General features: G+C 41.6%; 3 protein-coding genes, 1 long non-coding RNA gene and 5 pseudogenes across 4 annotated transcripts; 8 read left to right on the top strand and 1 right to left on the bottom strand.

The window, feature by feature from the left end:
* Positions 1–6,735: 6,735 nt before the first annotated feature.
* On the top strand, positions 6,736–13,001 carry LOC133108585 (extracellular calcium-sensing receptor-like). The gene is made up of 6 exons (XM_061218183.1): positions 6,736–6,845; positions 8,059–8,353; positions 8,979–9,764; positions 10,612–10,830; positions 10,930–11,053; positions 12,088–13,001. Exons 2-6 carry the CDS (start codon positions 8,093–8,095, stop codon positions 12,999–13,001), a joined length of 2,304 nt encoding a protein of 767 aa, XP_061074167.1. The 5' UTR covers positions 6,736–6,845; positions 8,059–8,092.
* A 12,851-nt stretch (positions 13,002–25,852) lies between these two features.
* LOC133108549 (vomeronasal type-2 receptor 1-like) lies at positions 25,853–32,197 on the top strand (annotated as a pseudogene).
* Positions 32,198–34,546: 2,349 nt separating this feature from the next.
* LOC133108593 (extracellular calcium-sensing receptor-like) lies at positions 34,547–41,067 on the top strand (annotated as a pseudogene).
* Positions 41,068–46,985: 5,918 nt separating this feature from the next.
* On the top strand, positions 46,986–54,580 carry LOC133108573 (extracellular calcium-sensing receptor-like). The gene is made up of 7 exons (XM_061218159.1): positions 46,986–47,171; positions 48,194–48,297; positions 48,970–49,264; positions 49,750–50,535; positions 52,084–52,302; positions 52,382–52,505; positions 53,679–54,580. Exons 1-7 carry the CDS (start codon positions 47,061–47,063, stop codon positions 54,578–54,580), a joined length of 2,541 nt encoding a protein of 846 aa, XP_061074143.1. The 5' UTR covers positions 46,986–47,060.
* Positions 54,581–61,330: 6,750 nt separating this feature from the next.
* Positions 61,331–67,343, top strand: LOC133108531 (extracellular calcium-sensing receptor-like; annotated as a pseudogene).
* Positions 67,344–70,183: 2,840 nt separating this feature from the next.
* LOC133108632 (extracellular calcium-sensing receptor-like) lies at positions 70,184–79,911 on the top strand (annotated as a pseudogene).
* Positions 79,912–86,270: 6,359 nt separating this feature from the next.
* LOC133108490 (extracellular calcium-sensing receptor-like) lies at positions 86,271–99,803 on the top strand. The gene is made up of 6 exons (XM_061218055.1): positions 86,271–86,380; positions 88,704–88,998; positions 89,473–90,258; positions 96,327–96,545; positions 96,643–96,766; positions 98,890–99,803. Exons 2-6 carry the CDS (start codon positions 88,738–88,740, stop codon positions 99,801–99,803), a joined length of 2,304 nt encoding a protein of 767 aa, XP_061074039.1. The 5' UTR covers positions 86,271–86,380; positions 88,704–88,737.
* A 10,866-nt stretch (positions 99,804–110,669) lies between these two features.
* On the bottom strand, positions 110,670–111,668 carry LOC133107665 (uncharacterized). Its single transcript, XR_009704613.1, has 3 exons — positions 111,581–111,668; positions 111,171–111,245; positions 110,670–110,823 (listed from the first exon to the last, which is right to left on the bottom strand). It is a non-coding gene; the product is annotated as an uncharacterized LOC133107665 (long non-coding RNA).
* Positions 111,669–118,402: 6,734 nt separating this feature from the next.
* On the top strand, positions 118,403–143,519 carry LOC133108498 (extracellular calcium-sensing receptor-like; annotated as a pseudogene).
* Positions 143,520–144,179: the final 660 nt, after the last annotated feature.

Here is a 144,179-nt window from a genome sequence, read left to right as displayed (position 1 = left end):
GTCCCGGACCGGTGCGTTCGTCAACGCATAGGCACGCCCTACACCCGGTGTAGTCTGCCCAAGTCTCGTTCTCGTTGCTGTGGGGTTGCCACTCAGTCTTTCTCCTTCCTCAATATTCGGATCTCGTATCGCTTTCTCCCCCCGAAGGCGGTCTTCGTTTTAGGGATCCGGATCTCGGGTCGCTCCCTCTTCCCGGAGGCGGTCTTCGTTTTTAGTCCCAGACTAGGAAGACTAAGCCCCTTCTGAAACAGACAGCAGTTAGAGATCCTGCCAATCCCTTTCCAGTCCCGGACTGGTGAGACTCAGCCCCTTCTGAGACAGAAACGAGTTAGAGATCCTGCCGACTACGCCAAGTTACTGTCGGGGAAAATTCCCCTTGATTTAGGAGAGACTTCTTGCAAGCAACCTTTCCCGTTTAAAAGAACCCAGTTCTTTCACAGCAAGGAGAGTTTCAATAATACAAGCTTTATTAACCCTATAACAAAGCACGGAGAATGCCTCACACCAATGTGAGAAAACACTCTAGATTTTAGCAGACAGGGTGTCTATTCTTATACCATTACACATCCTAAGTTATCACATGAATACATTACGGTGAAAGCCAATCATCTTCAGACAGTGTCTCAGTATTTTTCCCACGCGTTGTACTCCTAGGCCCACATCTGCTCCTTAAGTCATATAACATTTGTGTTGCAATTAGCCCACTGCTACAGTATCTTCAAGGTTATATTTATCATCCGTGGTTCCTCCTTAGTCTGGGTAAGGAGGAACCAACCTCGGGTGCGATTCCTCCTCATTATTTTTTATCATAACAAGCACATGAGCACACCCAACAATGGAAGCGTGTTCTGCTCTATCCCCTGCACATATGCCCATATGACGTAAGCTGTGGCAGAGCACTCACCCCTCCCTTACATTTTTGCTGGTTATCTGTCACAAGCACAATATTCTTTTAAGCAGTTTTCTAACTATATGCATTGTACATATCTGGATACATATATCCTAGGTTACATTGTACTACATTATGTTTTTCTCCCACACCATTGACACATGACAATAATGCATTGAAATAAAAGAATATACAGTAGTTTTCCCATATATTTGAACATAACGTATATATTATGATGTGTTGTTTATTATATGCAACCTTTTCTTGTTTATCAAGGGTGCAAATAATTCTGGACCTGACTGTACATTTATTAATTTCAATACAATTTACATATACTCTAAATATACTCAAAATTATATCAGCAACTTACTTTGCAGCCTCTGCGTCAGCTTTGGGAACACTTCTGCTCTGTCTAGGTCCATGTGTTGCCCAAGCATGGCTTCCCAACCCCAGGGCCAAGTCAGTAACTGAGGGCAGTGACGATGCTCACTGTGGTCTTTTTTTTTTGGTCTTTGCTCAAAGCTCCTCATGGAGATCCTCTTTCCGAACCTGTAGAGAAAAACAATACGCTATTAAATCCATATTATCTTGCGTATCTTGCGAAAGCTAAATAAAATCCAAGCAACCTGGACAAGGAATGGAAAAGTGTTCATAAGATTAAATGGACCACCAGAGCAAGCTAAGGTGGTTGTGGTTAGACATCTGAGGGACTTGGATCAATACAAGTAACAATGACAAGTGACTAACAATGAAGTTCTCTGTGGACATTTTTCTTTTTTCTTTTTTGAATCTTTTTTACCCTTATGGATTGGTAGATGAAGCATATATTTGCTTTTCTACTGAGGAAGATGATGATGAGGTTCTGAGAATGAATCTACTTTGGAATTTAAAAAGATTGACGGGACATAATTTATTATTTCTGATAAATGATTGATTCATTTAAGAGTCAAGTCTTTTCAAGATCTGAATTCACAGAACATAGAAGTTATGATTTTGAAGGTGATGTGGATCCGGAGAATCACGTTTTTAATCATATCAATGATTCTTGTAGATACTATACTGAGGAACAACTTAATGATAGTATTGAATTAGATAAGACATTTTCGTTAATACATTTCAATTGTAGAAGCTTACCTAAACATTTGACTAAAATCAATGAATATTTGGACACAATTAAAAGTAAATTTAAGTTGATAGCTTTATCTGAGACATGGATTAATAAAGAAAAAGATATTGATTTGCATATTAAGGGCTATGATTTATATGTTACCAGTAGAGCGAACAGGAGTGGAGGAGGTGTGGCTATCTATGTGGATAGCGACTTAAAATGCAGACCAGTGGAATGCATGACAGCTGTAATTGATGATTTAATGGAGTGTATTGCTGTGGAAATTGAATTTGAAAAAGTGAGAAATATTATTGTTGCATGTGTTTACAGGAAACCAGGATCAAATATAGAATCTTTTAAGGACAGTTTAGAAGAATTAATGAGTGGTTTAAATGATAACAAAACACTTATAATCTGTGGCGATTTCAATATCAACCTCTTAAAGATATCTACACATAAACAAACTTCAGATTTTGTGGATGCATTATATAGTAGAGGGCTGTACCCACTGATTACAAAGCCCAGTAGAGTAACCACATCTAGTGCAACATTAATTGATAATATTTTTACAAATGTCTTGGAGAATATTAACTGTGGGTTAGTAATAAATGATATAAGTGACCATTTACCGGTATTTGCAACATTCAATTATCAATTACTGAAAAAGAGAGCAGAAAATTGCCACAGATATATAAGAGTAAGGACTGATGAGGCAATTAATGCCTTCAGAAATGACCTCTTAAAACAAGAGTGGAGAGGGGTTTATACAGATGAGGTGAATTCTGCATATGATTCATTTTTACATTGTTATTTAGCTCTATATGATAAACACTGTCCAACAGTTTTATGTACGCACAAACATAGTTATAATAAAAGGCCCTGGATAACAAAGGGTTTACAAAATGCATGTAAAAAGAAAAACAAACTTTACAGAGACTTCATCAAATCTAGAACAGAGACTGCTGGAAAAAAATACAAGTTGTACAAAAATAAGTTAATCAGTATATTGAGACAAGAGAAAAAGAAATATTATAATAAAATGTTACATCTAAATAAAAACAATATTAAGGGTACATGGAATATCTTAAATACTATAATAGGGAACAAATATGGATCAACGGATCTACCCAACCATTTTGTAAAGGACAATAAGGTGATTAAAAACATGAATGAAGTGGTAAATGAATTTAATTCTTTTTTTGTAAATGTTGGGCCTAGTTTAGCAAATGACATTATAAAAAAACATGGACAAACAGAAAGTGGCTGGAAAGGGGAAAATAAGGTGATACAGTCAATGTTTCTAGGAGAGGTGAGAGAAAATGAAATCATTTCTGTGGTAGCTAAAACAAAAAACAAGACATCAACTGACAGTGATGGAATTGACATGAAAATAGTAAAAATGACTATTGATTGCATAGTCAAACCACTATGTTATGTTTGCAATCTTTCATTTAGAGCAGGTGCTTTTCCAGAGAGGATGAAAACAGCTAAGGTCACTCCATTATTTAAAGCAGGAGATAAACACAGTTTTAATAGTTATAGACCAGTATCATTGCTTTCCCAATTTTCAAAAGTGCTAGAAAAACTGTTTGTTCAAAAATTAGATAGTTTTATTGAAAACAACAATTTATTGATTGAGAGTCAGAGTTTTAGGACAAACCGGTCTACAGGTCTTGCAATAACGGAAATAATAGAAGAAATTACAACAGCAATTGATAGAAAGAAATTTACAATAGGGGTATTCATTGATTTAAAAAAAGCATTCGATACTATAGACCATTCGATTTTAATTTCTAAGTTAAATACATATGGGGTGAGAGGAGTTGTTCTAAAATGGTTAACTAGTTATTTAAACAATAGACAACAATATGTGCAATATGCTGGTAATACATCAGAATGTATGAAAATTGAATGTGGGGTCCCACAAGGTTCAGTTTTGGGGCCTAAACTTTTTGTTTTATATATAAATGACATCTGTGAAGTTTCAAAATTATTGAGGTTTGTGTTGTTCGCAGATGATACAAATTTCTTTTGTTCAGGAGATAATTTAAAAACTTTATCTGAAAATATTGGAAATGAAATGGTTAAACTTAAATCTTGGTTTGATGAAAATAAGTTATCGTTAAATTTGAAAAAAACTAAGTTTATGGTGTTTGCTAATAAAGAAAAGGATGACATCTCATTATCTATTGATGGAATTAACATTGAGAAAGTATCTGAGTTTAGGTTTTTGGGTGTAATAATGGATGAAAATTTGACATGGAAATCTCATATATCACATGTAAAAAAAAAGGTGTCCAAGAATATTTTTATTTTGAACAAAACAAAATATGTTTTAGATTGTAACACAATGAGAATGTTGTACTGTTCACTTATACTGCCTTATTTGTGTTATTGTGCAGAAGTGTGGGGTAACACATATATAAGCAATACAATGCCATTGCTTTTACTACAGAAAAGAGCAGTTAGAATTATTCACAATGTCAAATTTAGAGAACATACTAATGGATTATTTGTTAAGGCACGGTTATTGAAACTCAAAGAGATAATTGAACAGCAGACATTATTAATTGTGTTCAAAGCTAAAAAGAGCGTATTGCCAAAGAATGTGCAAAAACTGTTTGTGTTTTCCTCAGAAGATGAAAATCATAGAAGGAGATTTGATTTTAAGCATCAAGTTGCTAGGACCACTTTAAAACAAATGTGTGTTTCTGTTAGCGGCGTCAAACTTTGGAATTCTCAACAGAAGGATTTAAAAGGTTGTACAGATATCTTTCAGTTTAAAAAAATGTATAAAGAAAGACAAATTAGACAATATGCATATGAAAATTAACTTTAAAATTAATGTTTTGAACTTGAATATGATTTCTATTTTACAGGTTATTTTGTTTTATGTTGTTGGAATTAAGGGTGTAGGTGATGGTGTGGGTGAAGGTGTAGGTTAATGGAAAAGGCAGACCATCTAAGAATGTTGTGTTCAAGTAAGGGGCAGACAAAAAATAAGAATTATATTCTTCTTTCTGCTCCTTTCCAATCATGAAAAGCATTAATTTGACAGATGTGTTGTGGACTTGTGTGTTAACTTTATATTGCAATATGCATTTTCATGAAAGGAACAAATAAAAATGAAATGAAATGAAATATTCTTTTTGGAGTCACAGTACAGCAAATGGAAGGCGACTAGTCATAAAGTGCAGATAGAGCAATTACAAACCCGCATCAAGCTTCTTACCATATTGTTGGATGTTTTCTGCTGTGATCCTTCTTCTTAGTTTGTCTTGAACGATTGTGTTTCCTTCTTCCCCATTTCCCCCTTTTCCACTTCTGTGAGCCTCATTTGCTTCCAATTCAGTCACCATAATTAGAATAATGTGGCACATTCTGCTTTATTTCTTTCTTTTTTGACCAAATGTTTTTATTCAAAGTTTAATATGGAAAATTTTAAACATATCATTTTCTTTTTTTTGCCTGTGTTCCCAATGAGACCAGGACAAAGAAAACAGTGGCTTCCGTCTTTTGTGCAAGCTTCTTTTTAGCTGCAGTGAGGCCAGTCAACCATAAGCATTTTTGAGGTAGAGATTAATCAAGTTTTGAATTGTTATTCAAAATGAGTACTCTGGGACAGCATGACATATTTCTGTTAACAATATTGTATAAAGTTGCGGCCACTTGGTTCCAAAACTGATTTGCATCGAGCAATCCCAAAACATATGCATGAAGGTGGCAAGGCACCCTCGAGGACCCACAACTCCCAGATCAGAGAATTATCGAGCTTCAAGATCTGACGTTTTCTTGGTGTTTTGTACACTCAGGGATCACTTTATTATGTACACCTGTACAACAGCTAGTTAATTCAAATATTTAATCAGTCAATCATCTGGCAGAAACTAAATGCATAAAAGCTTGCAGATGTGGTCAAGAGGTTCAGTTGTTGTTGTTGGGGAGGAAATGTGATGGAAGTGATTTTGACCATGGAATGGTTATTGGTCGTTTGAGTATCTCAGAAACTGGTGATCTCCAGGGATTTTCACGCACAACAGTCTCAAGTTTGCAGAGAATGGTGCAAAAAACGAACAGCAAGCAAAAATCCCTTGTCACTGAGAGAAGTCGAAGGAGAATGGCCAGACTGGTCAAAGCTAACAGGAAGGTGACAGTCACACAAATAACCACACATTAAAACAGTGGTATGCAGAAGAGCATCCCTGAACACACAATGCTCACTGAGTGTATAATCAACAGATAATTGTAAAAAAATCTTGTGGACTGTAAATATGAATTTTGTAACATTTGACAAAATATCTGGGGCCTAATTATGTAAAATGGCCATTCTGAAGCAGGAGTCGACTGACAGAGATTATTACTGCATCTTAATGTTTGTGCTTTTACACTCCACAGTTCACTTTTACTGTTCTGTGTGGTTTCCTGTGCATGTGTGGTGAGAAGAAGATTTAAGACAAAAGAATGGAACCATGGAACCATGACAGGTCATTTTGTAAATAATATATAGCCACTCATATATGCATTTCACTAAGAAGGTAATGCCTCTTCCTCTATATAAGCCCAGGGGGCTGTGCTGCAGCAGGGTATTTAAACATGAGAGAGTGCCATATCCTGTCCTGAAAGCATGGAGATGATGTGGATCATGCTGGTTCTAGTTCTGGCTGAAGCTCTCACTCTGGTAAATGGAAATTCAGGGTCTGGATGCTCACTGCTGGGCACCCCATGGCCTGCTTCTTTATCCCAGCCTGGGGACTTTGTGATCGGAGGAGTTTTTACCATCCACAGCTATGTGACCACCACTGAGCACAACTACACCAGTCGACCCAAAGCGCCACGCTGCACAGGGAGGTCAGTGAAGGGAGGACAGCCATATGTTCAGAATCTGGAGATGCAAAATATTAATATGGACAAAATATGTTGTGAAATATAATTGTGATACACCGTGTGACAACCCTGGGAGGGAGATGCGGCAGTACCAGGATTGCACTTTAGTGTGCCACAAGGAGAGAGCACACCCACACTAACACAAAAACAAATAATTTAAAAGCCTTCACCCTTCCTGGCAAAAACAACAAAATAAACTAAATCAGGATTGCTGCCCGTTTCAGCACTGTCTTCCAGGGTGCAGACAAAACAAAAACCGAAACACAAACCGCACTCTCTCGGCATGTGCTCCTGGTCTCGGCATCATACTGTGGGGAGCAGCACACCTTTAAGCACTTGGGCTGATTAGTTAAGACAACCCTGCATGCGTAGGAGGAAAACAAAAATTAAAACTTGCATGCCTGTTTATTGGTTCATAACGTTATACGTAGATGACTGAGTAAATCCATAGTGTGTACTGTCCATTACTAGGTAAAACAGTTCACAATCAAGCAGAATGAACTGAAATGATTTTACCATGGCGTGAATAGCAACTGGGGTGCCGTGTGTCTGATGTAAATGCCTACCCCCACTTACTATTTGCGTGTTTGTTTCAAAAACGGATTGTTCAAGACAGTAAATTAATCTTGAAAGGGACATCTCTGTGTAAACCCAATGGTAAGACTCTATATTTATTGCATATTTAGACCCAGATATTGATGGTAGATAGGAGCTTGGTAAAATTAAACAAGAATCCAAACATGGTAATGGCAGCACTTGCTTTTACTTTTCGTACTTCACTTAGTAATGAAACTGGAACAAGTAGTTTGTTGCATCCTCTCATGCTGCAGGAACACTGAATATCAGCATTCCTATCAGCATTCAGCACTCTCATGGTGTCATGGCCACTTGGGGGCTTGCGCGAAGGGGTTAAGAGAAAAACCGCAACTTTAGATGTTCTGTAATTCTAAACAGTCCCTGTCCATCTATATATTTTATTTATTACAATTCCAATATTACCTCATACCATAATCTGTTGGTATTCATGGTGTACCCAGGTAAAGTCCCACTCATATTTCAATCTAAATATGACATATGTGCACTTAAAACATTTTCATATTGTCATTTCACACCTTGTTGAATGTTCTGTGATGTTTATGTCAATGTTTGTGACTCTTCATATTGTTCTTCACAACAGTCTGGCTTTCCGGGAACTGCGCTTTGCAAGAACCATGGTTTTTGCCATCAAGGAGATCAATAACAGTTCAGAGCTCCTGCCAGGTATAACTCTGGGCTACCAGATCCATGACTCCTGCTACTCCATGCGAGTGGCTTTGAAGGTGGCATTCCAGCTTGCCAATGGCATTGAGCCGTTCTTCTTTCAAAACCAGTCCTGCTCAAAGTCTGCCACTGTCCACGCTGTTGTGGGCGAGTCTAGCTCCACTCCTTCTATCGCCATGTCCAGACTTCTCGGACCCCTCGGCATCCCCCTGGTGAGCTCCTCCTGCCCAGTCCTCCACTGTTGTGATAAATTATTATGATATAATCCTTGCATTCAAAAATGTATTTGAAATAAATGTAGAGATGAGCCATGAACATTACATTATATTACATTACAAGGCATTTAGCAGACGCTCTTATCCAGAGCAATGTACAATGAAGTGCAGATCGAACACAGGAACAAGTGTGAAGACGACCCAAGAGGCCAGTACGGTTCCGAGTCTTAGCGTAACCATACAGATATAATCGGAACCCTATAACCTGGAATATACTGTATTAAATATTGTATTAATATTGTGTCTTTATGTATCCAAGAGACACATGAAAAATGTTTTTCTATAGTAGGCCTGCTGTTTTTATAGCAAATTGGTCTTACTCGTTAATGTCTCTGTGAAGACATCTTTAACATAATTTGCCAATGTAGCCACAATATTTCTTGCAGTCAAGATTCCTCCAAAAGAGATAGAATTTTCCAAATGGCTACAGCAGTAGTGTATTAATTCCAAATAGACAGATAAGTAGGTAGGTAGGTAGACAGTGATATTGATTCAGTTATATTCTTGGTTAGAATAAAATTTCACTGTTTAAAATGTGCACCTTTCATTCATGGAGCCATAGGTGAGCCATTTTGCCACCTGTGCTTGTCTGAGTGACAAGCTGCAGTTCCCCACCTTCTCCAGGACCATTCCCAGTGACTACTTCCAGGCAGCTGCCCTGGCTAGGCTAGTCAAGCATTTCGGCTGGACTTGGATTGGGGCATTGCGAAGTGACTCAGACTACGGGAACAATGGGATGGCCGCCTTCCTGCAGGCAGCGCAGGCAGAGGGCATCTGTGTGGAGTACTCAGAGGCCATTTACAGGACCAACCCCCGTGCAAAAGTGCAACGTGTGGCAGAGGTCATCCGCAGGTCCACGGCCCGTGTCATTGTGGCATTCATTGCCTCGGGTGACTTGCTGGTCTTGCTGTCAGAGCTGGAAGGCAAGGCACTGCCCCCACTACAGTGGATTGGGAGTGAGGCCTGGGTCACTAACCACAAGTTGTTGCAATTCCGTTTGTTCGCCGGTGCCATCGGTTTTGGAATTCCCCGTTCGGTTATTCCAGGGCTGCAAAACTTCCTGCTGGACCTGGGGCCAGCACAGGTTTCCGACTCACCCATCCTTACTGAGTTCTGGGAGAGTGCTTTTGGCTGCAGCCTGGGGGGTATTCAGACTGCGCCAGGCCTGAAACCATGTGATGGAAAACAGAATCTGGGAGATGTGCATAATCCCTATACGGACACATCCCAGCTGCGCATCTCCAACATGGTATACAAGGCTGTGTATGCAATAGCCCACGCCATGCACAGCATCATCTGCACAGATGAATCGCACTGCAACACACATATCCGGGTTCAGCCAGGGCAGGTAAACAATCCATTTCCTGATCTTTCAACTGCAATAGCTAAGGGTATTATTAGGGCTGCCACTGACTAAGGATTTTTTTAGTCAAGCCTTATTTGCTAGTTTGGAGCAATGATTTGACTAGTCATTCAAATGCACTTATGCACTCACTGAGCACTTCATTAAAAATGTTACATTATTTAAAAAGTAAAATTGTAACATTTTTACTTTATCACACCTACTTATTCATGTGATTATCTAATTAGCCAATTGTGTCGCAGCAGTGCAATGCATAAAATCATGTAGATACAGGTCAGGAGCTTCAGTTAATGTTCACTTCAACCATCAGAATGGGGTAAAAATGTGTTTGAAGTAACTTTGACCTTGGAATGATTGGTGGTGCCAGGCAGGGTGGTTTGATTATCTCAGAATCTCCTGGGATTTTCATGCACACTAGTCACTAGAGTTTGCAAAAAATCCAGTGAGCAGCAGAAAGAAATGCCTTGTTAATGAGAGACTTCAGGAGAATGGCCAGACAGGTCAAAGCTGACAGGAAGGTGACAGTAATGCAAATAACCACACATTATAACAGTGGTATGCAGAAGAGAATATCTGAAGTGGACAGGCTACAGCAGTAGAAGTAAAAAAAGTCTAATAATACATAATGAAATGCTCACACAATCTATATAGGTCTATACATAATTAGTAATATTGATGGAGAGCAGGCTGATGTTTTTGTTAGGGTTGATTCATTTAATTTAATTTTGAGGCTTTAAGCAAATGCAAACATTTCACTTTCAGTTTTTTTATGATTAAAGTTGATTAGTTTACTAACTGGTGTACTATGAGCCCTCTGACTGCCTCCCATCAGGTCATGGAGAACCTGAGAAAAATAAACTTCTCCAGGAATGGGTACAAAGTCTCCTTCGATGCCAATGGGGATCCGGTGGCCACTTATGAGTTAGTGAACTGGAAGGTGAAGGATGGGCACATGGAGTTTGTGACTGTGGGCCACTATGATGAATCTGCTCCAGGTGGACAGGTGCTCATCATGAAAAAGAACATTAGCTGGGCAGGTGGCCAGCCACAGGTAATTTCACAATGATATTTCAACAGATATGGTGGCCTGTGAAAGTTGGCTCCATGTCTATTGCTGTAATTTTAAATATCAAACAAATTTTGTTTAAAGGTGCCTATGTCAGTGTGCAGTGAGAGCTGTCCCCCAGGCACTCGGAAGGCCATGCAGAGAGGAAGGCCTGTCTGCTGCTACGACTGTGTGCCCTGTTCTGAGGGAGAAATCAGCAACGCTTCAGGTACAGAAAAGCAGGAATAATTATAACCCTTTAATGTAGCACATTAATATATTGCATTTAGTATGAATACATTCTGAACATATACACTCAGTGAACAATTTATTAGGTAGACATGTACACCAGCATGTTAATGCAAATAATTAATCAACCAACCATGTGGCTGCAACTGAATGCATAAAAACATGCGGATATAGTCAAGAGGTTCAGCTGTTTTTCAGACCAAATGTCAGAATGGGGAAGAATTGTGATCAAAGTGACTTTGACCATGGAATGATTGTTGTTGCTAGGCAGGGTGGTTTGAGTATCTCAGGATTTTCACACACAGCAGTCTCTAGAGTTTGCAGAAAATGGTGTGAAAAACAAGAACATCCTGTGAGCAGCAGTTCTGCGGGCAAAAAACGTGTTGTTAATAAGCTGACAAAGCTGACAGGAAGGTGACAGAAATGCAATAACCACAAATTACAACAGTGGTATGCAGAAGAGCATCTCTAAACACACCTATAAATGGCTAGACTACTGCAGCAGAAGACTAATATGTCCGGAGGTAAGAGCTGTCGTCTAGCAGTCGGATGGTTGCCGATTCGATCCCGTCCTGGGTGTGGCAAATTCTCAATGAGCAAGAAAGCTGTCTTCCAATTGCTCCTGATGAGCTGGTTGGTGCCTTGCATGGCAGCCATTGGTGTGTGAGTGTGTGTGTGTGTGTGTGTGTGAATGGGTGAATGAGAAGCATCAATTGTACAGATAAATGCATGATATAAATGCAGACCCCCAGACACATGTCTAAAACACTCAATGAGTATATTTATATTTATCACAAAACAACAAAGCATTAGCCACAGTCAAGTTAGCATTGTGTTTCTCCATTTTAAGTCTATGGAGCAAAATTTAGAATTTTGAAGTCTATTTCAAATGTAATAAAATGTACAGTCATGAAATTTGAAAAAGTATGCATGCTTCTGAATTACGGACATAATGTTTTTAAGGGTGTCCATAACACATTGAGAAAACAATGAGCTTTTCTCTCTTTTGTTCAGATTCTCTGGACTGCATCACCTGTCCAGCTGATTACTGGTCAAATGCTGAGAAGGATAAATGCATAACCAAGCCTGTTGAGTTCTTGTCCTTCCATGAGGTTCTGGGAATCATCTTGGCAGCATGTTCGGTGACTGGGGCCTGCATGGCCATTACAGTGGCTGCTGTGTTTTACAGACACAGGGACACTCCTATTGTGAAAGCCAACAACTCAGAGCTGAGTTTCCTGCTGGTCTTTTCATTGAAACTGTGTTTCCTTTGCTCTCTTACCTTCATCGGCCGGCCCTCTGAGTGGTCCTGTATGCTGCGCCACACTGCGTTTGGGATCACCTTTGTCCTCTGCATCTCTTGTGTTCTGGGGAAAACAATAGTGGTGTTAATGGCCTTCAGGGCTACACTTCCAGGCAGTAATGTCATGAAGTGGTTTGGGCCTCTCCAACAGAGACTAAGTATTGTTGCTTTCACTCTTATACAGGTACTTATTTGTGTGCTTTGGTTAACAGTATCCCCTCCATTCCCCAACAAGAACATGAAGCACTACAAAGACAAGATCATTCTGGAATGTGATGTAGGATCAGCAGTGTGGTTCTGGGCTGTCCTGGGTTATATTGGGCTCCTCTCTATATTGTGCTTTGTTTTAGCTTTTCTGGCTCGTAAGTTGCCTGACAACTTCAATGAAGCCAAATTAATAACATTCAGCATGCTCATATTCTGTGCAGTCTGGATCACCTTTATACCAGCTTATGTCAGCTCACCTGGAAAGTTCACTGTAGCTGTGGAGATCTTTGCTATTTTAGCTTCCAGCTTTGGTCTGATCGCTTGCATTTTTGTCCCTAAATGTTTCATAATATTGTTTCGGCCTGAGCAAAATACCAAAAAGCACATGATGGGGAAAATGCCATCAAAATCTCACTGAAACACAGAAAGAAATATCAGGAATGAAGGTTGTATTTAGAATGTTTCCTATATGTTCTGCAGTATAGTTCTTGAAGTAAAAAAGTGCATATCTTTAAATATCTCTTTTTATCTCTGTTAACTTATCTGGAGCCACAGACTTTTGGGAATTTAATACCACCAATAAAAAATTGATGAATCATGGTGTTTGTGTTTTCTGCCATTTTTGTCCGACGTGCATCTTGTTCAGTCCTCATACAAAAAGCACCAAAGTAACAAGATTGGGACAAGAAGTTCCCTGGAGAGAACAGCCTGCCTGGAGAGAAAAGCCTGCCTGGAGAGAAAAGCCTGCCTGCAGAGCGCTCTTGCTGAGGGATTGGCAGAGGGGAGCTGCCTTCCTATCTTATAATTACTACATCACTACTGGGTATGTTTGTTTTTCATTGCAGTGTGCAACTCATTCTTTTGGGAGACTTGTTTTTGTCTTTCGTTTCTGGGAGGTAATGCCTTGTGTGAATAAGACTTCAGAAAGGACTCCCACAAATATCGAACAAATGGTTCCCTGGGAACCAAATAAATCCAGCATGATTAGACATACTTAACTACCTGCCAGTCTCTGTCTAACAGAGGAGGGTTATTTTGATTTCTGAACATAAAACTAACACTTGCCATATATTGATTTGGGAATTATGTGAAACAGTGTGCAAAATAAAGCAATTTTCAGTCACCTCCACTGCCAGGATGAATCAGCATGAATCACTCTTCGGTATAACAGCCCGATTAAAGTAATGGTCTTCAATCTAAGTGATAACAAGTAGAAGGATTTGTACTCCAAATGGTTGTTTGGCCCAATCGTTTTGTTGTTGTTTGGTTGTGGTATGTATTCACCAGCTGTACCAGAATGGAAAGGCCGAACATAATGTTCATAATAAACTTTCCTGCTCAAGACCGAAATTGATATTTGCATTTAATTCTGACCACAGTTGCTCCTAGTTCCCTCTTTTTCAGGCTCGACAACCAAAGTTATTTCAGTCAGACAACTCAATTAATTTGGCAATATTTATTGAGGTATTCAGAAAGCGCCAAAAAACATTTTCAATGTTGACAAATGCCAACTAGAAATGTCAGAACCAGTGGAGGCTGGTGACATCCAGAATTGAGGAGGCCATTTTTTTCCGCTTGCTCACTTCACTCGCGATGGAATGTTCCCTGTTCTCTTATCTGTCTTTGTGCTGGCCAAAGGCATACTATTTGGAGTGTAAGCTACAGTCAGAAAGTTCTGGCTGATGAAATTCATTGTGCAGAGCTTAGCCTTGTGCCTTCCTGAAGAAATGACATTGCTGTAAGTCTATGAGCCTGCCTGATAATTAAGCTGAGAAATGACATTTGGATGTAATATAAATGCCAAGTGAACATGTGTAAAAGGCAGGAATTTTAATTATGTAGTTAAAAACAATTTTGTTTAGCTTACATTTTTCATTCTTCTACAGCTTCAACATGTAATCACCAATTTAATCAAGTTTATCATATAAAAAAGATAAGATAACACTTTCTTTATCATATGTAGTTTTATTCAATATATTTAATATAAAATATGTAAAAATATGGTTCCAGTTGGCTTTATCTAATGTTAACGTTATCCACTAGAGGGCAGCACTCTATTCGTATTTAGAGTGAATTTCCTCACAGAGCAACAATTCGGTAATTTGATATGGAAGATTATTAAATTGACTTGTAATAAAACGAAATGGACTACATTAAAAATAAAACTGTTCAATAAATCCCAAATGGTGTCTAACATGACCTATTGAATGTCATTCTCACTCCCTAGTATCTGGAATCTGCATATCTCCAGCCCAAGATCTCAAATTGCGCTAGAATCTCGCCGACTTCCGAGGTAGTTTTAAGCAAAAGTGTTTGGCCAAATGAGCTATAAACTCCAGGGATGATAGCCAGGGGTGTTCTCTAAATTTCCTGAAAAGCACAAGTTGATAGGACACTCGTAGCCACTATGGCGAGTGTTTGTTTGACTGAAGTGACTAGCGAATTCTCAAAATGGCTTCTGTGTTGAATAGGAAAGGAAAGGATAGTTGATTCCAAATGAACCAGTAGCATGTGATTGGACGAACAAAATGTCAATCTTTCAGCCCTGGACACAATGCATGGTGAGGCCAGGCCTCCATTGCCCACCCATTTTCAGTGATCTGGCCAATCACATATTGGCATGAAAAAAAATGCATTACATTGACTTCTATGAGAATCTCATTTCCTAGGGGAGGCCTGGCCTGGCCTGGCCTCCCTTAATACAAACTGATAGGGAAATCTGGCCTGTTGCTTTACAATTGCAATATTGGGTTTTAGCCATGGGAAAATTTAGATTTATGAACAAAACTAAAATAATATGAATATAAAAAATAAAAAATATGTTTTTTGTTAAAATAAATAAATAAAATAAATATATTTATTGTTTTTTTTTAATCTCTCTCTACTCTCAAATTATTGGGGAGGCCAGGCCTCCTCCACCTCTATGGAGGAGCCTCCACTGGTCAGAACCTAGATGACTAGATACTGAAAACTTTCTTATAACTGCACTCGAAAGCGGTTGAATACAGCTGACCCAGAAACCGCTGAAGAAGTCACTTATTGTCACCTAAAATGGGGGGCTATGTATAATGGCTGTAAATAAACTCAAAATAAAGGCAAAAATCTGGATTTTAATCTCACATTCATTGTTCCGTATAAAAAACAGGAAAATTAGCCAAACAGAAATTATACCACTGTCCAAATACTTACAGGCTGCACTGATAATATATCATCCAGGGATTTAAATAGACTACATAGGACCAGATGTCCTGAAGTGTCCCCACATCTTTCCAAATACATTTGCATATATTTTTGTTCAGACACATGAATGATCAGAAAAGCTTATTATTCTATTAAAACAGATTTCTTTTTATACAAAATGTTTGGTATCAAGGATTATTAGAATATGCCTTTTATTGTCTGAATCTGTGGCGAGGTCAGGCTTGTAAACTGTGAGCATGGCGTCGGGAAGCCTGCTGTTTTATTGCCCTAATTTGCAAAAAAGAGGCTGATAAGAATCTAAACCGGGTATTTTTAACAATCTGGTACCACCGTTTCGTGGTTTTCTTGCAGAGCAGTATTTTGTGTGATATAAATTTGAACAACAATAGTTTGAGACATCGACGACTCATCCACAAGGGCACAAAGTGGATCGGGTTAAGAGCCTTGCTCAAGGAGCCAACAGCTGTGTCGATCTTATCGTAGCTACAGTGGGACTTGAGCCACTCCCTTCCGGGTCCCAGTCATGTAGCCACTAGGCTACAGGCTGGCCCAATATGCAGCAGACAGTATGTTTAGTAGACAGTATACAGCATGTTGAGAACACAGTAGTTAGGCTATATCAGACACAGCCATACTGCCAGTTCAGAGAGTGAAAGGAAGTTGGAGTATTTTCATTTTTATGCTATTCTTATAATAAGAATACTCAAAGAACCAAAGAGCGGTGAGGATCCACAACATCAGGCAGGAGATGAAAACACTGAAGTCCCAGTACAAGGGGGCAGGAGAAGTAGAAGGGGAATGCATTGGCTTGGCCCAGCTGATGTGCATCCTTCAAAATAAGATCAGGGTCCTCCGCTGGGCAGAGTGGCATCGGAGGCGGCATCGTGAACGAGCCCGTAAACGTGCTACCTTTATCGCCAACCCCTTCAATTTCACCAAGGAGTTGCTAGGGCAGAACCACAGTGGGAAACTGGCCTACTCATTACATTACATTACATTACATTATTGGCATTTGGCAGATGCTCTCATCCAGAGTGATGTACAGTTGATTAGACTAAGCAGGAAACAATCCTCCCCTAGAGCAATGCAGGGTTAAGGGCCTTGCTCAAGAGCCCAACGGTTGTGTGGATCTTATTGTGGCTACACCGGGATTAGAACCACCATCCTGCAAGTCTTCTGGAGAAGGGGGAAGATCCCAGAACAATGGAGAGTGGCTGAAGGGGTGTGGAAGGAGGAGGAAAACTCCACGAAGGAGGAAAACTCCACCCGGATAGACCAATTCCACATCATCTCCTTGCAAAAGCCTTCTTCAGTACTGTTTCCAATCAGTTGAGCACCTACCTGGCAAAGAACACCAACATCGATACATCAGTCCAGAAGGGTGGCATTCCAGGGATGCCAGGCTGTCTGGAGCACACTGGTGTGGTAACACAACTCATCAGGGAGGCCAGAGAGAACAAGGGCAACCTCTCAGTGTTGTGGCTTGACCTGGCAAATGCATGTGGCTCCATTCCACACAAGCTGGTGCAGCTCACACTGACAAAACATCATGTCCCCAGCAGGATCAGAGACCTCATTGCTGATTACTACAGCAATTTCAGGATGAGGAGCTCTTCAGGAGCAGTTACATCAAGCTGGCACAGGGTGGAGATCGGTATCATCACGGGGTGTACTATCTCTGTGACACTGTTCTCCCTAGCCATGAACATGCTCACTAAGTCTGCTGAGCCCAGGGCAGAGGGCCCAGAATGAAATCCGCCCAACAGCAACCACCCATTAGGAGATTCATGGATGACCTCACAGTCACCACAAAAGCAGTCCCAGGCTGTCGGTGGATTCTACAGGGGCTCGAAAAGCTGGTGGAGTGGGTGGAGTTTTAAACCAGCCAAATCAAGATCTCTGGTGCTAATAAAAGGTAAGGTGGAGGACAAGTTCCGGTTTAGCATTACAGGCACAGCCATCCCAACCATCACAGAGAAGCCTGTCAAGAGCTCCTGATAGCTCTCTGAGGGACACAACATCCATCCAGTCAACCTGCACTAAGTTGGATGGTTGGCTGAAAGCCGTGGACAAGTCAGGCCTTCCTGGAAAGTTTAAAGCCTGGGTCTATCAGCATGGCATTCTACCCAGAATCCTGTGGCCCCTCCTCATCTATGCAGTCCCAATTTCAACCTTCAGACCTTAGGGAGGAGGGTCAGCAACCACCTCAGGAGATGGCTGGGGCTGCCAAAGAGCCTGAGCAGCATTGCACTCTATGGGCACAGCAATAAACTGTGGCTGCCCTTCAGGAGGAGTTCAAGGTGACAAGAGCCAGAGAGGTGGTGCAGTACAGGGACTCAAGTGATCCAAAGGTGGCTAAAGCTGGGATCCAGATGGGGCCGGCAGGAAGTGGTGAGTCCACCAGGCAGACTGTGCTGCTAGAGCTGACAGCCCTATGGGAAGATCGATTGGAAGAAGACTTTGAAAGGAAACTATCCAAGTACGCGGGACTGGTCAGCAACTGCCAGCAGGCTGGATGGAGAGCGAGGTGTCTCCCAGTGGAGGTTGGATGCTGAGGATTCGCAGCCAGTTCCTTAGCCAGAGCCTTCAGCAGTTTGGGGATTGAGGGAGAGAGGAAGAGGAGAGCCATCCGCAGTACGACTGATGCGGCAGAGAGGGCTGTGGCTTAAAAGAGGAGATCCATGGAGTCAGAGTAGCTAGCCATCTGGACACAAGCTGGGGCCCAGCTGGGTCACCTGGAGGAGGGTGTATGATGTTGCAAGACCCGAAACACCTGATGTTTTTATGAACATCACTGAAGATGTGTCTAGAGGCATCAGTAGATGTATGTACACATAATAAGCATCCAGTTCAGTTTCACTATCATGTATGGTTTACTGTTGTGACTGCGGTGAGAAGAGGATGCTTCACAGAGACAGAATTGGTCATTTTGTAAATACTTAGCCACACCTCTGCATGTTTTTCCCAAATAAGGTAATGCCTATTCCTCTCCATGAGCTCAGGGGGCTGCGATCCAGCAAGATATTTAAACAAGAGAGAGTGCCACATCCTGTCCTGAAAGCATGGAGATGATATGGATCATGCTGGATCATGCTGGTGTGATCATGCTGGCATGCAGGTTATTCTTGTACAACATACGGATAATCCAATCCTTTCTCACCACCTACTCCACTCAGCTCCTTGTCCAAGCAATGGTCCTGTCCCGCCTGGACTATTGCAATTCTCTGCTGTCTGGCCTTCCAGCATCTGCCATCAGACCCCTACAACTGATCCAGAATGCTGCAGCCCGTCTGGTATTCAATTACATTATTGGCATTTGGCAGACGCTCTTATCCAGAGCGACGTACAGTTGATTAGACTAAGCAGGAGACAATCCTCCCCTGGAGCAATGCAGGGTTAAGGGCCCAACAGCTGTGCGGATGTTATTGTGGCTACACTGGGATTAGAACCACCGACCTTGTGTCTCCCAGTCATTTACCTTAACCACTACGCTACAGGCTGCCCCCAGCCTGTTCCCAGACATTCACGTCACCCCCCTGCTCAGCAACCTCCACTGGCTGCTGTAATGGCTTGCATCAAATTTAAAACTTTGGTGCTCGCGTACCAGGCAGTTAAGGGATCAGCCCCTGTATATATTCAATAACTTATCAAGACCTATACACCAGCAAGACCCCTCCGTTCTGCCATTTCCTGCTGTCTGGCACCTCCCCCTCGCCACACCTGCACTTCTTGGTCACGAGTGCTGTCTGTCCTGGCCCCACGGCGGTGGAATGACCTCCCAGTGGATGTCAGAACGGCAGAGTCTCTGACCTCTTTCAAGCACAGACTGAAGACTCATCTCTTCAGGATACACCTTTCCCTCCCTAACTCACCACCATGATTAGCCTTATATGCCAAAGACTATAATGGCACTTATATAGTTATATAGATATTGTTGTGTTTGTATTAGATATTGTATTGTCGTACTCGGGGTATTCTAGTTGCCAACTGTGGTATACTAGTTTGGAAGTTGATGTATTCTTCAAGGGTTCTGATTGTATCTGTATGGTCACACTAGGACTCGGAACCATACTGTCCTCTCAGGTCCGCTTCGCACTTGTACTTGTATTTGATCTGTACTTCGTTGTACATCGCTCTAGATAAGAGCGTCTGCTAAATGACTTGTAATGTAATGTAATGGTTCTGGGATCAACTGCAGAATGTAGGGTACAAAAAAACATTTCATGCAATTACGATTTTCAAATGTTTACTTTTCATCTGAAAAGACAAGCCTGTTAAAATGATTTTGTTTAATAAATGTTATCAATGTTCTTTTATTATGTTGTACATTATTTTCAAGATTTTACTTCAACAGTTAAATGCTGAAGTATTTTGGCTTAGTTTTGGCTTAGTACACCAGTACATTGAATTTTAAATAAGATAATTAATATGAGGTTAAAGTGCAGGCTGACAGGCCTGGTGAAGCTTTCCCAGGCCTGTATTTCAGCCACCTTCTGTTCGTTTCTGGGGCTTCCTATGGCTGATTCCTATGGCTTCTGACTTGGCTTTAGCAAGTGAAACACATGTTCAGTTTTATTCAACAGCATTCCACTTTTGATCCTGACATTAGTGGCAAAGTCTAATTTGTCTTTTGTTAGTCTTTCCACTCGTCGTCCCCTGTGATGTCCAAGTTTGTTTACAAGCCCGAGTCACTCCCCTGTCTGTGTGCTCCACTATTCTAGTGTTTACGGTAGTTCCGGGGTTCAACCTTCCTTCCAATCTTGCATTCCTTACTTCCTGCTTTCTCTCCATTTCATGTTTGTAGATAGCACTAATATACTAATCCCAACTTACATAGAATTTGTACAGTACTAATTGTACTAACACACTAATATGTTCGTCAAACTAGCAAACTAACGTTCACTAGTTTTAGGTATTTGTAATTTCAATTATGTAACTAACTTACTAACGCATCTCCAGTTTCAATTCTGTTCTGTAACTCCGCCTCCCTATTCTATCACTGATTACCTGCTTAGTTTCAGCAAAGTATTTGCAACTGTCTCTCCGTATCGCTATATCTCCTGATTCTGTGCAATTGTCTACTCCCTAGTCCGGAACCGTTTGGATTACATGCGGGTCTTTGTGCATCCAGTCCGCGTGTTTGTTTCCCCCTCGTTATTGTGCTATTACCCTTTCATGTGTCTCATCTGATGTTTATTTGTTAGACTGCCCTCACTCCCATGCCCTGCCTAGTTTGTCTCATTCCCCTGTGTATTTATACCTGTCATTTTCAGATGCACCGTGCTAGTTTGTCTTGTCCTGAGTCCTGAGCCTTTTTTTTCATCCCCCAGTTCTAGCCTCCTTGTTCCCGAGCCCTTGTTCCCAAGCCCTTGTCCTTGTGGCATTCCATAGATTTTTGTTTCTGGATTCCTGGTTATGACCACTGCCTGCTTCCCTGGACTGGACTTTTTGTGGTATCTGTACCTCTGCCTTATTTGGACTGACCTCCCGGTTTTTTAACTCTGCCTGTTTTGATTATCCTCATTCCATTAAACCTGCCAGTTTTCCATACCCCTGTCTGCTTTTGGTTCCTCTGTCCCCCCTGCCATGACAATCATCTACATACCCTCAAAGGTGACAGTCTGCACTTTAACATCATATTGCTTCATTTAAAATCCTTTATGCTTGAGTACACAGCCAAAAGAAGAGATATTGCACCACTGTCAAAATACTTAGCGACTGCACTGTATATCTAGACACATGAGCTGAATGGCTACAGCTATATGTGCACAGTGCAAGTGTATTCATATTCAACAGACTGATAAGTAGGTAGGTACTTAGGTTGATGTTCATATTGTTTCACTAATATTCATGGTTGGAATGAAGTTACATTCGCTGTTTAAAATGTGCATATTTCGTTTCATGGAGCTACAGGTAAGCCACTTTGCCACCTGTGCAAGCTGCAGTACCCCACCTTCTCCAGGACCATCCCCAGCGACTACTTCCCGGCAGCTGCCTTGGCTAGTCAAGCATTTCGGCTGGACATGGATTGGAGCAGTGCGGAGTGACTCAGACTACGGGAACAATGGGATGGCCGCCTTCCTGCAGGCAACGCAGGCAGAGGGCATCTGTGTGGAGTACTACAGGACCAACCCCTGTGTAAAAGTGCAACGTGTGGCAGAGGTCATCTGCAGGTCCACAGCCCGCGTCATCATGGCATTCGATTCCTTGGGAGACATGCTGGTCTTGCTGTCAGAGCTGGAAGGCCTGGCTCACTGACCAGGAGGTGTTGCGTTTCCATCTGTGTGCCGGTGCCATCGGCTTTGGTATCCCCCGCTCAGTCATTCCGGGGCTGTGAGACTTCCTGCTGGACCTGGAGCCGGCACAGGTTTCCCACTCAGCCCTCCTCACAGAGTTTTGGGAGAGCACTTTTGGCTGCAGCCTGAAGGGAAGTCAGACCACAGAAGGCCAGAAAACGTGTGATGGAACAGAGAATCTGCGAGACCTGCAGAATCCCTACACAGACACATCCCAGCTACGCATCTCCAACATGGTATACAAGGCTGTGTATGCAATAGCCCATGCCATGCACAGCATCATCTGCACAGAATAATCAAACAATCCACCCCACTGCAACGCTAGTATCCGAATTGAGCCACGGCAGGTAAACATTCCATTCCACAATGCCAACTATAATGGATAAGGGGATCTACACATGTGTTATTATTATTATTATTATTATTATTATTATTATTATTATTATTATCCAGTTTTATTTACAGAGCATCACTACCTAAAAGGCCACAACACAATATTAAAAGTATTTAGTCACTTAAATCCCTTTAAATCTACAGAATAGTTTATCTCCATGGTTGAATCTGAACCACCTGATTATTTTCATGCTGGCCGTAAGAACCTGGGAAAGGAACATACTACTGCTGAGGTCATCCAGGTTAACATGGAGGTTGAGTGGAAGTTGAGATGGCTACTAGCAGGTGAACTATCTGCCATCTTGCTCCCCCATCAGGTCACAGAGCAACTGAGAAAAGTAAACTTCACCAGGAATGGGAACAAAGTTTTTGCATTTTCCAATGTTTCATAATATTGTTATTGTTTGCCTGAGCAAAACACCAAAAAGCACATGACGGGGAAAATGCCATCAAAATCTTAATTGACAATGTGTTGTGGCGCCCCGGGGGGAGAGAAAGGCAGAGAGAGCAAGAGTAGTTCATCAAAAATTCTATTTTTATTATTTCTGGCGTGCCTTCAGGGCACTTTCACCAAGTCCCAACAAAAAAACTTGTCTTCAGTAAAACGAAAAAAAAGTAACCGGCCAAAAAAATAGGTACACCGTCTGTCGGTGACTGTGGGTGGTCCGTTCCGCTCACGCCTTTTCTCGAGCCTCCGAAGCCCCGCGGCTTTGTTCATTGTTCGGGTTTGTGGCCGTTTCTTTTTAGCACTGGGCTGCGTCTCCGTCTCCCTCCTTACTCAGCCCCGCTCTGTGGTTGCGCCCCGTCTTTTGTAAGGTTCCTCTCTCTCTCTTGGAGTTGGTATGGCTGCGCCTGTCCTATAAGAAAGGTTAATCATTTCTTCCTCACATTCCTCACGCGTGTTTCCCCGTGTCGCTGGCCGAGGTGCTGATTCTCCTCGCCGGCTCTCTCCCCGGTGCGGCTCTGTTAAATACGACCTGGGGAAATACACGTGGTTAATGATATTTCCTAGCTCTTGGCGCCGGCGCACGGGCCGTTCCACTCCAGTGGTGTACCGATTCCTGATCGGGCCACCACAGTGTGTTAACATGAAGACAATCATGTGGTTAAAAATAACCTTTTATATTGAATCCTTATTACTATTAGACCACTTTCTGAAATAAGTGCTTACTAGGAGTCTTTCTCTGTCTCTCTCCCAGCAGACAGACAACAGATGACACCCCTCCCACCCCCCCTTGCACATGCCATCACATCCCCAAATCAGGGCAAGCATCCATGGGTAGCCTGGTTAAAGTATTTAAGATGGCCACAGGAACAAGTTATGTATATGTGAGAGTTTTGATTTTTTCCATTTTATTTTGGTAGTGTTTTCCAGCTTATTTACTTTGTTCCTGTAGCACTGTAAGAGAAAGGATGTAAAACTCTAGTCTGCCTTATCTGTGCAACTTAAAGGTAGTGAACCTACAATCAATAAAGAATGTATTATTTTTTATTAATTATTCTAATTGTCGGCTACTTAATTAATGCACTTAATCTTTAGATCTGATATAGAGTTTTTAAAATCACCGTCAGTGTAGCTTTTTCCAACATATTGGGCAAAAGTGGATTTTATTTGACTTCAACCTCCAGCCTGTGTTTCCCAGAAGGTAATGGCCACTCAAACTCCACCCTTGAACACAGAGGGCGGCTACCCATCCTCGCGATCACATGACATGCCAACGAAAATATGGTAACGTAAGCATACAGATATCAGGGAACCTACCTTGGCTAGCCTGAGGGAAATGAAAGACAGCTCTGACTTCACCACGTTAGAGGACAAGCTTTTCGATTTTGACGAAGAAGAAATATATATATTTAACCAAGATTTACAGAGGAAGAATGGCGTGAGCGAGAGAGACAGACAGTAGAGGAACACGGACAACTGAACACGGAGTTTTCATCACTGCCAATAATAACTCAGATTGAACCCTTGCTACATCCTGTAGTACTTACCAACTTCTTCTGCAGAAATAGGAGGATTAATCCACAGCCAAGATTTTGATACAACTTGTGAGCTAGATATTTACTTTCTCGTTGCTAAGTTGCCCTCCTGGACTCTCTCGCTCATGCAATTCTTTTTCTGTAAATTCCGGTTCAAAACTGTAACGTCAAGAATCACCAACAGCCATCGGATGCTGATGTAACAAATCCATTGTAATTTATTGGGGTGAGCGAGTAGTGCATTACTCGTATTCCGTTCCGTATCCGTTAAACCAATTAAATTATCTGTATCCGTTACTCGTACTCAGACTTGACGTAACTTGGAAGTGGATGTGACGTAACCCGGAAGTATGCGTGACATAATCCGGAAGTGGTGTTGTTTCAACAGTCCCCCTTACTACATTGCGATTTACAGTACATTGAAACCAAGACTTTCACCTGAAGCAGAACTACGACAGTAAAGGCAGCAAAATCACGAAAGCCAGTTTTCTCAAAACTGTGTCTTGCAAAAATGCAACATACAAAGTCATATCTCTAGAATGTACTGTCATTTTTTTTTAAAGATATTTTTTAGGCCTTTTTCAGCTTTATTGGACAGTATATAGTATAGAGAGACAGGAAGAATGGGAGTCAGAGAGAGGGGAAGACATGCAACAAATGTCGGATGGTCGGATTCGAACCGCCGACGTCGCGGCTCGCAATGAGCATGCGGTCAGTGCTCTACAGGATGCGCCACCGAGACACCCCATGTATTGTCATTTTAAGACTGAATGTAGTTGAGCCATTTTCCAAAATGTGGGATGTTTTTAGCTCTGCATCACTGATGTTTCTGAGGAAATCAGAAAGTTCAGAATGAAAAAACTGCAGTGAAAACAGGTGCTGATTGCCTTAGCTCAAAATGACAGAAACTGTCAATATGGACCAATTGAAATACTCTGTGCCAGGAAGAAATAAAAAACACTTTAATTAATTAAATTAATTTTCTGTATTCATGCTTTACCTTCACATGTTATATTTTCACTTCATCTTTTGTGAACTGTACTTATGTCATATGGCCATTCAGAAGTAGGAGAGTTGATGCAGACAGGGATTATTGCTGCATCGGAGTGTCAGGGAGCTTTTTGATTCATGTGTCAGTGTGTTTACATCACCCTTCTCAGTTCAGTTTAACTATTGTGTGTGGTCTGCTGTATTGGTGTGGTGAGAAGAAAATTATTGTGAGGACTGGAAACAAAAAAACAGTTGGTCATTTTGTAAATCATGCATAGCCACTCCTCTGTGTGGATTGATGCGTTTCACCAAGGACGGAATGGCTCAGGGGGCTGTGCTCCAGGAGGGTATTTAAACATGAGAGAGTGCCACATCCTGTCTTGAAAGCATGGAGGTGATGTGGATCATGCTGGTTCTGGCACTGGTGGCTGGAGCTCTCACTCTGGTAAAGCGAGGATCAGGGTCGGGGTGCACACTGCAGGGGACCCCCAGGCCTGCTTCTTTATCTCAGTCTGGGGACTTTGTGATCGGAGGTGTTTTTAACATGCACCACTATGTGACCACCACTGAAAACAACTACACCAGCCAACCCAAAGCACCAAGCTGTACAGGGAGGTCAGTGAAGGGAAGAACAGCATTGTGCAATGCGGAGGCTACTGTGCAGACTGTTCTGGAGAGGCATAACTATAAATATATTGTGAAATATATTACTTGAATATATTATGATAAAATGCAGAAAGTAGGGTAAATATAATTGAATTGAAAATTGAAATTGCTAAAAATGCATGATATTGTATTCTACATTGTGACTACTTTTCATCTTGAAATACAAGCGTTTTAAGTTTTTTTTAATGCATGTTTATGTTTTATTGTGTTACAAATTATTTGAAAGATACACTGTACATTTCATTTGGGTTGTTTAATTCTTAGCAAAAGATCTCACCTTCAACTTAAGGAATTGTATGTCCTGTTACAGCAGTCAAATTATCACATTTCGGTTAAAAAATAGGAATTTGCAACTTTAGAAATATATGTTCTGTAATTCAAATGAATATAAAATAGACAGATGGATTATTTATTATAACACCAATACCAAGATTACTTCATACCATAATTTGTTGATCTTTATGGTGTGAACAGGTAATGCTCCACTCTTATTTCAAAGCATATTTTAAATTATTGTCATTTCACACCTTGTTCCATTCTGTGATGTGATGTTTGTGACTCCTCATATTGTTGTTCACAACAGTTTGGATTTCGAGGAAGTACGCTTTGCTAGAACCATGGTTTTTGCCATTAAGGAGATCAACAACAGTTCAGAGCTCTTGCCAGGTGTAACTCTGGGCTACCAGATCCATGATTCCTGCTCTTTTGTGCCAGTGGCGGTGAAGGTAATATTCCAGCTGGCCAATGGCGTTGAGCCAGTCTTCTTTCAAAACCAGTCCTGCTCAAAGTCTGCCACTGTCCACGCTGTTGTGGGCGAGTCTAGCTCCACTCCATCTATCGCCATGTCCCGAATTCTTGGACCTTTTGGCATCCCCCAGGTGAGCTCCTCCTGCCCAGTCCTCCACTGCATGTTCCAATAACATTCCTGAAATGATTATGATATGATAGTCCTTGCATTCAAAAATGTATTTGAAATATAGAAATGAGGCATGAATATACGTACAGGATATTGTGTTCATATTGTGTTTTTATGTATCCATGGAAAATTTGTTTTGGATAATGAGCGTGCTGTTTTCATGGCAAATTGGTCTTCTTGATTAGGTGAATAGGCATCTTTACCATTTTTTCCTAATTTAGCCACGATATTTATTGCAGTCAAGATTTAGTCAAAGTGAACTTGATCAATGACTACAGGAATTTGCACAGCAGGGGTGTTTTAGTGCCGAATAGACAGGTTGGTACATAGGTAGGTAGGTGGGCCAATATATTGATTAATTCTTGGTTAGAATAATAATAAAGTTACTTTCACTGTTTAAAATGTGGATCTTTCCATTCAATGAACTACAGGTAAGCCATTTTGCCACCTGTGCTTGTCTGAGTGACAAGCTGCAGTTCCCCACCTTCTCCAGGACCATCCCCAGTGACTACTTCCAGGCAGCTGCCCTGGCTAGGCTAGTCAAGCATTTTGGCTGGACATGGATTGGAGCAGTGCGGAGTGACTCGGACTACGGGAACAATGGGATGGCCACCTTTCTGCAGGCAGCGCAGGCAGAGGGCATCTGTGTGGAGTACTCCGAGGCATTTGACAGGACCAACCCCCGCGCAAAAGTGCAACGTGTGGCAGAGGTCATCCGCAGGTCCACAGCCCGTGTCATTGTGGCATTCATTGCCATGGGTGAATTGTTGGTCTTGCTGTCAGAGCTGGAAGGCAAGGCACTGCCCCCACTACAGTGGATTGGGAGTGAGGCCTGGGTCACTAACCGGGAGATGTTGCGGTTCCATCTGTGTGCTGGAGCCATCGGCTTTGCAATTCCCCGCTCGGTCATTCCGGGGCTGCCAAACTTCCTGCTGGACCTGGGGCCAGCACAAGTTTCTGACTCACCCCTCCTTACTGAGTTCTGGGAGAGTGCTTTCGGCTGCAGCCTGGGGGGTATTCAGACTGCACCAGGCCTGAAACCATGCGATGGAAAACAGAATCTGAGAGACCTGCAGAATCCCTACACAGACACATCCCAACTGCGCATCTCCAACATGGTATACAAGGCTGTGTATGCAATAGCCCACGCCATGCACAGCATCATCTGCTCGGATGAACTCCACTGCAACTCAAGTATCAGAGTTCAGCCACAGAAGGTACAGTAAAGAGTCCATTACACAATCTTTCAACTGCAATGGATTATTATTATTATTATTATTTTTATTATTATTATTTTACATCAAAAACATTGGTTCTGTATTTCAAATTAGTAACATCATAGGCACAATGAAAGAGCAAATCTCCCAACAAATTTTTCTATTATATTGTATTATTTTTTTGGCAGGGCCGGGAATCGAACCCCGGTCCCCGGTGTGCAACTTGCGGTTGCAGTTCGCTGCATCTTAACCCCATATTTTTCATATTCTTGATCATGATGAACAACATTTTCACATCCTTTCTTTCATTTTGACCAAAAGAAAGCCATCCAAAAATTAAGTTTATGTGTTTCATAAGTCTGGTTCCAGACATTTCAGTTTTTCAGCTGATATTAAATCCCTATTCGGCGTTATTAGGCATTATAAAAGTGGGTGATAATGAGTGATCCTCTCTTTTTTCACACAGTAACTGTTGATTATTCATAAAATAATATCGTGCAATAACGCGACCCGGCGGCATGGATCGTGCAGTGGGTAGCACTGCCACCTCACAGCAAGCCGGGGCCTCTCTGTGCATGTTGGCATGTTCTCCCCGTGTCTGCGTGGATTTCCTCCGGGTACTCCGGTTTCCTCCCACAGTCCAAAGACATGCAGGTTAGGCTGATTGGAGAGTCTAAATTGACAGGACCAACCCCCGCGCAAAAGTGCAACGTGTGGCAGAGGTCATCCGCAGGCTAGGTATGAGTGTGTGAGTGAATGGTGTGTGTGCGATGGACTGGCGACCTGTCCAGGGTTTATTCCTGCCTTTCGCCCAATGTATGCTGGGATAGGCTCCAGCCCCCTGCCACCCTGTTCAGGATAAGCGGGTCAGGATAATGAATGAATGAATGAATAATGCGACCCCATATTTTATGCAATTGATTGATTGAATTGCTTTGTAGCAGGGTTTTACTGTACTTTGAATTTGTTGGTCATCTACAACTCAGATTATTGAACTAAGCCAGTCGAACCACTGCTACAATCACTTTTATGTTTTGGTGTCAAACATTTCGATTTTCAGCCATTTTGAATTTTCTTCAAGATCGTTAAATGCCTTCTCCTCGTAGACAGTTGATGTAAGACATCACAGCATTGTATTTATCAAGATTACTAGTGGCAATCATAAAAAATCATATTAAAGGGTTTTAATTTCTGCCTGTATGCGGGGATCAGATGTATAACTGGTTGGTTAGATTGTCCCAGTGAAAGGTGGGACATTGTGTGGTACACGCCGCTGACTGTGGTTTAGCAGTGGTCCAATGTGTTCTCCTCTCTGGTCGGGCATTGGATGAACTGTGCATTTGGGGAATTTGTACAATAAATTTCCTTTGTTAAAGTCACCCAGAAAAATGACCAGTGAGTCTGGGTTTTGAATGGATGGTTAACATGGAAGTTGAGCTGGCTACTAGCAAGTGAACTATGCGCCCTCTTACATCAGGTCATGGAGCACCTGAGAAAAGTAAACTTCTCCAGGAATGGGTACAAAGTCTCCTTCGATGCCAATGGGGATCCGGTGGCCATTTATGAGTTGGTGAACTGGCAGGTGAAGGATGGGCACATGGAGTTTGTGACTGTGGGACACTATGATGCATCCGCCCCCAATGGACAGGTGTTCACCATGAAGAAAAACATTACCTGGGCAAGTGGCCAACCACAGGTAATTTTACATTGGAATATAATTTCATGAGACAGATATCGTTTGCGAGAGTTGTCTATTGCTGTGATATTTGTTTGAAGGTGCCTGTGTCAGTGTGCAGTGAGAGCTGTCCCCCAGGCACTCGGAAGGCTGTGCAGAGAGGAAGGCCAGTCTGCTGCTATGACTGTGTACCCTGTTCTGAGGGAGAAATCAGCAATGTTACAGGTACAATAAGGCAGGAATAATTAGAACTCTGTAATGTAGCACATTAAATATTTCAGCGTTATGGGATGAGAACCTGTGGTATATCATAGATATTGGCACAGCTAGCGGAGTGGTAAATTAATGTATTTTTAATGGAACTATGTACTACTTTTTTAGTAAATGCATTCTTCCGCTGAAGAGTAATTTATTGGTTGCTAAGCAGTGGATTTAGCTAGCAATAATGTATCCCCACTGTACTAGCTGAGCAACGTTAGCTAGCAGTAATGGATTCCCGCTGCACTAGCTAAGCAATAAATAATGTATCCCCATTTCAGTAGCTAAGCAACGGTATTGCTAATGTTAGCAAGCAATAATGTATCCCCACTTCAGTAGCTAAGCAATGGTATTGCTAACATTAGCTACTCGCAATAATGTATTCCCACTGCACTAAGGTTAGGTAGCGATACACCTGACGACATTGACACACAAGTCATTTGTCTTTGTTGTAGATGTTTATTTGGACACTGCCAGATAATGTGCAGTTATTGAAATAACTCATAGCGTCATTATTAGTCATCATTTGCTTGGCCGGGGTTTGGTGGTTGTGCTGGGATTTGAATCCAATTTATATTAAATATTTCCAAATCCCAGAGAATGTCAATGGACACTTTAAAATCACTCATTTTGTTTTACTTTGGTAGGCCACTAGCGGCGATGATGATGATAACGTTAAGTTGCATTCATTCCGGTTACAAAGTAGATCAGATTAACAGTAATCTACAAATGTGGAGTAATATTAAAAGATGTGAACATTCCATTTAGCTGTGCGTATATCGTGGGTATTGGCACGGCTGGAGCGCAAATTGACCAATAGAGACAATGGACTGGACCCGTTGTAAAATTGCATTGAGCTTAGGTCAATTGTGAATATATACAATATATTATTTAGAAATGTTCTTTGCAGGCTCTCTCTTGGAGGACACACCTGTAACTTAATTTAAATGTGGCTTAACCATGTTCATGATTAATATTGGTGCTGGGATTGGAAGCTGAAAACTATGTTTTCCATCCATGTTTCATCCCAAAGTCCTCTGGTCCTGTTTTTCATGCCCTGAACTTATAGCACATTCCTGAACAATTAGCTTTTCTCTCTTTTGTGCAGATTCCCTGGACTGCATCACCTGTTCAGCTGATTACTGGTCAAATGCTGAGAAGGATGAATGTGTTCCCAAGCCTGTTGAGTTCTTGTCCTTCCATGAGGTTCTTGGGATCATCCTGACAGCATGTTCGGTGACTGGGGCCTGCATGTCCATCATTGTGGCTGCTGTGTTTTATAGACACAGGGACACTCCTATTGTGAAAGCCAACAACTCAGAGCTGAGCTTCCTGCTGGTCTTTTCATTGAAACTGTGTTTCCTTTGCTCTCTTACCTTCATCGGCCGGCCCTCTGAGTGGTCCTGTATGCTGCGCCACACTGCGTTTGGGATCACCTTTGTCCTCTGCATCTCTTGTGTTCTGGGAAAAACAATAGTGGTGTTAATGGCCTTCAGGGCTACACTTCCAGGCAGTAATGTCATGAAGTGGTTTGGGCCTCTCCATCAGAAACTGAGCATTCTTGCTTTCACTCTCATTCAGGTACTTATTTGTGTGCTTTGGTTAACAATATCCCCTCCATTCCCCAACAAGAACATGAAGCACTACAAAGAAAAGATCATTCTGGAATGTGATGTAGGATCAGCAGTTGGGTTCTGGGCTGTATTGGGCTATATCGGACTCCTTTCTATATTGTGCTTTGTTTTAGCTTTTCTGGCGCGTAAGCTACCTGACAACTTCAATGAAGCCAAATTAATCACATTCAGCATGCTCATATTCTGTGCAGTCTGGGTCACCTTTATACCAGCTTATGTCAGCTCACCTGGAAAGTTCACAGTAGCTGTGGAGATCTTTGCCATTTTAGCTTCCAGCTTTGGTCTGATCGTTTGCATTTTTGTCCCTAAATGTTTCATAATATTGTTTTGGCCTGAGAAAAATACCAAAAAACATATGATGGGGAAAATGCCATGAAAATCTCTCTGAAACTCAAAAGAAATGTCAGTAATGTTGTCATGATGTATTAAAAATTTAAATTTTATAAATATTTCTTCAGCTGTACAATGTCTTGAAAAATTGAAAAGCTAAATATCTCTGAGGACCTTATTTTTACTTTTTTTTATTTTACTAATATTAACCTAGCTGGCCAGAAACCCTCAGGGATTTCATACCACCAATAAAAGATTCTTGAATCGGGGTGTTTTCTGGAATTTGTGTACAGTGTGCAATTGCTCAGTCCTCATTCAAAAAGAATGAAAGTAACACAACTGGAACTGGACAGGTTTCCTAGAGAGCAAAGGCTGATGGGTAGGCAGAGTCATTCTTACTCCTGGGAGCTACAGAGGGGAGCTGTAGGTATGGCAGAAGTTCACTTCAGCTTATTTTTGGAGGGCAGACTTGTTTTTGGGAGGTAAAGCCTGTGTGAATAAATCTTAATAAAGGAACTCTGACAAATTCAGATGGTTAATGGAACCAAATAAACCAGCATGTCTGCTGCATTGATACAACCAAAGAAATGCAGCAGACATACTGCACTTATTTATCTACCTGCTAGTCTCCATCTAATTGTGCAGTGTACAGTGCTTATATGCATGCTGTAATCTGGAAATGGTGTTGTATAAACAGTCCCCCATACCATTTTGCGATTTGCAGTACATTGAAACTAAGACTTTCACCAGAAGCAGAACTACTACAGTGAAGGCAGCCAAATCATAGCAAAATCTTGAAAAGCAAAAATGCAACATTCAAAGTCATATCTCCAGAAATATTTACTCAGTCTAATTTTGTACATTAACATGCAATGATGAATTGAGTCACATTTTGAAACATGTATTATCATTCTAAGACTGAATGTATTTGAGACATTTTCCAAAGTGTGGGATGTTTTGAGATCAACTTGTAAAAAACCTGGAGGAAACAGAGCTCTGCATCACTGATGTTTCTGATCAGAAAGTTCAGAATGCAAATGCTGCAGTGAAAAAAGGTGCTGATTGCCTTAGCTTAAAATGACAATATGGACCAATTGAAATACTCTATGCCAGCCAGGAAGAAATAGATAAAGCTAGGCTGGATTCCATAAAATCAACCAGTGAGAAGTGGATGGCCATTTTTTTAAAACCAATAATTCCCTGATTGTGTGATTTTCTCTCAATGTGACTGTATTTTTTTCATTTGGATGATAGTGATGATTACAGGGTAACCTTGCCTAGAATATGGCACAATGCAAAATGGTGTACATTTGAGCCCTTTGAACTTCTGATGCGGGAACAGCCTTGTTACATGTTACCACCCCAGGTGTGCATGTATATCCAGAGAATGCACAGGTTGGACTGGTAGGAGTACTACTGTTCATGGAGACCTCAGAGGCATTTAAGCACTTCAATATAATCAACAGTTAACTGTGAAAATAAAAAGCTTAAAGTAAATTAATTTTCAGTATTCATGCTGTACTTTCAAATGTAATATTTTCACTTCATCTTTTGTGAACTGTACCATAAATATTATTGATATACAGTTGCAATGAAAATTATTCAACCCCCATTGCACATTAGGTTTATAGGCAAAATATACAAGTTCTCAGCTGTTTGCAATAATCAAATTACACAAGAACTGTTTAAGTAGTTCAATGAAACATAATATTACAGCATATTACAAGGGTTTTTATCCACATTCAACACAAAATGCTACTTTTAATCACTACTGCTGTCACAAAATTATTCTACCCCCTGTCTCAAGCACACCTGGTGCAACTAATTAGTTCAGGTGTGCTTGAGATAAAACATAAATACCTGGACTGGCTAGGGGTTTGTTGAGAGTGACGTTTGATTGCATGTTAGAAATATGGCTAAGTCAAAAGAATTGTCCAAAAAGTTCAGAGAAGAGATCATTGCCTTGCACAAACAAGGAAAAGGATACAAAAAGATAGCAAAAGCACTGAATGTTCCTAGAGATACAGTTGGAAGCATAGCTTGCAAGTTTGAAGTTAAAGGAACAGTGGCTACACTACCTGGACGTGGCAGAAAGAGGAAGCTATCAGCGGCTGCCACCAGATTCCTGAGGAGGCAAGTGGTCAAAAACCCTAGAGTGACTGCAAAACACCTGCAGCAAGACTTGGTGGCAGCAGGCTCTTCAGTTTGCACAGTAAGGCACATACTGAACACTGAAGGGCTCCATGCCCGGACTCCAAGACATACACCACTACTGACCCAAAAGCACAAGAAAAGTGGGCTCCAATATGCTGAAAACCATCTAAATAAGCCACAGAAGTTTTGGAATTTTGTTCTGTGGAGCGATGAAACAAAACTGGAACTTTTTGGGCCTATGGATCAGCGGTATGTCTGGAGGAAGAAGAATGAAGCATATGGTGAAAAGAACACCCTGCCTACAGTGAAGCATGGCGGTGGCTCAGTGATGCTCTGGGGCTGCTTTGCTGCCTCTGGCACTGGAAACCTGCAGCGTGTGGAGGGCACGATGGATTCAGTCAAATATCAGGAAATCTTAGGGAAAGACCTCATGCCGTCTGTGATGAAGCTGAAGCTTGGGTGTTGTTGGACCTTCCAGCAGGACAATGATCCCAAGCATACCTCAAAGTCCACCAAGGCTGGGTTTCAGAAGAAGAAATGGAAGATTCTAGAGTTGACGTCACAGTCGCCTGACTTGAACCCCATAGAAAATCTCTGGTGGGATTTGAAGAAGGTGGTTGCCAAACGCACACCCAAGAATATTACTGAACTGGAGGCCATTGCCCAAGAGGAATGGGCTGAGATTCCTCAGGAACACTGTCAGAAGCTGGTGTCTGGGAGGCTGTGCTCCAGGAGGGTATTTAAACATGAGAGAGTGCCACATCCTGTCTTGGAAGCATGGAGGTGATGTGGATCATGCTGGTTCTGGCACTGGTGGCTGAAGCTCTCACTCTGGTAAAGGGAGGTTCAGGGTCGGGGTGCACACTGCAGGGGAGCCCCAGACCTGCATCTTTATCTCAGTCTGGGGACTTCGTGATCGGAGGTGTTTTTTCCATCCACAACTATGTGAACACACCTGAAAACAACGACACCAGCCGACCCAAAGCACCACGCTGTACAGGGAGGTCAGTGAAGGGAGGAAGAGCATTGTGCAATGCGGAGGCAACTGTGCGGACTGTTCATACTCTGCAGAGGCATAACTATAAATATAAACAATTTTTTTTTTAAATATATAACTTAAATAAATTACGATAAAATGCAGAAAGTAGGGTAAATATGAATTGAATTGAAAATTGAAATAGCTAAAAATTCCTGATATTGTAATCTACACTGTGATCTTACTCTTCATCTTAAAACACAAGCGTTTTAAGTTTTTTTTGCATGTTGTTTTATTGTGTTAATAATTATTTAAAAGGTAAACTGTACATTTCATTTGGGCTGTTTCATTTTTATCAAAAGATATATTTTCCATCAGTGTCGCCTTCAATTTAAGGCTTTGTATGTCCTGTTATAGCAGTCAAATTATCACATTTTGCTTAAAAAATTGAAATTTGCAACTTTAGAAATATATGTTCTGTAATTATAGAAGTCAAATGAATATAAAATGTACAGATGGATTATTTATTATAACCCCAATACCAAGATTACTTTATGCCATAATCTGTTGATCTTCATGGTGTGAACAAGTAATGCTCCACTCTTGCTCCACGTAATGTAATGCTCCACTCTTATTTCAAAGCATATTTTAAATGATTGCCATTTCACACCTTGTTGCTTTCTGTTATGTTTATGTCAATGTTTGTGACTCTTCATATCGTTGTTCACAACAGTTTGGATTACCGGGAAGTACGCTTCGCTAGAACCATGGTTTTTGCCATTAAGGAGATCAACAACAGTTCAGAGCTCCTGCCAGGTGTAACTCTGGGCTACCAGATACATGACTCCTGTGCCTCCATGCCAGTGGCGGTGAAGGTGATATTCCAGCTGGCCAATGGCATTGAACCAGTCTTCTTTCCAAACCAGTCCTGCTCAAAGTCTGCCACTGTCCACGCTGTTGTGGGCGAGTCTAGCTCCACTCCATCTATCGCCATGTCCCAAATTCTTGGACCCTTTGGCATCCCCCTGGTGAGCTCCTCCTGCCCAGTCCTCCACTGCATGTTCCAATAACGTTCCTGAAATGATTATGAAATGATTAGTCCTTGCATTCAAAAATGTATTTGAAATATAGAAATGAGGCATGAATATACATACAGGATATTTTGTTTTTATGTATCCAACTGACACATGGAAAATATTTTTTGGATAATGAGCATACTGTGTTCATGGCAATTTGGTCTTCTTGATTAGGTGAATTGGCATCTTCACCATTTTTTCCCAATTTAGCCACAATATTTATTGCAGTCAAGATTTAGTCCTACTGGAGAACTTGCTCAATTACGACAGGAATTTGTCCACAGCAAGGGTGAATTAGTGCCAAATAGATAGGTCGGTACATAGGTAGGTAGGTAGACCAATAAATTGATTAATTCTGATTCTTGATTCTTGGTTAGAATACGAATAAAGTTACTTTCACTGTTTAAAATGTGCATCTTTCCATTCAATGAAATACAGGTGAGCCATTTTGCCACCTGTGCTTGTCTGAGTGACAAGCTGCAGTTCCCCACCTTCTCCAGGACCATTCCCAGTGACTACTTCCAGGCAGCAGCCTTAGCTAGACTAGTCAAGCATTTTGGCTGGACATGGATTGGAGCAGTGCGGAGTGACTCAGACTACGGGAACAATGGGATGGCCGCCTTTCTGCAGGCAGCGCAGGCAGAGGGCATCTGCGTGGAGTACTCCGAGGCATTCCACAAGACCACCCCCCACGCAAAAGTGCAACGTGTGGCAGAGGTCATCCGCAAGTCCACAGCCCGTGTCATTGTGGCATTCATTGCCATGGGTGAATTGTTGGTCTTGCTGTCGGAGCTGGAAGGCAAGGCACTGCCCCCACTACAGTGGATTGGGAGTGAGTCCTGGGTCACTAACCGGGAGATGTTGCGGTTCCATCTGTGTGCCGGAGCCATCGGCTTTGCAATTCCCCGCTCGGTCATTCCGGGGCTGCCAAACTTCCTGCTGGACCTGGGGCCGGCACAGGTTTCCCACTCACCCCTCCTTACTGAGTTCTGGGAGAGTGCTTTTGGCTGCAGCCTGGGGGGTATTCAGACTGCACCAGACCTGAAACCATGTAATGGAAAACAGAATCTGAGAGACCTGCAGAATCCCTACACAGACACATCCCAGCTGCGTGTCTCCAACATGGTATACAAGGCGGTGTATGCAATAGCCCACGCCATGCATCGCATCATCTGCACGGATGAACTCCACTGTAACACAAGTATCAGAGTTCAGCCACAGCAGGTGCAGTAAAGAGTCCATTAAACAATCTTTCAACTGCAATGGATTATTAATTATTATTATTATTATTATTATTATATATATATATATTTATTTATTTATTTATTCATGTATTTATTTATTCATTTATTCATTTATTCATTTATTCATTTATTCATTCATTCATTTATTCATTCATTCATTTATTCATTTATTCATTCATTTATTTAATATTATTATTATTATTATTATTATTATTATTATTATTATTACACATTTCATTTTTTCAGCTGATACGGAATCCATATTAGGCATTATTAGACATTATAAAAGTGGGTGATTATAAAAGTTCACACAGTAACTGTGGATTATTCATAAAATAATACCGTGCAATAACACAACCCCATATTTTATGCAATTGATTGGACCCTCCTTATTGCTTTATAGCGGGGTTTTAGTGGACTTTGAATTTGTTGGTCAGCTACAACTCAGATTATTGAACTAACCCTAATTATTGAATTAATTAGACTAACCATAGGTGGAACTTTTAATGTTTTGGTGTCAAACATTTTGGCCTTACTCAATTATCAGCCATTTAGAATTTTCTTCAAGATATTTAAACGCCTTCTCCTCGTAGACAGTTTATGTAAGACATCACAGCCTTCCAATCATAAAAATGTCCCACAGCTTCGCTGCACCACTTCTTTGATCTCCTCACTCCAGGATTAGAGAGTTTTAATTTCCTGTATGCAGGGATCAGATGTATAACTGGTTGGTCAGGTTGTCCCAGTGGAGTGTGGGAGATTGTGTGGTAGACGCCACTGACCATGGTTTAGCAGTGGTCCAAGGTGTTCTCCTCTCTGGTCGGGCATTCAATGAACTGTGCATTTGGGGAATTTTTGCAATACATTTCCTTTGTTAAAGTCACCCAGAATAATGACCAGTGAGTCTGGGTTTTAAATGGATGGTTAACATGGAAGTTGAGCTGGCTACTAGCAAGTGAACTATGAGCCCTCTTACATCTTATCAGGTCATGGAGCACCTGAGAAAAGTAACCTTCTCCAGGAATGGGTACAAAGTCTCCTTCGATGCCAATGGGGATCCAGTGGCCATTTATGAGTTGGTGAACTGGCAGGTGAAGGATGGGCACATGGAGTTTGTGACTGTGGGACACTATGATGCATCCGCCCCCGATGGACAGGTGTTCACCATGAAGAAAAACATTACCTGGGCAAGTGGCCAACCACAGGTAATTTCACATTCAAATATAATTTCATTAGACAGATGTGGTTTGCGAGAGTTATCGATTGCTGTGATATTTGTTGAAGGTGCCTGTGTCAGTGTGCAGTGAGAGCTGTCCGCCAGGTACTCGGAAGGCTGTGCAGAGTGGAAGGCCTGTCTGCTGCTATGACTGTGTGCCCTGTTCTGAGGGAGAAATCAGCAATGCTACAGGTACAGAAAGGCAGGAATAATTAGAATGTAATGTAGCACATTCAATATTTAAGCATTATGGAATGAGAACCTGTGGTATATCATGGATATTGGCACAGCTTGTGGGGTGGTAAAAGAAAGACAAGACCAACTTTAAATTAATTTATTTTTAATGGAACTATGGGCTACTTTTTTGGTAAATGCACTCCTCTGCTGAACAGTAATTTATTGGTTGCTAAGCAGCGGAGTTGCTAATGTTAGCAAGCAATAATGTATCCCCACTGCACTAGCTGAGAAACGTTAGCTGGCAGTAATATATTCCAACTGCACTAGCTAAGCAACAGTTTTGCTAATATTCGCAATAAATAATGTCTCCCCACTTCAGTAGCTAAGCAACAGTATTGCTAACGTTAGCTACTTGCAATAATATATTCCCACTGCACTAACATTAGCTAGCGATACACCTGGCAAAACTGACACACAAGTAATTTGTCTTGGTTGTAGACGTTTATCTGGACACTGCGAGATAATGTGCAGTTATTGAAATAACTCATAGCCTTATTATGAGTCATAATTTGCTTGGCCGGGGTTTGGTGGTTATGCTGGTATTTCGATCCAAGGATGTTCCCTTTGTTATATTTTTTTCATTCCTACTCCTTTCCAAATCCCAGAGAAGGTCAATGAACACTTTAAAATCACTCATTTTGTTTTACTTTGGTAGGCCACTAGCGGCGATGATGATGATAACGTTAAGTTTTGTTCATTCCAGTTACAAAGTAGACAACATTAATCTACAAACACAGAGTAATATTAAAAGATTCGAATATTCCATTTAGCCGTGCGTAATTGTGGGTATTGGCACGGCTGGAAAGCAAATTGACCAATAGAGACAATGGCCTGGACCTGATCTGTTGTAAAATTGCCTTTTGCAAAGGTCAATTCTGAATATATACACCATATTTTTATAAATTTCTTTGCAGGCTCTTTCTTGGAGGACACACCTGTAACTTAATTTAAATTTGGCTAGACCATGTTCATGACTAATATCGGTGCTGGGATTGGAAGCTGAAAACGATGTTTTCCATCCATGTTTCATCCAAAGTCCTCTGGTCCTGTTTTTCATGCCCTAACCTCATAGCACATTCCTGAACAATTAGCTCTCCTCCCTTTTGTGCAGATTCCCTGGACTGCATCACCTGTTCAGCTGATTACTGGTCGAATGCTAAGAAGGATGAATGTGTTCCCAAGCCTGTTGAGTTCTTATCCTTCCATGAGATTCTTGGGATCATCCTGACAGCATGTTCGGTGACTGGGGCCTGCATGTCCATCATGGTGGCTGCTGTGTTTTATAGACACAGGGACACTCCTATTGTGAAAGCCAACAACTCAGAGCTGAGTTTCCTGCTGGTCTTTTCATTGAAACTGTGTTTCCTTTGCTCTCTTACCTTCATCGGCCGGCCCTCTGAGTGGTCCTGTATGCTGCGCCACACTGCGTTTGGGATCACTTTTGTGCTCTGCATCTCCTGTGTTCTGGGAAAAACAATAGTGGTGTTAATGGCCTTCAGGGCTACACTTCCAGGCAGTAATGTCATGAAGTGGTTTGGGCCTCTCCATCAGAAACTGAGCATTCTTGCTTTCACTCTCATTCAGGTACTTATTTGTGTGCTTTGGTTAACAATATCCCCTCCATTCCCCAACAAGAACATGAAGCACTACAAAGAAAAGATCATTCTGGAATGTGATGTAGGATCAGCAGTTGGGTTCTGGGCTGTATTGGGCTATATCGGACTCCTTTCTATATTGTGCTTTGTTTTAGCTTTTCTGGCCCGTAAGCTGCCTGACAACTTCAATGAAGCCAAATTAATCACATTCAGCATGCTCATATTCTGTGCAGTCTGGGTCACCTTTATACCAGCTTATGTCAGCTCACCTGGAAAGTTCACAGTAGCTGTGGAGATCTTTGCCATTTTAGCTTCCAGCTTTGGTCTGATCGTTTGCATTTTTGTCCCTAAATGTTTCATAATATTGTTTTGGCCTGAGAAAAATACCAAAAAGCATATGATGGGGAAAATGCCATGAAAATCTCTCTGAAACTCAAAAGAAATGTCAGTAATGTTGTCATGATGATTGTATTCAAAATTTTAATTTTCAAAATATTTCTTCAGCTGTACAATGTCTTGAAAAATTGAAAAGCTAAATATCTCTGAGGACCTTATTTTTAAACTAATATTAACCTAGCTGGCCAGAAACCCTCAGGGATTTCATACCGCCAATAAAATTCTTAATAAGATTCTTGAATCGGGGTGATTTCTGGAATTTGTGTCCAGCGGGCAATTGCTCAGTCCTCATTCAAAAAGAATGAAAGTAACACGACTGGAACTGGACAGGTTTCCTAGAGAGCAAAGGCTGATGGGTAGGCAGAGTCATTCTTACTCCTGGGAGCTGCAGAGGGGGGCTGTAGGTATGGCAGAAGTTCACTTCAGCTGCTATCTGAACAAAACATAATTACTGCTGAACATGTTTGTTTTTCAGGGCAGGAAGTTAAAGCCTGTTTGTTTACAGACCATAATTTTTGGAGGGCAGACTTTTTTGTTTTTGGGAGGTAAAGCCTGTGTGAATAAATCTTAATAAAGGAACTCAGATGGTTAATGAAACCAAATAAACCAGTATATCTGCTGCATTGATGCAACCAAATAAATGCAGCAGACATACTGCACTTATTTATCTACCTGCTAGTCTCCATCTAATTGTGCAGTGTACAGTGCTTATTTTTATTTCTAAACATTAAATTAACACCTGCCACATATTGTTATGAGAATTATCTGAAACTGAGCAAAATCAAGCAATTTTCTTCTGAGGTTAATTGAGGTTCATGAGAGTAATTAATCATTGTAGTTAAAATGTATTAAACAGCTATATCTCAACAGAAAGGTAATGAAATTGGCTATGACGTCATTTGATATTTGGATTCCATTGGTTTGCTGAACCATGATTTGAGTCTCTTACAGCGCTGTGGAGGAATTTTGGCCCACTCATCTTTGCAGAATTGTTGTAATTCAGCCACATTGGAGGGTTTGAGCATGAACCGCCTTTTTAAGGTCATGCCACAGCATCTCAATAGGATTTTGACTAGGCCACTCCAAAGTCTTCATTTTGTTTTTCTTCAGCCATTCAGAGGTGGACTTCCTGGTGTGTTTTGGATCATTGTCCTGCTGCAGAACCCAAGTCCGTTTCAGCTTGAGGTCACAAACAGATGGCCGGACATTCTCCTTCAGGATTTTTTGGTAGACAGCAGAATTCATGGTTCCATTTATCACAGCAAGTCTTCCAGGTCCTGAAGCAGCAAAACAGCCCCAGACCATCACACTACCACCACCATATGTTACTGTCGGTGTGATGTTCTTTTTCTGAAATGCGGTGTTACTTTTACGCCAGATGTAATGGGACACACACTTTCCAAAAAGTTCAACTTTTGTCTCATCAGACCACAGAATATTTTCCCAAAAGTCTTGGGGAACATCAAGATGTTTTCTGTTAATGTTCTAATGTCCTTAATGTTCTTTTTGCTCAGCAGTGGTTTTCGTCTTGGAACTCTGCCATGCAGGCCATTTTTGCCCAGTCTCTTTCTTATGGTGGAGTCATGAACACTGACCTTAACTGAGGCAAGTGAGGCCTGCAGTTCTTTGGATGTTGTTGTGGGGTCTTTTGGATGAGTCATCGCTGCGCTCTTGGGGTAATTTTGGTCGGCCGGCCACTCCTGGGAAGGTTCACCACTGTTCCATGTTTTCGCCATTTGTGGATAATGGCTCTCACTGTGGTTCGCTGGAGTCCCAAAGCTTTATAACCTTTTCCAGACTGATAGATCTCAATTACTTTCTTTCTCATTTGTTCCTGAATTTCTTTAGATCTCGGCATGATGTCTAGCTTTTGCGGATCATTTGGTCTACTTCACTTTGTCAGGCAGGTCCTATTTAAGTGAATTCTTGATTGAGAACAGGTGTGGCAGTAATCAGGCCTGGGTGTGGCTAGAGAAATTGAACTCAGGTTTGATAAACCACATGTTTTAACAGGGGGGGCAATCACTTTTTCACACAGGGCCATGTAGGTTTGGATTTTTTTCTCCCTTAATAATAAAAACCTTCATTTAATAACTGCATTTTGTGTTTACTTGTGTTGTCTTTGACTAATATTTAAATTTGTTTGATGATCTGAAACATTTAAGTGTGACAAACATGTAAAAAAATAAGAAATCAGGAAGGGGGCAAACACTTTTTCACACCACTGTATATTCCTGTATATAGGACAAAGAGTACAGTAGCTTCCATCTTTTGCACAAGCTTCTTTTTAGCTGCAGTGACGCCAGCCAACCATAAGAATTTTTGAGGCAGAGATTAATCAAGTTTTTAATTGTTATTCAAAATTTGCACTCTGGGACAGAATGACATAGCTCTGTTAACAAGTTGCAGCCACTTGGTTCCCAAACTGATTTGCAGTCGGAAATCCCAAAACATATGCATGAAGGTGGCGAGGGACCCTGGAGGACACAACTCCCAGATCAGAGAATTAACGAGCTTCAAGATCTGTCGTTTTCTTGGTGTTTTGTACACTCAATGATCACTTTATTATTTAGACCTGTACAACAGCTTGTTAATTCAAATATTGAATCAGGCAATCATCTGGCAGAAACTAAATGCATAAAAGCTTGCAGATGTGGTCAAGAGGTTCAGCTGTTGTTCAGCCCCTACAACATTTTATTTTTTATAGAATGCTACTGTACTAACATCAAAGTCAGAGATACCCCTCCAATCTATGGGGCCTCTCTCCTGCAGTGTTGTCACTGAACAGGCACCAGAATACATCTGAATACATACATATGCCATCTGGTTTTATTCTATAGAATATGTAGGTGGAAACTGTGACTGCCCAGATAGAACAATTATTTGTTGACAAATATCACCTCTATTGTTGGAAGAAGTAAAACGTACATTTTTTTAGAGGTATTCAATAGCTAAGTGGGAATACCTCCTAACACATTCATGTTTGGTCTCATTCAAAAGAGCCAAAAACCATGAATCCTTTCATTCAACATAATGGTGCTTAGCCCTGCTTTCAACAATATAAGGTCAAATTAATTAATTTGAATTTGTACATTGTCCTCATAGATGGGCTAGTTTTTGCCCCCCCTTCCACACGCCATCACATCAAAAACTCAGGGCAAGCATCCACGGGTAGCCTGGCTAAGGTATTTAAGATGTCCACAGGAATAAGTTGACATGTTTATTGGATTTTTGGAGAAGAAGGATTTTCCTTTTTATTTTGGTGGTGGTTCCTTGGTTGTGTTTTCCAGCTTATTTACTTTGTTCCTGTGGCACTGAAAATGAAAGGATGTAATACTCTGGTCTGGCTTATGGGTGTAAGTTAAAAGTAGAGAGCATACAATCAATAAAGAATGTATGATTTTTATTATTATTATTTAAAATTCAAATTTTTGCACTTAATCTTTAAATCTGATATAGAGTTTTTAAAATCACCATTAGTGTAGCTGTTTCCGAAAAATTGGGCAAAACTGGACGTGTTTGGCTTCAATCTCCAGCCTGTGTTTCCCAGAAGGTAACGAGCACTCAAATTCCACCCTTGAACAGAGACTCGTTTATGGGCAGCCACCCATCCTGGCGATCACATGACACTCCAACGAAAATACGGTAATGTTAGCACACAGATATCACGGAACCTACCTTGGCTAGCCTGAGCGATATGACTGACAGCTCTAACTTTGCAAAGTTAGAGGATGAGCTTTTCGATTTTGATGAAGAAATACATATATTTAACCGGGATTTACGAATTGTGTGAGCGAGAGAGACAGACTGTGGAGGAACACAGACAACTGAACACGGAGTTTGCATCACTGCCAATAATAACTCTGATCGAGTTAAGTGTTAAGTACTACATCCTGCAGTACTTACCAACTTCTTCTGCGGAAATAGGAGGATTAATTGAAAGAAGTATCCACAGCCAAGATTTGATACAACTTGTGAGCTAGATATTTACTTTCTCTTTGCTAAGTTGTCATCCTGAACTCTCTCGCTCATGCAATTCCTCCTCTGTAAATTCCGGTTCAAAACTGTCACGTCAGGCATCGCCAACAGCCATCGGATGCTGAGGTAACAAATCCATTGTAATTAATTGGGGTGAGCGAGGAGCAGTTTACTCGTATTCGGTTCCTTATCCGTTAAACCAATTAAATTACTTGTATCTGTATCCGTTACTTGTACTCAGAAGTAACGGCGTAACTCGGAAGCGGACGTGACGTAACCCGGAAGTATGCATGCTGTAATCCGTAAGTGGTGTTGTTTAAACAGTCCCCCATACTATATTGCGATTTGCAGTACATTGAAACCAAGACTTTCACCAGAAGCAGAACTACTACAGTAAAGGCAGCAAAATCTTGAAAAGCAAAAAAATGCAACATTCAAAGTCATATCTCCAGAAATATTTACTCAGTCTATTTACTCATATTTACTAATTTTGTACATTAACATGCAATGATAAATTGAGAGTCACATTTTGAAACATGTTTTATCATTCTAAGACTGAATGTATTTGAGACATTTTCCAAAATGTGGGATGTTTTAGATCAACTTGTAAAAAACCTGGAGGAAACAGAGCTCTGCATCACTGATGTTTCTGATCAGAAGGTTCAGAATGCAAATGCAGCAGTGAAAACAGGTGCTGGTTGCCTTACCTCAAAATGACAGAAACTGTCAATATGGACTAACTGAAATATTCTATGCCAGCCAGGAAGAAATAGATAAAGCTAGGCTGGATTCCATAAAATCAACCAGTGAGAAGTGGATGGCCATTTTTTAAAAACCAATAATTCCCTGATTGTGTGATTTTCTCTCAATGTGACCGTATTTTTTTCATTTGGATGATAGTGATGATTACAGGGTAACCTTGCCTAGAATATGGCACAATGCAAAATGGTGTACATTTGAGCCCTTTGAACTTCTGATGCGGGAACGGCCTTGTTACATGTTACCACCCCAGGTGTGCATGTATATCCAGAGAATGCACAGGTTGGACTGGTAGGAGTACTACTGTTCATGGAGACCTCAGAGGCATTTAAGCACTTCAATATAATCAACAGTTAACTGTGAAAATAAAAAGCTTGAAGTAAATTAATTTTCAGTATTCATGCTGTACTTTCAAATGTAATATTTTCACTTCATCTTTTGTGAACTGTACCGTAAATATTATTGATATACAGTTGCAATCAAAATTATTCAACCACCATTGCACATTAGGTTTATTGGCAAAATATACAAGTTCTCAGCTGTTTGCAATAAACAAATTACACAAGAACTATTTAAGTAGTTCAATGAAACATAATATTACAACATATTACAAGGGTTTTTATCCACATTCAACACAAAATGCTACTTTTAATCACTACTGCTGTCTCAAAATTATTCTACCCCCTGTCTCAAGCACACCTGGTGCAACTAATTAGTTCAGGTGTGCTTGAGATAAAACATAAATACCTGGACTGGCTAGGGGTTTGTTGAGAGTGACGTTTGATTGCATGTTAGAAATATGGCTAAGTCAAAAGAATTGTCCAAAAAGTTCAGAGAAGAGATCATTGCCTTGAACAAACAAGGAAAAGGATACAAAAAGATAGCAAAAGCACTGAATGTTCCTAGAGATACAGTTGGAAGCATAGTTTGCAAGTTTAAAGTTAAAGGAACAGTGGCTACACTACCTGGACGTGGCAGAAAGAGGAAGCTATCAGCGGCTGCCACCAGATTCCTGAGGAGGCAAGTGGTCAAAAACCCGAGAGTGACTGCAAAACACCTGCAGCAAGATGTACATCACTACTGACCCAAAATCACAAGAAAAGTTGGCTCCAATATGCTCAAAACCTTCTAAATAAGCCACAGAAGTTTTGGAATTTTGTTCTGTGGAGCGATGAAACAAAACTGGAACTTTTCGGGCCGATGGATCAGCGGTATGTCTGGAGGAAGAAGAATGAAGCATATGGTGAAAAGAACACCCTGCCTACAGTGAAGCATGGCGGTGGCTCAGTGATGCTCTGGGGCTGCTTTGCTGCCTCTGGCACTGGAAACCTGCAGCGTGTGGAGGGCACGATGGATTCAGTCAAGTATCAGGAAATCTTAGGGAAAAACCTCATGCCGTCTGTGATGAAGCTGAAGCTTGGGCGTCATTGGACCTTCCAGCAAGACAATGATCCCAAGCATACCTCAAAGTCCACCAAGGCTTGGTTTCAGAAGAAGAAATGGAAGATTCTAGAGTGGCCGTCACATTCGCCTGACTTGAACCCCATCGAAAATCTCTGGTGGGATTTGAAGAAGGCGGTTGCCAAACGCACACCCAAGAATATTACTGAACTGGAGGCCATTGCCCAAGAGGAATGGGCTGAGATTCCTCAGGAACGCTGTCAGAAGCTGGTGTCTGGCTATGCATCGCGTTTGCAGCTGTTGTCATAACAGAAAAAGGGTGCTCTCCTAACTACTGAAGATGCTTGTCATGAAGGGGTTGAATAATTTTGAGACTGGAGTAGTGATTAAAAGTAGCATTTTTTTTTTAAAGTAGATAAAAACCCTGGTAATATTTTGTAATATTATGTTTCATTGAACTACTTTTATAGTTCTTGTGTAATTTGTTTATTGCAAACAGCTGAGAAATTGTATATTTTGCCAATAAACCTAATGTGCAATGGGGGTTGAAATTATATCTGGGGGCTTGTGTCATATGGCCATTCAGATGAAGGAGAATTGATGCTGACAGGGATTATTGCTGCATCGGAGTGTCAGGGAGCTTTTTTATTAATGTGTCAGTGCGTTTACATCACCCTCCTCAGTTCTGTTTAACTATTGTGTGTGGTCTACTGTGTTGGTGTGGTGAGAAGATAATTATTTTGAGGACTGGAAACAAAAAAACAGTTGGTAAATCATGCATAGCCACTCCTCTGGGTGGTTTGATGCGTTTCAACAAGGATGGAATGGCTCTTCCTCAGGGGGCTGTGCTCCAGGAGGGTATTTAAACATGAGAGAGTGCCACATCCTGTCTTGGAAGCATGGAGGTGATGTGGATCATGCTGGTTCTGGCACTGGTGGCTGGAGCTCTCACTCTGGTAAAGGGAGGTTCAGGGTCTGGATGCACACTGCAGGGGAGCCCCAGACCTGCTTCTTTATCTCAGTCTGGGGACTTTGTGATCGGAGGTGTTTTTTCCATCCACAACTATGTGAACACACCTGAAAACAACGACACCAGCCAACCCAAAGCACCACGCTGTACAGGGAGGTCAGTGAAGGGAGGAAGAGCATTATGCAATGCGGAGGCCACTGTGCGGACTGTTCAGACTGGAAACGCATGACTATGAATTTGAACAATTTATTTAATTTTTTATATATAACTTAAATATATTACGATAAAATGCTAATTTGAAAATTGAATTGAAAATGTAAATAGCTAAAAATTCCTGATATTGTAATCTACAGTGTGATCTTACTCTTCATCTTAAAACACAAGCGTTTTAAGTTTTTCTTTGAATGTCATTTTATTGTGTTAATAATTATTTGAAAGGTTTAATTTTTAGCAAAAGATATATTTTCCATCAGTGTCGCCTTCAACTTAAGGCATTGTATGTCCTGTTACAGCAGTCAAATTATCACATTTTGCTTAAAAAATAGAAATTTGCAACTTTAGAAATATATGTTCTGTAATTATAGAAGTCAAATGAATATAAAATATACAGATGGATTATTTATTTTAACCCCAATACCAAGATTACTTTATACCATAATCTGTTGATCTTCATGGTGTGAACAAGTAATGCTCCACTCTTGCTCCACGTAATGTAATGCTCTACTCTTATTTCAAAGCATATTTTAAATGATTGCCATTTCACACCTTGTTGCTTTCTGTTATGTTTATGTCAATGTTTGTGACTCTTCATATCGTTGTTCACAACAGTTTGGATTACCGGGAAGTACGCTTCGCTAGAACCATGGTTTTTGCCATTAAGGAGATCAACAACAGTTCAGAGCTCTTGCCAGGTGTAACTCTGGGCTACCAGATCCATGATTCCTGCTCTTTTGTGCCAGTGGCAGTGAAGGTGATATTCCAGCTGGCCAATGGCATTGAACCAGTCTTCTTTCAAAACCAGTCCTGCTCAAAGTCTGCCACTGTCCACGCTGTTGTGGGCGAGTCTAGCTCCACTCCATCTATCGCGATGTCCCGAATTCTTGGACCCTTTGGCATCCCCCTGGTGAGCTCCTCCTGCCCAGTCCTCCACTGTATGTTCCAACAAAATTCCTGAAATTATTATGACATAATAGTCCTTGCATTCAAAAATGTATTTGAAATATAGAAATGAGGCATGAATATACATACAGGATATTTTGTTTTTACGTATCTGACACATGGAAAATATTTTTTGGATAATGAGCATACTGTGTTCATGGCAATTTGGTCTTCTTGATTAGGTGAATTGGCATCTTTACCATTTTTTCCCAATTTAGCCACAATATTTATTGCAGTCAAGATTTAGTCCTACTGGAGAACTTGCTCAATTACTCCAGGAATTTGTCCACAGCAAGGGTGTATTAGTGCCGAATAGAGAAGTCGGTACATAGGTAGGTAAGTAGGTAGACCAATAAATTGATTAATTCTGATTCTTGTTTCTTGGTTAGAATAAGAATAAAGTTACTTTCACTGTTTAAAATGCGCATCTTTCCATTCAATGAAATACAGGTGAGCCATTTTGCCACCTGTGCTTGTCTGAGTGACAAGCTGCAGTTCCCCACCTTCTCCAGGACCATTCCCAGTGACTACTTCCAGGCAGCTGCCCTGGCTAGGCTAGTCAAGCATTTTGGCTGGACTTGGATTGGAGCAGTGCGGAGTGACTCAGACTACGGGAACAATGGGATGGCCGCCTTTCTGCAGGCAGCGCAGGCAGAGGGCATCTGTGTGGAGTACTCCGAGGCATTCCACAAGACAACCCCCCATGTAAAAGTGCAACATGTGGCAGAGGTCATCCGCAAGTCCACAGCCCGTGTCATTGTGGCATTCATTGCCATGGGTGAATTGTTGGCCTTGCTGTCAGAGCTGGAAGGCAAGGCACTGCCTCCACTACAGTGGATTGGGAGTGAGTCCTGGGTCACTAACCGGGAGATGTTGCGGTTCCATCTGTGTGCCGGAGCCATCGGCTTTGCAATTCCCCGCTCGGTCATTCCGGGGCTGCCAAACTTCCTGCTGGACCTGGGGCCGGCACAGGTTTCCCACTCACCCCTCCTTACTGAGTTCTGGGAGAGTGCTTTTGGCTGCAGCCTGGGGGGTATTCAGACTCCACCAGGCCTGAAACCATGCGATGGAAAACAGAATCTGGGAGACCTGCAGAATCCCTACACAGACACATCCCAGCTGCGTGTCTCCAACATGGTATACAAGGCGGTGTATGCAATAGCCCACGCCATGCACAGCATCATCTGCACGGATGAACTCCACTGTAACACAAGTATCAGAGTTCAGCCACAGCAGGTACAGTAAAGAGTCCATTAAACAATCTTTCAACTGCAATGGATTATTATTATTATTATTAGATATATTTTTTATATATATTTATTTATTTATTTATTTATTATGATTATTGTTTTACATCAAAAACTTTGTTCTCTAGAGGCGGCACGGATGGTGCAGTGGGTAGCACTGCCGCCTCACAGCAAGGAGGTCCTGGGTTCGAATCCCCGTCGGCCAGGGCCTCTCTGTGCGGAGTTTGCATGTTCTCCCCGTGTCTGCGTGGGTTTCCTCCGGGTACTCCGGTTTCCTCCCACAGTCCAAAGACATGCACGTTAGGCTGATTGGAGAGTCTAAATTGCCCGTAGGTATGAGTGTATGAGTGTATGAGTGTATGAGTGTATGAGTGTGTGAGTGAATGGTGTGTGTGCCCTGCGATGGACTGGTGACCTGTCCAGGGTGTATTCCTGCCTTTCGCCCAATGTATGCTGGGATAGGCTCCAGCCCCCCTGCGACCCTGATCAGGATAAGCGGATTCAGATAATGGATGGATGGAACTTTGTTCTCTATTACAAACACCACGGGCAAATTGAAACATCAAATCTCCCAACAAATTTATATATTATATTGTATAATGTAATTTGTATTTTTCCAATTCTTGATCATGATGAACAACATTTTTACCTTCTTTCCTTCATTTTGACCAAAAGAAAGCCATCCAAAAATTGAGTTTCATAAGTCTGGCTCCAGACATTTCAGTTTTTCAGCTGATACGGAATCCATATTAGCCATTATTAGACATTATAAAAGTGGGTGATTCTAAAAGTTCACAAAGTAACTGTGGCTTATTCATAAAATACTGTGCAATAACACAACCCCATATTTTATGCAATTGATTGGACCCTCCTTATTGCTTTATAGCGGGGTTTTAGTGTACTTTGAATTTGTTGGTCAGCTACAACTCAGATTTTTGAACTAACCCTAATTTTTATTTATTTTTTTAGATATTTTTTAGGCCTTTTTCAGCTTTATTGGACAGTATATAGTATAGAGAGACAGGAAGAATGGGAGCGAGAGAGGGGAAGACATGCGACAAATGTCGGACGGTCGGATTCGAACCGCCGACGTCACGGCTCGCAATGAGCATGCGGTCAGTGCTCTACAGGCTGCGCCACCGAGACACCCCAACTAACCCTAATTATTGAATTAATTAGACTAACCATAGGTGGAACTTTTAATGTTTTGGTGTCAAACACCAAAAATAGATTTCTTCTCGTAGACAGCTTATGTAAGACATCACAGCCTTGTATTTATCGAGATTACTCGTGGCAATCATAAAAATGTCCCACAGCTTCACTGCACCACTTCTTTGATCTCCTCACTACAGGATTAGAGAGTTTTAATTTCTGCCTGTATGCAGGGATCAGATGTATAACTGGTTGGTCAGATTGTCCCAGTGGAGTGTGGAAAATTGTGTGGTAGACGCTGCTGACCGTGGTTTAGCAGTGGTCCAAGGTGTTCTCCTCTCTGGTAGGGCATTCAATGAACTGTGCATTTGGGGAATTTTATCAGGTCATGGAGCACCTGAGAAAAGTAAACTTCTCCAGGAATGGGTACAAAGTCTCCTTCGATGCCAATGGGGATCCGGTGGCCACTTATGAGTTGGTGAACTGGCAGGTGAAGGATGGGCACATGGAGTTTGTGACTGTGGGCCATTATGATGCATCCGCCCCCGATGGACAGGTGTTCACCATGAAGAAAAACATTACCTGGGCAAGTGGCCAACCACAGGTAATTTCACATTCAAATATAATTTAATTAGACAGATGTGGTTTGCAAGAGTTATCGACTGCTGTGATATTTGTTGAAGGTGCCTGTGTCAGTGTGCAGTGAGAGCTGTCCCCCTGGTACTCGGAAGGCTGTGCAGAGTGGAAGGCCTGTCTGCTGCTATGACTGTGTGCCCTGTGCTGAGGGTGAAATCAGCAATGCTACAGGTACAGAAAGGCAGGAATAATTAGAATGTAATGTAGCACATTCAATATTTAAGCATTATGGAATGAGAACCTGTGGTATATCATGGATATTGGCACAGCTAGTGGGGTGGTAAAAGAAAGACAAGACCAACTTTAAATTAATTTATTTTTAATGGAACTATGGGCTACCTTTTTGGTAAATGCACTCCTCTGCTGAACAGTAATTTATTGGTTGCTAAGCAGCGGATTTGCTAATGTTAGCAGGCAATAATGTATCCCCACTGCACTAGCTGAGAAATGTTAGCTAGCAGTAATGTATTCCCGCTGTACTAGCTAAGTAACAGTATTGCTAATATTCGCAATAAATAATGTATCCCCACTTCAGTAGCTAAGCAATGGTATTGCTAACGTTAGCTACTCGCAATAATGTATTCCCACTGCACTAACATTAGCTAGCGATACACCTGGCAAAAACACACAAGTAATTTGTCTTTGTTGTAGACGTTTATCTGGACACTGCTAGATAATGTGCAGTTATTGAAATAACTCATAGCCTCATTTTGAGTCATAATTTGCTTGGCCGGGGTTTGGTGGTTATGCTGGTATTTCGATCCAAGAATGTTCCCTTTGTTATATTTTTTCATTCCTATTCCTTTCCAAATCCCAGAGAAGGTCAATGAACACTTTAAAATCACTCATTTTGTTTTACTTTGGTAGGCCACTAGCGGCGATGATGATGATAACGTTAAGTTTCCTTCATTCCAGTTACAAAGTAGATGACAGTAATCTACAAAGTAGATGACAGTAATCTACAAACACGGAGTAATATTAAAAGATGTGAATAATCCATTTAGCCGTGCGTAATCATGTGTATTGGCACGGCTGGAAAGCAAATTGACCAATAGAGACATTGGACTGGAAAAATGTTGTAAAATTGCATTTAGCATAGGTCAATTCTGAATATATACAGCATATTTTTATATAATGTTCATTGCAGGCTATTTCTTGCAGGACACACCTGTAACTTAATTTAAATTTGGCTAGACCATGTTCATGACTAATATCGGTGCTGGGATTAGAAGCTGAAAACTATGTTTTCCATCCATGTTTCATCCCAAGTCCTCTGGCCCTGTTTTTCATGCCCTGACCTCTTAGCACATTCCTGAACAAATAGCTTTCCTCCCTTTTGTGCAGATTCCCTGGACTGCATCACCTGTTCAGCTGATTACTGGTCGAATGCTGAGAAGGATGAATGTGTTCCTAAGCCTGTTGAGTTCTTGTCCTTCCATGAGGTTCTTGGGATCATCCTGACAGCATGTTCGGTGACTGGGGCCTGCATGTCCATCATGGTGGCTGCTGTGTTTTATAAACACAGGGACACTCCTATTGTGAAAGCCAACAACTCAGAGCTGAGCTTCCTGCTGGTCTTTTCATTGAAACTGTGTTTCCTTTGCTCTCTTACCTTCATCGGCCGGCCCTCTGAGTGGTCCTGTATGCTGCGCCACACTGCGTTTGGGATCACCTTTGTCCTCTGCATCTCTTGTGTTCTGGGGAAAACAATAGTGGTGTTAATGGCCTTCAGGGCTACACTTCCAGGCAGTAATGTCATGAAGTGGTTTGGGCCTCTCCATCAGAAACTGAGTATTCTTGCTTTCACTCTCATTCAGGTCCTTATTTGTATGCTTTGGTTAACAATATCCCCTCCTTTCCCCAACAAGAACATGAAGCACTACAAAGAAAAGATCATTCTGGAATGTGATGTAGGATCAGCAGTTGGGTTCTGGGCTGTATTGGGCTATATCGGACTCCTTTCTATATTGTGCTTTGTTTTAGCTTTTCTCGCTCGTAAGCTGCCTGACAACTTCAATGAAGCCAAATTAATCACATTCAGCATGCTCATATTCTGTGCAGTCTGGTTCACCTTTATACCAGCTTATGTCAGCTCACCTGGAAAGTTCACAGTAGCTGTGGAGATCTTTGCCATTTTAGCTTCCAGCTTTGGTCTGATCGTTTGCATTTTTGTCCCTAAATGTTTCATAATATTGTTTTGGCCTGAGAAAAATACCAAAAAACACATGATGGGGAAAATGCCATGAATGCCATGTCAGTAATGATGTCATGATGATTGTATTGCAAATTGTAATTTTCAAAATATTTCTTCAGCTGTACAATGTCTTGAAAAATTGAAAAGCTAAATATCTCTGAGGACCTTATTTTTACTTCACTAATATTAACCTAGCTGGCCAGAAACCCAAAGGGATTTCATACCACCAATTAAAGATTCTTGAATCAGGGTGTTTTCTGGCATTTGTGTACAGTGTGCAATTGCTCAGTCCTCATTCAAAAAGCACGAAAGTAACATGACTGGAACTGGACAGGTTTCCTAGAGAGCAAAGCCTGATGGGTAGGCAGAGTCATTCAGGTAGCTGGAGGTATGGCAGAAGTTCACTTCAGCTACTATCTGAACAAAACATAATTACTGCTGAACATTTTTGTTTTTCAGGGCAGGGAAGTAAAACGTGTGTTCACAGACCACTATTTTTGGAGGGCAGACTTGTTTTTGTCTTTTGTTTTTGGGAGGTAAAGCCTGTGTGAATAAATCTTAATAAAGGAACTCTCACTAATTCAGATGGAAATGGAACCAAATAAACCAGTATGTCTGCTGCATTGATGCAACCAAATAAATGCAGCAGACATACTGCACTTATTTATCTACCTGCTAGTCTCCATCTAATTGTGCAGTGTACAGTGCTTATTTTTATTTCTAAACATTAAATTAACACCTGCCACATATTGATATGAGAATTATCTGAAACTGAGCAAAATCAAGCAATTCTCTTCTGAGGTTAATTGAGGTTCATGAGAGTAATTGATCATTGCAGTTAAAATGTATTAAGCAGAACAGAAAGGTAATGCCATGCATACTGTTAATAATGAAATTGGCTATACGTAATTTGATAGTTGCATTCCATTGGTTTGCTCGACCATTTTGCCTTCAGTGCCTCCAGAGCTTTCAGTGCACAATAATGCGCTCGTTTGCTTCTGCACTGCCCATGTAGTAGCCAGAACATATCCAAGCACTTGCCACAGACAGCATTCAGTTAGTTTGAGCTAACCAGAACAGTGGTTTGTTCATGTAAATATGCCTTAAAGACACAGCAGCTAAAACAGCCTGTTCCTGATAAAGCACATGAGAGGCGCTGGAGAACGGACATTTAAAACTGGATAGAGATTGTTTTTGGTCCTTAAAATGACACCGATGCCTTCTTATGGATATCAGGACTGGAAGTAAAACACTGGAAAAATACACAATTTGGGACCTTTAATAAACACCATTGAGACATGACAATAAATGCATTGAAATAAAAGTATATACAGTAGTTTTCCCATGTATTTGAACAAAACATATATATTATGATGTGTTGTTTATTATATGCAACCTTTTCTCTTCTTATCAAGGGTGCAAATAATTCTGGACCTGACTGTATATTTATGAATTTAAATACGATTTACATATACTCAAAATATACTCTAAATTATCTGCGTCAGCTTTGGGAACACTTCTACTCGGGTCTAAGTCAAAAGCATTGTCGCCAAAGCATTGCTCCCAACCCCAGGGCCAAGCCAGTAACTGAGGGCAGTGACGATGCTCACTGGGGTCTTTTCTTTTTTGGTCTTTGCTCGCTGAGCTCCTCAGGGAGATCCTCTTTCCGAAGCTATAGAGAAAAACAATATGCTATTAAATCCATATTCCTGATGTATATATTTAACTGGGACTTACAGAGGAAGAATTGTGTAAGCGAGAGAGAAAGACAGTGGAGGAACACAGACAACTGAACAGGGAGCTTGCATCACTGCCAATAATAACTCCGATCGAACCCTTGTTACATCCTGCAGTACTTACCAACTTCTTCTGTAGAAATATGAGGATTCATTGAAAGAAGTATTTACAGCCAAGATTTTGATACAACTTGTGAGCTAGATATTTACTTTCGTGTTGCTAAATTGCCCTCCTGGACTCTCTCGCTCATGCAACTCTTCCACTGTAAATTCCGGTTCAAAACGTCAGGAATCGCCAACAGCCATCGTAAACAAATCCATTGTAATGAATTGGGGTGAGCGAGTAGTGCATTACTTGTATTCGTTTCCGTATCCGTTTGACAAATTAAATTACTTGTATCTGTATCCGGTCGTGTGATGTAACTCGGAAGTGGACTTGACGTAACCCGGAAGTATGCGTGCTGTAATCCGGAAGTGGTGTTGTGAAAACAGTCTCTCGTACTACATTGTGATTTGCAGTACATTGAAACCAATACTTTCACCTGAAGCAGAATTAGTACAGTAAAGGCAGAAAAACCATAGCAAAAACTTGAAAGCCAGTTTTCTCAAAACTGTGTCTTGTAAAAATGCAACATGCCTAGAATATAGCACAATGCAAAATGGTGTACATTTGAGCCCTTTGAACTTCTGATGTGGGAACGGCCTTGTTACAAGTTACCACCCCAGGTGTGCATGTATATCCCGAGAATGCACAGGTTGGACTGGAAGGAGTACTACTGTTCATGGAGACCTCAGAGGCATTCAAGCACTTAAATATAATCAATAATAATAATAATAATAATGCATTTTATTTATAGTGCACTTTACATTTGGAGACCAAATCTCAAAGTGCTACAGGGTAAAAACAGGGAATAAAACACCCAATGGCATGTATAAAATATAAAAACTAAGAAAAGGCTTTAGTAAAGAGGTAGGTTTTTAGCCCTCTTTTAAAAGCATCAGTGGTCTGCGGTGCTCTCAGGTAATCAGGGAGGGCATTCCACAGGCGGGGAGCAGCCGAGCAGAAGGCTCGGTCGCCCATGGTGCAGAGCTTGGTCTTGTGAGGACGGAGGCGGTTGGTGTTGGCAGAGCGAAGGTTTCGAGTGGAGGGTTCTGGGGTGAGTAGTTCTTTGAGATAGGGGGGGGCATTTCCATAGATGCACTGATGGGTCAGAAGGGATATTTTGTATTCAGTCCGGGAGGTGATGGGGAGCCAGTGAAGTGAGTGGAGGATCGGTGTGATGTGGTCGTACTTACGCACTCTCATCAGGATCCTAGCAGCGCTGTTCTGGATATATTGGAGCCTCAGGAGGCTCTTGCTAGGGATCCCGATGAGAAGTGCGTTACAGTAATCCAGCCTGGAGGAGACAAAGGCGTGGACAAGTTTTTCTGCATCTGGGAGGGTGAGTGTGGGACGGAGTTTAGCAATGTTCCTGAGGTGGAAAAAGGAGGTTTTGCACAGGTGTTTAATGTGGGCCTCAAAGTTTAGGTGGGGGTCAATTTTCACACCCAGGTTGGTGACTATGGATGAGAGGGGAAGGACTTGACCGGAGAAAGAGATGCTGGTAATGGAGGATGAATGAATCTGATGGGGGGTGCCAATTAGGATGGCCTCGGTTTTGGAGCTGTTGAGTTGTAGGAAGTTTGATTTCATTCACGCCTTTATCTCCTCCAGGCAGGTAGTGAGTGTGGATGATGGAGATGGTGACGGCGGAGCTGCAGAGGGGGGTGAGTCAGTCTTAAGTTGTGTGTCATCAGCATAGCAATGGAAGGAAATTCCACACTGGCTGATGACACGGCCGAGGGGGAGCAAGTAGAGGGTGAAGAGGACAGGGCCGAGGACGGATCCTTGGGGGACACCACAGGTGACAGGATGGGACCGGGATTTTTTCCCTCCCAAAGAGACGTACTCGGTTCTGTCGGAGAGGTATGATTTGAACCAATTCAGAGCAAAGTCAGAGAGGCCGATGGAGTGTAGACGGTTAAGGAGGATGTGATGGTCAATGGTGTCAAATGCTGCGGTTAGGTCAAGCAGGATGAGGAGTGAAGGGGAGCCAGCATCAGCCGCCATCAACAGGTCATTAGTGACCCTGACTAGTGCTGTTTCAGTGCTATGGGCGGTGCGGAAGCCAGACTGGAACTTCTCTGCAATGTTATTGAGTTGGAGATGGTCCTGGAGCTGTGCAGCTACCACTTTTTCCAGGACCTTGGAAAGGAAAGGGAGGTTGGAAATTGGTCTGTAATTGGCAAGGACTGCTGAGTCCAAGGTGGGTTTTTTGAGGAGGGGTGTAATGATGGCAGTTTTTAGAACAGAGGGAACGTGGCCAGACTGGAGGGAAAGGTTTATGGTTTTGGTGATCAGGGGACTTATGGCACAAATGCTTGATTTAACCAGAGCGGTGGGAACGGGGTCCAGGGCGCAGGTGGAGGATTTAATCGTATTGATGATGTCCTCAACCTCTCGCTGTGTGATGTTGGAGAAACAGCAGAGAGGCTGGGAGATCCCTGGCTGTGGGATGGCAGCGGGGGCAGGTGGAGTGGAGGGGCTGATGAGATGGGACCTGATGGTGTCGACTTTGTTTCTGAAAAAGGTAATGAAGTTATTGCACTGTTCCTCTGTGATGTCTGTGTGTGTGGAAAGTTGCGGTTTGAGTAGTTGGTTTATTGTGGAAAAAAGCTGCTTGGAGTTGCCAGGGCTATTGTTAATTAAGTTGGAATAAAACTGTGACTGTGCGTCTCTGAGGGATTTCGAATAGGCCTTTTGATGGTCTTTGTAGGCCATTTTGTGGACGGTGAGGCCTGTGGCCTTGAGGCGTCGCTCAAGGACACGCCCAGTTGCCTTCATTTTTCGCAGCTCGCGGGTGAACCAAGGAGCTGAGCGTGAGAAAGAAACCGTTCTTGTTTTAACTGGGGCATGGAGGTCCAAGAGACTGGTCAGGGTATTATTGTAAAAAGCCACCAAATCGCTGGCTGATGAAAAATTTGTAGAGGAGAGGTGCTGGAGGTCCAAAATTAAGGCGTCTGTGTTAATGTTTTTGATGTTCCTGAAAGAGATTTGGCGCTTGGGCTTGGTGTGAGGGGGTGGAAATGGCAGCTCCAGTGCAATGACCCTGTGATCAGACACACCCAGGTCGTACACAAGGAGATTGCTGATGGGGGCAGAGTCAGTGATGACCAGATCCAATGTGTGCCCCCTGTTGTGTGTTGGGACGTTGACATGTTGAATGAGGTTTAGGCAGTCCAGTAATTGTAGAAAGGCAGATGCAGAGTGGCAGGAGGGGGTGTCGACATGAATGTTTATATCTCCGAGAATGATGATATTGGCAGATGTTGTACAGAGGGTTGTGAGAAGGTCATGCATTTCTGGGATAAAGGCAGAGTTTCGTTTGGGTGGGCGGTAGATGAGCAGAATTGTCGTGGGGGAGGGGGGTTTACATTTAAATGCAAGGCATTCGAATGACGAGTGGTTAGGCAGAGAGAGGGGGGACAAATCCAGATCGAAACGGTGGAATACGGCCAGGCCACCACCGCGGCCAGTGCTACGGGATTTTTCTATGTACTTGTAACCGGGGGGACAAGCTTTGTTTAAAGTGGTATAGACCCCTGGCTGTTGCCACGTCTCCGTGAGGCACATGAGGTCCAACCCTTTGTCCAGTATGTGGTCATGAATGAAAGTGGATTTGAGGTTGAGGGATTGAATGTTCAATAATTCCATTTTGACGGTAGGAGGAGTAATGAATCTCTGTATGGGGCGAAGAACTGTGAAATCCACTCCTCTTTTTCTGTGCAGCCTGTGCAGTGTGAAATCCTCTCCACGTTTTCTATGCAGCCTGGAGTGAGGCAGCCTCACTATGTTTCCAGTGCTGCTACTAAATCCAGGTGCGACGAAGTTCTGATGACGTGTACGAGGTGCGACAGAGCGTGCAGCAGAGCAGATGGAAGGAATTGAATGACCAGGCTGGAAGTAGACAAACTTTTGCCGGGAGCTTCTATGCATGTAACGAAGTCGGCGTAGAAGTCCAAGTTGTTTGATAACTGAAATGCACGAGGGGGTCGTGCAGTTGTTAAATTCCAGCAGCTGAGAGGGGAAATATTTCAGCATGGTTGGGTTACCCGTTAGCCAGCCAGGCAATCCAGTGCCGCTAGTTGGCTGAAGGGCGGCTAGCGGAGGGCGGCTGGCGGAGGGCTGGCTACTGTGGAGGTAGCGGTCCCAGGCAACGAGGCCAACCCGCACCGGGGACAGCTGAAAAACTGCCCAGGGAAATATCTCACAACAGCGCTGGTCGAGACATGAGCTGGAGCGTGGTGGACGTTGAAGTAAACCAGGAGTGCAGGTGATCCGAATATGGATGACTGAAACGGCGGGTTTAGACGGGCGGCAGCAGGTAGGAAAATCCGCACAAAAAGCTCAGTGCACAAAATGCTCAATAAACCACGCTTAAAAACTACTAATAATCTGTAAAAAAAAACAAAAAAAAAAAACACATGCAACCAAGCGAACAATAGCTTCCCAACAGTTAACTGTGAAAACAAAAAGCTTTAAGTAAATACATTTTCTGTATTAATGCTGTCCTTTCAAATGGAATATTTTCACTTCATCTTTTGTGAACTGTACCATAAATATGATTCATATAATATTTGACAAATTATATCTGGGGTCTGCTTATGTCATATGGCCATTCAGATGCAGGAGAGTTGATGCTGACAGGGATTATTGCTGCACCGGAGTGTCAGGGAGCTTTTTGATTCATGTGTCATTGCGTTTACATCACCCTCCTCAGTTCAGTTTAACTGTTGTGTGTGGTCTACTGTGTTGGTGTGGTGAGAAGATATTATTGTGAGGACTGGAAACAAAAAAAAACAGTTGGTCATTTTGTAAATCGTGCATAGCCACTCCTCTGTGTGGTTTGATGCGTTTCAGCAAGGATGGAATGGCTCTTCCTCAGGGGGCTGTGCTCCAGGAGGGTATTTAAACATGAGAGAATGCCACATCCTGTCTTGAAATCATGGAGGTGATGTGGATCATGCTGGTTCTGGCACTGGTGGCTGGAGCTCTCACTCTGGTAAAGGGAGGTTCAGGGTCGGGGTGCACACTGCAGGGGACCCCCAGACCTGCTTCTTTATCTCAGCCTGGGAACTTCGTGATCGGAGGTGTTTTTAACATCCACCACTATGTGACCACTACTGAAAACAACTACACCAGCCGACCCAAAGCACCACGCTGTACAGGGAGGTCAGTGAAGGGAGGAAGAGCATTGTGCAATGCGGAGGCAACTGTGCGGACTGTTCAGACTCTGGAGATGCATGACTATAAATATAAACAAATTTAATATATATATATAAATGTATTAATTAAATATATTACGATAAAATGCAGAAAGTAAGGTAAATATAAATTGAATTGAAAATTTAAATTGCTAAAAATGCCTGATATTGTAAGCTACAGTGTAATCTTACTCTTCATGTTAAAACACAAGCCTTTTAAGTTTTTCTTTGCATGTTGTTTCATTGTGTTAATAATTATTTGAAAGGTAAACTGTACATTTCATATGGCTGTTTAATTTTTAGCAAAAGATATATTTTCTATCAGTGTCGCCTTCAACTTAAGGCATTGTATGTCCCGTTACAGCAGTCAAATCATCACATTTTGCTTAAAAAATAGAAATTTGCAACTTTAGAAATATATGTTCTGTAATTATAGAAGTAAAATGAATATAAAGTATACAGATGGATTATTTATTATAACCCCAATACCAAGATTACTTTATACCATAATCTGTTGATCTTCATGGTGTGAACAGGTAATGCTCCACTCTTATTTCAAAGCATATTTTGTCATTGTCATTTCACACCTTGTTCCATTCTGTTATGTTTATGTCAATGTTTGTGACTCTTCATATCGTTGTTCACAACAGTTTGGATTACCGGGAAGTACGCTTCGCTAGAACCATGGTTTTTGCCATTAAGGAGATCAACAACAGTTCAGAGCTCCTGCCAGGTGTAACTCTGGGCTACCAGATCCATGACTCCTGCTCTTTTGTGCCAGTGGCAGTGAAGGTGATATTCCAGCTTGCCAATGGCATTGAACCGGTCTTCTTTCAAAACCAGTCCTGCTCAAAGTCTGCCACTGTCCACGCTGTTGTGGGTGAGTCTAGCTCCACTCCATCTATCGCCATGTCCCGAATTCTTGGACCCTTTGGCATCCCCCAGGTGAGCTCCTCCTGCCCAGTCCTCCACTGCATGTTCCAACAACATTCCTGAAATTATTATGATATAATCCTTGCATTCAAAAATGTATTTGAAATATAGAAATGAGGCATGAATATACATACAGGATATTGTGTTCATATTGTGTTTTTATGTATCCAACTGACACATGGAAAATATTTTTTGAATAATGAGCATACTGTGTTCATGGCAAATTGGTCTTCTTGATTAGGTGAATTGGCATCTTTCCCATTTTTTCCCAAATTAGCCACAATATTTATTGCAGTCAAGATTTAGTCCTACTGGAGAACTTGCTCAATTACTCCAGGAATTTGTCCACAGCAAGGGTGTATTAGTGCCGAATAGACAGGTCCGTACATAGGTAGGTAGGCAGGCCAATATATAGATGAATTCTGATTCTTGATTCTTGGTAAGAATAAGAATAAAGTTACTTTCACTGTTTAAAATGTGCATCTTTCCATTCAATGAACTACAGGTAAGCCATTTTGCCACCTGTGCTTGTCTGAGTGACAAGCTGCAGTTCCCCACCTTCTCCAGGACCATTCCCAGTGACTACTTCCAGGCAGCTGCCCTGGCTAGGCTAGTCAAGCATTTTGGCTGGACTTGGATTGGAGCAGTGCGGAGTGACTCAGACTACGGGAACAATGGGATGGCCGCCTTTCTGCAGGCAGCGCAGGCAGAGGGCATCTGTGTGGAGTACTCTGAGGCATTCCACAGGACCAACCCCCACGCAAAAGTGCAACGTGTGGCAGAGGTCATCCGCAGGTCCACAGCCCGTGTCATTGTGGCATTCATTGCCATGGGTGAATTGTTGGCCTTGCTGTCAGAGCTGGAAGGCAAGGCACTGCCTCCACTACAGTGGATTGGGAGTGAGTCCTGGGTCACTAACCGGGAGATGTTGCGGTTCCATCTGTGTGCTGGAGCCATCGGCTTTGCAATTCCCCGCTCGGTCATTCCGGGGCTGCCAAACTTCCTGCTGGACCTGGGGCCGGCACAGGTTTCTGACTCACCCCTCCTTACTGAGTTCTGGGAGAGTGCTTTTGGCTGCAGCCTGGGGGGTATTCAGACTCCACCAGGCCTGAAACCATGCGATGGAAAACAGAATCTGGGAGACCTGCAGAATCCCTACACAGACACATCCCAGCTGCGTGTCTCCAACATGGTATACAAGGCGGTGTATGCAATAGCCCACGCCATGCACAGCATCATCTGCACGGATGAACTCCACTGCAACACAAGTATCAGAGTTCAGCCACAGCAGGTACAGTAAAGAGTCCATTCAACAATCTTTCAACTGCAATGGATTATTATTTTTATGATTTTTCTGATGATGATTATTACTATTATTATTATTATTATTATTATTTTACATCAAAAACTTACAAACACCACAGGCACAATGAAACATCAAATCTCCCAAAACATTTTTATTTTATATTGTAGAATGTAATTTGTATTTTTCCTATTCTTGATCATCTTTCTTTTATTTTGACCAAAAGAAAGCTATCCAAAAATGTAGTTTATGTGTTTCATAAGTCTGGCTCCAGACATTTCAGTTTTTCAGCTGAAACAGAATCCATATTAGGCATTATTAGACATTATAAAAGTGGGTGATTATAAAAGTTCACACTGTAACTGTGGCTTATTCATAAAATACCGTGCAATAACACAACCCCATATTTTATGCAATTGATTGGACCCTCCTTATTGCTTTAAAGCTGAGTTTTAGTGTACTTTGTTGGTGAGCTACAACTCAGCTCATTGAACTAACCCTAATTATTTAATTAATTAGACTAACCATAGGTGGAACTTTTCATGTTTTGGTGTCAAACATTTTGGCCTTACTCGATTTTCAGCCATTTAGAATTTTCTTCAAGATATTTAAACGCCTTCTCCTTGTAGACAGTTTATGTAAGACATCACAGCCTTGTATTGATCAAGATTACTCGTGGCAATCATAAAAATGTCCCACAGCTTCACTGCACCACTTCTTTGATCTCCTCACTACAGGTTTAGAGGGTTTTAATTTCTGCCTGTATGCAGGGATCAGATGTATAACTGGTTGGTCAGATTGTCCCAGTGGAGTGTGGGAGATTGTGTGGTAGACGCCACTGACCGTGGTTTAGCAGTGGTCCAAGGTGTTCTCCTCTCTGGTCGGGCATTGAATGAACTGTGCATTTGGGGAATTTGTGCAATAAATTTCCTTTGTTAAAGTCACCCAGAATAATGAGCAGTGAGTCTGGGTTTTAAATGGATGGTTAACATGGAAGTTGAGCTGGTTACTAGCAAGTGAACTATGAGCCCTCTTACATCTTATCAGGTCATGGAGCACCTGAGAAAAGTAAACTTCACCAGGAATGGGTACAAAGTCTCCTTCGATGCCAATGGGGATCCGGTGGCCATTTATGAGTTGGTGAACTGGCAGGTGACAGGGGATGGGCACATGGAGTTTGTAACTGTGGGACACTATGATGCATCCGCCCCCAATGGACAGGTGTTCACCATGAAGAAAAACATTACCTGGGCAAGTGGCCAACCACAGGTAATTTCGCATTCAAATATAATTTAATTAGACAGATGTGGTTTGCGAGAGTTATCGATTGCTGTGATATTTGTTGAAGGTGCCTGTGTCAGTGTGCAGTGAGAGCTGTCCCCCTGGTACTCGGAAGGCTGTGCAGAGAGGAAGGCCTGTCTGCTGCTACGACTGTGTGCCCTGTTCTGAGGGAGAAATCAGCAATGTTACAGGTACAGAAAGGCAGGAAAAATTTGAACTCTGTAATGTAGCACATTCAATATTTAAGCATTATGGAATGAGAACCTGTGGTATATCAAGGATTTTGGCACAGCTAGTGGGGTGGTAAAAGAAAGACAAGACCAACTTTAAATTTGTTTAGTTTTAATGGAACTATGGGCTACTTTTTTGGTAAATGCACTCCTCTGCTGAACAGTAATTTATTGGTTGCTAAGCAGCGGATTTGCTAATGTTAGCAAGCAATAATGTATCCCCACTGCACTAGCTGAGAAACGTTAGCTAGCAGTAATGTATTCCCGCTGCACTAGCTAAACATATTGCTAATTTTCGCAATAAATAATGTATCCCCACTTCAGTAGCTAAGCAACGGTATTGCTAACGTTAGCTACTCGCAATAATGTATTCCCACTGCACTAACATTAGCTAGATACACCTGGCAAAACTGACACACAAGTAATTTGTCTTTGTTGTCGACGTTTATCTGGACACTGCTAGATAATGTGCAGTCACTGAAATAACTCATAGCCTCATTTTGAGTCATAATTTGCTTGGCCGGGGTTTGGTGGTTATGCTGGTATTTCAATCCAAGGATGTTCTCTTTGTTATATTTTTTTAATTCCTACTCCTTTCCAAATCCCAGAGAAGGTCAATGAACACTTTAAAATCACTCATTTTGTTTTACTTTGGTAGGCCACTAGCGGCGATGATGATGATAACGTTAAGTTTCCTTCATTCCAGTTACAAAGTAGATGACAGTAATCTACAAACACGGACTAATATTAAAAGATGTGAATATTCCATTTAGCCGTGCGTAATTGTGGGTATTGGCACGGCTGGAACGCAAATTGGCCAATAGAGACAATGGACTGGACCATCTGTTGTAAAATTGCATTTAGCAAAGGTAAATTCTGAATATATACAGCATATTTTTATATAATGTTCATTGCAGGCTGTTTCTTGGAGGACACACCTGTAACTCAATTTAAATTTGGCTAGACCATGTTCATGACTAATATCGGTGCTGGAATTGGAAGCTGAAAACTATGTTTTCCATCCATGTTTCATCCCAAGTCCTCTGGCCCTGTTTTTCATGCCCTGACCTCTTAACACATTCCTGAACAAATAGCTTTCCTCCCTTTTGTGCAGATTCCCTGGACTGCATCACCTGTTCAGCTGATTACTGGTCGAATGCTGAGAAGGATGAATGTGTTCCCAAGCCTGTTGAGTTCTTGTCCTTCCATGAGGTTCTTGGGATCATCCTGACAGCATGTTCGGTGACTGGGGCCTGCATGTCCATCATGGTGGCTGCTGTGTTTTATAAACACAGGGACACTCCTATTGTGAAAGCCAACAACTCAGAGCTGAGCTTCCTGCTGGTCTTTTCATTGAAACTGTGTTTCCTTTGCTCTCTTACCTTCATCGGCCGGCCCTCTGAGTGGTCCTGTATGCTGCGCCACACTGCGTTTGGGATCACCTTTGTCCTCTGCATCTCTTGTGTTCTGGGGAAAACAATAGTGGTGTTAATGGCCTTCAGGGCTACACTTCCAGGCAGTAATGTCATGAAGTGGTTTGGGCCTCTCCATCAGAAACTGAGTATTCTTGCTTTCACTCTCATTCAGGTCCTTATTTGTGTGCTTTGGTTAACAATATCCCCTCCTTTCCCCAACAAGAACATGAAGCACTACAAAGAAAAGATCATTCTAGAATGTGATGTAGGATCAGCAGTTGGGTTCTGGGCTGTATTGGGCTATATCGGACTCCTTTCTATATTGTGCTTTGTTTTAGCTTTTCTCGCTCGTAAGCTGCCTGACAACTTCAATGAAGCCAAATTAATCACATTCAGCATGCTCATATTCTGTGCAGTCTGGATCACCTTTATACCAGCTTATGTGAGTTCACCTGGAAAGTTCACTGTAGCTGTGGAGATCTTTGCCATTTTAGCTTCCAGCTTTGGTCTGATCGTTTGCATTTTTGTCCCTAAATGTTTCATAATATTGTTTTGGCCTGAGAAAAATACCAAAAAGCACATGATGGGGAAAATGCCATGAAAATCTCTCTGAAACTCAAAAGAAATGTCAGTCATGTTGTCATGATGATTGTATTCCAAATTTTAATTTTCAAAATATTTCTTCAGCTGTACAATTGAAAAATTGAAAAGCTAAATATCTCTGAGGACGTTATTTTTACTTTAATAATATTAACCTAGCTGGCCACAGGCCATCATGGATTTCATACCACCAATAAAAGATTCTTGAATCAGGGTGTTTTCTGGCATTTGTGTACAGTGTGCAATTGCTCAGTCCTCATTGAAAAAGCACGAACATAACACGACTGGAACTTGACAAGTTTCCAAGAGAGCAAAGCCTGATGGGTTGGCAGAGTCATTCAGGGAGCTGGAGGAATAGCAGAAGTTCACCTCAGCTGCTATCTGAACAAAACATAATTGCTGCTGAAAATTTTTGTTTTTCAAGGTAGGTAAAACATGTGTATTCACAGACCATTATTTTTGGAGGGCAGACTTTTTGTCTTTTGTTTTTGGGAGGTAAAGCCTGTGTGAATAAATCTGAATGAAGGAACTCTCATTAATTCAGATGGAAATGGAACCAAATGAACCAATATGTCTGCTACATTGATGCAACCAAATAAATGCAGCAGACATACTGCACTTATTTATCTACCTGCTAGTCTCCATCTAATTCTGCAGTGTACAGTGCTTATTTTTATTTCTAAACATTAAATTAACATCTGCCACAGATTGATTTGAGAATGATCTGAAACTGAGCAAAATCAAGCAATTCTCTTCTGAGGTTAATTGAGGTTCATGAGAGTAATTGATCATTGCAGTTAAAATGTATTAAGCAGCCATATCTCAACAGAAAGGTTATGCCATGCATACTGTTATTATTGGGTATTACGTAATTTGATAGTTGCATTCCATTGGTTTGCGCAACCATTTTGCCTTCAATGCCTCCAGAGCTTTCGGTGCACAACAATGCGTTTGTTTGCTTCTGCACTGCCCACGTGGTAGCCAGAACATATCCAAGCACTTGGCACAGACAGCATTCAGTTAGTTTGAGCTAACCAGGCAATCAGAACAGTGGTTTGTTAATGTAAATATGCCTTAAAGACACAGCAGCTAAAACAGCCTGTTTCTGATAAAGCACATGAGAGGCGCTGGAGAATGGACATTTAAAACTGGATAGAGATTGTTTTTGGTGCTTAAAACCACACAAATGCCTTCTTTTGGATATCAGGACTGGAAGTAAAACACTGGAAAACGATACAATATGGGACCTTTAATAAAAACCATTGACACATGACAATAATGCATTGAAATAAAAGTATATACAGTAGTTTTCCCATATATTTGAACATAACATATATATTATGATGTGTTATTTATTATATGCAACCTTTTCTTGTTTATCAAGGGTGCAAATAATTCTGGACCTGACTGTATATTTATGAATTTAAATACGATTTACATATACTCAAAATATACTATATATACAAAATATACTAATATTTTTTTGGTCTTTGCTCGCTGAGCTCCTCAGGGAGATCCTCTTTCCGAACCTATGGAGAAAAACAAAATGCTATTCAATCCATATTCTTGATGTATATATTTAACCGGGACTTACAGAGGAAGAATTGCGTGAGCAAGAGAGAAAGACAGTGGAGGAACACGGACAACTGAACAGGGAGTTTGCATCACTGCCAGTAATAACTCCGATCAAACCCTTGTTACATCCTGCAGTACTTACCAACTTCTTCTGTAGAAATATGAGGATTCATTGAAAGAAGTATTTACAGCCAAGATTTTGATTCAACTTGTGAGCAAGATATTTACTTTCGTGTTGCTAAATTGCCCTCCTGGACTTGCAATTCTTCCTCTGTAAATTCCGGTTCAAAACTGTAACATCAGGAATCTTGTACTTGTATTCCTTTCCGTATCCATTAGACGAATGAAATCTGTATCCGTTCGTGTGACGTAACTCGGAAGTGGACGTGACGTAACCCGGAAGTATGCCTGCTGTAATCCGGAAGTGGTGTTGTGAAAACAGTCTCTCGTACTACATTGTGATTTGCAGTACATTGAAACCAAGACTTTCACCTGAAGCAGAATTAGTACAGTAAAAGCAGAAAAATTCTAGCAAAATCTTGAAAGCCATTTTTCTCAAAACTGTGTCTTGCAAAAATGCAACATGCCTAGAATATGCCACATTGCAAAATGGTGTGCATTTGAGCCCTTTGAACTTCTGATGTGGGAACGGCCTTGTTACCTGTTACCACCCCAGGTGTGCATGTATATCCAGAGAATGCACAGGTTGGACTGGTAGGAGTACTACTGTTCATGGAGACCTCAGAGGCATTCAAGCACTTAAAAACAGTTAACTGTGAAAACAAAAAGCTTTAAGTAAATTACTTTTCTGTATTCATGCTGTACTTTCAGATGTAATATTTTCACTTCATCTTTTGTGAGCTGTACCGTAAATATGATTGATATAATATATCACAAATCATATCTAGGGTCTACTTATGTCACATGGCCATTTAAAAGTAGGAGAGTTGACGCTCACAGGGATTAATGCTGCATCAGAGTGTCAGGGAGCTTTTTGATTCATATGTCAGTGCGTTTACATCACCCTCCTCAGTTCGGTTTAACTATTGTGTGTGGTCTACTGTATTGGTGTGGTGACAAGATAATTATTGTGAGGACTGGAAACAAAAAAACAGTTGGTCATTTTGTAAATCATGCATAGCCACTCCTCTGTGTGGTTTGATGCGTTTCACCAAGGACAGAATGGCTCTTCCTCAGGGGGCTGTGCTCCAGCAGGGTATTTAAACATGAGAGAGTGCCACATCCTGTCTTAAAATCATGGAGGTGATGTGGATTGTACTGGTTCTGGCACTGGTGGCTGGAGCTCTCACTCTGGTAAAGGGAGGTTCAGGGTCGGGGTGCACACTGCAGGGGACCCCGAGGCCTGCTTCTTTATCTCAGCCTGGGGACTTCGTGATCGGAGGTGTTTTTAACATCCACCACTATGTGAACATCACTCAGAACAACTACACCAGCCGACCCAAAGCACCAAGCTGTACAGGGAGGTCAGTGAAGGGAGGAAGAGCATTATGCAATGCGGAGGCCACTGTGCGGACTGTTCAGACTCTGGAGATGCATAAATATAAATATAAACCAAAATTGTGGTGAAATATATAAAATATATTATGATAAAATGCAGAAAATAGGGTAAATATAAATTGAATTAAAAAATGAAATAGTTAAAAATATTGTTATTGTAATCTACAGCGTGATCTTACTCTTCATCTTAAAACACACGCGTAAAACATTTTTTTGTTTTGTTTTATTGTATTATTTGAAAGATAAACTGTACATTTAATTTGAGCTGTTTAATTTTTAGCAAAAGACTTTTCCACCTTTTTTTCCACCTTTTTCACCTTCAACTTACTTTATACCATAATCTGTTGATCTTCATGGTGTGAACAAGTAATGCTCCACTCTTGCTCCACGTAATGTAATGCTCTACTCTTATTTCAAAGCATATTTTAAATTATTGTCATTTCACACCTTGTTGCTTTCTGTTATGTTTATGTCAATGTTTATGACTCTTCATATCATTGTTTACAACAGTTTGGATTACCGGGAAGTACGCTTCGCTAGAACCATGGTTTTTGCCATTAAGGAGATCAACAACAGTTCAGAGCTCCTGCCAGGTGTAACTCTGGGCTACCAGATCCATGACTCCTGCTCTTTTGTGCCAGTGGCAGTGAAGGTGATATTACAGCTTGCCAATGGCATTGAACCGGTCTTCTTTCAAAACCAATCCTGCTCAAAGTCTGCCACTGTCCACGCTGTTGTGGGCGAGTCTAGCTCCACTCCATCTATTGCCATGTCCCGAATTCTTGGACCCTTTGGCATCCCCCAGGTGAGCTCCTCCTGCCTGGTCCTCCACTGCATGTTCCAACAACGTTCCTGAAATTATTATGATATAATAGTCCTTGCATTCAAAAATGTATTTGAAATATAGAAATGAGGCGTGCATGTACATACAGGATATTGTATTCACATTTTTATGTAACCAACTGACACATGGAAAATATTTTTTGGATAATGAGCGTACTGTGTTCATGGCAAATTGGTCTTCTTGATTATGTGTGCGTATGTGTATGTGTATGTGCGTATGTGTGCGTGTGTGTGTGCGCGTATGGGGCGGCCTGTAGCATAGTGGTTAAGGTAAATGACTGGGACACGCAAGGTCGGTGGTTCTAATCCCAGTTTAGCCAAATAAGATCTGCACAGCCGTTGGGCCCTTGAGCAAGGCACTTAACCCTGCACTGCTCCAGGGGAGGATTGTTTCCTGCTTAGTCTAATCAACTGTACGTCGCTCTGGATAAGAGCGTCTGCCAAATGCCAATAATGTAATGTAATGATTAGGTGAATAGGCATCTTTACTATTTTTTCCCAATTTAGCCACAATTGCAGTCAAGATTTAGTCCTACTGGAGAACTTGCTCAATTACTCCAGGAATTTGTCCACAGCAAGGGTGAATTAGTGCTGAATAGACAGGTCGGTATGTAGATAGGTAGGTAGACCAATATATTGATTCATTCTGATTCTTTATTCTTGGTTGGAACAAGAATAAAGTTACTTTCACTGTTTAAAATGTGCATCTTTCCATTCAATGAAATACAGGTGAGCCATTTTGCCACCTGTGCTTGTCTGAGTGACAAGCTGCAGTTCCCCACCTTCTCCAGGACCATTCCCAGTGACTACTTCCAGGCAGCTGCCCTGGCTAGGCTAGTCAAGCATTTCGGCTGGACATGGATTGGAGCAGTGCGGAGTGACTCAGACTACGGGAACAATGGGATGGCCGCCTTCCTGCAGGCAGCGCAGGCAGAGGGCATCTGTGTGGAGTACTCCGAGGCATTCTACAGGACCAACCCCCGTGCAAAAGTGCAACGTGTGGCAGAGGTCATCCGCAGGTCCACGGCCCATGTCATTGTGGCATTCATTGCCTCGGGAGACTTGTTGGTCTTGCTGTCGGAGCTGGAAGGCAAGGCACTGCCCCCACTACAGTGGATTGGGAGTGAGGCCTGGGTCACTAATCGGGAGATGTTGCGGTTCCATCTGTGTGCTGGAGCCATCGGCTTTGCAATTCCCCGCTCAGTCATTCCGGGGCTGCCAAACTTCCTGCTGGACCTGGGGCCAGCACAGGTTTCCCACTCACCCCTCCTTACTGAGTTCTGGGAGAGTGCTTTTGGCTGCAGCCTGTGGGGTATTCAGACTCCACCAGGCCTGAAACCATGCGATGGAAAACAGAATCTGGGAGACCTGCAGAATCCCTACACAGACACATCCCAGCTGCGTGTCTCCAATATGGTATACAAGGCTGTGTATGCAATAGCCCACGCCATGCACAGCATCATCTGCACGGATGAACTCCACTGTAACACAAGTATCAGAGTTCAGCCACAGCAGGTACAGTAAAGAGTCCATTACACAATCTTTCAACTGCAATGGATTATTATTATTATTTTTATTGTTAATTATTCTGATTATTTTACATCAAAAACTTTCTCACAAATTAGTGACACCACAGGCACAATGAAACATCAAATCTCCCAACAAATTTTGGTATAATATTGTATATTTCATATTCTTGATCATGATAAACAACATTTTTTACCTCCTTTCTTTCATTTTGACCAAAATAAAGCCATCCAAAAATTAAGTTGATGTGTTTCATAAGTCGGACATTTCAGTTTTTCAGCGTATACTGGATCCATATTAGGCATTATTAGACATTATAAAAGTTGGCAACAATTAGTGATTAAATGTTATCCTCTCTTTTTTCACACAGTAACTGGATTATTCATGAAAATAATACCGCACAATAATGCAACCCTGTATTTCATGCAATTGGACCCACCTTATTGCTTTATGGCTTTGCATTTGTTGGTCACCTCCAACTCAGATTATTGAATTTACCCAGACTAACCAAAGGTGGCACTGCTACAATCACTTTTATGTTTTGGTGTCAAACATTTTGGCCTGACTCGATTTTCAGCAATTTAGAATTTTCTTCAAAACCTTTAAACGCCTTCCCCTCATAGACAGTTCCTCCTTTATTAAACTCTCTTGTCAAAGCTCATTAAAAGAAATTTAAGAGCAAGGTACAATTTCACATCAGGACCTATAATTCCTGAATGCAATTTCTAATCTTGTTGAAACCTGACGGATGTGACCGCTATACGATTCAATGGACAGACACACAGGTGGCACTATTAATAAGACTTTCAGAGAAAATGCTCATTACTCCGAATCAAAATAGCGAACTAAATACAAATACTTACTTTACTTAATACTTAGTCTTAGTTACATATACATTGTGAAAATCTAAATTGCTCATTCTATTTGTCTTTTGTGCTGCTGACCTATGAAACATGGTACAGTGATACAATACCATTATTCTGCAAATCCCAAAGCTACAGCATGGTTAATATCCATAAACAGGTAATGTTTAACAAAACTAGAAAAATATTTAGAATATGTTGTGTCTGCTGTGTTCAGTCAAGGAATGACAGTTCAATGTGAGCTCATGTCCAATATTTAGCATAGAAACTGGTGATAATGTCATACCATAAAACACCTGTAGGAGCACACCGTAAGGATTTGGACAATGGTTCTTTTGGCTTTGTGCTCCAGCATACTAGATTTGACATGAAACAATGAAAATTAATTTTAATTTAATTTAAAATTTAATTTGAGGGTATTTACATCCGTGTAGGAAATACATCTATTACATTAAGTAGTCCCTTCAGTTTAGGGGACCAAAAAAGCATTGAAACATAATAATAAAATATGTTTCTCCAAAACACTGCTTTTCTAATATATATTGACAGCAATAATATGGCAATATCATCATAACTGTGGAACGTCAGAAATAGGGAGATGTTCTAGCTGAATGTGGGCGGTCTGGGGATTCCTCCCCAGTTTTGTTTCCAGCATTCTGGTGACTTTTACATGAAAATATATAATAAGCACAGTGCAGCAGCATTTTATAATGCATATTATCTTTGTGTCTTTTTATCTGTAAAAATTATCGGTTGTCGGTTCGGTAGTGTAGATAATAGTAATTTTATGAGACTGATTACCTTTTGCAGTTCCACCCACATTATCGTAACCTGCTTATCCTGAACAGGGTTGCAGGGGGGCTGGAGCCTATCACAGCATACATTGGGCAAAAGGTAGGAATAGACTCTGGACAGGTTGCCAGTCCATCACAGGGCACACATACCATTCACTCACACACTCATACCTATGGGCATTTTAGACTCTCCAATCAGCCTAATCTGCATGTCTTTGGACTGTGGGAGGAAACTGGAGTCCCCGGAGGAAACCCACACGAACACAGGGAGAACTTTCAAACTCCACACAGAGAGGCCCCGGTCAACCAGGATTCGAACCCAGGACCTCCTTGCTGCGAGGCGGCAGTGCTAACCACGTGTCGCACCCCTTTTGCAGTTATACTATGTACGTATACATTTCAATTAGTCATCCTCACTATTCCGTGTTGTGTAAAAGACCTTATCAGGCACACCAAAAGCGAGACCGCAACGTGAGTTTCTTAGTAAGTGAGTCTTTATTTTATTATAGCAGATTTAACAGGCCAAATTGAGGGTCAAAAGCCAATCAGATGCAACAGGGATCAGGTAGTTCATTCAAGCAGTAGGTCATAATTCCAGCGAACGGGTGTATCAAAGGTAATCCAGAGAATAGTCAAGGTCACAGGCAGAGGGTTGAAAACAAATGGGCTAATCAGACAAATACAAGAACCAAAAACAAAAGTCAAGATGCAGAAAGTGGTTGCAAAGCTACGGATGAAAGTCACATAAACTGAATAGGCTAAACTCGGAGGTCAGGGCAAAATGGGTCATAACCGATATCAAGCCGAAAAAGCTGGAAGGTATAGCATAAACACATAACAATCTGGTGGGGAACTGAACACACAAAGGGGTTTAAATTACATTACATTACATTAATGCCATTTGGCAGACGCTCTTATCCAGAGTGACCTACAACAAAGTGCATACCCATAACCAGGGATAAGTGCGCTGAAAGACCCGAGAGGGAAGTACAATTTCATCTGCTACCTGTACAACAAAGATAAGGACCAGGGCCTATTTGATTTTTTTTTTTTTTTTTTTTACAAACAAATAAACTAAAAATACCGATACACAAAAAAGTAAATCACAGAAAGACAACAATTAAGGTTCACAGGGAGGTAGGGAGGGACGGGGACTGGGGGTGCTGCTTGAAGAGGTGCGTCTTCAGTTTTCGCTTGAAGTTGGGGAGAGATTCTACAGTTCTGACCTCAACGGGGAGTTCATTCCACCACCGTGGAGCCAGAATACACCGTTAACGAGGGAACAGCTATCAGGTGTGGGAAACAATCAGGAAGTGAAGCACAAGTGCAACAGATGAATGGAGTGAATGAAACTGACAGGGTGACTATGGTGTGCGCAGAGGCAACAAAAACACGGAAACAATGACGACAGACAGATTACAATACATGAAAAACATAAAACAGACCTATATTATTTGGCAGGCTGCATGAAGACCCTACTGGTGCTCGTCCTCTCCTGCTGCTTCGTTGAGGTCCACATTACAGCTGGTAACCACATGTTCAAGGTTCAGACTGGTATCATTGTCCTTATTAGCCCTGTTTCCATCTTGTCCACTGTCAGGAAATTCCACCACATTGTCGATGAAGAAAACATTTTGACGTGATATTGTCTGCACGTTGGGACAAATTTAATGCATGGACAGGGAGTACAGCCTGAATCTGATCATACACATCAAATTAATTTCCTTTCCGCTGGGAATGTGTAGTGCAGGACCCGGTTTTGTCTGGTTGACCCATTTAGCTACCTCCTCCTTCCTCCAAAAACGCTGTGTGCCATGCAGGATGGCTTTCCCCCCATGAACTGCTAGCCATAGTTTGCTTGGAGGTGTCTTCTGGTGGGGTGGATGACATTGGTCCCCAAAAGCAGGGTAATAGTGGAGCAGTGTCTGGGACAACAAATGCTGGCACAGATCTTTTCTTGAGGTCAGTGGTTGGAACCCCATAATAGGGTAAATTTCTCTCACCAGGTCTCTAGGCTCAGATTGGAGTTCTCAGAAGCTTAGGAGCCTAGGCTTCATCAGTGCAATTCTTGCATAGATCTGCTCGCCATTTAGGTCTTGAAAATGGATGGGTAAACTTACTATCATGATCGGAAAAGGGCAGGCCTCCTTGCTATCGTTCCTCCACTGACCTCAAGGTTGCCTTGAGTGCAATGGTATAGGAACAGTCTATGCTGTCTATGCTCGTAAAAGTCAGCCAACTGGTATAAGCCACCCACTATGGGGAGGCCTAATTAAATCACCAGATCCAAATCTGCCATAGTATTCATTCAGTTTGTTTGCCAGTCAAAGGTCATTCATAGAGTTGCGGGGTTTGGGTTTATAATTGGTGATCTCCAGTAACCCTTCCAGATTGACAAGGAGAAGTTGGCAGAGAGGTCTTGTTTCAGAGAAGGCAGATTACTGCCTTTTAGTGTCCTTAACAACCTTGCCAAATGGGTACTTGGCCAGCTTGAAACATTCCCTAGGTATACTTTTCCTTTTCTAATCAAGTTTATCAGAAAACCATGGTTTGTCATTATTGTAACTCATCCTGATGCACATTGGGATGCAGCAGTCCTCACAGAAGCTGATGTAAGTTTGTATTTATCAAGATTATTAGTGTCAATCATAAAAATGTCTCACAGCTTCACTGCACCACTTCTTTGATCTCCTCACTACAGGTTAAGAGGGTTTTCATTTCTGTCTGTATGCGGGGATCAGATGTATAATCTGGTTGGTTAGATTGTCCCAGTGGAGTGTGGGAGATTGTGTGGTACACGCCGCTGACTGTGGTTTAGCAGTGGACCAAGGTATTCTCCTCTCTGGTCAGGCATTGAATGAACTGTGCATTTGCAGAATTTGTGCAATACATTTCCTTTGTTAAAGTCACCCAGAATAATGACCAGTGAGTCTGGGTTTTGAATGGATGGACAACATGGAAGTTCAGCTGGCTACTAGCAAGTGAACTATGAGCCCTCTTACATCTTATCAGGTCATGGAGCACCTGAGAAAAGTAAACTTCTCCAGGAATGGGTACAAAGTCTCCTTCGATGCCAATGGGGATCCGGTGGCCACTTATGAGTTGGTGAACTGGCAGGCGAAGGATGGGCACATGGAATTTGTGACTGTGGGACACTATGATGCATCCGCCCCCAATGGACAGGTGTTCACCATGAAGAAAAACATTACCTGGGCAAGAGGCCAACCACAGGTAATTTCACATTGAAATATAATTTAATTAGACAGATCTGGTTTGCAAGAGTTGTCTATTGCTGTGATATTTGCTTGAAGGTGCCTGTGTCAGTGTGCAGTGAGAGCTGTCCCCCAGGTACTCGGAAGGCCATGCAGAGAGGAAGGCCTGTCTGCTGCTATGACTGTGTGCCCTGTTCTGAGGGAGAAATCAGCAATGCTACAGGTACAGAAAGGCAGGAATAATAAATATTATAGAATATTATATGAATATTTCAGCGTTATGGAATGACAACATGTGGTATATCATGGATATTGGCAAAGCCAGTGGGGTGGTAAAAGAAAGACAAGACAAACTTAAAATTAATGTATTTTTAATGGAGCTATGTACAACTTTTTTGGTAAATGTAGTCTTTCGCTGAACAGTAATTTATTGGTTGCTAAGCAGTGGATTTGCAAAGGTTAGCTAGCAATAATGTATCCCCACTGCACTAGCTGAGCAACGTTAGCTAGCAATAATGTATTCCCGCTGCACTAGCTAAGCACCGTTATTGCTAATGTTAGCAAGCAATAATGTATCCCCATTTCAGTAGCTAAGCAATGGTATTGCTAACATTAGCTACTCGCAATAATGTATTCCCACTGCATTAAGGTTAGGTAGCGATACACCTGGCAAAACTGACACACAAGTAATTTGTCTTTGTTGTAGACATTTATCTGGACACTACCAGGTAACGTGCAGTTATTGAAATAACTCATAGCCTCATTATGAGTCATAATTTACTTGGCCGGGGTTTGGTGGTTGTGCTGGTATTTTGATCAAAGGATGTTCCCTTAGTTATATTTTTTTCATATATCCTTTCCAAATCCCCGAGAAGGTCAATGGACACCTTAAAATTACTCATTTTGTTTAGCTTTGGTAGGCTACTAGCGGCGATGATGATGATGATGATGATGATGATGATGATGAAAATGTTAAGTTAACGTTACAAAGTAGAAAACAGTGATCTCCAAATGTGGAGTAATATTAAGAGATGTGAACATTCTATTTAGCCGTGCATATATCGTGGATATTGGCATCTTCATTTAGCATTGGTAAATTCTGAATATGTACAGTACATTTTTATAAATGTTCTTTCCAGGCTCTCTCCTGGGGGACACACCTGTAACTTAATTTAAATTTAGGCTAGACCCAAGTCGTTCATGACTAATATCGGTGCTGGGATCAGAAGCTGAAAACTATGTTTTCCATCCATGTGTCAGTCCCCTGGTCCTGTTTTTAATGCCCTGACCTCTTAGTACATTCCTGAACAATTAGCTTTTCTCTCTTTTGTGCAGATTCCCTGGACTGCATCACCTGTTCAGCCGATTACTGGTCGAATGCTGAGAAGGATGAATGTGTTCCCAAGCTTGTTGAGTTCTTGTCCTTCCATGAGGTTCTTGGGATCATCCTGACAGCATGTTCGGTGACTGGGGCCTGCATGTCCATCATGGTGGCTGCTGTGTTTTATAAACACAGGGACACTCCTATTGTGAAAGCCAACAACTCAGAGCTGAGTTTCCTGCTGGTCTTTTCACTGAAACTGTGTTTCCTTTGTTCTCTTACCTTCATCGGCCGGCCCTCTGAGTGGTCCTGTATACTGCGCCACACTGCGTTTGGAGTCACCTTTGTCCTCTGCATCTCTTGTGTTCTGGGGAAAACAATAGTGGTGTTAATGGCCTTCAGGGCTACACTTCCAGGCAGGAATGTCATGAAGTGGTTTGGGCCTCTCCATCAGAAACTGAGTATTCTTGCTTTAACTCTCATTCAGGTCCTTATTTGTGTGCTTTGGTTAACAATATCCCCTCCATTCCCCAACAAGAACATGAAGCACTACAAAGAAAAGATCATTCTGGAATGTGATGTAGGATCAGCAGTTGGGTTCTGGTCTGTATTGGGCTATATCGGACTCCTTTCTATATTGTGCTTTGTTTTAGCTTTTCTGGCTCGTAAGTTGCCTGACAACTTCAATGAAGCCAAATTAATCACATTCAGCATGCTCATATTCTGTGCAGTCTGGATCACCTTTATACCAGCTTATGTCAGCTCACCTGGAAAGTTCACAGTAGCTGTGGAGATCTTTGCCATTTTAGCTTCCAGCTTTGGTCTGATCGTTTGCATTTTTGTCCATAAATGTTTCATAATATTGTTTTGGCCTGAGAAAAATACCAAAAAACACATGATGGGGAAAATGCCATGAAAATCTCTCTAAAACGCAAAATAAATGTCAGTAATGTTGTCATGCTGATTATATTCAAAATTGTAATTTTCAAAATTTCTTCAGCTGTACAAGCTAAATATGGACCATATTTTTACTTTACTAATTAACCTAGCTGGCCACAGACCCTCAGCGATTTCATAACACCAATAAAAGATTCTTGAATCAGGGTGTTTTCTGGAATTTGTGTACAGTGTGCAATTGCTCAGTCCTTATTCAAAAAGAATGAAAGTAACACGACTGGAACTTGACAGGTTTCCTGGAGAGCAAAGATGGGTAGGCAGAATCATTCTTACTCCTCTTGGTGCTGGAGTGATGGAAGAAGTTCAACTGCTGTCTGAACAAGACATAATAACTGTTGAACAAGTTTGTTTTTCAGGGCAGGGAGCTAAAGCCTGTGTGTTTACACATAATTATTTTGGGAGGGCAGACTTGTTGTTGGGAGGTAAAGCCTGTGTGAATAAGACTTCATAAAGGAACTCTCACAAATTCTGATGGTTAATGGAACCAAATAAACCAGTATGTCTGCTGCATTGCTTGTCTCCATTTAAGTGTGCACTGTACAGGGCTTATTTCTAAGAAGTAAATTAACTTTAACTTTAAATTAACAATTTTCTTCAGAGGTTAATTGAGGATGATTAAAGACCCAAAACACCCTATGAGCAAGTAGCACCTGAAGGTGTATTCAAGTACTATTTCATCTGACTCAGCAAACAAACAAGCTGGATCGAACCTACATATTTATACCCCCAGGGATGCCCAAGATGGGGGGGATGATGAGTCTCCCAATCGGACGGAACTTCTCGCAACTACCCAACCAAATGGACAACAGATTACGAGTGCAGTCTGTATCTGCGGCAAGGTCTGCGAAAACCCAAGAGGTCTGAAGATCCACCAGACAAAGATGGCCAGCCTGACAGGGGGAAAAAGTGAAGCAACGCTCAGGAATGGTAGCCGGCACAACAGTTGTGCTGACAACAGAACCTGGTCAGACGGAGGAGGAGCCAGGTCCGGAGTCTGCCCACAGTACCCGGAACCTCCAAGCAACCTGGGTCCCTCCACCAAGCAGGAAAGCATAGAATGAAGTGGCCCGCTGCCAATAACAAGGAGTGGCTCAAGCTGGATGAGGACGTAGATAGGAGCCTGGAAGCGATTTCGAAGGGCGATGCTGACAAGAAACTCCAGACCATGTGCACCCTCATAATGAGTATAGGTATGGAGCGCTTTGGCATCGAAGATGAGTGGAGAACAAGCAATCGAGCAAGGCTAAATCAGCCAGCTGAGGCAAGAACTCAAATTCTTGAAACATCAATTCAAGGCAGCCAAGGAGGAGGAGAGATCTGCTCTCTCAGACCTTATAAACATTGTAAGGAAGAGACTCATCATGCTGAGGAGGGCTGAGTGGCTTCGAATGAAGGGTACGGAAAGGGCACGAAAAGCGCATTCATTAGTAAGACTACTAGGTCAGAAGCAAAGCGGCCACCTCACTGGCCCTGTAGAGAAGATCAACCGTCATCTCAACATCACCTTCAGTGACACCTTGAGAGACCAAGACCTTGGCCCATGCAAGGCACTGATGACACCTCCAGAGACCAATGACCCATTTCAACATCTCTGAGCCCACCCTGTCGTAGGTCAACGATGCTGTTAAAGCTGCAAGATCAGGTTCTGTTCCTGGCCTCAGCAGAGTACCCTGCAAGGTCTACAAGTAGTGCCCTAGGCTCCTCATGCGTCTCTGGAAGATCCGGTGGAGAGGGAAAGTTGCTGCTCAGTGGAGGCATGCAGAAGGGGTCTGGATTGCGAAAGAAGAGGATTCAAGCAACATTGAGCAGTTTTGTATCATCTCACTGCTCAGCGTCGAGGGGGAAGATATTTTTCAAGATCGTGTCCCAACGACTAAGAGTTTCTCTTGAAGAACGAATATATAGACACCTTAGTTCAGAAGGGGGGAGTCTCTCTGGCTAGATCTAACCAACGTCTTTGGATCCATCCTGCACAAGCTTGTCGAAGCAGCACTAACAAAACACCATGTTCCAAAAATGATCTGCAACCTCATTATGAATTACTATAACAACTTCAGCTCGAGAGTGTCTGGGCAACTAACATCTGCCTGGCATCAACTGGAGAAGGGCATAATTACCGGCTGCACAATCTCGGTGTCACACTTCTCTTTGGCCAAGAACATGATTAAGTCAGCGGAGGTGGAATGTAGAGGGCCTATGTCAAGATCTGGTACTCAGCAGCCCCCCATAAGAGCTTTTATGGATGACTGAACAGTGATGACAAGATCCATTCCTGGGTGTAGATGGCTCCTACAGGGGCTTGAGGAGGTAATCTCATGGTCAAGGATGAGCTTCAAGCCAGCTAAGTCCAGGTCTCTGTTCCTGATCAAGGGCAGAGTGGACGGTGACTGAAAACCTGTCGAGCCTGGATAAAATATTTGACAGCTCCCTTAAGGACTCAGCTGATCTACAACAAACCAGGAGCGACTTGACATCCTGGCTCACGGCCATTGACAAATCAGGACTCCCAGGAAAATTCAAAGCCTGGATGTACCAGCATGCTAAGGTTACTCTGGCCCCTTCTAGTCTACAAGATGCCAATGTTAACGGTGGAGGCAATACAGAAGACCATCAGCCAGTTTCTCCGGAGGTGGTTGGGGCTCCCTCGGTCCTCAAGCAGCACTGCCCTCTATGGTCATTCCACCAAGCTGCACCTCCCTTTCAGCGGCCTAGTAGAGGAGTTTAAAGTCACTTGATCCAGACATGATGATGTACAGGGACTCTGCTGATGCTAAAGTCATTTCTGCAGGAATGGGTGATACCGCTGGCGCCATGACCAGGTCCTAAGGTCTTTGGCTGACTCAATCTGCTCAGCAATTCAGAACAGCAAGACCCAGCTCGCCCCCAAACAGTCCATGACCTTCATCAGAGCTGGGCAGAAGCCACAACATCAGCCTAGCTCCTCAGGAGGGCTCGGGACTGGCAGCTCAAAGTCGACTTAGGAAGGCAGCTCAAGTTCCCTGTTAACATCACAACCACTTCACTCTGCCCAGATATAGTGTTAACATCAGAGTCTACTAAGCAAGTGGTACTCCCGGAACTGACTGTCCCCTGGGAGGACTGGATTGAAGAGGCCAACGAGTGCAAGAGGGCCAAATATGCGGAACTCATCACAGAAGGCTGGAGCAACGGCTGGAAAGCGCAGTGTGAGCCAGTTGAAGTTGGGTGCCGGGGCTTTGCTGACCACTCACTACAGCGAGTTTTCAAACTCCTTGGAGTGAAAGGGCTGCAGTCTAGGAGAGCCATCAAGAACATCCTGGAGACTGGATAAAAGGCTTTGCGGTGTCTGTGGATCCTTAGGGGGGATCCGTGGAGTAGTGCGCCACTTGGACACAAGCCGGGGACTGATCACCCCCAGGGTGTCTAATGATTAAAGACCCAAAACACCCTATGACCCTGGGTCCATCACTAATGACGTGTCCAAGTAGCACCTGAAGGTGTATTCAAGTACGAGGTTCATGAGACTGATTGATCATTGTGGTTAAAATGTATTAAGCAGCCCTATCAAAGAGGTAATGCCAGGCATACTGTCAATAATGAAATTGGCTATGATGTCATTTGATATTTGCATTCCATTGATTTGCTCAACCATTTTTCCTTCAGTGCCTCCAGAGCTTTCAGTGCACAACGATGTGCTTGTTTGCTCACCTTGTAGGCAGAACATATCCAAGCACTTGGCACAGACAGCATTCAGTTAGTTTGAGCTAATCAAGCAATCAGAACCGTGGTTTGTCAATATGCCTTAAAGACACAGCAGCTAAAACAGCCTGTTCCTGATAAAGCACATGAGAGGCGCTGGAGAATGGACATTTAAAACTAGAGATTGTTTTTGGTACTTAAAACCACACAAATGCCTTCTTTTGGATATCAGGACCGGACGTAAAACACTGGAAAACTACACAATATGGGACCTTTAATAAAAACCATTGACACATGACAATAATGCATTGAAATAAAATAATATACAGTAGTTTTCCCATATATTAGAACATAATGTATATATTATGATGTGTTGTTTATTATATGCAACCTTTTCTTGTTTATCAAGGGTGCAAATAATTCTGGACCTGACTGTACATTTATGAATGTAAATATGATTTAAATATAGTTTGAATATACTTGGCCTGTAGCGTAGTGGTTAAGGTAAATGACTGGGACATGGAAGGTTGGTGTAGCCACAATAAGATCCGCACAGCCGTTGGGCTCTTGAGCAAGGCCCTTGCATTGCTCCAGGGGAGGATTGTCTCCTGCTTAGTCTAATCACTGTACGTCGCTCTGGATAAGAGTGTCTGCCAAATGCCAATAATGTAATGTAATGTAAAATTATATCACCAACTTACTATGCAGCCTCTGCATCAGCTTTGAGAACACTTCTCCATGTCCAGTCCATGTGTCGCTCAAGCATGGCTCCCAACCCCAGGGCCAAGTCAGTAACTGAGGGCAGTGACGATGCTCACTGTGGTCTTGTTTTTTTGGTCTTTGCTGGCTGAGCTCCCCAGGGAGATCCTCTTTCTGAACCTATGGGAGAAAAACAATATGCTATGAAATACATATTCCATTTGGATTCACAGTACAACAACGACTAGTCTTAAAGTGCAGATAGAGCAATTACAAACCCGCATCAAGCTTCTTGGATGCTTTCTGCTGTGATCCTTCTTCTTAGTTTGTCTTGCGTGAATGTGTTTCCTTCTTCCCCATTTCCCTCAGCTATATTTTGCTCTTTTCCACTACTGTGAGCCTCATTTGCTTCCAATTCAGTCACCAAAATTAGAATAATGTGGCACATTCTGCTTTATTTATTATTATTCGTTGACCAAATGTTTTTATCCAAAGTCAGTTTATCTTCCTTTTTTGCCTGTGTTCCCAATGAAACCAGGACAAAGAGTACAGTGGCTTTCATCTTTGCACAAGCATCTTTTTAGCTGCAGTGATGCCAGCCAACCATAAGCATTTTTGAGGTAGAGATAAATCAAGTTTAAAATTTTTCTTCAAAATGAATACTCTGGGACATCATGACATAACTCTGTTAACAAGTTGCGGCCACTTGGTTCCAAAACTGATTTGCAGTCAAGCAATCCCAAAAAATATGCATTAAGGTGGCGAGGGACCCTGGAGGACACAACTCACAGATCAGAGAATTAGCAAGCTTCAAGATCTGACATTTTCTTTGTGTTTTGTACACTCAGTGATCACATTATTATGTAGACCTGTGCACCAGCTTGTTAATTCAAATATTTAATCAGCCAATCATCTGGCAGAAACTAAATGCATAAAAGCTTGCAGATGTGGTGAAAAGGTTCATCTGCTGTTCAGACCAAATCTCAGAATGTGGAAGAAATGTGATGTAAGTGATTTTGACTTTGGTTGTTGGTGATAGACAGGGTGGTTTGGGTGTCTATGAAACTAGTGATCTCCTGGAATTTCTTGCACAACAGTCTCTCGAGTTTGCTCTCAGTGAGCAGCAGTTCTGCGACCAAAAATGCCTTGTTAATGAGAGAAGTCAGAGGAGAATGGCCGGACTGGTCAAAGCTGACAGGTGATGGTAACGCAAATAACCACACATTACAACAATTAACAGAATTAACATTACAACAGAAGAGCATCTCTGAACACACAATGCATCATAACCCTAAGTGGATAGGCTACAACAGAATAAGTCTAATAAATAAACCTAATGAAGTGATCACTGAGTGTTTAATCAACAGATAATTGTCAAAAAAACATAGCAGCTTGAAATATGTTAATTTGCCATTACTTTTTCATCATTGTTTTCTAATGTAATAATTTCAGTTCATTTTGTGGACTGTAAATATGAATTTTGTAACATTTGACAAAACATCTGGAGTCTAATTATATAAAATGGCCATTCTGAAGCAGGAGTCGACTGACAGAGATTATTACTGCATCTTAGTGTCTGTGCGTGTACACTCCACAGTTCACTTTTACTGTTGTGTGTGGTTTTCTGTGCATGTGTGGTGAGAAGAATCTTATGAGGATTTTAGACAAAAGAATGGAACCATGGAACCATGACAGGTCATTTTGTAAAAAAACATATTGCAACTCATACATGCATTTCACCAAGAAGGTAATGCCTCTTCCTCTATATAAGCCCAGGGGGCTGTGCTGCAGCAGGGTATTTAAACATGAGAGAGTGCCATATCCTGACCTCAAAGCATGAAGATGATGAGCATCATGCTGGTTCTGGCACTGGTGGCTGGAGCTCTCACTCTGGTAAAGGGAAATTCAGGGTCTGGATGCACACTGCTGGGCACCCCATGGCCTGCTTCTTTATCCCAGCCTGGGGACTTTGTGATCGGAGGAGTTTTTACCATCCACAGCTATGTGACCACCACTGAGCACAACTACACCAGCCGACCCAAAGCGCCGCGCTGTACAGGGAGGTCAGTGAAGGGAGGAAGAACATACAATGCGGAAGCCACTGTGTGGACTGCCATATGTTCAAAATCTGGAGATGCCTAAACATAAATATGGACGAAATATGTTGTGAAATGTAACTGTGATACAACAATGTAACAATCCTGGGAGGGAGATGCGGCAGGACCGGGATTGCACTGTATTTTGCCACAAGGAGAGAGAGAGCACACCGACAGTTGTGTTCAAATAAATAGCAGTGAATAAAGTGCAAAAAAGAAATATCTTTTCACAGCTTTTAGTTCAATATTTCAAATGTAGTGGAAACATTACACATTCAAAGAAATCAAAGAATCAAAGAAAAGGAATATTAGTCCGTTCAAAAAATGGCAGTGTCGACAATTTTCTCTTCAAACTCTCTTTCAAGATTTAACTTCAGTTTAAACTAATGTTTAGTTGCATAACCATTGTTTTCATTAACTGCTGCACATCTGCGTTGCATCGAGTCAACCTAGAAACAGGAATTTTAGCCCAGGATGAACAAACTACGACCACTAGACCCGAAAAGAGCAATTTTACTCTCATCAGTCCACAGAATGTTACGCCATTTCTCTTAGGGCCAATCGATGGCAAATGGCACATGACATTTTGCTTCTGCACATGCCATTTTTTTCAACAATGGTGCTTTACGGGGGCTTCTTGCTGATAGCTTAACTTCAATCAAATGTCTTCTGACTGTAACAGCAATTACAAGTAATTGTAGATCATCTTTGATCTTTCTGGTGCTGATGAATGGCTGAATCTTTGGCATTCTGGCAATTCTTCAATCTGTTTTAACAGTAGTTGCTTGTTTTCCTCCGCTTGTTTCAGGTTTTTGTTGCCATTTTAAAGCATTTGGGATCATTTTAGCTGAGCATCCAATTATTTGCTGCACTTCTTTATATGTTTTCCCCTCTCCAATCAACTTTTTAATCAAATGACATTGTTCCTCTTAACAATGTTTGGAACAGCCCATTTTACTTAGAAATTTAGAAGGAAATATATTTTCTAACAATGTGTGAAACATTTGCTTCCCTTCTTCCTTAATAAAAGACAATTAATGACACCAGTTTTTTCAGAGAATTAATGAATTATCTTAACTCCACACTGCTGTTATTTTGAACATGCCCCTTTCAATGAATGAGTCAATTATTCAGAACAAGCAGCGTGCATGTCATGACAGTTGGGTCAGCTGTTTTTCCATTACACTACTACATCTACAAGTAAAGTATTTGCTGTGCAACTAATAACAGTGGGTCATCAGGTTACTGATGTTGTACTGCTATTTTCTTGAACACAACTGTACACTAACACAAAAACAAATTATTTCAAAGCCTTCACCCTTCCCCTTCCTGGCAAAAACGAAATAAACAAAATCAAGATTGCTACTCTTTTCAGTACTGTCTTCCCGGGCGCAGACAAAACAAAAACCTAAGTACAAACCACACTCTCGGCATGTGCTCCCAGTCTCGGCATCATACTGTGGGGAGCAGCACACCTTTAAACACTTGGGCTGATTAGTTAAGACAACCCTGCATGCATAGGAGGAAAACAAAAATTAAGACTTGTATGCCTGTATATTAGTTCATAACGTTATATGTAGATGACTGAGTAAATTCATAGTGTGTACTGTCCATTACTAGGTAAAACAGTTCACAATCAAGCAGAATTAACTGAAATGATTTTACCATGGTGTAAATAGCAACTGGGGTGCCATGTGTGTCTGATGTAAATGCCTACCCCCACTTACTATTTGCGTGTTTGTTTCAAAAACTGATTGTTCAAGACAATGAATGAATCTTGAAAGGGACATCTCTGTGTAAAACCAATGGTAAGATTCTATATTTATTGCATATTTAGACCCAGATATTGATAGTAGATAGTAGCTTGGTAAAATTAAACAAGAATTCAAACTACATGGTAATGGTGGCACTTGCTTTTACTTTTTGTGCTTCGCTTTGTAATGAAACTGGAACAAATAGTTTGTTGCATCCTCTCACCCTGGTTGCAGGAACAGTGAAGATCCGAATTCAAGGGGTTAAGAGAAAAGGGGTTAAGAGAAAAATTGCAACTTTAGAAATATGTTCTGTAATTCGAAACAGTCCCTGTCCATCTATATATTTTATTTATTACAACTCCAATATTACCTTATACCATAATTTGTTGATCTTCATGGTATATCAAGGTAAGGTCCCACACATATTTAAATCTAAATATGACATATGTGCGCTTAAAAGAAATTTCACACCTTGTTGCATGTTCCGTCATGTTTATGTCAATGTTTGTGACTCTTCATATTGTTGTTTGCAACAGTTTGGCTTTCCGGGAACTGCGCTTTGCAAGAACCATGGTTTTTGCCATCAAGGAGATCAACAACAGTTCAGAGCTCCTGCCAGGTGTAACTCTGGGCTACCAGATCCATGACATTTGCTCCTCTGTGCCAGTGGCTTTGAAGGTGGCATTCCAGTTGGCCAATGGCATTGAGCCGTTCTTCTTTCAAAACCAGTCCTGCTCAAAGTCTGCCACTGTCCACGCTGTTGTGGGCGAGTCTAGCTCCACTCCTTCTATCGCCATGTCCAGACTTCTCGGTCCCCTCGGCATCCCCCTGGTGAGCTCCTCCCGCCCAGTCCTCCACTGCATGTTGTGATAAATTATTATGATATAATCCTTGCATTCAAAAATGTATTTGAAATAAATGTAGAGATGAGCCATGAATATACTGTTTTGAATATTGTGTTGATATTGTGTCTTTCTGTATCCAAGAGACACATGAAAAATATTTTTCTATCGTAGGCCTGCTGTTTTTATGGCAAATTGGTCTTACTCCTTACTGTCTCTGTGAATAGACATGTAAATTTACCATAATTTCCCAGTGTAGCCACAATATTTCTTGCAGTCAAGATTCCTTCTAAAGAGATTGAATTTGCCAAATGGATACAGGAATTTGTGCACAGCAGTGGTGTATTAATGCCAAATAGACAGATAAGTAGGTGGCTAGGTGGACATATATTGATATATTCTTGGTTTGAATAAAATTACCTGCCCTGTTTAATATGTGCACCTTTCATTCATGGAGCCATAGGTGAGCCATTTTGCCACCTGTGCTTGTCTGAGTGACAAGCTGCAGTTCCCCACCTTCTCCAGGACCATTCCTAGTGACTACTTCCAGGCAGCTGCCCTGGCTAGACTAGTCAAGCATTTTGGCTGGACTTGGATTGGGGCATTGCGAAGTGACTCAGACTACGGGAACAATGGGATGGCCGCCTTCCTGCAGGCAGCGCAGGCAGAGGGCATCTGTGTGGAGTACTCCGAGGCCATTTATAGGACCAACCGCCACGCAAAGGTCCGACGCGTAGCAGAGGTCATCCGCAGGTCCACGGCCCGCGTCATTGTGGCATTCATTGCCTCGGGTGACTTGCTGGTCTTGCTGTCAGAGCTGGAAGGCAAGGCACTGCCCCCACTACAGTGGATTGGGAGTGAGGCCTGGGTTACTAACCACAAGTTGTTGCAGTTCCGTTTGTTCGCCGGTGCCATCGGCTTTGGAATTCCCCGCTCGGTCATTCCAGGGCTGCAAAACTTCCTGCTGGACCTGGGGCCAGCACAGGTTTCCGACTCACCCATCCTTACTAAGTTCTGGGAGAGTGCTTTTGGCTGCAGCCTGGGGGGAATTCAGACTCCACCAAGCCTGAAACCATGTGATGGAAAACAGAATCTGGGAGACCTGCAAAATCCCTACACAGACACATCCCAGCTGCGCATCTCCAACATGGTTTACAAGGCTGTGTATGCAATAGCCCATGCCATGCACAGCATCATCTGCACTGATGAATCGCACTGCAACACAGGTATCCAGATTCAGCCAGGGCAGGTAAACAATCAATTTCCTGATCTTTCAACTACAATAGATAAGGGTATTGTTAGGGCAGCTGCTGTCAAGCTTTATTTGCTAGTTTGGAGCAATGACTTGACAAGTCATTCAAATGCACTTATGCACACACTGAGCACTTTATTATGAACATTTTTACTTTATTACACCTACTTATTCATGTGATTATCTAATCAGTGAATCATGTGGCAGCAGTGCAATGCATGCAATCATGTCAATACGGGTAAGGAGCTTCAGTTAATGTTCACATCAACCATCAGAATGGGGAAAAAATGTGATTTGACCATGGAATGATTGTTGGTGGCAGACAGGGTTGTTTAAGTATCTCAGAAACTGCTGATCTCCAGGGATTTTCACTCACAGTTTGTAAAGAATGGTGCAAAAAACAAAAAAATCCAGATGTCTTGTTAATGAGGGAAGTCAGGAGAATGGCCAGACTGGTCAAAGCTGACAGGAAGGTGACAGTGACGCAAATAACCACACATGACAACAATGAACAGAATGAACATTACAACAGTGGTATGCAGAAGAGAATCTCTGAACACACAAGGTATCATAACTCTAAGTGGATAGGCTTAAGCAGTAGAAGTCTAAAAAATAAGTCTAATAAATACCTAATGAAATGCTCACCTATACATAATTCGTCATATTTGTCCATTCATAGTCACTCAATGATAGTGTCACCCACAAATCCCTTTGAGTGTAGGAATTAATGTTGTATGTAATATATACAATTCATTTTGTATTTGTTGAATGTATCATAAACAGAGGCATGGTCGTTAGATAATGTCCAAACCACAGTTGCATGCAAAACACAAAAATCGCCAGCCTCATCGTTTTGCTGTTCAGTTTTGTAGCTTTCATTCAATAGATGAGTGAAAATATTAGCATTTTCATAAGAGTTATCTTTGCGCTCTTCTACAAACTTTTTAAAGCGTTTTACAGTTTCTCACCTAATTAGAACACGTCCTACTTTCAAACGGACTAGTACCTTTTCTTAAAATCGGGTTTTCATGTTATTAAAATGTATATTTTGAGAACGAGGTTGGAAATGAATAGTGAAAAGTTAGCTTGTCTGTTAGCCAGTGACTCTATAATGTATGGCATTGCACAACTGCAAGCCACCTGCCTCACAGAACATACGGATTATACATTGCCAGAGTCATATGTAGCCAAAATGGTGCCTCTTGACATTCAAGAGAGTGAATAGCAGGCAGTGTTTTTTGTGTCATTTAGCTTGTGTGTATTTCAAAGGTATACTTTGCCATCTCGATAGGCTACAACCAAACGAGACCAGATCCGCATCGTTATCTTGTTGCTTGTATGACGTTACATCCCTGTCCATCTTCGAAAGCCAATATCAGCCCCTGCTGAAAAACACACACCTTGGGCTAGGTTTTGAAACAGCTGGTTGACCGGTTTGACCAGCTCCATAGGCTAATCACAGAATCCCAATGTGTCCGATCTCAACACCGTGTACTGTAACAGTTTCATGTTCTTGGCTATTGTCGAGTGCATCTCACATATGCTAATTCAGAAACATTTCTGTACATTAGTGAAACGTAGCCTATGCCTAAGCTTTTCATAGCTAACTATCTTGTTCATTACAAGTAGCTAGCGATACAACTGTCCAAAACTATAATTATGCTAGTCAACTTAAATAAATAAAAAATTCTTACACCAACTAATGTGTTACTTCCCTAGCCATTTATCTATTTATACTTTGTCGTGAGCCACGGACCCCTTGCCGAGCTCAGACCTCACGTTCCCACGAGCAGTACCTCACCATGAGGTGTCTCGGGGACGAACTGAAGTACTCCGGACGTTCTGGAGCCCTGGTAGGTTCTACTGAACTTCCAGCCCAGTCTCGAAGTGAAGGGTGTGATGCAAATCTGGTATACGATGTCCTGTATTCAATGTATTCCTCTAAAATAATCTTTATCACATATGATTATAGTAAGATATACTTTATTATAATCAATCAAAAGAATAGAGTTATACAGATTACAGGATATATATCATCTTTCAGTTTGCTGATCACATGCAAGTTACATATACCCCTTTAGCTCTTTCTAATTTACCTTTCCACCATGATGTTAAAATTCAAGGTACACCCCTCAAATACCCATCCTCTTTGGCCTTAGCCTTATCCTATAGCTCCCCCTTCTGGACGTTTAAAATAAACTATTCCTAGAATATTATATTTATCTAAACTCTAAAAACTTCTCAACATTTTTCTACCTTATATAGTACCTTAATGAAAAATAAAAAACATAAAAATAAAGATTACTTCTATGTATTACTTTTCCTACTTCTACAAGTAATATAGATTATAATTACCACTCAAGCTTGATTATAGTTGTTCTGCGTTGCTCTTTCAACATCAGTCCTGTTGCCACGACTCTTGGGCTAAGTCCGCACCGCGTACATCACTCTGTTCTCCATATCCAGATCCTGGAGTGGCGCGCAGAGGGAGCGCGCCACTCCAGCTTGACTACAGCTGTCCTGCGTTGCTCTCTCTTCAACAGCCCATAGATATCTTCAACAGCGAAATTCTAAGAGGGTTTTTTCTTCTCTCCTTCTTTCTTCTTATTTTTTCTCTGCTTTTTAACGTCTTAAAGCTCACTCCTTATATATCCTTAGCTCGTATAAAAGTGTACCTTTTTTTTGATAAGAAATGTCCCCAATATACCGAGTAGGAAGACATTTATCTCTTATGCAACTTTTTTAATGACCATATTCATTACTTTTGTTTGTCTCACTGTCATTTTCTCATACCTCAAAGGAAATTTCCCCAATACTTTATCTCATGTGCCCCTCCGGTTGGGAGTTTCCACCATCTCAATATACGAGTGGAAAAACACTAGCTTTTTTGTATTTTTTTAAGGAACCTATTCATCACTGGTGTCTGTTTCAATTTCATAGTCTCTCCTTGACTTCCTCCACACTTTGACTTCATACAAGCCAGAAGTTAGTGCCCTCCACCATCTCAACACACTCTTCAGGTGCCCCTCTCCGCGGCGCCTTAAGGGATCTACAAAGGACATCCAGCTAATAGCTGAGTGTAATTCATCATTTAACTCCTCCACTGTTAGTCCTTTGAATCTATCCGATAAATTATTTGTTCTATAATCAGGAAGGCCCTTGAAGCCTCTTAATCTTCTTTCGGTATTGACATCCTTTCTGTTTATCTTATCTCTCCTACATCTGATTTTGCAAAATATCTAAGGAACATTATGTCTGACCCTGGATAAATGGGGAACATCCTTTATACCACAAAAAACAGCATCTCTGGTTAGTCTGTAGCTATTCTAGCCATCAAATTTCTATCGGTGTGTCTTGTTGGGATAGCTAGCTAGCTCTATGCTTCTATGCTTAGCTAGCTAGTCTATATGGGCTTGGTGGAAAAATAAACATTAAGTTTACTAGCTAATTGCATGTGTAACATTACATAGGACAATTTCGCTATAAAGGCAACTTCTAGCTAGCTAGCTATGTTATTAAGTCCTGTAAAGCATTAAGGCAATGTCCAACAACAGTGGACTACATTGCATTCTAACGTTATCTCCTGATTTTCAGCTAACAACAGGTAGCACATCCTGGCATGAGACCATTTTCATTCAGTTCATTCTTGTTCACTGCCTGCCACTACATTAATTACATGGATAGCTATCATAGCTGACAATATAGGCAGAGCTAGCTAGTAACTGTCTTCAATCATGCTGTAACGTTAGCTAATTTTAACAGTAGGCTTAACGTATGGTTGGTTGGTCACGTGGCTAGTTATATTATATTTAGCTAACCTGTGTAGTGAGCAGCTATTGAAATGATCTTGCGATGGAGCTCTCCAAATCCTAACCATAACTGTTAGTAAATGAAAAAAAACAACAGACCCTCGATCACAATGAAAAAAAGTCTTACTTTCTTGTTTTTATCCTTGTTTTTTTAACTTTGTTATTTTAACGGCAACCTGGAAAGAAAAAACGTAATATGCTCACGCAACCCTACATACGTTTCACCACATGCAGTGCCATGTAAGTCCAATGGAGGGAAGAAGGGTGAAACTGATGTAGGATTAGATGGATGCATTTTTAAATATGGCAGGTGGTCTTTATTTTTTTAAGATTCTACATGTCCTGGAACACCTGCCAAGATGTGATCATGAACACCACTACATACCAACATATTTAAATAACAAAACAATGCACCCCCTGGCCCAATGAGCTTACTAGAGTTCCATTTTCATTTAAAAATGTAACTTTTGAATGCAATTCACTTGTGTACTTATATTAGCAGATTATCATATAATTAAATATTTTTATATTTTATAAGTATATATAAGTGTTTATAGACAAGTTAATACAGTTTAAAGCATTTTTAATCATCAAAAAGCAGGTGGGTTTAATGTTTGCGTCTGAGTGGTGTATGCACCACACTATATTTACTTATTACAGACATATTTATAGTAGTGGTAACTAAAAAAGCAGATATTTTTAAGATAAATTTGTCGTATTAAAAGGTGCTGATTTCAGAAGCTACAGCAACTGTGACTGACTCTGTGGAAATAATTGCTGCCACACACACACACACACACACACATGCACATACACACATGACTGACACTGTGGAAATATGTGAATGTATCAGCTTTCGGCATCTAGCATGTGTTGTCGTTAGTATCATAATATTTACATGGTCTTGGGTAGCAATTTATAGATGGTAAATAGTTGGCATTTATATCGCGCCTTTATCCAAAGCGCTGTAAAATTGATGCTTCTCATTCACCCATTCATACACATTCATATACATTCACACACCGACGGCGATTGGCTGCCATGCAAGGCACCGACCAGCTCGTCAGGAGCATCTAGGGGTTAGGTGTCTTGCTCAGGGACACTTCGACACAGCCCGGGTGGGGGATCAAACCGGCAACCCTCCGACTGCCAGACGACTGCTCTTACTGCCTGAGCCATGTCACCCCCAGAAAGTAAAGTGCATGCATCTCTTTCATCTCTTTTCTTTTTGCGCTTGTTTACTGACCTAGCTAACTAGTTGGTTTAAAACATGTTTTAAAAAATCCACTTGCAATGGCACAAGCTAAACGGTAGCTGAAAGTTTAGCAAAATCAGCCACAATTACCGTAACTTCAACTATTTCATTTTTGACTCGGCCCGGAAAAGGTGAAAAAGAATGTGGTTCAAGGCTTGTTGGCTACTTCATTGAAGCTCTTGCTGCTGTGACGTTTACGTGTAAGGGCCATTATGTATTTGATAGGTAAGTCTTAAACTACTTGCAGTTCTCTATTCTTTTTAAATGGTCAAACATTTGAATTATATTAGTCATTAATAGTTCAAGTTATTATGGCAAAATTAGTGGAGTTTATTCACAATGCAAGTGGAATATTGTACAATGAAGATTTAGAAATGGTTCACTTTCTGAGAACACAAGATATCATCCACTGTTTATATAGATATGATTACATTACCTTCCGGTAAAAAAAAGTCTGGAAATTCAACACAAAAACTATGTTTAAAGTGAGAAATAATGTAATAATGGTTGGCAAAAGCTGGAAAAGACAGGAAATTCAACAAAAAAACTATGTTTTAAAGAAGAGCTAATGATTGGTTGTTGATTCAAAGAGAATATTTGATTGAATCCTCAGCAGCCTGCCCAGTGGTACATGTTGTTTGAAGTAGACCACCATAGTAAATGTATTAATGTATTACAGTATTAATACGATAGGTATTAATGCATTGTGTGTTGGAAGCCTTGTCATGTTCTCGATGCTTCCTGTCTGTGAATTTCCTGTCTTTTTTGGCTTTTGCCAACCATTATGACATTATCTCTCACTTTAAACATAGTTTTTGAGTGGAATAATCCAAAAATAATAGGGTACAAATCAGACTCTAGTTCTGCACAAACTGAATAAACTCAATAAAATCAAAGATCTGTGCTGGTATCTTGATGGAGTGCAGGCTGATGTTAATGAAAACATTTAACTTTCAGTTTTTTGTGATTTACTAACTGGTCCTCTGACTCCCTCCCATCAGGTCACGGAGCACCTGAAAAAAGTGAACTTCACCAGGAATGGGTACAAAGTCTCCTTTGATGCCAATGGGGATCCAGTGGCCACTTATGAGTTGGTGAACTGGCAGGTGAAGGATGGGCACATGGAGTTTGTGACTGTGGGACACTATGATGAATCTGCTCCAGATGGACAGGTGCTCATCATGAAAAAGAACATTACATGGGCAGGTGGCCAAACACAGGTAATTTCACATTGACATTTCATTAGACAGATATGGTGGCCTGTAAAAATTGGCTCCATGTCGGTGATTTTAAATATCAAACAAATTTTGTTTGAAGGTGCCTGTGTCAGTGTGCAGTGAGAGCTGTCCCCCAGGCACTCGGAAGGCCATGCAGAGAGGAAGGCCTGTCTGCTGCTTCGACTGTGTGCCCTGTTCTGAGGGAGAAATAAGTAATGCTTCAGGTACAGAAAAGCAGGAATAATTATAACCCTTTAATGTAGCAAATTAAATATACTGCATTTAGCATAAATAAACTTTGAACATATACACTCAGCGACCACTTTATTAGGTATATCTGTACACCAGCTTGTTATTGCAAATTAATCAACCAATCATGTGGCAGCAACTGAATGCATGAAAAGCATGCAGATATAGTCAAGAGGTTCAGCAGTTTTTCAGGCCAAATGGCAGAATGGGGAATAATTGTGACCCAAGTGACTTTGACCATGAAATGATTGTTGTTGCCAGGCAGGGTGGTTTGAGTATCTCAGGATGTTCACACACAACAGTCTCTAGAGTTTGCAGAGAATGGTGCGGAAAACAAGAACATCCAGTGAGCAGCAGTCCTGCAGGCAAATAACGTGTTATTAATAAGCTGACAAAGCTGACAGGAAGGTGACAGAAATGCCCACACCTTACAACAGTGGTATGCAGAAGAACATCTCTAAACACACAACATGTCCACCTCTAAATGGCTAGGCTACAGCAGCAGAAGACCAATATGTCAGGATGGGCTGGTTGGTGCCTTGCATGGCAACCATTGGTGTGTGAGTGTGTGTGTCTTTTCAGGCTTTCAGCAAATGCAGACATTTTACTTAAAACATTGTATTTTTTTGTGATTAATTTCCATAGTTTTTACAGGAGGTTCAATGAATACTTGTTTTTCTAGCTACCATGCGTAATGATGCATGATTTAAAAGTACTAGTGTTTGTGTCATTGTTTTCCATTTCAATGATAATTCCGCTGTCTTCAGTCAAATCTTAAGGACGCCAACTGTATGCCATCAACACGGTATTTGCATATTAAGTTCTTGTGAGAGTGCATGTTCTCATAATAATAATAATAATAATCTTTATTGTCCATTGTGGAAATTTGGCTTCGGCTTCACAGGTTGGTTAAAACACATCATAAATGATAAATAAATAAATCACAATACATAAAATTGCAAATCTGCACAACAAAGATAAGGACCAGGGCCTATTTGATCATCAGATGTTTTTTTTATTTTATTGTAATACCGCAACACGCAAATGTATGAACAAACCACTTACCTAGCCAAACACTGCTTACGTAGCCAAACTAAACACCCTAATGCACAAGTAAATATCACAGAAAGACAATTAAGGTTTACAGGGAGGTAGGGAGGGACAGGGAGTGGTGCAGCTTGAAGAGCTGTGTCTTCAGTTTGCACTTCAAAATGGCAAGCGCATGTACACATGTCTCTAAAATGTTCTTGCTTATATCGTAAGAATCCAACAAGCGCTGCATTGCTTTTTTAAAAACTTGTGCAAAAGTGCAATCAAAAGAGTTTCCTAAATATTTAAACAGGCTTATCGTTAATCAAAACCGAACGATAAGCCTGTAAAAGCAGTAAAAGAGTTCAAATATATATATATATATATATATATATATATATATATATATATATATATATACTTTTTTGATTGCACTTTAAGTTTTACAGCCAAAACAGAATAATTTATGATTATTATTTATAAATTCTTTAAAGCAATGCATATCATCCAGTTGGCTAGCTAGCAAGGTATAACTACTATTTAAATCCACTAGCTGGCTAGTTAACTAGTGGCATTGACACTGCCATTTTTCTGAGTAGCTAGAGCTAGCTGGCTAGCCTAGGGAACTAACTTTGTTAGTGTTAACTAGCCTAATGAACTAGGTACCTAAAATAGTTTTCTGTTCATGTACGCCAACCAAGCAGGCCACCCTTTTTTGCTGTACTGTATCCAGTCTGTGTCATCTAGTGACGACCTGATAACGTTACTGAACATAACTGTCTCATATTAACATTAAGGTTAATAACTTTTTTTCTTTTTTTAGAACGTTTAATTAGCCACAGTCAAGTTAGCACTGTGTTTCTCCATTTTAAGTCTTTAATTTTGAGGTCTATTTCAAATATAATAAAATGTACAGTCATTAAATTAGAAAAAGTATGCATGCTTCTGAATTGGGACATAATGAGTCATTTTGTGTCGGGATCTGATGCATTTAAATTGAGTTATTTTTAAGTTTTTAAGGGTATCCATAACACATTGAGAAAACAATGAGCTTTTCTCTCTTGTGCAGATTCCCTGGACTGCATCACCTGTCCAGCCGATTACTGGTCGAATGCTGAGAAGGATAAATGCATAACCAAGCCTGTTGAGTTCTTGTCCTTCCATGAGGTTCTGGGGATCATCCTGGCAGCATGTTCGGTGACTGGAGTCTGCATGGCCATTACAGTGGCTGCCGTGTTTTACAGACACAGGGACACTCCCATTGTGAAAGCCAATAACTCAGAGCTGAGCTTCCTGCTGGTCTTTTCATTGAAACTGTGTTTCCTTTGCTCTCTTACCTTCATCGGCCGGCCCTCTGAGTGGTCCTGTATGCTGCGCCACACTGCGTTTGGGATCACCTTTGTCCTCTGCATCTCTTGTGTTCTGGGGAAAACAATAGTGGTGTTAATGGCCTTCAGGGCTACACTTCCAGGCAGTAATGTCATGAAGTGGTTTGGGCCTCTCCAGCAGAGACTAAGTATTGTTGCTTTCACTCTTATACAGGTCCTTATTTGTGTGCTTTGGTTAACAATATCCCCTCCATTCCCCAACAAGAACGTGAAGCACTACAAAGAAAGGATCATTCTGGAATGTGATGTAGGATCAGCAGTTGGGTTCTGGGCTGTATTGGGCTATATCGGACTCCTTTCTATATTGTGCTTTGTTTTAGCTTTTCTGGCTCGTAAGCTGCCTGACAACTTCAATGAAGCAAAATTAATAACATTCAGCATGCTCATATTCTGTGCAGTCTGGATCACCTTTATACCAGCTTATGTGAGTTCACCTGGAAAGTTCACTGTAGCTGTGGAGATCTTTGCTATTTTAGCTTCCAGCTTTGGTCTGATCGCTTGCATTTTTGTCCCTAAATGTTTCATAATATTGTTTCGGCCTGAGCAAAATACCAAAAAGCACATGATGGGGAAAATGCCATCAAAATCTCTCTGAAACACAGAAAGAAATATCAGTAATGAAGGTTGTATTTAGAATGTTTCCTATATGTTCTGCTGTATAGTTCTTGAAGTGAAAAAATCCATATCTTTATATATCTCTTCGGGAATTTAATACCACCAATAAAAGATTGTTGAATCACAGTGTTTGTGTTTTCTGCTATATTTCTCTGATGTGCATCATGTTCAGTCCTCATCCAAAAAGCAGCAAAGTAACAAGATTGGGACAAGAAGTTCCCTGGAGAGAAAAGCCTGCCTGCAGAGCGCTCTTACTGAGGGATTAGCAGAGGGGAGGTGAAGGTGTGGCTGAAGTTCTCTTCAGTTGCCTTCCTATCTTATAATCACTACACAACTGGGTATGCTTGTTTTCCGTTGCTGTGTGCAGCTCATTCATTTGGGAGACTTGTTTTTGTCTTTTGTTTCTGGGAGGTAATGCCTTGTGTGAATAAGACTTCAGAAAGGACTCCCTCAGATATCCAACAGATGGTTCCCTGGGAACCAAATAAATCCAGTATGATTAGACATACTTAATGACCTGTCTGTCTCTGTCTAACAGAAGAGGTGTACAGGGCTTATTTTGATTTCTGAACATAAAATGAACACTTGCCAGATATTGATTTGGGAATTATGTGAAACTGTGTGCCAAATAAAGCAATTTTCTACTGTCACCTCCACAGCCAGGATGAATCAGCATGAATCACTACAACAGTTTTATTAAAGTAATGGTGTTCAATCTAAGTGATAACAAGTAGAGGGATTTGTACTCCAAAGGGTTGTTTGGCTCAATTGCTTTGTTGTTGTTTGGTTGTGGTATGTATTCACCAGCTGTAACAGAATGGAAAGGCAGTGCCAAACATACTGTTCATAATAAACTTTCCTGCTCATGACCAAAATTTATATTTCCACTCAATTATATTGCACTATTTGCACTATATTTGCACTATTTGTGTCCATTTTGTATGGACATCACTGTTGAAGTTCTGACCACAGTTGCTCCTAGTTGCTGATGTCTTTCCCTCTTTTTCAGGCTTGGCAACCAAAAGTATTTCAGTCAGACAACTTACAATTAATTGGGCAATATTTATTGAGGTATTGAGGAAGCGCAAATAAACATTATCAATGTTGACAAATCGTCTGCATATTTATTTGTCCAGACACATGAATGATCTGATTTTTTCAGATTTTTTTCCGAATTTGGTAGCCAATTGTACCCCATTTAATCCAATTAGTGTTAGCTGGGGGACACCCCGCCCACTGGGGGACACACCGCCCACACCCCGTCCCTTGGCGGCCCGAAGGAGAACAATACGCCTTCTTCAGGCCGCCTCATCTCATGCTCATGACCATGGTTCCGAGGCGCTGGGGTGCTGTTGTGTGCGGCGATCCGCTAAACCCTAAAACGAGCCAATTATGCCATTCCACGAGAGCCAGCCAAACTTGGAGAACCCCGGTCCTCAGTGTGCAACTGCAACCTCAAGTTCGCTGGTTGCAGGAAGTTGGAGTATTGCACAGTTAACCACTGTACAACTGCTACCAGTTGACAAACTCCTGTTCCCATCCATACTCCCACAACCAAGCTCATTGGCATAGGAGTCAACTTCTTTAGTCAATATACATTTTGAGCATGACTTATTACTGCATGTTGTAGTCAGGGGTTGTGACCTCCTTCACACTAACCATTCTGCCTTGTCATTTGTATGCTATTCTTATGACAAACATCCATTTCAGGGTGCTTATTGGTTAATGTGTCACTGAGTTTATAGCACAATCCTCAGTTCAGTTTCACTTTTGCGTGTGGTTTACTGTTGTGCCTGTGATGAGAAGAGGATGCTTCACAGAAACAAAATGAAAAAATGGAACCATGACAATTGGTCATTTTGTAAATACATACACGCCTCTGCATGTTTTCCCAAAGAAGGTAATGCCTCTTCCTCTCCATGAGCTCAGGGGGCTGTGCTCCAGCAGGGTATTTAAACATGAGAGAGTGCCATATCCTGTCCTGAAAGCATGGAGATGATGTGGATCACTCTGGTTCTGAAACTGGTGGCTGGAGCTCTCACTCTGGTAAAGGGAAGGTCAGGGTCTGGATGCATACTGCAGGGGACCCCCAGTCCTGCTTCTCTATCCCAGTCTGGGAACATTGTGATCGGAGACGTTTTTCCATCCACAGCTATGTGATCACACCTGAGCACAACTACACCAGCCGACCCAAAGCACCACACTGTACAGGGAGGTCAGTGAAGGGACGGAGAACATTGTACAATATGGAGACCAGATTCTGGAGTTATATGAATTAATATATGTAAAGGAAATATATTGGATCAACTGCAGAATGTAGGGTACAAAAAACATTTAATGCATTACGATTTTCAAACATTTACTTTTCATGCTTGTTAAGATTATTTCATAAATGTTGTCAATGTTCTTTTATTATGTTATACATTATTTTCAAGATATACAGTTAAATGCTAAAGTATTTGTTTAGCATTTTGTATTTGTTTTAGCTTTTGTTAAAGTACACCAGCACATTGGATTTAAAATAAGATAATTAACATGAGGTTAAAGTAAAGGCTGACAGGGATATCTTCCCTGGTGAAGCTTTCCCAGGCCTGTATTTCAGCCACCTTCAATTTCTGTTTGTTTCTGGGGCTTTCTATGGCTTCTGACTTGGCTTTAGCAAGTGAAACACATGTTCAGTTTTATTCAACAGCATTCCACTTTTGATCTTGACATACCTTATGTCTTGGCTGTCTCTGATCAATATATTCAGTTTTTTCAACCTCATGATGACCTGCTTTGCTGGTATTGCCCGTCCACAAAAACTGTATTGCTGCCAAATATTTTTGCTTTCAACTGTACATTTCAGTTCGTTTTGGTGATTTCCATTTTAATTTCTGTTTCAAGATGTCAGTCTGACCATTAAGTTTCAGCCATTGGACAGGCACATTTTTTTTGTGTAATGCTTGTTATCATTGTTTTATTATACCACACATTTGCAAAACATACTGTACATTTCATTTTGGTTCTTTCATTTTTAGTAAAATATATATTTTCCATCAGCCTTGCCTTCAATTTAAGGCATAGTATGTCCTTACAGCAGTGTAAGGACGTACAGCAGTGCAATTAAAAAAGAAATAAATTTATACAGTCAGGTCCATAAATATTTGGACATCGACACAATTATCATCTTTTTGGCTCTATACACCACCACAATGGATTTGAAATGAATGAACAAGATATGCTTTAACTGCAGACTTTCAGAGGGTATTTACATCCAAATCAGGTGAACGGTGTAGGAATTACAACAGTTTCTATATGTGCCTCCCACTTTTTAAGGGACCAAAAGTAATGGGACAATTGGCTATATATATATATAATAAATATATAATAAAGTCTAGGGTGCCTAAAACTTCTGGACAGTACTGTATACAGAATTATTATCCTTGATAAATATGGCACTTTCAACCAATCGGCACCCTGGTTCATTCCTGAATTGAGGAAAATGAAAACTGCTGGGGGCATTCCGGAATGGCGGCTCAAAATCTCTGGACTCATAGGTCACAAGCTGGTCTATAGAGAGCACCAAGGTGCCTACTCTATGGCGCTGAGAGAGGCAAGGTCAACCTTCTTCTCTAATATGATAAATCAGAACTGTTCTGACTCAAGGCACCTGTTCTGCACAATAAACCACCTCCTTAAGACCCAGTCTCAGTCCACCGATGAACCCACCATGGAAAACTGCAACAGCTTCACTGGCTTTGATATTACAGACTAAGGTCAGTAATATCAAATCCCTCATCTCCAGCTCCACTGCTCTGTCACCTTCTTCACTCTACCTCAGCCTCTCTCTGGCTTCCCGAAAGTGACCCAGGGGGAGGTTGAGGGAACTATCTCAAAGATTAAATATTTAACATGCACCCTCTCCCAACCGTCTTACTCAGATCCTGCATCTCTTCCCTAAGTTCTCTGATCACACTGGTTGTCAGCCAGTCCCTTCAATCTGCCACTGTCCCCTCTGTACTCAAGACCACCATTATTAACCCCCCACCTCAAGAAACTCAACCTTGATCCAGAGGTTCTAGCTCATTACAGACTAATTTCCAACCTTCCCTTCCTTTCGAAGGTGCTGGAAAAGTAGCTGCTGCACAGCTCCAGGACCACCTCAGTCACAACAGCCTATTCAGGAAATTTCAGTCTGGTTTCCGGCCAGCCCATAGCACTGACCCAGTGATATTAAGCGTAAAAAAAAAAAAAAAACTAGCTGATGATGGCTGATGCAGGTTCCCCCTCTCTCCTTATCATCCTGGACCTTAGCGCAGAGTTCGATACCATCGATCACACCATTCTCATCGAACCCCTCCAAGACACCATCTCTCAGGAACAGCCCTGAACTGGTTTTATTCTTATCTCCATGACAGGACAGAGTACGTCTGTCTCAGTGGTTCCAGGTCCCAGACCCACTTAGTAACTACGTAACCCACAAGGGTCTGTTCTCGGACCTATCCTGTTCATCTTATACAGCAGGGGTCTTCAACCTTTTTCAGCCCAAGGACCCCTTTGGCTGAGAGAGACACTGAGCACGGACCCCCACCCCAAATTTAGTATTGATAGGCCTATTCATCTTATATTTGGACTGTCAGTCACGAGCGCCTGTGCCCGCAAGCGCGCACACACACACCCACACACACACACACTCCACACACACACACACAACAGGATTATACATTATCTGTAACGGGTGCTTTATACAACTCGTTTCAATTTATTCTGTTTATTATTGACATTAATAAAACAACGCAAAACTTCACAATGAACAAAAAATCCCCCCCAAAGTTCAGTGCCCATCAGTCCCAACATTTAGCAACTGAATCAAACAGTCCAAACGTAAATTAAGTGTCAAATTGATCTCCCGGAATCGAAAAGAAGGGTTTGGCTTACGGTCAGATGCCGCTAAAAACAAACCCCAATTTCGATACACAAAAAGGGTCACATTTTAATTATGGAGGGACAAAGAATTAAGCTAATTGAGTATGGATGGAATATCTCATCGGCTACCAAGTGAGAGGACTGACCCTGGTGAGTGGCACAGAGCTTCTCTATTCTAGGACAGATGGAAGTTGTGATATAGGGAGCCACATCTTTGACGAGCGCATTAAGGCCACTTTTTAAGCCAACCATAGCTCTTGCACCGTCTGTGCACATCGCGACACATTTTGGCCAGGGTATATCATGTTCACGGAAAAAATCATCGATCACTTTGAAAATCTCAGAACTTGTTGTACGCCCAGGCAGCTGCTTACAAAAAAGAAATTCCTCCTGCATCTCATTTTGGTCGACAAACCGCAGAAACGCCAAAAGCTGAGCGTCGTTTGACACATCGGTGGATTCATCTAATTGTCGTGCGAAAGAATCTGCCTTACGGAGTTTCTCTACTAGTTGCGCCCTCATGTCAGCTGCCATTTCATCAATCCGGCGGGAGATGGTTGTGTCTGACAATGGGATGCTTTTCAATTTTTTAATGTACTCATCATTCCCAAACATTGTTTTGCACATATCACTAGCTGCAAGCAATATTAAACTTCCCGCTATTGTGTAGGGCTTTTTTGTCTGAGCGACACGTAATGCAACTTGATAAGATGCTTTTTAAGCTAACTCGCCAACTTTCGCTGATTGTCTCATCAAGGTCTATTGGCCCGCAAAAGCTTTTAAACGGGACTGGAAATGGTCAATGGTTTTTTTCCTTCAAGTGAGCATGGTGTGTCTCTAAGTGTCGTTGCAGCTTTGATGGCTTCATACTTTCGTTTGATAGCACGGCAGAGCAAACCACACACATTGGTAATTCAACACCATCCTTGCAGGTGAAGCCAAACTGTAGATAATTTTCTGAATATTTACGAGTCTTCTCTCGTTTGCCTTTATGGCTATTCATTGAAGGGGTGTTGTCATCCTCTCAAGGTGGGTCACCCGAACCGCCATCAGTCGTGTCTGACGTGGAGCTTTTGTTCCGAGAAATTACAAAACGATCCATCATTTCACATTTTATGGTTATCACTAACGTGTTTTGGCACAGGATAGCTAAATGTTGCACATGGGGATCACATGATCGCATGCATGATGCATGGGTAGCCTACTATGTGTTATTATGAACGAATAGGAAGCGTTTTTCTTTTCTATATTCTGTTAGCCTATGACATTTTTAATTTTTGGAAGAGGAAAAAAATGCTTCAGGTGAAATAATTTGCCGGACCCCCTGTAGTACCTCCACGGACCCCCTAGGGGTTGTGACCCCCCAGTTGAAGACCGATGTTATACAGTGTCCCCACTCAACCGTGGTCATCGGGCAGCATGGACACACAGCTGTACATTAAAACTGCACCAAGTCCATTGGCTGCATGGTCACTTCTTAACACCTGCCTTGAGGAGACAAGAACCTGGACAAAATTCCTGCAACTCAACATCAAAAAAACCGAGAACCTCATTGTTGGCATCCCCCACCAGCTCCGCCACTCTCCCTTAACCTAATAATCTCACTATTGCTTATTACATCCCTCTCTCCTCCTCAGTCTCGAACCTGGGCATCACATTTGACCCCTCTTTGACTTTCGACAAGCACCTCAAACAGTTGTGCAAAACGTCCTTTTACCACCACAAAAACATTGCAAAACTCCACCCCATTTTCTCCCTGTCCGAAGCAGAAAAGCTTGTCCACGCATTTGTCTCCTCAAGGCTGGACTACTGCAATGCTCTCTTCATCAGGATTCCAGACAAGAACATCCAGAAGCTCCAGTATATTCAAAACTACTCCACCAGCATCCGGATGAGAGTGCGGAAACATGACTATGTCATCCCCCATCCTTGCATCTCTGAATTGGCTCCTGACATTCAAATACATACATGAAAATGCACCCTCCTACATCAAGGAGCTGCTCACACCTGTAAACCAAACCCGCTGCCTCAGATCAAGCAACTGTCTGCTCCTGCCAATGCTTCATGCTTCATCCCACAGCAAGGCAATGAATCCAAACATACAACAGTGCTCTTTTTCTTCTTAATGATGTTTGTTCCAGTAAGCCTATGTCTCTGACTGTCTTTTTCAAATTTCTCAGGCTTATAATGCCTCCCTTGTCTTGTTGGCACAGGTCTGGTCCATATGTTGACAAACACCAATAAAGCCTAGACTCAAGACAAGATATTGAATGCTTTGTTATACCTGCACTAAGGAATCAATTGAATACACCTGAGTAATTAAAAATAGCTGAGAAGAACTGTATGGTTACTTTTGGACCCCTAACATGGGGAGACTATGCCTAAAAAGGATTTAACCCAATCCCAACATGGATCACCCAATCATCTACCATAAATCCTCAAATTGTGGCCGGGGTCTTTTATTTACTTAGGCTGCACAAAGCACAGGCCTTTATTTGGGGCAGGCTTGTATTCGAGTCAGGCCTTTATTTCTTATTAGGCTTCTGATGTAGAATTTTATTCTTAAAAATAAAGAAAAGGCTACACTTGGTGGACCAACACTGTTCAACACTTCCTGTAACCGTTCAGAAATCAATTAGTGTAGGCTAATCAGGAACACCGTTTGGTAAGTCATAGTGTCAGTCTTAACAGACTTAGTTTATTGCAAATATTCTCAAACACAATAAATCACATGCAAGTCCAGAATCCATAAAATAACAACTTGCCAGACACGCCTTCATGAACAATAACAAATTAGCGTAGATAACAGCAAGTTAAGGATCTTATTTTCCTAAAGTGTGTTTTATTGTGAGACATGCGTTTCGTTTGGAGCAGCATACCGGTAGACTATCAAAAGATTTTTGCTTTGGTTTGGAATTTAATTTACTTTTGGACTGTTTGATTCTATTGCTAAATGTTGGGACTGATGGGCACTGAAATCTTGGGGGTATTTGATGGTTCACTGTTACGTTTTATGTAGTTGAAAGAGTGTCGGGATTTCCACCCGTCTGTTTATTGCGAGCCAAGGCAGCCGCTTTCATTCATTCATTGAACGTGCACTGTGCTGTAAATACATGGAAACCTTATTGCGTAGCCAAGTAGCCTAAATTGAGTTCATTTTTAATTTAGCCTGATTTACTTTTTATTAAATTCATAGGCTGGAATGCCTCGCGGCAACAATTGTGTTTAAATGTATACTGCTTTGGCAAGCTACTCAGAAGGGGGCGGCAAGCGACTGGTAGCTTGAGAGCAACGTGTTGGAGACCCATGGTGTAGGACAACAACCTTTCATTGGCAACAGTATTAAACCAACCAACAATATAAAATATTAAGAAGAGCTCTTTTATTTCATTGAGTTAAATCGAAACAATGTCTTCTAGTGCTCATGGACTGATAGCCCTACTGGTAGCCAATATTACCCCGGCTTGTATTTGGGGGCTGGCCTTTATTTGTCCAAATCGACCACGCCCCCGGCTATTATCCGAGGCCCAGCTTCACATAGAATCCCGGACACAATTTAAGGATTTATGGTATATACCCTCAAAGGTGACAGTCTGCACTTTAACATTATATTACTTAATTTAAAATCCTACACAGAGTACAGAGCCAAAAGAAGAGACATTGCACCACTGTCCAAATACTTACTGACTGCACTGTATATCTAGATAAATTAGCTGAATGGCTAGAGTTATTTGTGCAGAAGTGCAATTGTATATTGAACAGACTGATAAGTAGGTAGGTACTTAGGTTGATGTACATATTGTTTCACTAATATTCAAGTTACATTCGCAGTTTAAAATGTGCATATTTCCTTTCATGGAGCGACAGGTAAGCCACTTTGTCACCTGTGCAGGCTGCTGTAACCCACCTTCTCCAGTGACTGCTTCCAGGTAGCTGCCCTGGCTAGGCTAGTCAAGCATTTTGGCTGCAATATGCTGCCAAAAAAAAATGGGAAAGTAAGAGTATATTAATAAACCAATACTGCTACGTGATTCTAATTAATTTACAAATAAAGTTATAATTATTATTATTAAATCGCAGATGCAGATTAAGGCTAGTCCTAGACTAAGTATAGATTATCCATACAAAACTGCGTTTAGTCAAGGACTAAGATTAATCTGTGTCCATGTAACCAGCCCCTATTTTGTTATTGACCCTCATCTTATATTACAGGCCCATGACAATGCTTACATTATGTTGCATGAGTTCTTAAAAATAATAAATATGTATAAATAGGTTATTTATTTTATGTTATTTATTGATATATCAATTACCTACCACACCAGACCTGAGGTTTTTGCAAAGCCTTTCTCCATCCAGTTTGAGAAAGGCTTTGCCAAGTAGGTAGGTACTTAGGTTGATGTACATATTGTTTCACTAATATTCAAGTTACATTCGCAGTTTAAAATGTGCATATTTCCTTTCATGGAGCGACAGGTAAGCCACTTTGCCACCTGTGCAGGCTGCTGTAACCCACCTTCTCCAGTGACTGCTTCCAGGTAGCTGCCCTGGCTAGGCTAGTCAAGCATTTTGGCTGCAATATGCTGCCAAAAAAAATCATCATCACCATCAGTTGTAATCCCAACGCAATTGTCCCAGCTCAGGCCCACAGAACCCAAGTACAAATCCACAGAGTTGAAAATCTCGTCTGCCGTTGTAGTGGTAGGCAGCTATACTGCAGAGAAACTGTTCTTGTATATCTCCCTCCCAAACGTGCCTCACATATACAAGTAAAATCGCATGGTTGGCTATATCCGTGGACTCATCCATCTGTAAGGCGTAATGAGTGCTTGCCTGGATACGGGTCGTAGTCTGTTGCTTTATGTCCGCAGACATGTCTTCAATACGCTTACATATAGCATCATTCGATAGCGGTATTGTCTTCAATTTATGTGCTGCAGCTTGGTTTACCACCTCTCTGACCATATCAATAGCTGCAGGTAAGATGAGGTTCTCTGCTATGTTGTGGGGTTTTTTGGCCTTTGCTATGCGGTGGGCAACGTAGTACGATGCACGGAGTGCCTGTACCTGTGTGGAGCATGCTGAAGTTAGACGCATTTGCGAAGTCCTTAATGCCTGGCGTCGCCTCTCAAAATCTTTGACAGTCGGGTGTTTTGTCTCCAAGTGACATTTCAGTTTTGAGGGTTTCATGCTCTCCTGTGCAAGCAATTCACCGCAAACCACACATTGGGGTTTCTGGACGCCTTTGTCCTCAACATAGCTAAATCCATATTTCAAAAACTCGGGGTCGTATTTTCGTTTCGCCATGACAGCTCGCTAACATTTTACCGCTTAAATGATTGATACATGTTATAAAACATTCTATTTCCATGGCAACAACAGGCATGGGCCAGACATCAAAATAAAGGTTTTGGGTCAACTAGTAGGCCTAGGTAGCCTATCTCTGTGGCTCTGGGGTCAACGTTAAGCGGTTGTATGAAAAGAATGTGTTTTTTTTTTTTTGTTTTTTTTACACCATCCCTCTGCAACCCACCCAGGACAAAGTGGGTCGCGACCCACCAGTTAAGAAACATTGGTTTAACACATCTGGGTGTAAATACCAGGAAATAAAAGCTGAAATTCTGAACTCATATTTTTAACTCCAACCCAAATGTATTCTGTGTATTGCAAAAACAAAGGAATTGGCCTTACTGTTCCAATACTTGTGGAGAGGATTGTATTTCTTTAAGTGAACAGCAGTAAATATCTCTGAGGAAAATATTTTTACCTATAATATTTTTGTGTTTTCTGGCATTTGCTTTGATGTGCACAGTACTTGAAGTGGAAAAAAATAAGTGCCAGTACTCCTTATTCACGTGTTGGAAAGTGTATCGGCCAGTATCAGCAAACCCTTAAGTATTACATTTGAAGTTTTCAGTGAATAAATGATACTATGAGGTATTGCTTTTGTTCACAATATACTGTGTGTTTATTTTGAAAAGTGACACACATTTAAAATTTTGAAATGCTCAAGGCAGCTTCGGTGTATGACGAAAGGTCAACAGGCCTGTAATGGAGAGCTCTGCGTAGCTGGGTGGGGCACTCCATGTTCCCTATGGACAAACACAACACAGACACAGGTAGAAGAGGGAGATAAACAGAAAGAAAATGAGAGGGCAGTTAGTTATGCAGGTGGCAATGAATTCAGTCAAGTGATTTTTAGCAGGCAAAAGTTTTAAAATCAGAAATACATAGGTAATGTATTTTATTTTATTTTTTCAGGTAAAGCAATACTTTTAATAAGCATATTTAAATGATTCATGTGGATGTCTAGTTTTAATTTGTTTGTTTAAGTACAGAAATTACATTATATATATTTGATGGTAGCAAAAATTCTGAAAGCACTAAACATTTTCGGGAGGACAAACATTTATTGATAAGGAATAAGATGTTCACATACTTAAAGAAATGGCACCAGTATGCCCTGGGGATGAACTGAAGAATTGATGAACTGATGCATCTGTAGATCTTCTTCCTTTTGCCAGGCAGAGGCAGAAAGAGACAGAGAGAGAGAGATCGAGGCAGAAAGATACAGAGAGAGATAGAGGCAGAAAATGAGAGGGCAGTTAGCTATGAATGTGGTGATGAATTCAGAGAGGATATCACATTGTAAATGGTGAATTAATTCAACAGCTCTTGTCATCTATTGTGAAATAATGAAACACATTAGCAAGGTTGACCAAATACACACTGCCAAAGACAGGAGAGGTAAGTAGCCTAAAATTGTCAGCAATGTTAAATTATTAGCCTAGATTTTACTCAGAAAAAAATATTCTGCATGCACTAAATAGGTAAAAGATGTCAACGTACTTAGAAAAGGCTCCAACAGGTCTTGGGCTCAGATGTGCTTGAGCGGTCAGGGGCTTCGCATGCTGTTTCGCTTGCAGATCTTCTTCCCTTTGCAGGCCAAGACCTTACATATCTCTGCGGACTGAACTGCTCTAATGGTGGTCCATTGCATTTCAGAAAAACAAGGTTGGACAGTCGGCTTATAGCAAGGGAGTTCCTTTTGGCGGTAAGAATGTCGTTCATGCTGCTGAAGGCTCGTTCACATTCACTGGTGGAGACCGCAATGGTGTGGACAGCTTTAAGTAGAGGCTCCAGGGTTGCTGGTGTCCCTTAGCTCCTTGTATTCCCGGAATCCCTGGATACTTTCCCTTTTATCTACTTTTAGTGTGTCACACAAACGAAGCACCGCTGCATCACCATGAACTGTCCCTCAGGCCAACTGTCTGGTTGAAGGACCTTCATGTCTGTCATCAGTTGGTCACCACCTCTATTTGAGCAGCTTGCTTGTGTGCTGACATAAGAGCTAGTTGTTGGAGCCATCCTGCATTTCAGATTTTCTGCCATGCTCCGGAAGAACTGTCCTGCATTGATTTTCACTATTTTCTCATTATCACGTAGGGCTACGTTCTTGAATGATTTCTCAGTTTGAGCTTGGAGGGCAGATGTTGTGTAGGGGCCAGGTGTTGAAACCATGGACTCAAAGACACGAATCTGTCGAGCCAGCAGCTTGTCCGCGTCAGGAAGCGTCATGTCTCTCTTTTGGAGCAACCATGACAGATCACTCAGTTCTGTGAGGGCATCATACATAACTCCAAGATTACAAACAAAAGGCACAGATGTGAGAACATCATGGAGTCCCTTGTACTTTGCTCTCTCTCTTGAATCCCTGCTAACATCATTTGCAGCACTAGAAAAGTGCACCTGAAGCACTTTGTAGCTCTCCCAGACTGCTCTGACAGTCCTCTCACTCGAAGCCACCCAACGGATTGACAAAACACGTCCTATGACAAGTAGACGCTGCCCAACATCCTGTGCGCACTGAGCCAATTGTCTCTGATTTTTTGGAGATGCATGATATAATGTATACAGCTTATCAAAGAAAATCTGAAAATGGTTAAGTCCACTGACCTCTTTGACAACATCCCCAACTGCCAATTCTAGACGGTGATTAGAACAGTGCCATACAAACAGGTCCGGGAATTTAGCACAAATCTGTGTAGCAACCCCTGCTTTTCTGCCAAGCATAACTGATGCTCCATCACATGCAAATGACACAAAACAATCACCTAATAAGTGTTCATCAAAACCATATTTGTCCAGGCATGCCAGCAATGTCCTTGTGATATCATTTGCTGTGGTCCCATCCAATTCCAGGAGTTCAAAAACTACAGTGTCTGGCTCTGCGTCAGCAAAAGCTACCCGCAAACAGACCACCAGCACAGTCTTGCCACTGATTGTGGTGGATTCATCAATCAGCACACATAATTTCCGTCGGTTTGTGATGATGTCGTCGACCATTCTTTTCTTCATTTCAGTTGCAATATGGTCGATGATGTCAGCACATGTCTTGTTTGAGTGCAAAACACGGCCCATGTTAACTCCATTTAACTCTTGCAAGCTCACATCAATTGGCATATCTGTAAATGGTCTCCCATGTTTACCAATTTTATAGGCTGTTCGGAACACTTTGCAGGTTGTATCATGTTCAGCCCTGTGCATTTCTTGAATCCTCTTGTGAATTTCATCACGTGTGGCCATCTTTTCAATCTCAGCTGCTTTTATGTGGGATTTGGAATCTTTGTGTTCCTTTATTTTCTTACGCAATGAATGTTGTTGTCTAGCCTTATCAGTGCCAAAGGAGGAAATTGAACATTCACTCCACTCAGTTGACAGCCTCAATCCATGCTCTTTATGAGCAGCCAGCGATGTAACTTTACTACATACTTTGCACCCAAGCTTTTTGTCTTTGACAATGAGCCAGTCATTCTGAGCGCAAAAATAAAGCATTTGCTCCTTTGACCAACAGTCGGGCCGTTCATCTTGACTCACGTTGTTGTTGATAACGTCGGTATTGGCTGCGGTAGGTGCAACGTTACCTTGTTGAAGCAGCTCCCGACCTTCATTTAATACTGGCTCTGGCTGGGGAGGATTTGACACACTGTCGTGTCTTTGCTCTGTTGTTTCGCACTCGGAATGTGCTCTCTTGCCCTTCTGTAACCAAGCTAACATAATGGCGGCAAAATTTACTGGACCGCGGAGAAGTTATGAGAGAAGTTTTACTCCGCGTGCACCTTACCGCGTGCACCGAGTGCACCCTGGGTAATGAAGTTTAGGGGCTCCCAACAAAAGGCTGTTGTAGTAGGGAGGACAAAACCGAAAAATTTATTTCCGGAAATCAGCATGAATATTATGATTATTATCTCAGTTTAACCTTAAATTAACGTGTGGTGGACAATAATTCTGCTTAAGGTTGAATTTTAATGTGACAAAATGACTGTTTTTGTGGCTTTTAAGCGCTCATTTTACCAGCATTCCATCAATGTTAAATGCTGGACCCCGACGGCACCGAAAAACAGGCAGATTTCACTGCCATTCCATTCTTTACGTATATGGAGCTCGAAAATGGTGACACAACAATGGCTTTTGCTGGTTTACTTCACGCGCTCATACATGGCAGTTGGTGGCAGTTCGAACTGTCAAAAGTGTGACTGGAGCCAGGTCAATATTTTTGCTGGGTACTCGGTATGTCCAGCCTTATAAGTCCAAAGTCCCTGGTTACTTTTTCATAGTTTCAATGGATTTTGACAATAGACATGTCAGACTTCAATCATGTTAACGCTCTCAAGCGTGCGTCAAAGTTTAGGTAGCAAATAACAGTGCTGTATCCTTCTGACGTCATTTACATAGCTACAGAACTGTCCGATCACGCCGAATCACTGATAGAAACAAGATGAATTAATGACGATTCAGAAAATGTATAACTTTTAAAGATTTAAATAAATCCTATGGTGGGACTTTATGGACGGTACGACAGAAAATTCCGGTGCCGTCGAACTTAATCGAATGCTTTTATTTATATCGTTCGAATGACCAAGTGCCGTTAAAAAGCAAATTGTATGGCTTTGTGCTATTCGCGTATGCTAGCTACATCATGCTAACATCGCGCAGGGACCAGTAAAGGCTTAGAACACACTAGCACTTAGTTATTGTAAGTTTGATCACCTCTACTGTAAAGTAAAAAAGTGGACATATTACGTTTTCTGTGAGAAACCTATTGGTGAGCTCACGTGCACACACAGCGGTCTACATTCTAAAGCTCCACTTTGCCCTCCCTAGTTGTAGACCAGTGGAGGCTCCTCCATAGAGGTGGAGGAGGCCTGGCCTCCCCAATAATTTGAGAGAAGAGAGAGATTTAAAAAAAACAATAAATATATTTATTTTATTTATTTATTTTAACAAAAAACATATTTTTTATTTTTTATATTCATATTATTTTAGTTTTGTTCATAAATCTCAATTTTCCCATGGCTAAAACCCAATATTGCAATTGTAAAGCAACAGGCCAGATTTCCCTATCAGTTTGTATTAAGGGAGGCCAGGCCAGGCCAGGCCTCCCCTAGGAAATGAGATTCTCATAGAAGTCAATCTAATGCATTTTTTTTCATGCCAATATGTGATTGGCCAGATCACTGAAAATGGGTGGGCAACGGAGGCCTGGCCTCACCATGCATTGTGTCCAGGGCAAAGATTGACATTTTGTTCGTCCAATCACATGCTACTGGTTCATTTGGAATCAACTATCCTTTCCTTTCTATTCAACACAGAAGCCATTTTGAGAATTCGCTAGTCACTTCAGTCAAACAAACACTCGCCATAGTGGCTACGAGTGTCCTATCAACTTGTGCTTTTCAGGAAATTTAGAGAACACCCCTGGCTATCATCCCTGGAGTTTATAGCTCATTTGGCCAAACACTTTTGCTTAAAACTACCTCGGAAGTCGGCGAGATTCTAACGCAATTTGAGATCTTGGGCTGGAGATATGCAGATTCCAGATACTAGGGAGTGAGAATGACATTCAATAGGTCATGTTAGACACCATTTGGGATTTATTGAACAGTTTTATTTTTAATGTAGTCCATTTCGTTTTATTACAAGTCAATTTAATAATCTTCCATATCAAATTACCGAATTGTTGCTCTGTGAGGAAATTCACTCTAAATACGAATAGAGTGCTGCCCTCTAGTGGATAACGTTAACGTTAGATAAAGCCAACTGGAACCATATTTTTACATATTTTATATTAAATATATTGAATAAAACTACATATGATAAAGAAAGTGTTATCTTATCTTTTTTATATGCTAAACTTGATTAAATTGGTGATTACATGTTGAAGCTGTAGAAGAATGAAAAATGTAAGCTAAACAAAATTGTTTTTAACTACATAATTAAAATTCCTGCCTTTTACACATGTTCACTTGGCATTTATATTACATCCAAATGTCATTTCTCAGCTTAATTATCAGGCAGGCTCATAGACTTACAGCAATGTCATTTCTTCAGGAAGGCACAAGGCTAAGCTCTGCACAATGAATTTCATCAGCCAGAACTTTCTGACTGTAGCTTACACTCCAAATAGTATGCCTTTGGCCAGCACAAAGACAGATAAGAGAACAGGGAACATTCCATCGCGAGTGAAGTGAGCAAGCGGAAAAAAATGGCCTCCTCAATTCTGGAAGTCACCAGCCTCCACTGTTGTAGACATAGTACATGACGATTCATAGCGAAACGTCATTACTAGGGTTGCCAACTCCCTGAAATGGAAATAAGGGACACCTAGTTTTTTGTTTTTTTTTGCTAAACGATTTTTCACACTATACTTGTACAGAACTTTGGTCAATTACAGTTGTTTTAAATGTGCTTTATAAATAAAGTTTGAGTTGAGTTGAGCTCTGTGCTGCAGTCAGACGTCTTTGCTGTAAAAATAAGTATTGGGGGTGCAATACCATCTGTGAACACAGACACGGGGGCAGCATCGCGGTCGGGTGCTGTGGCGGCACCAGAAAGCCCCGCGAAGAAGACATAATGCTCACTGAGCATAGCTGCAGAAGACTTGCCGGTTCCCGTTTGAAGCAACGAGGATTCCGATCAGTGATCAGAGCACAGTGTGAGTGTGCCGGTACTCCGCAGAGTAAAATGTAGAACTTCCGGTACTGCGTACCGGTGAGTACCGGCCCACTTCAAGCACTGGATGTGCATTGTGCCCAGTCCTAATTCAAAAATAATGACAGTCGCAAAGTTCCCTGAGGAGCAAAGCTGGACTGCAGAGTGCTCCTGCTGGAGAATAGGCAGAGTCAGTCTTACAGAGCTGCAGAAGGGAGCTAGAAGTATGCCTGAAGTTCACTTCCTAACAACACAGTCACTGCTGGGCATGTTTGTTTCTCAGGGCAGGGAGTCCTTAGCTGTTTATAGATTTAGAATGGAACTCCCACAGATATCCCGCAGATGGGTCCCTGGGAACCAAAGAAACACACCATTATCAGACATGCTGTATATGTTTGTCCACCAGTAATTTTCCATCTAACAGGAGGGACACATTTGGCTCATTTTCTGCCATGTATCATTGATTTGGGAATTATGTGAAACTCAATCAAGATAAAGCAATTTTCTATTGTCACCTCCACAACCAGCTGAGGTTCATCAGACTCACTGAGCTATGCAGTTCACGTAGATAAACCTCTCCACTTCTGACATAGTTCTTAGAAACACAGTATTCAGCATTCATGTCAACAGTCCAATTAAAGTGATAATGTAGAATCTACGTATGTGGTGACATGTAGAGGGCTGTGTACATTAAATATTTGTTGCATTCAGATGATTTACTCATCCATTTTGCCTTGAATCATGAACCATTGCAGCGCAGTGGCAGCTGGTGGTGATACTGGATGGGAGGGCTAAAAACTAAAAGTCTGATACCCATAAACAGCTCACACTCCAGTATTGCATTTGAAATATGTCATTAGCATGCATGTAATTTAATTTAATGAAGTCTAGAATCAAGCCCCAGTGTAATGATGTGGTAGTCTCATGCTATCCATCGCAAAGCTAAATTGTGTGTACAGTACACGATTCTTGACAGTGAGTGTGTTTTTCTTTAGTTCATTGTGTCTCTGTATGATTACCTACTGTCTTTTGGATGAGATGGTAAACCGAGGTCCTGACCCACTGTGGGACCCAACCCTGGCTCTTTCAAACTGCCACCTAATAATGCCCTGATTCAATTGGCAAAAACATTGTTCTCTCCCTTTACCCCTCAGCCGTGGACGTACTGTGTCCCTCCGGCCTCCTGCGCCCCAGTCTGCCAGCTGGGTGATGACTGATTGGCGACATTAGTTTCGCAAGCTGGTCTTGCACCATTTCTTGCTACTCACGGAGGAGGCCATTGTTGTTGTCTCCCCCAGTAAATTAAGTAAATTAATTTGTTGTATGCTAATTACTAACCTTACTTAACCTTTTTTCTTTTTCCTTTTTTTCAGTTAATCTTGTGGACTGTACATATGATTTATGTAATATTTGACACATTATACTTGAGGTCTAATTATGCAATGTCCAATTATGCAACCAGGACAGAATTGAAACAGTAATTATTGCTGAAATTGTCTCATTGAAGAAATTGAATGTTGTCATTTTGTATAATATAGGGCCACACCTCTGATTGTGCTTCCCAAAGAAGGTAATGGCTCTTCCTCTCCATGAGCTCAGGGGGCTGTGCTCCAGCAGGGTATTTAAACATGAGAGAGTGCCATATCCTGTCCTGAAAGCATGAAGATGATGCGGATCATGCTGGTTCTGGCACTGGTGGCTGGAGCTCTCACTCTGGTAAAGGAAGGTTCAGGGTCAGGATGCATACTACAAGGGAGCCCCAGTCCTGCTTTGTTCTCTCAACCTGGGCACTTTATGATCGGAGGTATTTTTTCCATCCACTACTATGCGAGCAGCACTGAGCTCACCTATACCAGCCAACCCAACACGCTGCACTGTACAGGGAGGTCAGTGAAGAGAGGAAGAACATTGTTAAATGTGGAGGCCACAGTGGACATATTATTTAGATATTGGGGATGCATGCTTAAATAAAACTATAAGTAATATATGTCATAGATGAATTGCAGGCTGTACATATTTAGTAATATACTGAACATTGCTATTCACATATTATGATTACTCTTCATCTTAAAAAATCTGTTAAGTTTATTTAGTTTTATGCATGTTGTCATTGTTGTTTTATTATTTCACACATTATTTAGAAGATAGGCATTTTACATGGCGTCCTGTAGCGTAGTGGTTAAGGTACATGTCTGGGCATGCAAGATCAGTGGTTCAAACCCCGGTGTAGCCACAATAAGATCCGCACAGTCGTTGGGCCCTTGAGCAAGGCCCTTAATCCTCCATTGCTCCAGGGGAGGATTGTCTCCTGCTTAGTCTAATCGCTCTGGATAAGGGTGTCTGCCAAATGCCATTAATGTAACGTATATTGTATTGGTTGTTTTGGGTATATGTTTCCATCAGTCTGGTCTTCAAAGTAAGCTATTTTACATCCCTAGAGCAGTCACTTATAGTTTTATAATACAGTATTATTGTTTTGCATTTTCTAAAATATTTAAGTTCTAAGAGTCCACTCATTATTACCCAAATACCAAAGATCGCCTTCAACCAAAAATTGATTGATTCTCCACTGTAATTAATTTTTTATCTAAATGTAAAATACAGTATGCTCAATAATATTTGGGACATATTTCTCTTGATTGGGCTCTGTACCCCACAATTTTAGATTTGTAACAAAAACAGTGCAAAAATAAGTTCTCAGCATTTATTAGAGGGTATTTTTTTATACATCTTGGTTTCACTATGCAGAAATGGCAGCACTTTTTATACATAGCCCACTATTTCAAGGGACCATAATGCTTGGCTTTGCCGCTGTTTCTGATTAAATAGGCATATTCAAGTGCTTCCTTAGTGCGTAAGAGAGTGTTCACCATATAGTCTTGATTCCTGGCTTTTGATGGAGTCATTGGCATTTGTCAACATGAGGACCAGAGTTTTGACAAGGAAGCCATTATGAGGCTGAGAAATAAACAAAAATAAAAGCAGTCAGAGACATAGGCAAAACAAAACACTTACCAAAACAAACTCTTTGGAAAATCATTAAGAAGAAACAGAGCACACTGCAGAAAAACAAATTGACAACTGCCCTACATGTTTGGGATAATTGTCTTGCTGTGGGACGAAGCACTGTCAAAATAGATATTTCATTGAACTTGAGCAGATAAGATGGTTCTGCATACTTCAGAATTAATTCAGCTGCTGCTATCAGCAGTTGCATTATCAAGTGACAAGTGGCTTGTTTCATGTTCTTTTATATCATTGTGTGTGACTCTTTGTATTGCTCCTCAAACAGTTTGGATTTTCGGGAACTGCGCTTTGCTAGAACCATGGTTTTTGCCATTAAGGAGATCAACAACAGTTCAAAGCTCCTGCCAGGTGTAACTCTGGGCTACCAGATACATGACTCCTGTACCTCCGTGCCAGTGGCGGTGAAGGTGGCATTCCAGCTGGCCAATGGCATTGAACCAGTCTTCTTTCCAAACCAGTCCTGCACAAAGTCTGCCTCTGTGCATGCTGTTGTGGGCGAGTCAGGTTCCACGCCTTCCATTGCCATGTCCAGAATTCTGGGACCCTTTGCCATCCCCCAGGTGAGCTCCTCGTGCCCAGTCCTCCACTAAATGTTCCGATAATTTATCAGTATATGACTGTAGAATTCAAAAATGTATTTGACATAAATCCAAGAAAGCCCATTTAAATTATTAGCCTGCTGCTTCCATGGTAATTTGGTCTGTTTCTATAAATAGAGAATTTACCATTGCCTGCCAATTTAGCAATAATATTTGTTGTATTCAAGATTCCTCAATGAAAAAACTTTAGTGTTTGAGTGCTAAATTAAGGAAATGTTTGGACAGGGACAAAGTTTTTGTCGTTTTGCATATGTACGCCAGCACATAAATGAAACGATAAATGTGAGGTCAAAGTGCAGACTGTCTTTAATTTGAAGTTATTCAAATACATCCATATTGGGGGATCCGTGTAGGAATTACAGACCATTTGTCCAATTTTATGGCACAACTATTTGGATATATTAACATAATCTTGAATAAAGTCATATTTGGTACTTGGTTGTAAATCCTTTGAATTGGATGACTGCCTGAATTGTGCAATCCATAAACATCATAGGATGCTGGGTATCGTCCCAGGTCTGTACTGTGCCATCTTCAATTGCTGCTCGTATAGTTAGCTTTTTGCCATCGCTCAACCCTTCAGGAAGTCAACAGGAATTCCATTTGGATTCAGGTCATGTGTTGACTTTCCATTTAAACGTTTTGGCCCTGAAAGAAATTGTGCAATGAGTTTTTTGACACGTCAGTATTCATCCTGCTGCCATCAGCAGTCACATCATCAAGAAATACAAATGAGCCAGTTCCAGTGGCAGCCATGCGTACCCAAACCATAACACTACCGCCACCATTTTTCACCAATGAGGTGCCATTTATACAGCGCCTTTATCCAAAGCGCTGTACAATTGATGCTTCTCATTCACTCATTCATACACACACTCACACACCAACAGCGATTGGCTGCCATGCAAGGCGCCAACCAGCTCGTCAGGAGCTTTTAGGGGTTAGGTGTCTTGCTCAGGGACAATTCGACACAGCCCGGGAGGGGGATCGAGCCGGCAACCCTCCGACTGCCAGACGACTGCTCTTACTGCCTGAGCCATGTCGCCCCATCATCACTTTGGTAAAGGTTAATACCAGTCCATCTTCCATTCAACCTGTTCCAGAACTCGATAACTTCTATTTATGGTAGTCTTTCCTGTGAGAAAAAAGTATTGACTTTGTATTTTTACAGTGTTGCTACCATTGACTTGACATTGCAAGGGGTGGCTGAAAGTATACTGAGCCAACTGCAGTAGCTTGATTGAGCAGCGTCTTTCAACAAGACCAGGAAATGAGCCTCAAAAACAAAGCCCGGTGTTTGCCACTTGCAAACACACATCACAGCTGTACAGAATTGTTCAATTTCCTTTCGGGGAAAATATGTATAAAAAGGGCTGTAAACCCCAATATGGATGTAGCTAAATATCCTCAAATTAAAGCTCACCCTCATTGGGCCAGTTTAACAGACACAGATTAAGCCTAGTCCTAGAAAAAATAAAATTTTAAATGGAGATTCTCCATACCAAGCTCAATTTAGTCTGTGAACCTGGCACATTGTTTAATTCCAAATCCAATGTGCTGGAGTACAAAAAAAAAAATCTAAAATCTAAAATTGTGCATATTCTTACTTTCTGTACTTTTGGTAGGTTTATTCACTAATATTCAGTTAGAACGAAGTTGTTCACGATTCAAAATGTGAATCTTTCCTTTAATGGAGCTACAGGTGAGCCACTATGCCACCTGTGCATGTCTTAGTGACAAGCTGCAGTACCCCACCTTCTCCAGGACCATCCCCAGTGACTACTTCCAGGCAGCTGCCCTGGCTAGGCTAGTCAAGCATTTCGGCTGGACATGGATTGGAGCAGTGCGGAGTGACTCAGACTACGGGAACAATGGGATGGCCGCCTTCCTGCAGGCAGCGCAGGCAGAGGGCATCTGTGTGGAGTACTCCGAGGTATTCTACAGGACCAACCCCCATGCAAAGGTGCAACATGTGGCAGAGGTCATCCGCAGGTCCACAGCCCGTGTCATTGTGGCATTCATTACCTCTGGTGACTTGTTGGTCTTGATGTCGGAGCTGGAACGCAAGGCACTGGCCCCACTACAGTGGATTGGAAGTGAGGCCTGGGTCACTAACCACAAGTTGTTGCAGTACCGTTTGTTCGCCGGTGCCATTGGCTTTGGAATTCCCCGCTCGGTCATTCCGGGGCTGCAAAACTTTCTGCTGGACCTGGAGCCGGCACAGGTTTCCAACTCACCCATCCTTACTGAGTTCTGGGAGAGTGCTTTTGGCTGCAGCCTGGGGGGTATTCAGACTGCAGCTGGCCAGAAACCATGCGATGGAAAACAGAATCTGGGAGACCTACAGAATACCTACACAGACACATCCCAGCTGCGCATCTCCAACATGGTGTACAAGGCAGTGTATGCAATAGCCCACGCCATGCACAGCATCATCTGCATGGATGAACTCCACTGCAACACAAGTATCAGAGTTCAGCCACAGCAGGTACAGTAAAGAGTCCATTACACAATCTTTCAACTGCAAATTATTATTATTATTATTATTAGTATTATTTTACATCAAAAACTTTTGTTCTGTATTACAAATGAGTAACACCACAGGCCTTATTGCTTTATAGCAGGGTTTTACTGTACTTTGAATTTGTTGGTCACCTACAATTCAGATTCTTGAATTTACACAGACTAACCATAGGTGGCACTGCTACAATCACTTTTATGTTTTGGTGTCAAACATTTTGCCCTGACTCAATTTTCAGCCATTTTGAATTTTCTTCAGGCCTTCTCCTCGTAGACAGTTCCTCCTTTATTAAACTCTCTGGTCAAAGCTCATTAAAAGAAATGTAAGAGCATGGTACAATTTCACATAAGGATTTATAATTTGTGAATACAATTTTCTACAATCTTAATGAAACCTGATGGACATTACCTGTATACGATTTGATGGACCGACAAAAAATGTTGACCCATAGGTGGCACTATTAATAAGACTTTTGGGGAAAACACTCATAACTCCTCATCCAAATAGCTAACTAAATACAAATACATGCTGAGCTACAGGTCCTATACATTGTGAAAATCAAAATCTTTAGAAAAAATTATTTGTCTTTCGTGCTGCTGACCTCTTGGAATGGCCGCCACTTTGGAAATGCTAGTCACCTAACCAAGGCGGCACGGATGGTGCAGTGGTTAGCATTCCCGCCTCACAGCAAGGGGGTCCTGGGTTCGAATTCCCGTCGGACAGGGCCTCTCTGCGGAGTTTGCATGTTCTCCCCGTGTCTGCGTGGGTTTCCTCCAGGTACTCCACAGTCCAAAGACATGCAGGTTAGGCTGATTGGAGAGTCTAAATTGCCCCTAGGTATGTGTGAGTGAATGGTGTGTGTGCCCTGCGATGGACTGACGACCTGTCCAGGGTGTATTCCTGCCTTTCGCCCAATGTATGCTGGGATAGGTTCCAGCCCCCCTGCGACCCTGTTCAGGATAAGCGGGTTAAGATAATGGATGGATGGATGGATGGATAGTCACCTCACCATCTTCCCCTGTCCCTAGCTTTGGCCTTATCACATGGGTGAGACCTATGAAACAAAGCCACAGTGATACAATACCATTATTCTGCTAATTCCAAAGCTACAGCATGGTTAATATCCATAAACAGGTTTGTTTACCAAACATCAAAAACATTTTGGAATGTGTTGTGTCTGCTGTGTTCAGTCATGGTGACAGTCAGAAACAACTAGAAAGAAATTACAATTCAATGTGAGCTCATGTCTAGTATTTAGCATAGAAACTGATGATAATGTAATACCCTAAAACACCTGTAGGAGTTCAGAGATCAACATATAATGTATAGTTGTATACAATTGGACAGTGGTACAATTTCTGTTCTTTTGGCTTTTTGCTCCAGCATACTGGACTGTCACCTTTAATTTGAGGGTATTTACATCCGTGTAGGAATTACATTTTTATAAGTAGTCCCTTCATTTTAGGGGATCAAAAGTATTTGGACAGTTGGCTTTCAGTTGGAGTCAGGTGTATTCAATTGCTTACTACAGGCATGTGAAAGCTAGATAGTGTCTAGTCTTGATTCTCGGCTTTTGATTGCCATTGGCATGTGTTATTGGTATTGGCATAGGGGCTTCTTCATACCTTCACTGACAAAAATATGAAACTGAAGTGCAACAAGGGCTAATGAAACCCCATGGAATTAAGAAAAAAGCAATAATATTAAAATATGTTTCTCCAAATCACTGCTTTTCTAATACACTGCTCAAAAAAATTAAGGGAGGGTGTCTCGGTGGCGCAGCCTGTAGAGCACTGACCGCATGCTCATTGCGAGCCGTGACGTCGGCGGTCCGAATCCAACCGTCCGACATTTGTCGCATGTCTTCCCCTCTCACTCGCTCCCATTCTTCCTGTCTCTCTATACTATATACTGTCCAATAAAGCTGAAAAAGGCCTAAAAAATATCTTAAAAAAAAAAATTAAGGGAACACTAAAGGGACACATCAGATCTTGATTAACTATTTATTCAAGTTGAAAATCTTTACTGGTGTACATTGTATAATTTGTTGAGAAAAAAATGACGTAGCAAAGGTCAAAGGAAACCAAAATCATCAACCCATTGAGGGCTGGATTCAAAATCACACCGAAAATCAAAGTAAAAAATTGAAATCACAGGCTGATCCAAATTGTGTGAATTTTATCACAGCAGCTCATAATGTGACTCAGTAGTGTGTGGCCCCTGTGTGCCTGTACGCACTGCCGACAACATCTGGGCATGCTCCTGGCGGCGTCGGATGCACTGATACATAACATCCCATAGGTGATAAATTGGATTTAGGTCAGGGGAACATGAGGTCCAGTCAATGGCATCAATGCCTTCCTCATCCAGGAACTGCCTATACACTCTGGCCACATGAGGCTGGGTATTGTCCTGCACCAGGAGGAACTCAGGGCCCAGCGTAAGGTCTGACAATCGGTCTGAGGATTTCATCCCGGTACCTAACAACAGTCAGGGTACCGTTGGCTATGACATGGAGGTCTATGCAACCCTCCAAGGATATGCCTCCCCAGACCATCACTGACCCACCATCAAACTGGTCATGCTGGATGATGTTACAGGCAGCATAACATTCACCACAGCGTCTCCAGACTCTTTCACGCCTGTCACATGCTCAGTGTGAACCTGCTCTCATCTGTGAAGAGAACAAGACGCCAATGGTGGACCTGCCATTTCTGATGGTATCTCGCAAATGCCAATCGAGCTGCATGGTGCTAGAGGACGTCGGGCCCTAATGCCACCCTCATGGAGTCTAATTCTGACAGTTTTGTCAGAAACATGCACACCAGTAGCCTGCTGGAGGTCATTTTTTAGGGCTCTGGCAGCACTCCTGTTCCTTCTCACACAAAGGATACCGGTCCTGCTACTGGATTGATGGCTTTCTACGGCCCTGTCTACGGCTCTCCTTGTGTAACGGCGGGTCTCCTGGTATCTCCTCCATACGGATGTGCTATCCTGGAGGAGCTGGACTACCTGTGCAACCTGATTGGGCTGCAGGTACCGCCTTATGCTACCAGTAGTGACAAGGACACTAACAGAACACAAAACTAGAGAAGAATCAGTCAGGAAGGATAAGGAGGGAGCAATTGTCTGTGGCCAGCACATGCAAAACCATTATCTTTTTGGGGCTTGGCTTTTGTATCTCTGCTGCACCTGTTGTCACTTTCATTTGCACCAAAGCAGGTGAAATTGATTCACAATCACTTGTACTTCCTAAATGAACAGTACAGTACTTAATCACTTGTACTTCCTAAATGATTGATATCCCTGAAGTTTAACTGACTTGGTGTTACACTGTGATGATTAAGTGGTCCCTTAATATGGCAATATCATCATACTTGCCAACTGTGGGACCTCAGAAATAGGGAGATGTTCCAGCTGAATGTGGGGGGTATGGGGATTCTCCCTCAGAAATAAATTGTGTTTTGTTGCCTGCATTCTCGTGACTTTTACAGTATGAAAATAGATAATAAGCCCAGTGCAGCAGCATTTTATAATGCATATTATCTTTGTCTCCTTTAATTTTTTCTCAACTGAGTTACTTTCACTGTCTTTGTTCTCTCACTATCTGTTTATTTTCCTCAACTTCTTCCTCTCTCATGTCTGAATGTAACTAGCTAGCTGAAAAGGCTGCCTACGAAGAACCAAGTCTATGGGCCATAGAGATCAGTGCTAATGCATGGGATCATGGAAACAATACATTTGGTGTCACTTCATTATTGTCCAGGTGGAGATAGCAGAATGTTAAAGTCATTAGGCTTATAGCCTACATGCAGGACAGCGGATTAATGAAAATAAAAATAATTGTCATAAATATTGGAGAATTATGACCCCGGAAGGATTCCGGGAGAGAGCAGTGAAAATCGGGTGGGTTGGCAAGTAGAAGAATAACATATGCTTTTCATAAAGGCTTCAAGCCTTTGTTTGCTAGTACTTGTTCTGGGTTTCTGCCCCTCTTGTTGGTCTGCAATATAATAAAAAAACATCTTTAATATACTGCAGTTCGTATTGTATTTCCGTTTCATGGTCTTGTTGAGCTTACTGTGACGCCGTTACATTAACTCTACAATTATTTATTTTAATTGGGTGTCTCATTAGTGTAACCACTGCGCTCAAATGCTGGCATGTGAAGCATGGGCATGGCAGATAACTTTCAAGATAAAAGCACACCATTGAAAAATTAAAGCATTACCTTTTGACAGAGCAGAAGCACAGCCCACTCTGTGTCTGCTCACAACCCACTTTTGGGTTGGGACCCACCAGTTGAGAACCATTGGTCAAGACCATTGGTAATGACGCATATCATTCCTGCAGGAAATAAACGTAGAAAGAAACCCAACAATTGGTATAAGCCACCCTAATTAAATCCTAATTAAATCATCAGATCTAAATCTGCCATAGTATTCATTCAGTTTGTTTGCCAGTCAAAGTCAAAGTTGGGGGGTTTGGGTTTATAGTTGGTGATCTCCTGTAGGCCCTTGAAGTCTTGTTTCAGTTTTTCTGAGTACTGCCTTTTGGCCTCCTTAACAGCCTTGCCAAATAAACACTTTTCTTTTTTTTTTAAACAATTGTTTATTGGTTTTTCCATTTAGAATACAGGATTCATCCAGTGCTATAAGATATAGAAGTTGTAACAAATTGAAAGCACCAGGAGATATACATGCCAACACTTAACAATTAACACACCCCCCTCCCCCCAACCCCAGAGAATAAAAAAATAAAAAAATCAAGACAACAGAGATTAGAACATGAATTAAAAAGATATTATATAAATTATATAAAAATATATAAACATGGACTAGATGCATATACAAAAAACAAGATAATAGGAATAACTAGTAATACTAATAGTTCTAATAGAAAAGAGAAAAAAAAAAGAAAAAACAAAGAAAAGAAAGAAAAAGGTGACTAGTTATGGTGAGTTATCCGTTGTTCAACTTCTGACATATCTATCCCTTCTAAAACAAAAAATATTTAGCTCATATCTAAATCAAACCTTTCTTTGTTGAAGAAAGACATAAACGGATGCCAGGCACGGTAAAATCGATCTGTCTGACCTCCAATTGTATATCTCAATTTCTCCAGTTTGAGAAAAGTGAACATATGAGGGAGGGCGAACCTGTTTCCAATTGAGCAGGATGAGTCTCCTGGCGATAAGGCAGGCAAAGGCCATAGAGTTGGACTGTAAGTTATTGATTGAGATGTTCTTGGGACGTAGGCCGAAGAGGGCTATAAGAGGGTCAGGGTCGATGCTAGTTCCAATGATTTCTGAAAATGCCTCAAATATAGATGACCAAAAAGGGGCTAACTTAGGACAGGACCAGAATAGATGGATGAGAGAACCTGGGGCTTGCTTACACCTATCACAGAGTGGATCAAGATCAGGTTTTATCCTGGCCAGTTTAGTTTTTGACCAGTAAAGTCGGTGGACAAGTTTAAATTGTATAAGGCCAAGGCGAGCACAGATTGAAGTGGAGTTGACACGGGAAAGAACCTGCTCCCATTCCTCATCTGAGAAATTATAATCTAAATCAGCCTCCCACTGCTGTGTGATTACAGTTAGAGAGGGGTAGGATACCGAAGACAAGTGGGAGTGAATCTTTGAAACCGCACCCGTAATATAAATCTTGTTTGAAAGAATACTATCTACCAATGAGTCAGGGGGTAACTGGGGGAAATGAGAAAACTTACGAATTTGGAGGTAGCAAAAAAAATTATTTCTGGGAAGGTAAAATTTCTTTGAGATTTGGTCAAAAGAAGCAAATATCCCATCTATATATAAGTCCCTAATTGTACTGATGCCTCTCACCCCCCACATATTGAAGGCACTATCCCCTGATAGGGGAGTGGGAGGAAATACATTGAAGGCCAAAGTGCTTCCTACATTGTCCCCATATTTTGAGTGAATTTCGCACTATGGGGTTGAGGCTATGTTGGGCAATTGACAATGGCAAAGGAGAGCAAAGCAGAGCCCATAGGGATGATGTGTCACATGATGCCTCCTCCATAGCGACCCATGCTGGTATAAGTGGGTCTAGCTGCGAATGTTTCCAATGCAGCATACTGTGAATATTAGCAGACCAATAGTAGAAAAGAAAATTTGGCAGACCCAGCCCACCCATGCCTCTAGGCCTCTGCAAAAAACATTTTCTGATCCGAGGGGGCTTGCCGTTCCAAATAAAAGATGAAATTAGTTGATCTAAACTTGTGAAAAAAGATTTAAGGATAAAGATTGGGATGCCTTGAAAGAAATACAGAAATTTTGGCAGAGTGTTCATTTTAATTACATTAACTCTGCCTGCTAGGGAAAGAGGAAGAGATGACCACTGGGTAAAATCCTGTTTAAGGCGCTCCAGCATTGGAGAAAAATGATCTGTAAAGAGGTCTGTATGCTTGCGAGTTACTGTTATACCTAGATATTTAAATTTTGAGGTTACCAATCTGAATGGGAAATGTGATAGAGATAGGGCATTAGCTGGAGAATTGATTAGGAATAGCTCACTCTTTTGAACATTTAGTTTATAGCCTGAGATTATGCCAAATTGGGCCAAAGTACTCAGCAGATATGGAAGGGAGGACACTGGATTAGACAGGAACAATACCACATCATCAGCATAAAGTGACATTTTTTGTTCTTTATCTCTAATCACCCCCTGCACATTTTTGTTACTTCTAATGGAGATAGCGAGAGGTTCGATCGCCAGGGCAAAAAGGAGAGGGCTCAGTGGACACCCTTGTCTTGTTCCGCCGTGAAGTGGAAACATTTTAGACGAGACTTTATTAGTCCTGACAGAGGCCATTGGGGTAGAGTATAGAAGCTTAACCCAGGATATGAAATTACTACCAAAACCAAATTTGTACAGTGTACGAAAAAGATAGTCCCACTCCACGTGGTCAAATGCCTTCTCTGCGTCAAGTAAAACTAGGACCTCAGGGACATCAGATTTAGTGGGAGAATAGAGAATATTCATTAAGCGCCTGAGATTTAAAAAAGACAGTCGGCCTTTCATAAAACCAGTTTGATCAGAAGCTATTATGTTGGGTAAGACAGACTCTAGGCGCCAGGGCAAGCACCTTAGCAAGCACTTTAACGTCAACATTGAGTAATGAGATAGGTGAGACGGGTGCGTGGGGGTTGGACCCAAAATGCACGACTCAGAAACAATAGTAATATAACGACCCCTCAGGGCTTTATTCGGGACGAATCCCAGGAGAGTAGTCAACACAAGCAAAGTCCATACACGTAGATCCAGCCAAACAAAAAGTAAACAAACAAAAAGCACGGTGCCGAGGGAAGAGGCAAACTCGTAGTCGGTAGACGTGCAGGGAGGTCCGGTAGCGGGAGAGCTGTCAGCGGGGCAGATGAACAGACGGGCGGCAGGCAGAGGCGTAGTCGTGGGCGAAGCGGGAGTCGAAACCATGAAACAATCAGCGAAGCAAAAGTACAAAAACGGTAGGCGAGGACGTAGTCAAAAAACAAACGATGGTCACAAAACAGAAATCAATAAACAATGGTCGGTAAACAGGCGTGGATCGTAACGTGTAATCAAACAGTAAATAATGCTCAAGAGTTGCGTGGTAAACAGAGGCAGACAATTTCGCAGTGAACAGTTGCGCGACTGGGCTATAAATGCAGGTGTAGACAGGTGTAGACAATTAGTTAGAGCGTAGCAAGGAAATGGAAAACAGGTGCGATGGATGACAAGTTTAACAAGGAGATTAGTAATCGTTAGTAATAAACCTATCCTGCCCTAGCATTAGTAAATTAGTAAATGACATGCACGAGAAACGTAAGGTAACATGAACACATGATTAGTCTTGTTAGTTTCTACCCAATCCTGACCTAGCGTTAGTAGTTTTAGTAAATAGACAAATAGAAACATTAGGGGAGTGAAGGACAGAACGAGAGAGAGAGAGAGAGAAAAGGCGGAACGCAAGGTTTGCGGAAAAACATGTAAAAGTGTATGCATAACAACGACCAGTAACGTAACAATAAACATAAATCGAAACATAACACAAAGCGAAACTAAGACGATAATCACTCAACATAACCAGATAATATAATCGTAACGAAACATAACTAGACATGACGAGAAAATAAATCGTAACAAGAAATAAACTAAACAACATGACGAACCTAGACTAACATAATACATGATAAGACACTACGTGACTAAGACAACATGAAAAAACATAAATCAACATAAAACATGGTGAGACAGACCTGAAACGTGACAATAGGGCGGTATGAGCTGCAGCTAAGAGGGTCCTTATCCTTTTTTAATAATAAAGAAATGGAAGCCTGGCATAGAGATGGTGGCAGAGACTGTGATTCAAAGGAATCTGCAAACATTGAGGCTAAGACTGGGGTAAGCTGGGGCAAAAAAGATTTAAAAAATTCAACTGGGAACCCATCCGGGCCGTGTGATTTCCCACTCTGCATAGATTGTATAGCCTGGGTAATTTCAATGATTGTGAAGGGCTCATCTAACTCCGTTTTGTGTTTAGCATCAATGGAGGGGATATTAAGGTTATCAAAGAAATTATCAATGATGCATGGGTCACCTGGATACAATGTGGAGTAAAAAGATTTGAACTCGTTGTTAATGTTCTGTTGGTCAGAGTTACAGTGCCAGTAGAGGTGCAAATGTGGGTAATAAAGTTCTGAGCTGCTGATTGTTTCAGTTGCAGAGCGAGGGTCTTGCCTGCCCTATCCCCATGTTCACAAAAAGTACTTCGTGATTTGAACAGTAAAAGCTCAGCTTGGTTGCATGACAACAAATCAAATTCAGTTTGTAGGCCCAACCTTTCTCTATAAATCTCAGCGGATGGAGACACTGCATAATCTTGGTCCAGTTGTAAGATTTTATCTGTAATTTCCGAGAGCCTAGTTGTACACTGTTTATTGGCATAAGAGGTATAAGAAATTATCTGACCACGTAGGTAGGCCTTCAATGTTTCCCATAAGGTGGAAGGGGAGATACCTGGGGTGGAGTTTGTTTCCAAAAAAAAGGATATCTGATCAGAGATAAACTGGGTAAAAGTCTTATCTGACAGCAAAACAGGGTTTAAGCGCCAAGTATTCTGTGTGTGGTGGATTCCAGGGAGAGCAATATCTAATGACAAGGGGGCATGATCCGAGATCACAATGCTGTTATATGAACAAGAACGGGCACAAGTAAGTAATTTATTATCAAGAAAAAAGTTATCGATTCTGGAGTAGGTGTGGTGTACCGGAGAAAAAAAAGAATATTGTCTCGGGGGGTTCAGAAAGCGCCATATATCTGACATACTGTATTTGGCCAAAAAACATTTAATTGCATTTGCAGTTTGTGTGCAGGGTGAGGGCTTGGAAGAAGAACGATCTAATGAGGGGTCAAGGGCACAGTTAAAGTCTCCACCCATAATCAGCTGATGGTTATTAAGATCTGGGAGAGACAAAACAAGCTTTGCAATAAAATTACTATCATCCCAATTAGGTGCATATACGTTGGCTAAAATCACCTGTGATTCGTAAAGGGAGCCAGAAACTATAATGAAACGACCTTGGGGATCAGAGACTACTTTAGTTGGGGTAAAGGGAACATTCCGGTTAATTAGAATACCTGCACCCCTAGCTCTGCCCTGAAACCCAGAATGAAACACCTGCCCCACCCACCCTCTCTTCAATCGGATATGGTCTGCCACCTTCAAGTGGATTTCCTGCAGGTAGCAGATATCAGATTGTAACTGCTTAAGATGAGTGAACACTCGGGTGCGCTTAATTGGGTTGTTCATCCCTCTCACGTTCCAGCTGACCAGCCTGACACTAGAGCCGCCTATCAAGTTATAATTTGCCATTGGTATGAGTAACTATAGAAAGGAGGATTAGCCAGATACCAAAAATTCTCGAACCATAAGTCACCAACAGAAAGAGAAAGAAAAAAAAGGGGAAAAAACATTTAAAAAAAGTCCAACAACCCAATAGCCATCTCCCCGAACGAGACGGCACTTACCAAACAGAGAACCTACTCTGTGTTCACCATCATCTTAACACTTGGTGATCTTCGGCTCTCCGCAGAATCAAACAATACACAAGAGTAAGTAAAAAAGAGGCTAAATTATAGCCTTTGAAATATAAACACACGTGATAACGTACGTATTACATCAGGAATGTAGCAAACTGGAAGGATGGAGTGACTAAATAACAGGATTAATAAAATAAAATGAGTAGATCAATTCAAAAAAGTAGGGGGGAGGGAGTCACAAAGGGGAAAAACTAGATTAACACCTATTATTGCTTATCCTCTCCCTCCCTCATTCCCTGTTTAGGTATGACAGTTACCTATTCTTATATGGCTATTGTGGCCACTCTCAAATGCAAGTAAAAGAAGAAGAAACAAAATTAGTAAGTAAATAAAATGACCAGGTTATAACCTAATTATTATTATTGCAATAGCATAAAGAAATAACAAGTAAATAAAGCATTGTTAAGGTTGATGAAGTAACACTGAATGTCAGCTGCACCACTACCAGTGCCATTGCTAGCCAAAACAACATATATGTAAAGAGAAAACGGGACAGCTTAAACACAACACGCCATATTAACTTTGGCTATTACCAATACAAAGTGTAAACAACAGTCCAAAGCAACAAGCCATTAATAGAGTGGTGTCAGTGCAATATACAATGTCCACCACAAAAAAAATCCTATTTGAACAACCTAACTCAGGGCAGTACATTTTCCAGAATGAAGTAAAAAGAAACAATGTAAACACAACAGACCACGTTAAGCTGGCCTATTACAATAATAAGATGTAACTGGTCATCTAAATCTAAAATACAGTACAAAATATACGTCACTATTATCAGTAGTCTGACAGCAGCAGACTCACTTACTGTACACCACCAGTCCAACGGGAAAGCTCCAAAATGCCGAATGTTGCTGCTCCCCAATGAGCAATAACGAAGAAAAGTTTTTAGTCCAGGAAAAAGATGCGGCGACATCACATAGTTAACGGACATTCCGATGGTTTATCTAGCAGGGTAGACATCAAACTGGAGGAGGCTCGTTTGACAGCGTCGGTCGGATTTTGGCTCGGTAAAACTCGGCTGCTGCTTGCGGAGTATCAAACGAGTGACTGGATCCTTGGAAGGTTAGTCTCAGTCGGGCTGGATGCATTATGCCGAATCTGACCCCGGCGTCATGCAGTTGAGTTTTCACCTCTTTAAACGCAGCTCTGCACCTCGCCAGCTCCGCTGAAATGTCAGGAAAAATATGAATTCGACCACCTTTGTAGTGAAGCTGGCCATGATCACGGGAGAGCTTCATAATTTTCTCTTTTGTTTGAAAATGGTGGAGGTGTACGATCATAGCTCTAGGAGGAACGTTTGGTTGTGGCCTCGGCGCAAATGAGCGGTGCGCCCGGTCTATCACCGGAGGCGTATCAAACGCACCCTCACCCAGGACTTCAGTCAAAAATGGGGCCATAAAATCAGTGGGGCTCTTCCCTTCTTCGCCTTCCGCAATTCCTATCACACGAATATTCTGTCTCCTCGCCCGGTTTTCTTGCTCATCAATTTTACGCTTCAATGTCTCGTTCTCCGTAGCGAGATTGGCACAGCGTTCCTCCACGCCAGTGAGTCTGGTATCCACACCTGTTAGTGCGGTTTCCACCTCTTGTAGTTTCTGCCCATGGTTAGAAACTGTAGACTGTAAAGAAACAACCATTGTGCGAAACTCAGGGAGGACCTCTGACCGCAAGGTAGCCATCTCTGTGCGTATGGTTTCAAGCACTTCCTTCAGGTTACTGTTGTCCGCCATTTTGTCACAATCAATGGTGTCTCCCGACACAGACACTTCTTCGTTCTTTTTTCGTTGCCTACCCGGCTTTGGCATACTCCATTAAACGCTATATGGCTTCCTGATGGACTTCAAATAAAATATATGTGTTTTAAAAGTAATAAAATCTCAAAAGTACCATGTAAAAATGTCAAATTCTGCGGAGTGACTCCCGAGTACGTCCTACTCACACATGAGTAAACCGGAAGCCCCCGCCAAATGAACACTTGGCCAGCTTGAAACATTCCCTATCTATACTTTTCCTTTTATAAACAAGTTTATCAGAAAACCATGGTTTTTCATGGATGTAGAGAAAGGAGATGGGGACGTCGAGGATGTAGGACACGTTTCTCTATTGCTAGTGACCAAATTTATATATTTAATCTCGCTAAATCGTGCATGTCTTTGGTGGTTAAGCGTCTAAAGAGTCTAACGGAGTCTGCAAGAGCAGGCCACAATAAGCCGGTGCCCTCTCCTGAATCTGATCCGCTCCCAACATCGGGTGCTACAGCTAGTGCTGACAGCACGACGGTATTGACCTCAGAAATGCTACAATCCATGATGGGCTCCCTCAAAATCGATATTTTCAGTAAGATTGACACTTCATCTACCACTCTTAGATCAGAGATGATACTGGTCAAAGACGAGCTTAAAAGATCTATAGAGAGGATCCAGAATAAACTCGACACACATGGAGTCGTTTCATCGGAGCTGGAGCGCGGTGCTACAGATCACAGCACTCAGATTACTGAGTTAGAGGCAAACGTCGGCTCACTAACAACTAGGGTGACATACCTGGACAACAGATGTGAGGACCTGGAAAGTAGAATGCGGAGGAACAACGTCCATCTTCTGGGAGTGCCGGAGGGAGTGGAGGGTCCGCGACCGACAGAATTTGTAGCCGGGCTGCTTCAGGAGCTGCTTGGCTTGGATGAGAAGCCGCTGCTAGACCGGGCCCATCGCACCCTGTGGAGCCGACCCCGGGAGGGTGAACCTCCGCAACCATTTGTCATCAGAGTGCATTTATTTCACGTCCGGAACAACATGCTGAAGAGATCCGGAGAAGCGTCTCCTCTCCTCTACAAGGGTAGAAGAGTCTCGATATTTCCGGACTACACCACGGCTGTGGCCAAGAAGCGGGCTAGCTTCGGAGATGTGAGGCGCCAGCTGTGCGCCTGTCCGGGCGTGAAGTATGGTCTCATCTACCCTGCGGTTCTGAGACTGACCCTACCAGACAGCTCCACACACAGATTTGAGGACCCGGCTGTTGCGGCCGATTTCATCAAAAACAGAGTGAAAAAAGCTGTCATGCCACCGCCGGGTCTGTAGCTCAAAATATCAGTTGGCTGGTCTGGTTAGCAGGCTAGTTAGCAGGCTAGCTGGTAGGCAGATTAGCTAGTGAAGTTGGTCTTGCAGAGCTCATTGTTGACACTTGAACGTAGTGGGTTTTTTGTTTTTTATTTTTATTTTCAATACATGTTGATGAGTATATAGCGGACTCCTCACATTAATGTGATATAATGTGGAGATATATTTTATTCCACTTACATTACTGCCTACTATTTGTGTCATTCTCATTTTGTTTTGATCTGAGCTGCCTGCACTGCCAATATTTGGCTGTTTACATGGTTGAGGCTCAGTTTTGCCACTTTATATTTTGTATCTCTCTTAACTGAGTTAGTTTTCCTCGGGTCCTAATGTTACTGGAGACCAACTTATGCACATTTGTTTTATTCTAGTTCAATAGTCACAAATCTCAGGTAGCTAAGAGTGAGCTAGCTAAGTTGGTATGCATTGCTCTAAAGGTTTTTTGTATTTAGGGGTTTGCTTGCATCTCAGTTGGGGAGATGCTTCGGCAAGAGGGATTTTGTGGGAGGGTTTTTTTCCTTCTGTATTTGTGTTTTGTTTTGTGTTTTGTCACTTGTTTTTGTTTTTGGATTTGCATGATTGAGGTCAGCCAAAATATTTAGCTTGCATTATGCCTTGTCCTTAACATGTCCTCTCTCTCTTAAGACATGACTCAGCCTAATGTATCTCATCCTGCTGGAGGGAATGGCTTTAATTTTCTCACTTGGAATTGTAGGGGCATTAACAACCCAGTTAAACGCAGTAAGGTTCTCCACCACCTCCATCAGTTGAAAGCTCACATCATCTTCCTCCAAGAAACTCATCTCAAGGTATCACAACACTCAATTCTTAGGTGCAGATGGGTGGGTCAGGTGTTCCATTCCTCATTTCAGAGTAGGTCAAGAGGGGTGGCTATCTTACTTCACAAATCAGTAACTTTTACATGTTCTAATGTGATAGCTGATCCCAATGGTAGATATGTAATTGTCAGTGGTAGGTTATTCAATACGAAGGTGGTTCTTGTTAATATTTATGGTCCTAATTGGGACAATGGTGATTTTTTCGAATCGGTTTTCTCCACACTCCCTGATATGTCCTCCCATATGCTGATCATAGGCGGTGACTTTAACTGCTGGTTGGACCCACTTTTGGATCGATCCTCCACTAAATCTACTACTTTATCAACCTCAGCTAGGGTTGTCCGTACTTTTATGTCTGATTTCGCTGTTTCAGACCCTTGGAGAACATTTAATCCATCTGGGAAAGCATACTCTTTTTTCTCTTCAGTACACCACACTTTTATGCGCATAGACTACTTCCTTGTAGATGACAGACTTCTCCATTCCATATCTTCGTGTTTATATAATCCAATTGTGGTTTCGGAACATGCCCCTGTCACTATGGGAGTAGTCTTTCAAACAGCTAATAATCAGAGACCGCCTTGGCGGCTTAACACTCAATTACTCAGTAACGAAAATTTTATTAACTTTGCTTCGGCCCAAATTGACTTTTTTATAGATACAAATAAAACCCCAGATATCTCTGCGTCTACCCTATGGGAAACTTTGAAAGCTTATCTCAGAGGTGAAATTATTTCCTACACCACATATGAGAACAAACTTAAAAAGATAAATTGTCCATGCTAACACGCCGCATTGCCCAATTAGATAACGCATATTCCATTTCACCATCTCCAGATATTTATAGGGAGCGCTTAACTTTGCAAGCAGAATTTGACACTTTGCTAACAGACCAAGTTACTGAGCTGCTTGTCAAATCTAGGAGCACCTACTACGAACAGGGAGACAAAGCCAATAAGTTATTAGCACATAAGTTGCGTCAAGTTTCATCATCACATCAAATTCCCAAAATTCATACATCATACAGAATATCATTAGACCCTTGGGAGATAAATGATGAGTTCAGACGTTTCTACCAGTCTCTATATACTTCTGAAAGTGATGCTGATTTATCAGAATTTGATGACTTCTTCCATTCCCTTGATGTACCTTTAGTCAACCGGGATTTGGTTAAAGAATTAGAACAACCAATCACTGTTGAAGAACTGTCTAGAGCTGTCAAATCCCTTCAATCCGGGAGAAGCCCAGGGCCTGACGGTTACTCAACAGAGTTTTATAAAAAACTTTTCCCCAAACAGGATTTATTAAAAAGACATTCATTCTTCAATCTTAGGCGACTATTTAATATCATGTACAATTCCTCTACACCAACACCTCTAAGGCCATTATATCCCTGGACGCGGAGAAGGTGACAGGGTGGAGTGGAAGTACCTTTTCTATACACTAAATAAATTTGGCTTTGGCTCAAAATTCATTGCTTGGGTAAGACTTCTGTATGTGTCCCCCCAAGCCTCTGTCAGGACTAATAACACTCAGTCAGGCTGTTTCCCTCTGCAACGGTCAACACGCCAGGGTTGCCCTCTAAGCCCTTTATTGTTTGCTCTTACCATAGAACAGCTTGCAATAGCACTTCGTTCCAACCCTCTTATCAAAGGTATAGTTAGATACGGACATGAGCACAAGGTGTCTTTATACGCAGATGATTTATTGCTATACACATCTAATCTTTCTGTTTCTGTTCCTGCTGCCCTTGCTACTATTACATCCTTTGGTCACTTATCAGGGTATAAACTGAATCTTAGTAAAAGCGAATTGATGCCGCTTAATGTGACCGCAGAAAAATTCCCATTACATACCTTGCCATTCAGAGTTGCTCATAGTTGTTTCACTTATCTTGGTGTACAGGTCACGTGTCGATTTGAAAACCTTTTTTCGGGCCAACTTTTCCTTGCTTTTAACCCGCACTAAGGATGATTTTGAATGCTGGTCGGTGCTACACCTCTCTTTAGTAGCGAGAATTAATTCTGTTAAAATGAACACACTCCCTAAATTTTTATATCTCTTTCAATGCCTACCGATTTTTCTTCCCAACACATTTTTCAAAAAAATAGACGGCCTAATTCTACCTTTCATATGGGATAAGAAGACTCCTAGGATACGAAAACAGCTCTTGCAGACACCCAAGTCAGACGAAGGTCTGGCGCTACCAGATTTTAGATTTTATTATTGGGCAGCTAATCTTAGGGTCATTCAGTTCTGGTTGCGAGGTGGTGAGATATCCCCATCCCCAATTTGGTTAAAGATGGAAGCTGGTTCATTTATACCGGCATCATTGTCTTCCCTCGCTCACTCCTCCATTACAGGCCCTTATTCCTCTTTCACCAAGAATGTATGTGTCAAAACAACATTGAGGATCTGGAATCAATTCAGACAACCTCTCTTTCTGCTCCGGTGGCCTCGAACCCTGCTTTTGCCCCATCTATGGTTGATAGTGCTTTCTCAATATGGTCTAGTCTTGGTATAAAAAGGTTTAGAGATCTCTACATTGACAATACATTTAGTACGTTTGAGCAACTAGCAGTTAAATTTGGTCTTCCCAGGCATCATTTTTTTCAGATTTTAACAGATCCGGAGATACGTCCGCAATTTGGATCCTCGTTTCCCCGTCCTTCCTGGTGAAACACAGTTTGACACCTTTCTTACCCCGCTTCCCACTCTGAAAGGTACCTTGTCAATAATTTATAGACAAATTTGTTCTTTAAGAATTGCCTCACTTAATGACATTAAATCCTCATGGGAGGAGGAACTGGGGGAGGGAATATCTGATGGGCTGTGGGAGAGTGCACTCGGAAGGGTACATACTTCTTTGGTCTGTGCCCGACATGGTCTCATTCAATGCAAAATCATTCATAGGGCTCATTGGACCAAAGCGAGACTAGCGAAAATTTACAAAGACGTAAATGCTAACTGTGTGAGGTGTAACCACTCTCCTGCTAATCATGTGCACATGTTTTGGTGTTGCTCATCTCTTGATGGTTTTTGGAAAGATATTTTTAGCACACTTTCGGAAATATGTGACACACAGATCAAGCCAGACCCTTTTATTGCGCTATTTGGGGTGCCCTCGCCCACGTTGCAACTGACCAATAATAATAAGGATTTTATTGCCTTTGTTACCCTGTTGGCAAGACGATTGATTTTGCTTAGTTGGAAATCCTCTGTGCCCCCTTCTCATGCTCTTTGGATTAAGTCTGTTTTAAATTGTATGAAGCTGGAAAAAATTAGGCACACACTCAAGGGGTCTCTAAACAAATTCTGTGCAATGTGGACGCCCTTCTTTTCTTTATGTTAGGCGACTTCAGTTCCCTGTTATTCCAGAGTGATGTGTATATATATATATATGTGTATGTATGTATATATATACATATTTTCTCCTCTTTATTGATGTCCTTGTTGGATGGAGGTGGGAGCGTGGCAAGCTCCGGGGATGTAGGAGGCAGGGTGTATGTGTATATGATGTCTGTGATCTTGTGAGGGACTGTGCTGGCTTGCGGACAAGTGCATTGAAATATGTATACATATTTATTTATTTATTTTATCTTTTAAATTATTTTAATTAATTTGTTTTGATTTGATCCTCATCATATTCTGGTGTGTTATTGTATTGTTGGATGTGATTGGGTTCATGCTGAACAACTTATGAGGACAATTATTTTGTGAATGTCGATTGTGCAGAAAATCCAATAAACAAAGTTATAAAAAAGAAAAAAAAAGAAAACCACGGTTTGTCATTATTGTAACTCACCCTAGTACACGTTGGGATGCAGCGGTCCTCACAGAAGCTGATGTAAGACATCACAGCATTGTATTTATCGAGATTACTAGTGTCAATCATAAAAATGTCTCACAGCTTCACTGCACCACTTCAATGATCTCCTCACTACAGGTTTAGAGGGTTTAAATTTCTGTCTGTATGTGGGGATCAGATGTATAATCTGGTTAGTTAGATTGTCCCAGTGGAGTGTGGGAGATTGTGTGGTAGACGCCGCTGACCGTGGTTTAGCAGTGGTCCAAGGTATTCTCCTCTCTGGTCGGGCATTGAATGAACTGTGCATCTGGGGAATTTGTGCAATACATTTCCTTTGTCATAGTCACCCAGAATAATGACCAGTGAGTCTGGGTTTTGAATGGATGGTTAACATGAAAGTTGAGCTGGCTACTAGCAAGTGAACCATCAGCCCTCTTACATCTTACCAGGTCATGGAGCACCTGAGAAAAGTAAACTTCTCCAGGAATGGGTACAAAGTCTCCTTCGATGCCAATGGGGATCCGGTGGCCACTTATGAGTTGGTGAACTGGCAGGTGACAGGGGATGGGCACATGGAGTTTGTGACTGTGGGACACTATGATGCATCCGCCCCCGATGGACAGGTGTTCACCATGAAGAAAAACATTACCTGGGCAAGTGGCCAACCACAGGTAATTTCACATTCAAATATAATTTAATTAGACAGTTATGGTTTATGAGAGTTGTCTATTGCTGTGGTATTTGTTTGAAGATGCCTGTGTCAGTGTGCAGTGAGAGCTGTCCCCCAGGTACTCGGAAGGCCATGCAGAGAGGAAGGCCTGTCTGCTGCTATGACTGTGTGCCCTGTTCTGAGGGAGAAATCAGCAATGCTACAGGTACAGAAAGGCAGGAATAATTATAACTCTGTAATGTAGCACATTCAATATGTGTCATGGAATGAGAACCTCTGGTATATCATGGATATTGGCACAGCTAGTGGGGTGGTAAAAGAAAGACAAGACAAACTTTACATTTATATATTTTTAATGGAACTATGTACTTTGTATTTTTTTGTTTAACGTATTCTTTCGCTGAACAGTAATTTATTGGTTGCTAAGCAGCAGATTTGCTAATGTAAGCAATACTATATCCCCACTACACTAGCTGAGCAAGGTTAGCTAGCAATAATGTATTCCTGCTTCAGTATCTAAGCAACGGTATTGCTAATGTTAGCTACACGCAATAATGTACCCTCACTGCACTGACATTAGCTAGCTAGCTTGCTACTTTACGATACACCTGACGACACTGACACACAAGTAATTTGTCTTTGTTGTAGATGTTTATCTGGACACTGCCAGATAATGTGCAGTTATTGAAATAACTCATAGCGTCGTAATGATTTGTCGTAATCATTTGCTTGGCCGGGGTTTGGTGGTTGCGCTGGTATGAGGATATTGCCTTAGTTATATATTTTTAATTCCTACTCCCTTCCAAATCCCCGAGAAGGTCAATGGACACTTTAAAATCACTAATTTTGTTTTGTTTAGGCTGCTAGCGGCAATGATGATGATAACGTTAAGCTTACAAAGTAGATAACGGTAGAGTAATATTAAAAGATGTGAACATTCCATGTAAAATTTAATTTAGCATAGGTAAATTCTGAATATGTACAGTACATTTTTATAGATGTACTTTGCAGGCTCTCTGTTGGGGGACACACCTGTAACTTAATTTAAATTTAGGCTAGACCATGCTGGGATCGGAAGCTGAAAACTATGTTTTCCATCCATGTGTCATCCCACAGTCCTCTGATCCTGTTTTTCATGCCCTGACCTCTTAGCACATTCCTGAACAAATAGCTTTTCTCCCTTTTGTGCAGATTCCCTGGACTGCATCACTTGTTCAGCTGATTTCTGGTCGAATGCTGAGAAGGATGAATGTGTTCCCAAGCCTGTTGAGTTCTTGTCCTTCCATGAGGTTCTTGGGATCATCCTGACAGCATGTTCAGTGACTGGGGCCTGCATGTCCATCATGGTGGCTGCTGTGTTTTATAGACACAGGGACACTCCTATTGTGAAAGCCAACAACTCAGAGCTGAGTTTCCTGCTGGTCTTTTCATTGAAACTGTGTTTCCTTTGCTCTCTTACCTTCATCGGCCGGCCCTCTGAGTGGTCCTGTATGCTGCGCCACACTGCGTTTGGGATCACCTTTGTCCTCTGCATCTCTTGTGTTCTGGGGAAAACTATAGTGGTGTTAATGGCCTTCAGGGCTACAATTCCAGGCAGGAATGTCATGAAGTGGTTTGGGCCTCTCCATCAGAAACTGAGTATTCTTGCTTTCACTCTTATTCAGGTCCTTATTTGTGTGCTTTGGTTAACAATATCCCCTCCATTCCCCAACAAGAACATGAAGCACTACAAAGAAAAGATCATTCTGGAATGTGATGTAGGATCAGCAGTTGGGTTCTGGGCTGTATTGGGCTATATCGGACTCCTTTCTATATTGTGCTTTGTTTTAGCTTTTCTGGCGCGTAAGCTGCCTGACAACTTCAATGAAGCCAAATTAATCACATTCAGCATGCTCATATTCTGTGCAGTCTGGGTCACCTTTATACCAGCTTATGTCAGCTCACCTGGAAAGTTCACAGTAGCTGTGGAGATCTTTGCTATTTTAGCTTCCAGCTTTGGTCTGATCGCTTGCATTTTTGTGCCTAAATGTTTCATAATATTGTTTTGGCCTGAGAAAAATACCAAAAAGCACATGATGGGGAAAATGCCATGAAAATCTATCTGAAACTCAAAAGAAATGTCAGTAATGTTGTCATGATGATTGTATTCAAAATTTTCAAAATATTTCTTCAGCTGTACAATGTCTTGAAACATTGAAAAGCTAAATATCTCTGAGGACCATACTTTTACTTTACTAATATTAACCTAGCTGGCCACAGACCCTCAGGGATTTCATACCACCAATAAAAGATTCTTGAATCAGGGTGTTTTCTGGCATTTGTGTACAGTGTGCAATTGCTCAGTCATCATTCAAAAAGCACGAAAATAATACGACTGGAAGTTGGCAGGTTTCCTAGAGAGCAAAGCCTGATGGGTTGGCAGAGTCATTTGTACTCCTCTGGGAGCTGCAGTGGGGAGCTGGCAGTATGGTAGAAGTCCACTTCACTGCTATCTGAACAAACTGCTGAACATGTTTGTTTTTCAGGACAGAGAGGTAAAGCCTGTGTGTTTACAGACCATTATTTTGGGAGGGCAGACTTTTTTTGTCTTGTTTTTGGGAGATAAAGCCTGTGTGAATAAACCAAATGTCTGCTACATTGCTAGTCTCCATCTAAGTGTGCAGTTTACAGGACTTTTATTTCTAAGCATTAAATTAACACCTGCCACATATTGATTTGAGAATTATCTGAAACTGTGAGCAAACAAAATCAAGCAATTTTCTTCT

This window comes from Conger conger, chromosome 13 (assembly GCF_963514075.1).
Source record: "Conger conger chromosome 13, fConCon1.1, whole genome shotgun sequence".
Classification (NCBI taxonomy): domain Eukaryota; kingdom Metazoa; phylum Chordata; class Actinopteri; order Anguilliformes; family Congridae; genus Conger; species Conger conger.
The sequence above is the reverse complement of the archived record's forward strand: the minus strand, read 5'-3'. Positions and strand labels throughout refer to the sequence as shown.

What these genes read in the sequence shown, in the direction of transcription:
- LOC133108585 (XM_061218183.1), top strand. Translation starts at nt 8,093, where the DNA reads ATGGTTTTTGCCATCAAGGAGATCAATAACAGTTCAGAGCTCCTGCCA. An exon ending in TCCGGGTTCAGCCAGGGCAG is followed by an intron (nt 9,765 to 10,611) that starts GTAAACAATCCA and finishes GCCTCCCATCAG; the next exon opens with GTCATGGAGAACCTGAGAAA. An exon ending in AGAAATCAGCAACGCTTCAG is followed by an intron (nt 11,054 to 12,087) that starts GTACAGAAAAGC and finishes TCTTTTGTTCAG; the next exon opens with ATTCTCTGGACTGCATCACC.
- LOC133108573 (XM_061218159.1), top strand. Translation starts at nt 47,061, where the DNA reads ATGCTCTGGGGCTGCTTTGCTGCCTCTGGCACTGGAAACCTGCAGCGT. An exon ending in GGGCAAGTGGCCAACCACAG is followed by an intron (nt 52,303 to 52,381) that starts GTAATTTCACAT and finishes TATTTGTTGAAG; the next exon opens with GTGCCTGTGTCAGTGTGCAG. An exon ending in TGAAATCAGCAATGCTACAG is followed by an intron (nt 52,506 to 53,678) that starts GTACAGAAAGGC and finishes CCTTTTGTGCAG; the next exon opens with ATTCCCTGGACTGCATCACC.
- LOC133108490 (XM_061218055.1), top strand. Translation starts at nt 88,738, where the DNA reads ATGGTTTTTGCCATCAAGGAGATCAACAACAGTTCAGAGCTCCTGCCA. An exon ending in TCCAGATTCAGCCAGGGCAG is followed by an intron (nt 90,259 to 96,326) that starts GTAAACAATCAA and finishes CCCTCCCATCAG; the next exon opens with GTCACGGAGCACCTGAAAAA. An exon ending in GGGCAGGTGGCCAAACACAG is followed by an intron (nt 96,546 to 96,642) that starts GTAATTTCACAT and finishes TTTTGTTTGAAG; the next exon opens with GTGCCTGTGTCAGTGTGCAG.